At 42.9% G+C, this 144,179-nt stretch overlaps 5 protein-coding genes across 9 annotated transcripts; 2 read left to right on the top strand and 3 right to left on the bottom strand.

Moving 5' to 3' along the window:
• The first annotated feature begins 5,668 nt into the window (after positions 1-5,668).
• On the top strand, positions 5,669-37,100 carry LOC135527558 (V-set and transmembrane domain-containing protein 2-like protein). The gene is made up of 4 exons (XM_064956053.1): positions 5,669-6,002; positions 22,319-22,485; positions 24,007-24,051; positions 35,402-37,100. The coding sequence occupies exons 1-4, from the start codon at positions 5,885-5,887 to the stop codon at positions 35,795-35,797; spliced, it is 726 nt and encodes a 241-aa protein (XP_064812125.1). The 5' UTR covers positions 5,669-5,884; the 3' UTR covers positions 35,798-37,100.
• Positions 37,101-41,696: 4,596 nt separating this feature from the next.
• On the bottom strand, positions 41,697-49,772 carry tti1 (TELO2 interacting protein 1). The gene is made up of 8 exons (XM_064957107.1): positions 49,704-49,772; positions 47,058-49,385; positions 46,710-46,877; positions 46,162-46,307; positions 45,859-45,999; positions 43,561-43,765; positions 42,437-42,524; positions 41,697-42,252 (listed from the first exon to the last, which is right to left on the bottom strand). Exons 2-8 carry the CDS (start codon positions 49,360-49,362, stop codon positions 42,069-42,071), a joined length of 3,237 nt encoding a protein of 1,078 aa, XP_064813179.1. The 5' UTR covers positions 49,363-49,385; positions 49,704-49,772; the 3' UTR covers positions 41,697-42,068.
• A 65-nt stretch (positions 49,773-49,837) lies between these two features.
• LOC135528197 (regulation of nuclear pre-mRNA domain-containing protein 1B-like) lies at positions 49,838-54,103 on the top strand. Of its 3 annotated transcripts, none has more exons than XM_064957114.1 (8): positions 49,838-50,279; positions 50,703-50,924; positions 51,060-51,189; positions 51,479-51,618; positions 51,782-51,903; positions 52,193-52,319; positions 52,515-52,690; positions 52,886-54,103. In XM_064957114.1, exons 2-8 carry the CDS (start codon positions 50,774-50,776, stop codon positions 53,033-53,035), a joined length of 996 nt encoding a protein of 331 aa, XP_064813186.1. In that variant the 5' UTR covers positions 49,838-50,279; positions 50,703-50,773; the 3' UTR covers positions 53,036-54,103. The 3 variants fall into 3 exon arrangements, with proteins under 3 accessions (XP_064813186.1, XP_064813185.1, XP_064813184.1); XM_064957113.1 differs by having other exon boundaries at positions 49,838-49,993; positions 50,183-50,924; XM_064957112.1 differs by having other exon boundaries at positions 49,838-50,924.
• Positions 54,104-54,111: 8 nt separating this feature from the next.
• Positions 54,112-60,921, bottom strand: tgm2a (transglutaminase 2, C polypeptide A). The gene is made up of 13 exons (XM_064957111.1): positions 60,830-60,921; positions 60,276-60,458; positions 59,118-59,345; positions 58,905-59,023; positions 58,629-58,757; positions 58,338-58,515; positions 57,745-57,874; positions 57,546-57,649; positions 56,873-57,115; positions 56,508-56,783; positions 56,250-56,410; positions 54,952-55,088; positions 54,112-54,681 (listed from the first exon to the last, which is right to left on the bottom strand). Exons 1-13 carry the CDS (start codon positions 60,837-60,839, stop codon positions 54,534-54,536), a joined length of 2,046 nt encoding a protein of 681 aa, XP_064813183.1. The 5' UTR covers positions 60,840-60,921; the 3' UTR covers positions 54,112-54,533.
• Positions 60,922-61,209: 288 nt separating this feature from the next.
• Positions 61,210-86,113, bottom strand: LOC135528195 (uncharacterized protein KIAA1755-like). 3 transcript variants are annotated; one of them, XM_064957110.1, is made up of 24 exons: positions 85,716-86,113; positions 75,724-75,921; positions 74,044-75,487; positions 73,480-73,668; positions 73,262-73,385; positions 73,035-73,128; positions 72,546-72,632; positions 72,319-72,435; positions 70,305-70,403; positions 70,066-70,217; positions 69,586-69,724; positions 69,298-69,420; positions 68,955-69,149; positions 67,835-68,784; positions 67,393-67,642; positions 67,149-67,238; positions 66,814-67,038; positions 66,464-66,634; positions 66,050-66,227; positions 65,706-65,822; positions 65,354-65,608; positions 63,476-63,723; positions 63,259-63,316; positions 61,210-63,146 (listed from the first exon to the last, which is right to left on the bottom strand). In XM_064957110.1, exons 1-23 carry the CDS (start codon positions 85,716-85,718, stop codon positions 63,275-63,277), a joined length of 5,490 nt encoding a protein of 1,829 aa, XP_064813182.1. In that variant the 5' UTR covers positions 85,719-86,113; the 3' UTR covers positions 61,210-63,146; positions 63,259-63,274. The 3 variants fall into 3 exon arrangements, with proteins under 3 accessions (XP_064813182.1, XP_064813181.1, XP_064813180.1); XM_064957109.1 differs by having other exon boundaries at positions 61,210-63,142; positions 63,259-63,352; XM_064957108.1 differs by having other exon boundaries at positions 63,259-63,352; positions 85,716-86,112.
• Positions 86,114-144,179: the final 58,066 nt, after the last annotated feature.

A 144,179-nucleotide genomic window follows, 5' to 3' on the forward strand; every position in this document is an offset into this window, starting at 1 on the left:
CGTACATAGCCCAACCAGAAGTCATGGATTACAGGCAACACTCGCACTGAGCTAAAGGGTAGAGCTGCCGCTTTTAAGGTGCGGGACTCTAACCCGGAAGCTTATAAGAAACACCCCTAAATGCCCTCAGACGAATCATCAAACAGGCAAAGCGTCAATACAGGGCTAAGATTGAATCGTACTACACCGGCTCCGACGCTCGTTTTATGTGGCAGGGCTTGCAAACTATTAGACTACAAAGGGAAGCACAGCCACGAGCCTACCAGACGAGCTAAATCACTTCTATGCTCGCTTCGAGGCAAGCAACACTGAGGCATGCATGAGAGCATCAGCTGTTCCGGACGACTGTGTGATCACACTCTCCGTAGCCAACGTGAGTAAGATCTTTAAACAGGTCAACATTCACAGGGCTGCGGGGCCAAACGGATTACCAGGACGTGTGCTCCGGGCATGTGCTGACCAACTGGCAGGTGTCTTCACTGACATTTTCAACATGTTCCTGATTGAGTCTGCAATACCAACATGTTTCAAGCAGACCACCATAGTCCCTGTGCCCAAGAACACGAAGGCAACCTGCCTAAATGACTACAGACCCGTAGCACTTACGTCCGTATCCATGAAGTGTTTTGAAAGGCTGGTAAGGGCTCACATCAACACCATTATCCCAGAAACCCTAGACCCACTCCAATTTGCATACCACCCAAACAGATCCAAAGATTATGCAATCTCTATTGCACTCCACACTGCCCTTTCCCACCTGGACAAAAGGAACACCTATGTGAGAATGCTATTCATTGATCAAAGCTCAGCATTCAACGTACCCTCAAAGCTCATCACTAAGCTAAGGATCCTGGGACTAAACACCTCCCTCTGCAACTGGATGCTGGAATTCCTGACGTGCAGCCCCCAGGTGGTGAGGGTAGGTAGCAACACATCTGCCACGCTGATCCTCAACACTGGAGCCCCCCAGGGGTGCGTGCTATGTCCCCTCCTGTACTCCCTGTTCACCCACGACTGTATGGCCAGGCACGACTCCAACACCATTCAGTTTGCCGACGACACAACAGTGGTAGGCCTGATCACCAACAATGATGAGAGCCTACAGGAAGGAGCCCAGATACCTGTTTGGGTGGTGCCAGGATAACAACCTATCCCTCAACGTAACCAAGACTAAGGAGATGATTGTGGACTACAGGAAAAGGAGGACCGAGCACGCCCCCATTCTCATCGACGGGGTTGTTGTGGAGCAGGTTGAGGAGCTTCAAGTTCCTTGGTATCCACCTCACCAACAAACTAGAATGGTCCAAACACACCAAGACAGTCGTGAAGAGGGCACGACAAAGCCTATTCCCCCTCAGGAAACTAAAACGATTTGGCATGGGTCCCGAGATCCTCAAAAGGTTCTAAAGCTGCACCATCGAGAGCATCCTGACTGGTTGCATCACTCCCTGGTACAGCATTTGCTCAGCCTCTGACCGCAAGGCACTACAGAAGGTAGTGCGTACGGCCCAGTACATCACTAAGCTGCCTGCCATCCAGGACTTCTTCACCAGGCGGTGTCAGAGGAAGGCCCTAAAAATGGTTAAAGACCCCGGCCACCGCATTCATAGACTGCTCTCTCTACTACAGCATGGCTAGTGGTACCGGAGTGCCATGTCTAGGACAAAAAGGCTTCTCAACAGTTTTTACCCCCAAGCCATAAGACTCCTGAACAGGTAATCAAATGGCTACCCGGACTATTGCATTGTGTGCCCCTCACCCCTCTTTCACACTGCTGCTACTCTCTGTTTATCGTATATGCATAGTCACTTTAACTATACATTCATGTACATACTACCTCAATTGGCCCGACCAATCAGTGTCCCTGCACATTGGCTAACTGGGATATCTGCATTGTGAACTGTTGGCCACTAACCTCTGGTGAACTGTTTGCCAACTGTGGCAATAAATATTATTGTTGCCAAAGGATTGCCTCAGGTTCACCACTAGTGGCGAGCATTTGCAAACTTCTGTGAACATTGTGGTATACTATTTAGTTTGCATCAAATTTGCCACAAACTGGCAGAAAGTTTGTTGAAAAACAACAACATTTTTGTAAGGGATAACAGTTCTTTACAGGTTACACGTCCCTCCCATTAGACCCCTCTCAGACCACTCCCAGTCCTATCAAAATTCTTGTTTGAGAAATTGCATTTAGCTAAGAAGCTATTTTTACTTATTTTTGACCATTTGAATGATTTCTGTTTATTTTGATGTTGAGATCAAATCAGATGCCTTGGAACTTTAAATAGTGCAGCTTTCTGTGCCATGCCTTTGTTTACTCTTGTTTATGTTTATGCCTCATGGCCCTGTTGCCACTTTGCTCACCGCAGATGTTGACATAATTCAATATTCAGTTGTTTTAGAAATGGAATGCTTCATATTGCTCGCAGACGTTCCGTCTAAACGGTTTATCATAGAGTCCTAAACTTACGGGTACGCACAGCAGTGTTCTAGAATATTGGACCGTTGGCTTTCATACTTTTCGAATTCTCAGCGCAGCTCAAGCAATTTCTCCAACTGTCAACACATTCAAATGATTAGAGGACTGGAGTACCCGAGACGCGTTGGTTGGAAATTGTGGGGAGGTGAGCGTTTGGGCTGTGTGTCCCCGTGGGATGGTGATCTCCCTGGTAACTAGGATCGTAAAGTAGTTTCAATGAATCCTGCATTTTATTGTGTTTGTGTGTTTGTATGTGTGATGCATTAAATGAGACCATATGACTTCAATCGTGTCATGAGGGAGTGCATTTTTATTGATGCTCTGCCACAGCATCAAACTGAACATGCAAATGAGTGCGAGCCACCGGCCCAGGCTCGAGCAGAGGCTCAATGACATCATCACCATAGCAATGCTTATTGAGAACATGTGGGAGCAATCTTGCCATGCCAATCACTCATGTCTCACGTTGCACTGGCGTCGTCGCGGCAGGGATGAGGCAAAGGAGGCCATTCTCCAACAGCGTAACAGCTGCTCTGCAAGCTGGCCTCTAATATCGCTTATAAGGAGAGAATTGTTATTTGCATATTGTATTGGCAGGAAGGTACCCCACGCATCTCTTATCAGTGATTATGACACCACCATGTTAACAGTGGTTGTACAGCAATTTCACAGCTGAGAGGAAGTAGAATAATTGTATTTTCCAAGTGATTGAATTGAACACCGTGTGCTGTGATTTTTCTCCCTGGTTCCTTGCAGTGTACATGGTGTAAGTGGGAAGACAAACTGCAATTTCAATGTTATTGAATAATTGGTTTCTGGTGGAAGATTTAATATCAGGCCCTTAGCTCCTTTACCATGAAGGTTGTAATGATATATCTCATGCAGAGGTCACTGTGAATGAACATTATTAACCACATGATCTTTCTAATTGTGCTCTTCAATTCTGAAAATGTTTACTCTAGCCTGTTTTCCTTGAACAGCCCATAAAACAAAATAGATGTAACTTATCATCACATTTATCCATCTCTAAACACAAGACATTTAAGTTAGTAAATATGAGAGTACATGTGTGGCTGCAACCGAGTGAATTATTAATTATGTGGTTATTAATTCTGTGAAGAAGATAATTGTGGTGATTTATGACAAAAGTCCTCAAATCCAAATTCTATTCCCGATGGATGGTGCTTACAGTGCCTTCAGAAAGTATTCACACCCCTTGACTTTTTCCACATTTTGTTGTGTTACAGCCTGAATATATTTTTGGGTCACTGGCCTACACACAATACCCCATAATGTCAAAATGGAATGATGTTTTTTGACAATTTTACAAATTAATAAAAAAAGTCAGAAGCTGACATGTCTTGAGTCAAATATTCAATAATTTGTTTAGGCAAGCCTAAATAAGTTCAGAGTAAAAATGTGCTTAACAAGTCATAGAATAAGTTGCATGGACCTATGTGAAGTAATAGTGGTTAATGTTATTTTTGAATGACTACCTCATCTCTGTACCCCACACATACAATTATCTGTAAGTTACCTCAGTCGAGCAGTGAATTTCAAACACAGATTCAACCACAAAGACCAGGGAGGTTTTCCATTGCCTCGCAAAGAAGATCACCTATTAGTTATTAATCACACTTTGGATGGTGTATCAATACATCTAGTCACTACAAAGATGCAGGTGTCCTTCCTAACTCAGTTGCCGGAGAGGAAGGAAACCATTTAGGAATTTCACCATGAAGCCAATGGTGACATAAAACAGTTAGTTTAATGACTGTGATAGGAGAACTTAAACAACACTAACCTAATTCACTGAGCAAAAAGAAGGAAACCTGAACAGAATTAAAATATTCCAAAACATGCATCCCATTTCCAACCAGGCACTATATTAATACTGCAAAATATGTGGCAATGCAATAAGCTTTTTCTCCTGAATACAAAGTCTAATGTTTGGGGCAAATCCAATACAACACATTACTGAGTACCTCTCTCCTCCTCTTTTTTTACTTGAAAATCTATGGCAAGACCTGAAAATGGTTGTCTAGCAATGACCAACAACCAATTTGACAGAGCTTGAAGAATTCTGAAAAGAATAATGGGCAAATTTTGAACAATCCAGGTGTGGAAAACGTCTGTCATCGCTGCCAAAGGTGCTTCTACAAAGTATTGACTCAGGGGTGTGAATACTTTATGTACATGAGATATTTCTGTATTTAATTGTCAATCAATTTGCAAAATAATCCAAAAAGCATGTTTCCACTTTGTAATTATGGTTATTGTGTGTAGATGGCTGAGGGAAAACATTATGTTTAATCCATTTTGAATTTGGGCTGTAACACAACAAAATGTGGAATAAGTCAAGGGGTATTAATACTTCCAATCAAATCAAATTTATTTGTCACATACACATGGTTAGCAGATGTTAATGCGAGTGTAGCGAAATGCTTGTGCTTCTAGTTCCGACAATGCAGTAATAACCAACAAGTAATCTAACTAACAATTCCTAAACTACTGTCTTATACAGTGTAAGGGGATAAAGAATATGTACATAAGGATATATGAATGAGTGATGGTACAGAGCAGCATAGGCAAGATACAGTAGATGGTATCGAGTACAGTATATACATATGAGATGAGTATGTAAACAAAGTGGCATAGTTAAAGTGGCTAGTGATTTTACGACCAGACCGGAGACAATATCCTATGTTAGGCTTTACGATCAGGAAAATATTTTCCCCCAAAGCTATGAATTGTCCTCAATATACCTCTTTCTCAAATTCTATCTTAACTGTCACGTGGAGCTGAATACATTAACTGTGCATTAACTGTGCTTTGGACACTTAGCCAATAAAGCAAACTCCAGTTATTGGAATCCTGATTAGCAACATGTGACTGATGTAGGCAAAGACATTCATAAATTCTCCACCTGTTGATGTCCTACCAGGGTTCATTGAACATGTTAATTTATATGTTGCATCAGTTGTCTTAGTTTGTTTTTGTTTTTGTATGCTATATATGCAGACAGATAGATACAGTTTGTCAAAGATGGATGGTCCTACAGCTTTAAGAATGACCGTCTTGTAAAAGTTTAATGAACAAATAACCTGCTCAGATCATTCCGCCTAATTGATATTCCCCATTGCAAGGCACTCACTCCCCTTTCTGTGTGTGAGGAGAAATCTCCCTCCGCCGCATCCAGAGCCGAACGAGCTGAAGCGAGGTATCAATCAGCGATTTGCACTAGAGGGTGGCTGCACCATCAAACCGCTTCATATCTGTGATCTGCGCTTTTGTTTAAAATCCGGGTCTATCTATACAACACTTTGCCTGGATTTTATCTTGTAAATTTAGTACACCTAATGTGAGAGAGTGGCAAAGAATACGGAATCTCAAATAAAAGAGATGGGAGCCTTTGGGGTAATAGTAGGGACTTTACATTACATGGGACTCTACATCCAACTTAGTGCCTCCACAAGGCAAGGTGGACGTGCAGAGGTAGAGAACCACATCTCCGGGAACGGTACGTTTCTGTCCTAATGTTTTATTCGGTTAAATTCTAATGATATTAGTGTGCAACGTGCGGAAAGGAACAATTGACAGTAAACACCAGGAAGATACTGCGGTTATAGGGGGAGAGTAGCCTACGATCAGGGCGGAGGCAACTGATGCAAAGGTGTTTTTCTTTATAAAGGGAACACCTGAGGTAGAAGGATGAGGTATTTATTTTGCACATTAATATTACCGGTAGTCAAGCGCCGGCAGCTAATTCATGTTCTATATTCCCTGTTATTTAACTTTTTTCATTTGTTTATGTACAAATCTGTAGATACCGTTTTTTCGGTGAAATAAAAGTTAATACTTAGCACACTGACAATCCTATTTACGTCATAGCAGGACAATAGTGGGGGCAGAAATATTATGATGAAAATACCTCGTGAGGGTGCAACTCTCCACATTGCTGAATGACATATTGTTATTGAAAATGTAATGTTCATCTCAATCAACTGTATTTATCCAAATATATGTGTGTGGAAGCTATCTATTTCTTTCAACTAAACTATGTCTGCTGGGTTGCTTTGATTTTGGCCTCGTAATTGTTTAGTTACAACAATGTAATGATCAGCTTCTGAAAATTAACCGTTGAAAGAACCACTGCAGGTGGTAATTGAATACATCAAGCCTATATTCTGACACAATACTCATCTTTTTCAGAATGTAGTGGATAACAAGTGCAATTTAAGCAGTGGGTAGTCCAATAATAGGCTACAATGGTCAAAATTCTGTTACTAACTGGAGGATTCAAACATCTCTCTCTTATGATGCACCAACATTCTCTCTGGCTTCCTGCAGTCTATTTTACAGTTAGTTGCATCACTCAGATAAACATGTATTGTCTGGGTTCATCATCATCTGTTTGAGATTCCAGCTGCTTGGTTGTCAGCTCAGCAGATGTGTGGGCAGAAGTTTGGCATGTGTAGAAAAATGGACTGTCGAGAAGAGAAGATTGCGTCTAAGTGCCTCCATGCCCTTGAGCAAGATACTGATGATACCCCGGAACAAAGTGTAACATCAGATTCTTACTTCTGACAGAACTATTTCTAATGTCACTATTATGCACACTGGTATTACTAGCAGACACTAGTATGATAACATGCATGGTATCATTTCTATGGTTGGGTTGTGTGAAGTATAGTGTGATGTTGAGTGGTGTGATCAGGGACAGAAGTGAGATCTCTCTGATGACTCATTAACTTTTCATTTAAGGAAAAGCAGAGGAGGAAGACTGCAGAGGAGGAACATTGCCTCACCAGGGCTCGTTAGTCCACCATGGAAAAGCTTAAGACGGGGAATATGTTGCGCTGATAAAACTTTATCCAAGTTACCCAGTTTGAAAATGGGAAGCACCTTGGTGTCCAAAATTAATGTGCAGAAAAAAAAGCTTACATTTGTATCAGGGTGTTAACCCTAATTACCTGCTCCTCCAGGGTGTGTGGGTTAACCTCTTGCCAGTGGGCTGGAACCAGATAGACCAGGATGACATGCAGGTCGCGCTATTACAGACAGCCAACTGTGTCCATCCACCGCTTGCCATCACCTCTACAGATGCATGTATCTCCCACTGCTTCTGACCTAAATTAGTGGTAACAGGGATAGCATAGAGCGGGTAAACTGGCCCTGAAAGGCTACAAGGTGGGCTAAATATTATAATATAATGTCCCTGCAGTCATTGTGTCGGTTGACATTATACATTATTTGTAGTTCACTACAGATTTTCTGAATGCTGCAGTCTGCATCACCAACTGTTATGCAGAGGGATTTTTACAGCACATTCTGAAAGTATTCAGAGCCCTTGACATTTTCCACATTTTGTTACGTTACAACCTTATTCTAAAATGGATTAAATAAAAAAATTCCTCATCGATCTACACACAATAGTGACAAAACGAAAAATGATAATGACAAAGCGCAAAAAATTTTTTTTAGACATTTTTGCAAATACAAAACAGATACCTTATTTACATAAGTATTCAGACCCTTTGCTATGAGACTCAAAATTGAGGTCAGGTACATCCTGTTTCCATTGATCATCCTTGAGATGTTTCTACAACTTGACTGGAGTCCACCTGTGGTAAATTAAATTGATTGGACACGATTTGGAAAGGCACACACCTACACACACACGTCTATATCGGGTCCCAAAGTTGACAGTGCATGTCAGGGCAAAAACCAAGCCATGAGGATGAAGTAATAGTCCGTAGAGCTCTGAGACAGGATTGTGTCAAGGCACAGACCTGGGGAAGGGTACCATAACATTTCTGCAGCGTTGAAGGTCCCCAAGAACACAATGGCCTCCATTATTCTTAAATGGAATATTGGAACCACTGCCCGGCCAAACTGAGCAATCGGGGGAGAAGAGCCATGGTCAGGGAGGAGACCAAGAAACCGATGGGAACTCCAGATTTCCTCTGTGGAGATGGGAGAAGCTTCCAGAAGGACAACAATCTCTGCAGCACTCAACAAATCAGGCCTTTATGGTAGAGTGGCCAGACAGAAGCCACTCCTCAGTAAAAGGCACATGACAGCCCGCTTGGAGTTTGCTGATGAAATCAAGATTGAACTCTTTGGTATGAATGCCAAGGAAACCTACAGTGAAGCATGGTGGTGGCAGGATCATACTGTGGGGATGTTTTTCAGGGACTGGGAGACTAGTCAGGATCAAGGGAAAGTACAGAGAAATCTTGATGAAAACTTGCTCCAGAGTGCTCAGGACCTCAGACTGAGGCGAAGGTTCACCTTCCAACAGAACAACAACCGTAAGCACACAGCCAAGACAACGCAGGAGTGGCTTCGGGACAATTCTGAATGTCCTTGAGCCAGAGCCAGACTTGAACCGGATTGAGCATCTCTGAAGAGACCTTAAAATAGCTGTGCAGCGATGCTCACCATCCAACCTGACAGAGCTTGAGATGATCTGCAGAGAAGAATGGGAGAAACTACCCAAATACATGTGTGCAAAGCTTATAGCGTCATCCCCAAGAAGACACTAGGCTGTAATCGCTGCCAAAGCTGCTTCAACAAAGTACTGAGTAAAGGGTCTGAATACTTATGTAAATGTGATATATACTTTTTATTTTATTTTATACATTTGCAAACATTTTTTAAAAACCTGTTTTTGCTTTGTCATTATGGGGTGTTGTGTTTTTCACCTTTATTTATCCAGGTAGGCTAGTTGAGAACAAGTTCTCATTTGCAACTGCGACCTGGCCAAGATAAAGCGTAGCAATTCGACACATACAACAACACAGAGCTACACATGGAATAAACAAAACATACAGTCAATAATACAGTAGAAGAAAAGAAAAGAAAAAGTCTATATACAGTGAGTGTAAATAAGGTAAGTTAAGGAAATAAATAGGCCATGGTGGCGAAGTAATTACAATATAGCAATTAAACAGTGGAATGGTAGATCGGCAGAAGATGAATGTGCAGGTAGAGATACTGGGGTGCAAAGATTGATGAGGGAAAAAACAATTTATTCCATTTTAGAACAAGGCTGTAACGTAACAAAGTTTGGAAAAAGTCAAGGGGTCTGAACATTTTCAGAATGCCCTGTATCTAGCCAATCAAATGACATGAATAAATCAATTAAGTGCTAAAGAGGAGAGAAACAACCAGATCCTGCAACTCCCACATAGAGACTGAGACACTGAGAGCCAACAGTGTACAAATTATGAATATACCGGTAATATTATTTAAACCGATAGGTTATTGAATAAAATATGACATGTCAAGGCAAATTTTTCAAATTTCCTTTTCAACAATAATATGGGCCGCTATATAACAAACAGCCACATAACGTCCATGTCCTCTCTCTGCTCTCTGCTCTAGGCCTACAGTCACTCCTGCTTCAGCCTTAGCAGTTTTTGTTGACTATTCATTAAGCCAGGCTCACGCTGAGCAGGAGAGGCTGACAGGCTAGTCTCTGGTCTGCTCTCAGTGGTGGGCTCCTCTCCCTACCATGCTCAGCCAGGAGGAATCAACTTGGGACAGATGTCCCTCTGGTGGGAAGGGTACGCATGATAAGCTGCTCTGAATGGCACATTTCCTCTCCACTCCCTATTTTATGAGTGGGTATAATATATGTTAGATGTTTAGATGAGCCTGTAACTGCATTACAAAAAAATATGCTTTGCAGTTGTATAGAAGCTTTTTGAGGGCCATATATGAAGCGAACCATTTAACTATTTTTTTGTTCTATATACCAACATTTCTCCTAGCAGTGGGTAATGCAGGGAAGCCCTGTTGACCAAAAGGTTCCAGTAGCATAAAGTACCATTTACATTCGATGTTTTGTCATTGAGCAGACACTTTTATACAGAGCAACTTACAGGAGCGTTTAGGGTTAAGTGCCTTGCTCAAGAGCACATCAACAGATGTTTCACTTAGTAGGCTCAGGAATTCGAACCACTTCGTTTACTGGCCCACGCTCTTAACCACTAGGCTTCAGACCTGCATGGAATGGACAGGGCACTTATTGCAGGCCTCCTGATACAACCTCCTTACCATTTCTCACTCTCTCTTTCTCTCCATTTCCTTTTCCCTTCTCTTCAAACGCAGCCCATTACAAACTGTAGGGTCAGCCAGCAGTCATGCAATGTGTTTTCTCTCTGTGTATTCAGTTCTGATGGCTCTTGTGGAGTATAATCGCCTCAAAGTGAACCAGTTTTTTTCCTTGTCATTTCCCTTTCATGTCCTTATGTCTCTGGACAAACATATCCCCAGAGCACTTTGGAGAAGAAAATATGTGCCTTTTGACTGGCAATACAGAGTCACAGTCTCTGTCCCTTTCATGCCAGTGTCTCTGGAAGTCACCAATTCTCCCTGGCTCTCCCCACAGAGAACAAACCATATTTCCTCTATATTTCCTCCAGCCTTGATCATAAGACGACTGGATGGAGGGATCCTTCTGGGCTCTGGTTGGAAGAGTGGGCAAGCTTATCTCACATTAGACACATGACTGCTGTGGTGGCTATCGCAGACCTCCTGGAGAGGACTTGGCAGGGCTCATATGTTGGCAGTCAGCGTGAATAGTGGAGCCATGTTGATTTGCTTTAGTGGAGTCGAACTGAGATTTGCTTCTCCAAATAGCTTGCATGCCCCCATGGGTGTCCCGAAAGGAACCAATGAAGACAGCAGCTTGAGTAAATGTTTGAAGTATAATACCTCTTTGTTTTTAAGGACAGGCCACGTTAAAAAATCTTTTTAATTTATGTCTTTTCTTTACATGTGGCTTGTCCTTGAAAACAAAGAGTTATTATACTTTTTCTCAGTATTAGGTGTGAAGTGATCAGTTAATAACAGACATATGTACTGAATTAGAAACTTCGCCACGGGAATTACTTTGTGCAACCTTGATAACTAATATGGATTGACATCAGTGTCACATCACTGATGGGCACCAACAAATTATTACTCCCATTATCAGCATTACACAACATTCAAGGGCTTGGAGAAAACAACTTTGTTAACCAGTTAGGATTATACTTTTTTGTTGTTGTAATCAGGCAGATTAATTTGATTATTTTGTAAACATGAGATGGATTTTGGTCACACCAGTAAAAACATATGTATGTTACTGCTTTTCAATAGGCTTACAGTATGTTGCTACTGAATGCATGTGGGCTAGTTTGCAGTATTATTCAATCTGGTAGCCTACACAGTGTGTTGAAAAACAATGTTATCAGTGTGGAAATACAACGTTAACTAGCCATCATGATCCCGTCCACCATATCAGAGGCCTGGCTCAATTAGAAGGCTGGCCCGGGGCCATGTTGAGACAGGGACATCCATTATACCGTTTCTCTTTCTCGCCAGTGACCAGCCCTAATTATGCTGCTGTGGAGCGGCTGGTTCACACACAGTGGGTGAATGGAGACCCAGCAGCACTGTTCAATCATCTCATTCTGGGAATGGGCTGGCTCAGCCAGAGGGGGTGATGGTAATACACAGGAGACTCACTTTTTCTGTTTCTCTTTGTATTTATAGTGTGTTCCACTGTATTTTCTTGGTTTTAATGATCTACAAGGCTGTGTTTTACACACTAAGCAAGTGTAGAAAGGTTGGAATAACTGAGAGAAATTTAGTACGAAAGGCAATTTGACAACAGGGAATTGATATCTGTACGCATGTTGCATGTTATTCACAGGGTTGTTTAAAACCGAACCATTGGCTCCTGTCTTGCTTTCATATCCAATGTTTCTGTCTTTTACCTGTCCCTCTAATTGCTGACAGTAATATTTTAAAGGCTACTTGGTATTTCAAAAGGCTAGTGGGCTGGATAGCTTGCACCTATCAGTAATGTAGAATGGTAAATTACATTTTTCTGTGGTTTTGTATTGCTTGACTGCACACACCTCCTGCTCAGAGCTAATGCTCCCTTCAGCAATGGTTCTGTCTCTATCCAGTTACTTTGCTGTTAGATTGGTGCTTTGGCCAAGGACGGCGGGCCTATTACAATGATATGTTCACAAATATAGCAAATAGAGATGTTGCTAATTAGATCGTCATCTGGCTATCATATACACAATTATGCAATACCATGACATTCAGCCATCTGACTACACTGATGCATTAGTAGTGTTGGTTACAATGACGGATAGTTAATAGCAAGTTTTTGTCCCCAGTTAGATGTGATTGAAGTCATCGCTTCAGTTGACGGCATGGAGAATAACATTTAGAAGGGCATTTAGCTAAAAGAGATGATACATTCTACTGCAGATAAATTATTATTAGGACATCGTATTCACAGAGTCACTTTTGATTAGCGGCCAAAGAAATTAGCTTATGTTTTTTTTTGGGGGGGGGGGGGGTGTTGTTACCATATCTAGATGTCTGGGGACTTTTCTGCAGACGGTTGATGTGTTGCGGCCTATCAAATGTGACACTTTTGATAGGCCGTTGTTTTTCGTTTTAATATGGCACGTCAAAGTCATTGCTGCTCTCTCTCTCTACAGTCATGCTGTCAAAGGCTCCACTGATGTGGCATAGAGAGAGACTGTTGAAAGCCGGTGTTCTGTACTTTTCAATGAAAAAGAGACCGTCTCAGAGTTCTCAGAAGTGTTTTATTTTAAATGGATTAAATGGGTGGTATGAGAAAGTGGGACAGGCATATTATATTTATCTGGTTTTCTGTTCTCATGTGAAGGATACTGACTGGCATTCAGTCATAGGTGGCTGGTGGCACCTTAATTGGGGAGGACGGGCTCATAATGGCTGGAACGGAATGAATAGAATGGTATTTAATACCACTTAATATTTTGATTTCACTCTATTCCAGTGATTATTTTGAGCCGTCCTCCACTCACCAGCCTCCTGTGTAGCAGTCATTAAATAGGCTAGCTCATCAAACATTGAGTTCATGGTAAGCTAGGATTGAGCAATAAGAACAACTGTGCAATGGATAAAGTGAGAATCCAGGTTTTCAGTGTACCTTTAATTTATATTGATAAATCATGTTAATTATCAGGTTGCAAACATGTAACAATTTGACAAAATCGCTCCCGATCTTGTGTTTACCTTTTGGAAACCGCAAATCGCCTTTTGTTTTTGTATTAGATAACACAGAATTTTCCAAGTCTTTCCTGTCTATATAGGACTTCCGACTTGCAGTCCACGGTGGGCCGGCCAGCTTGCTTCTGTCTGATTCCCTTTATTTCAGATGAGCGCTAAACATAAGCAGTGAGTTACATCATTCATCAAAGTCACCACAAGTGAAGGGAGATGAAAAAAGACAGCGAGGCTGTTTTGTTAAATCCCTAACTACATGTTCTCCAAAAAGGCCCTGTTTATTTCTTATTTTTGGTGTCAGGCTGCCCCATGAGCATCTCCTTAGGAACGCCTGAGGAGGAGAAGCTGATTTAAGTGGAGGTGAATTTCAGTAGCACTGTCGGGCAGACTTCCAGCTCCTCTCCTCTCCTGCTCTCCTATCCTGGCCCTGGCTGGCTCTCTGAGCTATCAGCTCTCCTCTCAGTCTCAGCTGTTGGAGAGAGAGACTCCTGGGTGCATTAGTAGGGCGAGAAGATTAGATACCAAACGCTGATATCTCTCGTAGCGCTGCATCACACCATTTGTATCTGGCCCCAGAGAGCTGGCTTGGATGGCTGCTGGCTAGCTAGCTGGCTGGGGAGATTTAAAGAGGACGAGCAAAAATAGGCTCTTTTTTTGTATTCTATGTTCCTTTCTTTTTTTTACATGAAGGTTCAAAGGGTTTCAGTGGATTACACACCTTTAACTGGCTGTGTCGGCTGTTGTGTGTGGATTTATTGTGATGAGTGCATTTTGAATCCAGATAGAGGTTCTGGATAGCTACTGTATGCCTTTCCGAGGAAGTACTGGTTGTGATTATTGATGGTCCCATCTCTGAGGTGAGGTATTTGCCTCTGAATTCATTGATTGTTGTGGGGAGGCTATTTAATCGCTCTCCTTCGTGACAGATGAAACACAGTGGAAACAGTGTCATGGAGGAGACACTAGTTGCGTACGTCAATGGAATCACAGGATACTGCTTGCATATTGTTAAGCAGGCAGCTCAGCATGGGGCTCAGTGTTTGTCTGGCATGTGGCCTTTCTTTTTTATACAACAGTAATATCACTCATTTGGTACAGTGTTTAATTAACCTAGTTGAATATTTTTCTGTCCTTTTAGCTCAGCCAGAAATTCTATGAAACAGTGACAGAGTATTTAACACGTTCTCCCACTGGAGAGTTTTTGCAGTGTTGGTTTTTAAGACATTTAGATAATGATGATGTTCTTACCAATTTCTCCCAAATGCTGTAACAAGAAAAATGCTTTGTATGCACAACAACAACCAATAAACACCCTTCTGTAAATCGCTGAAATGAACAGCCTCATGGAATTATTATGTGATCATTCTGAATGAGGCTATTTTGACTGTTAGATGTGTTGGAAGTAGCATACAGATGACTAGATTATAAAGGCGTGGCATTTCCACTAGATCATGTTAATGCTTGTTATGGTAACTACTGGTTGTGACCCCAAATCCTGCTTTATTAAGCTCTGTCAAATACATTACACATATTTCATTGTGGCGTTATATACTTTAGGCCGAAATCTCCAATGACTTCAGCTTTGTCCTGAGAACAGAGAGTCTTCACAAGGTTCATGTATGATAATGTTTGACAGCTGTTTTTCAGATTGTGACTTTATTGACTTTTTTGTAATCAGCCGCATAAATCCGATCTCTGTCTTGTGTCAAAATTGCTCATGGAAAAATTGTACGACTCAAACGAGGGTTAATCATATTTTAATTTCAATTACCCCAGCTTCCACTGTTCTTCCACTGTTTACAATACCTTTTTCCAGGAAAATGACTAGGCCTAACCTTGTAGACTATTCATTACAAACAAAAATATCTACAGAGAATTTCACTTCATAAGAACGAAAGCAAAAGACATTCACTAAACAAATAATTTCAAAATGGGCTGTATGCATTACATCACAGCATAAACAAACCAACAGCCAGATGACCTTTGGATAGTTAGTCACTGTCTGTTTACTGTGTCTTCAAGAAGCTTACAGGTGTCTTTGAAACATGACTGCTGCTTTTTACAGTATATTAAGCGAGCATCGTAAGAAGAGGCAATTATTTCAGTGGAGTGGATGGAGCTGGCTGGTCTTCCAGTGATAAGTGAGGAATCAAAGGGAGAGGCTGTGCTCAGCGACGAGCCTCTCTCTGCCTGGGTCTGTGGGGGCAACTGCAGAGGTTAATGAATCTGCTAGGCCAGCTATCATCTAGGGAGGGAGAGCGCATCATTGCACATCACTCTCATAACTTGTTTTCATGCTTGTTTTCGTCCAGGCGTTTAAAGCTGCAGTGACTACATATGTGTTTATAGATACTGACATTTGAATAGATATTTCTTGTTAAAAGAATCAAGACTAGGCTATAAAAGAAATACACCCCTTTGTGTGTAGAGTGCATTCTGTGTTCTTTGTAAATGTATTTCCATTCCCAGGGCCCTCAAGATGTCCTCTTTTTAAATGTCACTATTCTCTACTATCTCGAGTTCCTCTTAGTTCCTCTTCTTCAAATGTCTCTCCCTTTTCTTTTCTTCTCTCGTTCTCCTCTCTCTCTCTCTCTCTCTCTCTCTCTCTCTCTCTCTCTCTCTCTCTACTGACACCATCTTCACCCCTGGTGTGTTTCTCTCTCCATCGCTCTCTCCCTTTGTGAACGCTCTGGCATCCCACTCACCTTCCCTTCCCCCTGTTCACCCTCTCTTCCCGCATCTACATTCTATTTTCAAAAGTGCCATGTACAATCCTGGAGTATCTGCCTCCAGATCAGTAGAGATGTGTAGTTCATTAGAGCTCCCCCCTGTACTGCATAACACTGACATCTTAAGAGGAGGCTGATGATGACATGATTCATATCACTAGATTGCCTTACAGATACCAGACATGCTGTGCTGTAAGGAACAATATCCTCATACATCATCTCACAGCAGCAGGAGCTCTAAGCGACAGAGGCAGACCCCCAGCATGGATCATAATGGTTTTGAGAGCTGGGGTTTTGGGCTGCAAGGTGGAGGGTGGGGGGTGGGGGGTGGGGCTTTACATGTAGCTAACACTTAGTGATGAAACATTTTGAAATCTTCAGCCCTGTGGATGATGGCTGGAACAAGAGCTGTACGAATGCTACCACATGGAATTTATTGACCACACATAACAGAGATCACTAATACGCTTCACCATTGTCCTGAGTCCATTGCCCAATGTTATTTACCATTACAATATGAACCGATGAGCTCTGTCTAAAGAACCTCTGATAAACTTAGCTGAAACTTCAGTCACTTTTTACATTAATTTCTGTGGCAGGTGATATTCTTTGAGCTTTGATTTTGAGCCAAAACAGCAGAGATTGCACAAAATGAGCTCGAGTGAGATCAAGCTGGAGAGATGCCCAAGTCAAGGCTGTGGATGGTGGTGGTGGATTAAATGAAAGACAGTATTGAAGTTTTGGCATCAGTATTCTTGATGCAGGAGTTGGTTATTCGAAGCCAGTGTGGCTCCATTGTGCTTAGCCCTTTGTTTCTGGAGTGATTGTACTGCGTTATTTATTTCTCTCTCTCACACACTCTTTCTCTCCCTCTCTCTCTCTCACACTATCTCTCTTTCTAACTCTCTCTTTCTATCTCAATCTTTTCACTTGCTCTCTCTCTCTTTCTTGTGTTCCTGCTGTCATTCCCAGTGATTACTGCTGTTCTCCAGAGCTAGCTACATTGTAAGGGGGGGGAACTACCAACCTTTGTCTACTGTTGTCTAACCAGTGGTGTAAAGTACTTAAGTAAAAATACTTTTTAGGGGGTATTTGTACTTTACTATTTATATTTTTGACTATATTTACTTCACTACATTCCTAAAGAAAATAAATGTACTTTTTACTCGATACATTTTCCTTGACACCCAAAAGTACTAGTTACATTTTGAATGCTTCACAGGACAGGAAAATGGTCCAATTCACTCACTTATCAAGATAACATCCATGGTCATCCCTACTGCTTCTGACCTGGAGGGCTCACTAAACACGAATGCTTCATTTGTAAATTATGTCTGCGTGTTATAGTGTGCCCTGTCTATCCATAAATAAACATTTAGAAAAAAAATTGTGCCTTCTGATTTGCTTATTATAAGGAATGTGAAATTATTTATACTTTTACTTTTGATACTTAAGTATATTTTTGCAATTACATTTACTTTCGATACTTAAGTATATTTAAAGAAAAATACTTTTAGACTTTTACTCAAGTAGAATTTTTCTGGGTGACTTTCACTTTTACTTGAGTAATTTTCTATTAAGGTATCTTTACTCTTACTCAAGTATGACATTTGGGTACCTTCCCCACCACAGTGTTTAACCACCAAAATTAGTGCAGAATGATTTCAAAACTTTCAAACTCAACATTACAGAACAGAAGCATTTATATTCAGAGTTGGACTCCTGTGGCTGCGGTGTTATGAGATATTTAAAAAGTGTGCGAGAGAGGCGAAGACTGTTAGAGTGTAATTTCATGGGGGTGAGAGTGGAACTCTAGATGAGTCACTGCGGTACAGCAACTTCAAGCCCAGAATATGGATCAGAGAAGGAGAATGCAAATGATGTTTATGTTGTGTAATGGCTTGATGTTGTCGGTGCTGTGCAGTGTGACTATCAGACTGCAACTTGGAATAAGGTTTCATTTGGAGGCTTGAGCAGAATTTCTCCTCCTGAGTATAAAGCTGCTGCTGTAGATTCCAATAAGCAAGTTACCAGACTGCTTGCCTCGCTCATATGATCTCAAGAGAATATATGATAGAAATGGTTTATTTCCCATCCCAGCCGCACTCAGTCATTTTTATACTGTTCAATCAAATATATCTCCATCTCTCTGTTTACAGTACAGTGTGGGCTGCAATCCTCCTACCTTTTGGACATTTTCTTCAAGATTCCACAAAGAAATCAATGAGATTCAAGAAAAGGTCTCATGCAGTGAGGATATGTGGTGAATCTATATTTTTATCTGTCATTAGCAACAGTATATCTTACAAAATAATATGATTTTTTTAGGGAGTCTGGATTAAGACAATAGCATGAAGAAGCACTTCCAGCTAGCTTTTATCAGGGTTTCATTAACTAACTCCACATTTCAAAGGAAAAATGATGACAAGAGCTCTCCCAGGCTTTCCAGAGCCTCAAAGATTCCTTCTTTCTTATCCATTTCTCTGCATTGTGGGTGGGCCTTTGTTCATCTGTCATGTCTGTCTTTCTGTTGCAGTTTTGTCAGCATTGATTGTAGTGATTGTCTAAGTCTATTTACACTATTGTGTTATTGTGAAGATAATGATTCCTCCAAACATTTCATATCCAACTTCCAATGTCCTTTGAGGGCTCTAATTAAGATGTGCAGACAGGGTGCTAGAGATTACACAGGCCATCTTTGAATTAGCATTGTTTCTAAGTCAATGTTGTCATGTAGGCATTAATAAGAGTTGTTAATTAAATAAAATATTGTCAATCATTCCCACATATTTTCCCTCTAAACCCATTTGGCATGATTCATATAGATGGAGGATCTTCATTTGATCAACCTGTTGCAGGAGAACTTTCCTGCAATGCAGGAAATGTAAAACTTGTAGTGTATTTGAGGGTTAAAAAGGTTCTGGTAGTTTCCCTTACGGAAAATGTATGAATCCTACAAAAACAGGCATTAATTATAATTCACATAATAATTCACATTTCCTGTTTCTGCAGGGTTATTTTAAGATCCTATGTCTGTACTAAATAACAAATAAACATGATCAACGTCAAAAAACAATACAGAGAGCCTATCCATTTAATGACAGTTTACATCACTGCTTTGAATACAAGAAAGCTGTAGGCTCCACTTCCTACCATAAAGGTGAATCAATACAAAGTGTGTCTTGTGTCTGGCAAATGAAATTCAAAGGGATTTGATCGATTTACAAGGAGATATGACTTGGGGCTTGTAGCTCTCTGGAGCGGGAGACATTGCTTTCTCAGTATGCACAGTTGGCCCAGAGATTTACAGAGGCTATTAAACTCAGGCCTGAGAGCGGTGGAATAAAAACAAAGATAAATCGAAATTTTAGGAAGAAATGGAATTAGTTTATTGTCTCTATGTTCTCTGGTATTCTAGTGGAGATTGAATAAGCCTACCACCTGGGAGCTAGTAATAAGCTGGCAGCAGCACTAGACTTTCAGCACCATGGCCATCTCTCTCTGTAGCTCAGACAGTGCTGTTCACTCTCTCTCTCTCATTCTCCAGCCAGTTGATTTTCTCAAGGTTGATGTCGTTTTTATGGGGAGTGTTTTCTGGTAAGCACCGATTCTGATCCGACAATTCCCAGTGGTTGTCTAATGTATATAAATGACATTTGCTTTAAGAATAAGTAGTCAGGAATTGCAGGAAAGATAAACGTTTTTTTATTATCTAAAACATGTGTCAAATTCATTCCACGGAAGGCCGAGTGACTGCCGGTTTTCGCTCCTCCCTTGTTCTTGATTGATTTATTCAAGTCACTAATTAGTAAAGAACTCCCCTCACCTGGTTGTCTAGGTATTAATTGAAAGGAAAACCAAAAACCAGCAGACACTAGGCGCTCCATGGAAAGAGTTTGACACCCCTGATCTAAAATGTTTGGTTTTGGTACAATGGTTTGCCATGCTGACTTCATTGTGAATCTTCATTGTGAAGACTTCATCGGTGTGAGCACCACCAATACACCCGTGGGTACGTGAACCTCCGTCGCCATGAACGGGATTAGAAGCAAATTAAAAATGTGTTTAAGGGAGCGTTTAAGAGGATTTGGGCCCAGTTAATAAACGGATGTGCTGGGATCAGAAGAGCTGATGTCTTCATTCTACTGAGGCTAGTTTACCCATGTGAGGGATTTTAGCCTGTGTTATACATGGAGAGGATCCAGCTCAGCCCAGGCAGCTTCCTTGCTCTCCTCCCACCCAGGCAGGTGTCTGGGATGAAGCCCAACTCTAGCTCCGCTTCCATGTGAAATATAGTGGGTAAAATTAAGATATTCTAACCTCAGAATGTGCTAAGCTCTTTTGACGTAGGTTACTGATATCCACGTTTGGACAAGAGTAAACATTCAATGCCAGTTTACATTATGACAGGCTAAACTTTATACATTTTTATTAAACTGCATATTCACACTATGTGTTTGTGAACACATGCACATCTAGTATGAGTGTTGGTTTAGTAAACACTAGTTTTGCGCTCTGGATAAGAGCGTCTGCTAAATGACTTAAATGTAAATGTAATGTAAATGTGGTTTTATGCTGGAGAGAGATACACCCAATCCTCTTTAGTTTGCTCTTCAGCAAGGCGTCACTCTCCAGTTGGGACGTTGCTCATCAGAACTACTTTAGAAAATCTGTCAAAGCTGTCTGTTGTATCTCAAACCTTCAGTACATATTTTAACTGAAAAACAAAAACAGGGGAGCTGTTTTAGCAGTAATGCCTTCTTTAGTAAACAAACAGAGTGGTACATTAATAAAACTTTGTATAAGTAGGCTAACTAAAGAGCAAGCCAGGTGAGCACAATGATTGATATTTTTGTTATTTTCTTAGGATCCCCATTAGCTACTGCTAAAGCAGAAACTACTCTTCCTGGGATCCACACAAAACATGAAACATGACATTAATAGACAAGAACAGCTCAAGGACAGAACTGCATACATTGTATTTATATCAGTCCTCTGATTACAATGAAGAGCAAGGCGTGCCGCTCTGTTCTGGGTCAGCTGCAGCTTAACAAGATCTTCCTTTGCAGCACTTGACCACATAACGGGACAATAATCAGGATAAGAGAAAACTAGAGTCTGCAGGACTTGCTGTTTAGAGTGTGGACAGACCTCTCCCCATCTTTACAACCATTGGATCTAAATGTTTTGACCTTGACAGTTTACACTCTGAGCTCACGCCAAATAATTTAGTCTCCTTAACCGGTTTAACAGCCACATCATTTATTACCAGATTCAGCTGAGGTTTGTTGTTTGCCCACTTTGCCAATGATGTAATCATTAAAATAATTGGCAACATCACATGGTTTTGTGATGAATAAGCCAGCTGATTCGATTAAATAATTTGTCTTTCTGCCCATAATCTCATTTAAAGTACTCAAAAGCTTTTTCCCATCATTCTTTATCTAATTGATATTGGCTTCATAATACAGATTCTTCTTATTTTTGTTGAGTTTAGTCACATCATTTCTTAATTTGCAGAAAATCAGCCATTTAGATGTGCAGCCGGAGTTATTAGCCAGTCCTTTTGCCCTGTCTCTTTCAACCATACAGTTTTTCTATGCCTCATCAATCCATGGAGCCTTAAGAGTTCCAACAGTTTCTTAACGGGTGCATGTTTATCAATAATTGGAAAAAGCAAATTCATAAAGCAATCAAGTGCAGTGTCTGGATGCTCCTTATTACATCAGACCAACAAATGATACTCATCAAAATGGAAATGTTTCAACTGGTAAATGAGGATTTATGATTGTATTCCTCATAGTTGCTTAAAAAAAAAAGTATTTCTAGATTGTGTTGTGTTATGTTAAAAAATTACGATTTATGCACACTATTATTAGGGTTAACTCAATATTCTATAAGAGACCATTTACAATCACAGTGTATTATCATCACTGTAAATCAACTGCAGTAAGAGCAAACACCACCCATATTGTCTTCAGAGAGGACTGAGTCATCGTTTCTGAAGCCACCTGTTAACTTAGCTTTTTTCTCCATACAGCTGTGTTCACAGAGGTCCCCCATGACATCACAGCACAGAGTGGCCAGGAAGTGGAGATGGCGTGCTCCTTCCGGGGGGCAGGCCCCTCCTACTCCCTGGAGATCCAGTGGTGGTACATCAGGAACCACAGAGACTGGACAGAGAAACAGCCCTGGACCTCCAATCAGGTAGCTAGACTGCTCACTCTGTCACTGCTGAGAGAATGTTGTTGGTGAGGTGTTCTGTGATCAGTGATCAAAGGTTTGAGGCAGAAGATGGAACAAAGTCTTCTTATTCTCCCACATTGCAAACAGAAATGCAAATAGCAAGCATAGCATTAGAATACAGTGCACAAACTCCTGACTAAATCCCAATCCTTAGAGTTTGTCATCGAGGCACAGCTATATAAGTCAGAATCAGTACCAACTAATAAAGCACATAGGAATACACTGAGTGAGGTGAGCAGCAAGGTAATAAACCACACATTAATCACTGCAGTAGGCAGAAATAGCAGCAGGTTCCCAGGTGCCCTGGAGGCACATGAACAGGAGAGGAGGCTGAGGAACCATCTCATGGGAAAATGCACCTGAGCTGGGTAAAGCAGAGCAGGTTTTCCATGAGGACACACAGAATGTTTTCCAGTCCTCCTGCTGTGTTTTCCAACACTTTTTAATTGGAAAAGGGAGAAATGTAAAGAAACTTCCTCTCACCTCACTCTGATTCATTATTCATGAAGTGTCCCTGAGGACGAGCTGTGTACACCATGCTTCCTTCCCTTGCTGGAGCGTAGGGCAGGTGGTGCTACTGACCTAGAATACTGTACAGGCTGTGCTGTAGTGAACCCTCATTTTCTTGATGAATCATGCCTACATGATAATATAGGCACAGGTTGAAATGTATAGCATAATTGTTTTGTTTTTTCAAATTCATATTACAATTTTGGGGAATACTAAGATTGTGGAGATTGGTGCCTTGGGGGAAACAGAGGTGGGTGGTTCCATGAAAAGAGTGCCCTTTGCGTCCCTTTGATATTTTAAGTAGAAATGGTGCACCAATATGGAATTTTAAAAGACTGTTATATTTAATATGTTGCCGTTTAATATAGACTACATAAATAAATCAAATGTTTTTATGTGAATAAAATCTTGCTGAAGTGCTAAATTCAGCATTTTGACATGTCCCTCCGAGACTTCTAGGTAGATCTTACCCCACTAAACCCCAACATTTCAAAAAAATGTCATCCCCATTGTAAAGCCATAGTTCTTTTGTTGCTTTAACAAAGTCATTTCTGGAGATGATTATGTATTGTTTAGTGATTGATTTATGTCTGTCCCTCATTTTAAGTTCAACCCTGTTACATGAAGTGAACTCTCGTCTTAAAATGGTGAAACTATTCCTTTTAAAATTGTATTTTTTTTTTACCAAGTTACACTTCTCAAAATGCCCCGACCCAGGTTTCACCTCTCAACTCTATTCCTCTTAATAGAATGATGAATCTCCACATCCCGTACGGAATTTTGAGTACAGCTGTACGTTTTGGATGCAATTACCTGTAAAGTAGGCATTATTAGGCCCATTATCTATGTTCTGCTCTTTGGTAAAATTACCTGTAAGTGGACTCATCATCGACATGAGGGAGTGGGGAATTTAAAAAAAAATAATACAAGTATTTCTGAAGTTTCTTATTCTTTGAAATCTCTTTCCTACAGGTTGTACCCCAGGACGAGAGGTCAAAGGATGCTACCAAAATAAGTGTGAGTCTTTACTTGCTGCAGTATATGTTATATTTCCTGCCTGTGTGGCTTCTCTTTTGCACTTTTGTATTTGTCTTGTTGGCAATCCAGTGTCCAATAGAGGCCTCATTACCAAAAAAACAATGCAATAATTATTGACATTTATTGGGGGCTGTGGAAGCTGAATGTCAGCTTTTTTTCAAGAATCCAGAACTTATGAGAGTTCCACAGTATACCTTGAATCTTGTAATAAATCAAATCTAGTGATACTTAACTTGACATTTTTGCCATCCATTGTGATATTTTGGGAGGATAACCTACCTTCCAATTAATGGCAAAGCATTTCTTAGCCGCTATAAATCCTAGGTTACACAGTTTTTTCTGACAACAGTCTTCGGTATCAACATTTCCAAGCAAACAAAAATGGAGAGAATCTGTTGACATGCTGAGATAAAATAACATACTCTTTGACAGAATTCAACCACCCTTCACAAGACCACAACATATGCAAATATGTCCCCTTTTGTGTTTTACACCTCCAGCAGACTAATTACATTTCTGAGTGCATGATATTCAGTTTCACTGGCATATATAGTACGTTCTATGTATGGTCTTAAACTGCAGTAATGCAGGCTGCCTGGCTGCCTGACCCTGCTGAGACCCCTGTCACCATCTGACCCTGCTGAGACCCCTGTCATCATCTGGTCCTGCTCAGATGAGGCATGACAAAGAATTACCTTGGTGTACATTTATACATTAGTATTATCCAAGAATAGAATCAATGATTCAATAATTGAAATGACCATCACTCCCAGATCCCAGACTGTAGCCTACCCATCAACTCAAGATTTCACTGGTTGTTATAATATACTGCAAAATTCACCTGAGCTCTGTAGACTGGTCTTCCCTGGCTGTCTGACCCTGCTGGGACACCTGTCACCATCTGATCCTGCAATTCCAAGATGGCGTAGCAGTGAGGACGTGTTTGTTGTTGTCCCGTGTAAATTGTATGGGTTTTTTTGGTCTTTTTTTGTATATATCTCTTTTTCAATTTTTAATTTAAATATACCTTCCGGCAACCCGCCTCGCCCAATGTGATACGGATCTGCTATTTTTAGACCTTATAGCTAGAACCTCCATCAGCAGCTAGCCATCAGAAGCTAACCAATTAATTAGCTACTAGCTATTTAGTCATTGTTAGCCACTGCTAGCGGCCTTTACCTTTAGTTCAGACACCAGCAGCTTTTAGCCTGGATAATACCTGCCAGTCTACACAGCACGACATCAACCCTGAGCAAATTGGACTTCTTTTCTCCACTACATTGCCGGATTCCTGCTGTAAGCTCTGGACCATTACTCCGGATCATCGCAGCTAGCTAGCTGCTACCAAGTGGCCCAGCCCCGAAGCTAGCCTTGAGCCAAGTCCATCTCCCAGCCTGCTCAGTGGACCCTATGATCACTTGGCTACACAGTTGAGGCCTCCCGGACTCTTCACTAACACGACGAGAAGCCACTACATCACCGGATTCCTTCCGTAAGCTCTGGACCTTTGCACCGGGCGCACCGGAGTGGCAATGGTGACTAACGCCCTTGTCCCAAAGCTAGCACCAGTTAGCCTCGAGCCAGGCGCATCTCCTGGCTAGCAAACTCAATTACTCCAGCTATAATACCTCTTTTGCCAATTTGGCCTGGACCCTTAGTCAACACGGAGCCCCGCCGATCCATCACGACTGGTCTGCCAACTTAATTCTGTCCGATGTGCCCTCAACCGGCCTTTGCCAGACATCGGTGCTACCCTTGTCCCGAAGCTAGCACCAGTTAGCCTCGAGCCAGGTGCATCCCCTGGCTAGCGTAGTAATGACTACCTAACGGCTTCCCTGTTTCATCTATTGTTCACTGGACCCTATTGTCACTTGGCCTCATAGCTGATGCCTGCTGGACTGTTCATTAATCACGGTACTCCATTTTGTTTATTTTGTTTATCTGTCGGCCCCAGCCTCGAACTCAGGCCCTGTGTGTAGTGAACTGACCTTCTCTGCCAATTCATCGTGATTGCTTTATGCCTTGCTTTATGTCTCTCTCAAATGTCAATATGCCTTGTATACTGCTGTTTAGGGTAGTTATCATATCATTTTATTTTACTGCGGAGCCCCTAGTCCCACTCAACATGCCTCAGACAGCTCTTTTGTCCCACCTCCCACACATGCGGCAGCCTCACCTAGCATAACTAGTGCCTCCAGAGATGAAACCTCTCTTATCGTCACTCAATGCCTAGGTTTACATCCACTGTACCCGCACCCTACCATACCCATGTCTGTACATTATTCCCTGAATCTTTCCTACCACGCCCAGAAATCTACTCCTTTTAATCTCTGTTCCCAACGCACTAGACAACCAGTTCTGATAGCCTTTAGCCGTACCCTCATCCTACTCCTCCCTGTTCCTCAGGTGATGTAGAGTTTAACACAGGCCCTGTTTGTCCTCGGGCACTCATTTGTTGACTTCTGTAACCGTAAAAGCCTTGGTTTCATGCATGTTAACATCAGAAGCCTCCTCCCTAAGTTTGTTTTACTCACTGCTTTAGCACACTCCGCCAACCCTTTTGTCCTTGCTGTGTCTGAATCCTGGCTTAGGAAGAACACCAAAAATTCAGAAATTTCCATCCCCAACTACAACATTTTCCATCAAGATAGAACTGCCAAAGGGGGAGGAGTTGCAATCTACTGCAGAGATAGCCTGCAAAGTTCTGTCTTACTTTCCAGGTCTATTCCCAAACAGTTCAAGCCTCAATTTTTTATTAATCTCTCCATTAATAAGTCTCTCAATGTTAAAGCCTGTTATAGCCCCCAGCTGTGCCCTGGACACCATATGTGAATTGATTGCCCCCCATCTTTCTTCAGATTTCGATCTGTTAGGTGACCTAAACTGGGACATGCTTAACACCCCGGCCGTCCTACAATCTAAGCTACATGCCCTCAATCTCACACAAATTAAAAAGGAACCCACCAGGTACAACCCTAAATCCGTAAACATGGGCACCCTCATAGATATTATCCTGACCAACTTGCCCTCCAAATACACCTCTGCTGTTTTCAATCAGGATCTCAGCGATCACTGGCTCATTTCCTGCATCCGTTATGGGTCCACGTACAAACGACCACCCCTCCTCACTGTCAAACGCTCCCTAAACACTTCTGCAAGCAAGCCTTTCTAATCGACCTGGCCTGGGTATCCTGGAAGGATATTGACCTCATCCCGTCAGTAGAGGATGCCTGGTTGTTCTTTACAAGTCCTCACCATCTTAAATAAGCATTACCCTTTCAATGTAGCACTAATGTAGCACTAAGAACAGATATAGCCCTTGGTTCACTCCAGGCCTGACTGCCCTCGACCAGCACAAACACATCCTGTGGTGTACTGGTTTAGCATTGAATAGCCCCCGCGATATGAAACTCTTCAGATAAGTCAGGAACCAATACACACAGTCAGTTAGGAAAGCAAAGGCTAGCTTTTTCAAACAGAAATTTGCATCCTGTAGCTCTAACTCCAAAAGGTTTTGGGACACTGTAAAGTCCATGGCGAATAAGATCACCTCCTCCCAGCTGCCCACTGCACTGAGGCTAGGAAACACTGTCACTACTGATAAATCCACGATAATCGAGAATTTCAATATGCATTTCTCTATAGCTGGCCATGCTTTCCTCCTGGCTACCCCAACCCTGACCAACAGCTCTGCACCCCCCGCAGCTACTTGCCCAAGCCTCCCAGCTTCTCCTTCACCCAAATCCAGATAGCTGATGTTCTGAAAGAGCTGCAAAACCTGGAACCGTACAAATCAGCTGGGCTAGACAATCTGGACCTTCTCTTTCTAAAATCTTCAGCCGCCATTGTTGCAACCCCTATTACTCGTCTGTTCAACCTCTCTTTTGTATCGTCTGAGATTCTTAAAGATTGGAAAGCTGCTGCGGTCATCCCCCTCTTCAAAAGGGATGACACTCTAGACCCAAATTGTTACAGACCTATATCCATCTTGCCCTGCATTTTCTAAAGTCTTCAAAAGCCAAGTTAACAAACAAATCACTGTCCATTTTGAATCCCACCGTACCTTCTCTGCTGTGTAATCCGGTTTCCGAGCTGGTCACAAATGCACCTCAGCCACGCCTAAGGTACTAAATTATATCATAACCTCCACTGATAAAAGACAGTACTGTGCAGCTGACTTCATCGACCTGGCCAAGGCTTTCGACTCTGTCAATCACACTATTCTTATCGGAAGACTCAACAGCCTTGGTTTCTCAAATGATTGCCGCGCCTGGTTCACTACAACTTCTCTGATAGAGTTCAGTGTTTTAACCACAGGGTTCAATTCTCGGGCCTACTCTTTTCTCTGTATATATCAACGATATCGCTCTTGCTGCGGGTGATTCTTTGATCCACCTCTACACAGACAACCCCATTCTGTATACATCTGGCCCTTCTTTGGACACTGTGTTAACAAACCTCCAAATGAGCTTCAATGCCATACAACACTCCTCCCATGGCCTCCAACTGCTCTTAAATGCAAGTAAAACTAAATGCATGCTCTTCAACCGATCGCTGCCGGCACTCGCCCGCCCAACAAGCATCACTACTCAGGTTCTGACTTAGAATATGTGGACAACTACACATACCTAGGTGTCTGGCTAGACTGTAAACTCTCCTTCCAGACTAATATTAAGCATCTCCAATTAAAAATTAAATCTATAATCGGCTTCCTAGTTCGCAACAAAGCCACCTTCACTCACGCTGCCAACATACCCTCGTAAAACTGACTATCCTACCAATCCTCGGCTTCGGCAATGTCATTTACAAAATAGCCTCCAACACTCTACTCAGCAAACTGGATGCAGTCTATCACAATGCCATCCGTTTTGTCAGCAAAGCCCCATATACCACCCACCACTGCGACCTGTATGCTCTCGTCGGCTGGCCCTCGCTACATATTCTTCACCAAACCCACTGGAGCTCCAGGTCATCTATAAGTCTTTGCTAGATAAAGCTCCGCCTTATCTCAGCTCACTGGTCACATAATTTTTTTTTTTTTTTTTTAATTTTACCTTTATTTAACCAGGCAAGTCAGTTAAGAACAAATTCTTACTTTCAATGACGGCCTGGGAACAGTGGGTTAACTGCCTGTTCAGGGGCAGAACGACAGATTTGTACCTTGTCAGCTCGGGGGTTTGAACTCGCAACCTTCCGGTTACTAGTCCAACGCTCTAACCACTAGGCTAACATCCACCCGTAGCACGCGCTCCAGCAGGTATAACTCACTGGTCATCCCCAAAGCCAACACCTCTTTGGCCGTCTTTCCTTCCAGTTCTTTCTGCTGCCAATGACTGTAACGAATTGCAAAAATCACTGAAGTTGGAGACATATCTCCCTCACTAAATGTAAGCATCAGCTATCTCAGCAGCTTACTGATCACTGCAACTGTACACAGCCCATCTGTAAATAGCCCATCCAACTACCTACCTCATCCCCATATTGTTTTTATTGACTTTTTTTTTGCTCTTTTGCACACCAGTATTTCTACTTGCATATCATCATCTGCACATCTATCACTCCAGTGTTAATTTGCTAAATTGTAATTTTGCCACAACTTTGGAAGAATGCTTGTGGTCATTGTCCATTTGAAAGACCCATTTGCGACCACGCTTTAACTTCCTGACTGACGTTTTGAGATGTTGCTGCAATATATCCACATAATATTCCCTCCTCATGATGCCATCTATTTTGTGAAGTGTACCAGTCTCTCCTGCAGCAAAGCACCCACACAACATGATGCTGCCACCCCCGTGCTTCACGGTTGGGATGGTGTTCTTTAGCTTGCAAGCCTCCCCCGTTTTCCTCCAAACATAATGATGGCCAAACAGTTCTATTTTTGTCAAAAAAGTACAATCTTTGTCCCCATGTGCAGTTGCAAACCGTAGTCTAGCTTTTTTTTATGGCGGTTTTGGAGCAGTGGCTTATTCCTTGCTGAGCGGCCTTTCAGGTTATGTCGATATAGGACTCGTTTTACTGTGGATATATAGATGCTTTTGTACCTGTTTCTTCCAGCATCTTCACAAGGTCCTTTGCTGTTGTTCTGGGATTGATTTGCACTTTTCGCACCAAAGTACGTTCATCTCTAGGACACAGAGCGCATCTCCTTCCTGAGAGCTATGACGGCTGCGTGGTCCCGTAGTGTTTATACTTGCGTACTATTGTTTGTACAGATGAACGTGGTACCTTCAGGTGTTTGGAAATTGCTCCCAAAAATGAACCAGATTGTGGAGGTCTACAATTTTCTTTCTGAGGTCTTGGCTGATTTCTTTTGATTTTCCCATGTTGTCAAGCAAAGAGGCACTGCGTTTGAAGGTAGGCCTTGAAGTACATCCACAGGTACACCTCCAATTGATTCAAATTATGTAATTTAGCCTATCAGAAGCTTCTAAAGCCATTACATCCTTTTCTGTAATTTTCCAAGCTGTTTAAAGGCACAGTCAACTTAGTGTATGTAAACTTCTGACCCACTGGAATTGTGATATAGTGAATTCTAAGTGAAATTACTTGTGTCATGCACAAAGTAGATGTCGAAACAAGAAATTTGTGGAGTGGTTGAAAAACGAGTTTTAATGACTCCAACCTATGTGTATGTAAACTTCCGACTTCAGCTGTATGAGTACCAAGTATGTCTACTTCACCATCAGCCTGTTTTGTTGGTAAAGGTACTGTAGTGTAAACATTGTATCTTTTGAAATTGCAATATGTAATATGATACACTCATCGTGATTGGGTTTTAGTCCAGAGAGGCTAGAAAGTGATTTGGATCTCAACGTGACCATGCAGGGATGGAGATTGCAGACATAAGAAACTTTCTAAAGCTCAGTACTTTCTGAGAAGTCACCATTATTTACTATTTTACATCTGGGGTTGCTGTACATAACTTTAACCCATTGTATAAGAGATTCACCAAAATTAAAATAGTCCAGGCATTTCTATATCATTTCTAGTCATACTTTGTCATCATCATTTTCAAAATCTGCTATGAAGACCAGACCTGGTATCTATGATGTTTTATAATGTTTATAAAGTAATTTTCGTATATTATCTCCAATATATCGTCCATGTAGGAAATATCTGGTAAAACCTTCTTAATTCTATGTGCTATGCATTTCGCCGGGATTTTGGCATCACAACATTGAAGTGTAAGAGGCCTCCAGTTTTTTAAATGGACTTGATCTTTATACTTACCACCTGGGTCCTGTTTCAGTAGTATTGAAATCAGACCTTCTTGCCTGATAAAATAGTAGACCTGATTGTCTGCCATTTTTATAGAAGTAGTTAAAACATGCTAATAATGGATCTTTGAGGACATCAAAAAAGGTCTGATATACCTCTACTGGTATACCATCAAGCCCTGAAAGGATTTAATTGCGTCAAGAAGTTCCTCCTCTGTAAATTGGCCTTCACACAGGACTTTCTGTATATTTCTTAATTTTAGATGATTATTATTCCGAAATAAATCCTTACAGTTAACATCATTCAGTGGAGATGGAAGAGACTGAAAAGAAAACATGTGCTTAAAAATGTTGCTTCCTCTTTCAAAATATAATTTGGTAAATCATGGATGATTATATAGTGAGCAAACCCAATGCCATGATTAGATTGTGAAAAAACACACCAATCTCTTGCGTAAGTCCTTTAAACAATTAAAGCTAATTTAATGTATTTATAGCGTTTTGGAAATAAACTCTTCACTTACAGTACTTCTGCTACAATTATGTGTTTCAGTTCTATAGAAAGACTGAGGCTGCAGTAAGGGGGTGTGATGTCTTCTTGTCTTTTGAGCCCAACCTCACGACTGCAGTGCGCTCTGATGTCTTAATTTAAAAAAGGAGAGACTGTGTGCTCCTTGCTGGAGAATGATCGGGGAGTCAGTAGAACTTTTGATAGCTCATCTGCCCAGGTAGTGCCTTGTTGCCGCCAGCCTGGCTGAGGGTAATGATTTGTTAACGGCTAGTTCTGTGCTCGCACAGCGGCTCTTCAGCTTGCTTTGCGTGTCCCTCTACTCTCTCGTCTTCAGGAGAAGATGAAGCCTATCTCTGATCTGAGGTTTCCTCCCTGGTTAATGTCCCTGTTGGCTGGCTAGCTGCTGCTGACTAACCATAATGAAACCAACAGCTGTGGTGTAAAGGAGGACGCCACTGGGCCGTTGCTCAGCCGGTATAACGGTACAGAGTCGCTCAGCCGGTATAACGGTACGGAGTCGCTCAGCCGGTATAATGGTACAGAGTCGCTCAGCCGGTATAACGGTACGGAGTCGCTCAGCCGGTATAACGGTACGGAGTCGCTCAGCCGGTATAACGGTACAGAGTCGCTCCGCCGGTATAACGGTACGGAGTCGCTCAGCCGGTATAACGGTACGGAGTCGCTCAGCCGGTATAACGGTACAGAGTCGCTCCGCCGGTATAACGGTACGGAGTCGCTCAGCCGGTATAACGGTACAGAGTCGCTCAGCCGGTATAACGGTACGGAGTCGCTCAGCCGATATAACGGTACGGAGTCGCTCAGCCGGTATAACGGTAACGGAGTCGCTCAGCCGGTATATCGGTACCGAGTCGCTCAGCCGGTATAACGGTACGGAGTCGCTCAGCCGATATAACGGTACGGAGTCGCTCAGCCGGTATAACGGTACGGAGTCGCTCAGCCGGTATAACGGTACGGAGTCGCTCAGCCGGTATAACGGTACGGAGTCGCTCAGCCGATATAACGGTACGGAGTCGCTCAGCCGGTATAACGGTACGGAGTCGCTCAGCCGGTATAACGGTACGGAGTCGCTCAGCCGGTATAACGGTACGGAGTCGCTCAGCCGGTATAACGGTACGGAGTCGCTCAGCCGGTATAACGGTACGGAGTCGCTCAGCCGGTATAACGGTACGGAGTCGCTCAGCCGGTAAAATGGTACGGAGGGTTCCAGCCCATTGGTTCCAGCAGACATGGATATGGATATTAGCCTTTCATGTTTCCCCACAAATACAGCTGATGGCCTCAACCAGATCATTTTCATATTCTATTGATGTAAAATCAAAGATGCTGAGATTATACTAAACCATGCAGACCTACTAACTAAACTCCACCAACATTATTTTGCTCAGTTTTATTGGTTTTATTCTCAAGGCTGAATGTGATTGTGTGATTTTCTCTCTGAGCTTAGAGGACTCTGGGCTGATAACAGAGATACACAACCACAGACTAATCATCAGCCTTGGCTACACTACCTGTGTGGGAGGAAGCTGATATATAGAAAACTGTATTTATACCCTGGTGTGTCACAACCACAGACTAATCATCAGCCTTGGCTACACTACCTGTGTGGGAGGAAGCTGATATATAGAAAACTGTATTTATACCCTGGTGTTTCACAACCATTGACTAATCATCAGCCTTGGCTACACTACCTGTGTGGGAGGAAGCTGATATATAGAAAACTGTATTTATACCCTGGTGTGTCACAACCACAGACTAATCATCAGCCTTGGCTACACTACCTGTGTGGGAGGAAGCTGATATATAGAAAACTGTATTTATACCCTGGTGTGTCACAACCATTGACTAATCATCAGCCTTGGCTACACTACCTGTGTGGGAGGAAGCTGATATATAGAAAACTGTATTTATACCCTGGTGTGTCACAACCACAGACTAATCATCAGCCTTGGCTACACTACCTGTGTGGGAGGAAGCTGATATATAGAAAACTGTATTTATACCCTGGTGTGTCACAACCACAGACTAATCACCAGCCTTGGCTACACTACCTGTGTGGGAGGAAGCTGATATATAGAAACCTGTATTTATACCCTGGTGTGTCACAACCACAGACTAATCATCAGCCTTGGCTACACTACCTGTGTGGGAGGAAGCTGATATATAGAAAACTGTATTTATACCCTGGTGTGTCACAACCACAGACTAATCACCAGCCTTGGCTACACTACCTGTGTGGGAGGAAGCTGATATATAGAAAACTGTATTTATACCCTGGTGTGTCACAACCACAGACTAATCATCAGCCTTGGCTACACTACCTGTGTGGGAGGAAGCTGATATATAGAAAACTGTATTTATACCCTGGTGTGTCACAACCACAGACTAATCACCAGCCTTGGCTACACTACCTGTGTGGGAGGAAGCTGATATATAGAAACCTGTATTTATACCCTGGTGTGTCACAACCACAGACTAATCATCAGCCTTGGCTACACTACCTGTGTGGGAGGAAGCTGATATATAGAAAACTGTATTTATACCCTGGTGTGTCACAACCACAGACTAATCATCAGCCTTGGCTACACTACCTGTGTGGGAGGAAGCTGATATATAGAAAACTGTATTTATACCCTGGTGTGTCACAACCACAGACTAATCATCAGCCTTGGCTACACTACCTGTGTGGGAGGAAGCTGATATATAGAAACCTGTATTTATACCCTGGTGTGTCACAACCATTGACTTTCCCACAGTATGTGATCACTTCGTGTTATCTAAGATCGGACACTGTAAAATATATTTTCAACAGATTTTATAAGCCACTGAACTATTAGACCCGTAACAAGTAAAGGTGTTCTGTATGTATGTACGGCCACAGCAACTCCTCATTTGTTTTAGCGAACAAATGGAACAGATCTCTCTGCAACATGGGAACGAAGTTCTGACTGTGTGTGTACATGTAATTTGTGTGTGTGTGCCTCCTCACATCCCCACTCAATCTGTTTGGTTGCCAGGCGGCTTTGTTTAGTGCAGTGGCCGGGTGGCTGTTCTCCCCCTGGGCTCGGTGGGGCTGCCAGCAGTACAGGGCTTGGGGAGGAGGAGGTGCATCTGCTCTGTAAGTGTGTACTGTGGTGCATCTGTGGCAACGCAGCTAGCATCTCATTACAGAGCCGGCTGCCAGCCTCATTCGGATCAGACAGCTTGGCTGTCACACACACACACACACACACACACACACACACACACACACACACACACACACACACACACACACACACACACACACACACACACACACACACACACACACACACACACACACACACACACACACACACACAGGATGCAGGGACAGAGGGGGAAGTGGTGGGGATGCACAAGGACGTTTGTTTTCTAGGAAAATTATTAACAACAGATATAGACACTTAGAATCTTCAGAGTGGAAGGAGAAATGTATCTGGCTGGCAAATTAGGGTTGAAGTGAGCATATTTCCTCTGAAAGGATAGCCTGTCAGGAATCCAAATATATAATTTCTCTCTTGGGAATAATAGACCAATATATTTTCTCTGTCTATTGCAGGTGGTAAAGGTTGCTGGGAGCAACATCTCCCACAAGTTGCGTCTTTCCAGCGTGAAGCCATCTGATGAGGGCACGTATGAGTGCCGCGTGATCGACTTCAGCGACACCGATAGCAATGCCCGCCACCACAAGGTGAGGGCATACCTGCAGGTGGAGCCAGAGAGCAACCATAACCCGGCGCTGCGCCACCATGGAGCCAACTTTCAAACCAAGGACACCAAGGTTCTGGCAGGCAGCGGCCACCAGCCGGAGCATGGCAAGCACTCGCCAGCAGCCCACCACAGCCACCACAAACCAACAGGCACTGGCAGGGAGCTGAGGAAGAGGTCTGCTGAGGATGACAGCGCTACTGACTGCACTGACAGCTGTCCTCTAGGCCTCACAGCTCACCCATAACCTCCCTAATCTGCTCCAGCCTCAGCTCCAAGCTCCAACCTTGTCCTACACCCCAGACGGGCAAGTCCAGTCCTGGAGGACCACAGTGTGTAAAGACTTTTGATTCAACCACCCCAGCTGTAACATACATGATTAAATTAAAGTCTCTGTACACACCGCTTCCCCTGTTGCGTACCCCTGCCCTCTGCCCAACATGCACACACCAAATGGACTCTGGTGCCACCCCAGTCCTATACCTTGGCCTCTCTCCTCTCCCCTTACACTGCCCTAACGCAACAATGTCCCACCAAAAACACCTCAGCTCCGCTCCCAGTCCCAGCCCCCTCTTTCTATATCACAACCCTCTAGATCAGGGGTGTCAAAGTCATTTTTCCCCGGGGGCCGCATTCCATTTCCAACGAGGCCTAGAGCGCAGCACTGAAAATTGGTTATATTTCCTCACCGTCAAAATGAGCTAAAAACAGTCCATAGTTTTGGGAATTTACGACGCTCCCTGACTCTCTAGCTTTTATTTCTGTGATTATCAGCAAGCTGGACCTCGTCAAGAAACTGTATGAATGTTGATCCATTATAATGTTTACACAGTTTTGATTTGGTTTTAGTCATTTTAAAGTATATTGACCCCCCCCCCCCAAAAAAATACATCTTTAAATCCACCCGCAGGCCGGATTGGACCACCTCGCGGGCCGGATCCGGGCCGTATGTTTGACACCCCTACTCTAGATGGTCCACACTCTATAGATTACTGTATAAAATTACAAAGTGAGTGCATGTTCAACATGTTTTCTTAGAATGTTTTTCAACCATCCATGAGGAAATACAGTTTTAAGTTGGACAGTTAACTTGTTGCTTTGTTAATTCATTTTGGTTTGTTAATATCTTAAGTTACTCTCCGTTTCTATGTTGCATTTGATTTAGCCAAAGTAAGATAGAGAATACTTTTTCTGAGCAGTTCATTTGCTGTCTCTCTATGAGCAACTTCATGGAGAAATATAATTTGGTCACTTTAATTTGGCCAAAGCTGCTTTGTTTGATGAAGAGTTTCCTCTCAAGTATGATTTCGACTCAACCAGATCTAAACCAATGTTTATCAAATAAAACCTGTTTGTGGTGTTTTCTGCTTTCACTACAGACTGAATGTGACATTGTGAAAGACATGGATTAAAGGAACTGTTTCTAGCTCTTAACTTTGCTTTAATGTTTTGTAAGAAATCATTATAAAAATGTATATTTTAGAATTTCTTCTAGGTTGTTGGTCTCGCACTAAATGTATGCCTTTATCAAATTAAATAAATTGTACATTAACCTATTTACGTATTTATTGTGACTTGAATGCAAACTGCCTTCAGAGTAACTTCATTATTTAGTACCTCTAGTATGTACGGGCTTGAGACGTTGATGATGGAAAATATGTTTGCATTACATTCATCATGAAAAGTCAGCATCTGACCTTGCAATTATTTATATGCTAACACACACTGATTTGTATGCTGCCATTGTAGAGACATTATTATTCAAAGCCAGAATACTCCATCACAGTCAACTCATAAGGCAGTCATACATTTCCTCTTGCCAGTCTCCTTACTCACACCCATGCATCCTGAGTAATCAACAAATTGAGTTTTACAGTATGTAATCTCTGAACTGCTTTACTCTTAGGTGTGCCAAACAGTGCCTGCCTAATCAGTCAAGCTAGGCTGTCAGATGATTTGATGATTAACAGAATATGAACCATTGCTGCATGAAATTATCAAACGTGGTTGGAGGGAAATCGCTTCATCCCGTTCCTGGCTGTGTCTGTATGGGCTGCCAGGCAGGGCCTCCATGGCTGATGAGTAATGGCGCTATTGTCAGCGTTGGCAGCTGGATAAATAGCAAAGTATGGTGGAGATGAAGCACTCCCTCGCCAATGCAAAGCACATGTGGCAACCCTGTTCCTGTCTCCACAGCATGCACATTCATTATGTCACGGAGAGGCTTCCAGACCCCTCAGTCTTAACAAGACCTGACAAACAAGCCAGGGCTCTAACCTACACTTCAACCCTCAGTGGACTTCAAGTTGTATTCAAAATCACGCTTGGACTTTCAATCAGGCGTTTGTGCAGCAAGTAGCGGATCTGTTTTGTGTGAATCAACGGGAGGTTAGTGTGGAATGACCATGACCCCTGGTTATCAAAGGAAAAATGGAACCAAGATGGGAAGCTGAAGCCGTTCTGGTAGGTGACCTAAACTGGGATATGCTTAACACACCGGCCATCCTACAATTTAAGCTAGATTCCCTCAATCTCACACAAATGATCAAGGAACCCACCAGGTACAACCCTAAATCCGTAAACATGGGCACCCTCATAGATATTATCCTGACCAACTTGAAATCAGGATCTCAGCAATCACTGCCTCATTACCTGCATCTGTTATGGGTCCGCAGTCAAACGACCACTCCTCATCACTGTGAAAGGAGGTGACACTCTAGACCCAAACTGTTACAGACATATATCAATCTTGCCCTGCCTTTCTAAAGTCTTTGAAAGCCAAGTTACATTTCGAATCCCACCGTACCTTCTCTGCTGTGCAATCCGGTATCCGAGCTGGTCACAGGTGCACCTCAGCCACGCTCAAGGTACAAAACGATATAACCGCCATCGATAAAAGGGCCTGTTGTCCGGACCTCTGGCAGTCTCTATGGGGGTACCACAGGGTTCAATTCTCAGGCCGACTCTTTTCTCTGTATATATCAACGATGTCGCTCTTGCTGCGGATAATTCCTTGATCAACCTCTACGCCATTCTGTATACATCTGGCCCTTCTTTTGACACTGTGTTAACAAATCACCAAATGAGCTTTAATGCTATTCAACACTCCTTCTGTGGCCTCCAACTGCTCTTAAACTCTAGTAAAACTAAATGCATACTCTTCAAACGATCGCTGCCTGTACCCGCCCGACTAGCATCACTACTCTGGACGGTTCTGACTTAGAATATGTGGACAACTACAAATACCTGGCTAGACTGTAAATTCTCCTTCCATACCCCATATTAAGCATCTCCAATCAAAAATGAAATCTAGAATCGGCTTCCTATTTCACAACAAAGCCTCCTTCACTCACGCTGCCAAACATACCCTCGAAAAACTGACCATCCTACCAATCCTCGACTTCGGCGATGTCCTTTAGAAAATAGCCTCCAACACTACTCAGCAAATTGGATGAAGTCCATCACAGTGCCATCTGTTTTTTCACCAAAGCCCCATATACCACCCACCACTGCGACCTGTTATGCTCTCGTTGGGTGGCCCTCGCTACATATTCGTCGCCAAACCCACTGGCTCCAGGTCATCTATTCATCTTTGCTAGGTTAAGCTCCACCTTATCTCAGCTCACTGGTTACCATAGCAACACCCACCCATAGCACGCGCTCCAGCAGGTATATCTCACTGGTCATCTGCAAAGCCAACACCTCTTTGGCCACCTTTCCTTTTAGTTCTCTGCTGCTCCAATTTTTTTTTTTTAATTGAACTTATATCTCCCTCACTAACTTTAAGCATCAACTATCTGAGCAGCTAACCAATCGCTGCAGCTGTACATAGCCCATCTATAAATAGCCCATCCAATCTACCTACCTCATCCCTGTCACGCCCTGGCCATAGTTTACTTTGTATGTTTCTATGTTTTGGTTGGTCAGGGTGTGATCTGAGTGGGCATTCTATGTTGGATGTCTTGTTTGTCTATTTCTGTGTTTGGCCTGATATGGTTCTCAATCAGGGGCAGGTGTTAGTCATTGTCTCTGATTGGGAACCATATTTAGGTAGCCTGTGTTTCACTGTGTGTTTGTGGGTGATTGTTCCTGTCTCTGTGTTTTGCACCAGATAGGGCTAGGCAGGGTTGTTATTTTGTTAGTTTAATCGTGTATAGTTTCCTTATTAAAATAAAATGAATAACAACCACGCTGCATTTTGGTCCGCTCCTCCTTCACCAGACGAAAGCCATATTGTTTTTATTTACTTTTTTTTTTTGCACACCAGTATTTCTACTTGCACATCATCATCTGCACATCTATCACTCCAGTGTTAATTTGCTAAATTGTAATTACTTCACTACTATGGCCTATTTATTGTCTTACCTCCTTACTCCATTTGCACACACTGTATATAGATTTTTCTATTGTGTTATTGACTGTACTTTTGTTTATTTTAATGTGATTTATTTTACCTTTATTTAACCAGTTAGGCAAGTTGAGAACAAGTTCTCATTTACGATTGCGACCTGGCCAAGATAAAGCAAAGCAGTTTGACATATACAACAACACAGAGTTACACATGGAGTAAAACAAACATACAGTCAATAATACAGTATAAACAAGTCTATATACGATGTGAGTAAATGAGGTGAGATAAGGGAGGTAAAGGCAAAAAAAGGCCACGGTGGCAAAGTAAATACAATATAGCAAGTAAAACACTAGAATGGTAGATTTGCAGTGGAAAAATGTGCAAAGTAGAAATAGAAATAATGGGGTGCAAAGGAGCTAAATAAATACAGTAGGGGAAGAGGTAGTTGTTTGGGCTAAAATATAGATGGGCTATGTACAGGTGCAGTAATCTGTGAGCTGCTCTAACAGCTGGTGCTTAAAGCTAGGGAGGGAGATAAGTGTTTCCAGTTTTAGATTTTTGTAGTTCGTTCCAGTCATTGGCAGCAGAGAACTGGAAGGAGAGGCAGCCAAAGGAAGAATTGGTTTTGGGGGTGACCAGAGAGATATACCTGCTGGAGCGCGTGCTACAGGTGGGTGCTGCTATGGTGACCAGCGAGCTGAGATAAGGGGGGACTTTACCTAGCAGGGTCTTGTAGATGACCTGGAGCCAGTGGATTTGGCGACGAGTATGAAGCGAGGGCCAGTCAACGAGAGCGTACAGGTTGCAGTAGTGGGTAGTATATGGGGCTTTGGTGACAAAACGGACAGCACTGTGATAGACTGCATCCAATTTATTGAGTAGAGTGTTGGAGGCTATTTTGTAGATGACATCGCCGAAGTTGAGGATTGGTAGGATGGTCAGTTTTACGAGGGTATGTTTGGCAGCATGAGTGAAGGATGCTTTGTTGCGAAATAGGAAGCTGATTATAGATTTAACATTGGATTGCAGATGTTTGATGTGAGTCTGGCAGGAGAGTTTACAGTTTAACCAGACATCTAGGTATTTGTAGTTGTCCACATATTCTAAGTCAGAACCGTCCAGAGTAGTGATGCTGGACGGGAGGGCAGGTGCAGGCAGTGATCGGTTGAAGAGCAAGCATTTAGTTTTACTTCTATTTAAGAGCAGTTGGAGGCCACAGGAGAGCTGTATGGCACTGAAGCTCGTCTGGATGGTTGTTAACACATTGTCCAAAGAAGGGCCAGAAGTATACAGAATGGTGTCGTCTGCATAGAGGTGGATCAGAGACTCACCAGCAGCAAGAGCAACATCATTGATGTATACAGAGAAGAGAGTCAGCCCAAGAATTGAACCCTGTGGCACCCCCATAGAGACTGCCAGAGGTCCGGACAACAGGCCCTCCGATTTGACACACTGAACTCTATCAGAGAAGTAGTTGGTGAACCAGGCGAGGGAATTATTTGAGAAACCAAGGCTTTATCCCACGTGTAACTCTGTGTTGTTGTTTGTGTCGCACTGCTTTGCTTTATCTTGGCCAGGTTGCAGTTGTAAATGAGAACTTGTTCTCAACTGGCCTACCTGGTTAAATAAAGGTGAAAAAAAATAACATACATTTAAAAAAAAAGGCGGAATTGCAGGCAAATGAAAGCTCTGCCATTCTACTTACGGTAGAAAAAATCAATTATGGCATACATTGCTACAGCTACTTGTATGAAAGGCTAAGCAGTTACAATGAAGAGGTCAGGAAAAATAAATGTATGTTATAAAAAAAAAAAAAACACTAATTGTTTATTAAAAAAGAGGACTATTAATTACTACCTTTTTTTCTCCTTTACATTCAAAATACTGGTCGTTTGTCCATCCCTTGGGAGCACATTGGAATATGTACACCCTTACCCAACACAACAGAATCAGCACTTAACATTTGTGTTTCAAAGTCACTGTTAAACTATAGGATGAAGTCTGCAAGGCAGAGTCCCTGAAAAGAGGTTCGGGGACAAGCTATGCTCTCCTGAGGCTGTCGTCAGTGTAGTGTTCCCTTCTCGGTTTGGGGACAGACGGGTGGATGACTGGGGTACTGTTCATCAGTGCAGCTCACTGGATCTGAATCCCTGCTGGCTGTGTGTCCTCAGGCAAAGTCCTCCAGGAGTTTCAAGACATTATCTGTGTATTCATTCCTCGGGAGGCCCATCCCACTCAGCTCCACAGGCTGCAGGTCAGGGTGGGGTGGGTTGTAGGAGCAGGGACAGTACAGCTCGTTCAGAGTCAACCAGAAGGCATCAGGATCCACTTCTATTAGGCGGAGGAAGACACTACACAGAATAGAGATAGATCAATTCAACTGAATAAAATGACAATAGAAAGCTTACTCTTAAAACATAAGGTCATAAATGATATGGGATAAATCACAATATACAGACATGATAAGGAGATGGTACCAGATAAAAACAGGATTTTAATTGTACTGCTAGATTTATTATTGCAATTCAAATATACCTCAGACAGGCCTCTTGCAGTTTGGGTGGCTGTCTACAGCTGAGGTAGGGCAGGCAGGATTCCGTTACAGCATCCATATCTGAGTCCCCTGCAAATACAACTCAGATATACCACATATATACCAGAAGGAAAACCAAGGAAAAGAAAGAAAAAATGGGAAAAGAAAAAAGAAAATGGAGATACTGAAATGACTTGGGAATTTCACAGCAGCCTGCCGCCATCTCCGGATTTCACACATCCACTCCCCACTCTCAGTACCTTTCATAACCATGGCAACTCCATCACTTTGTAGTAGTCCCCTCCCCATTCCCCCGATCCCAGACACGTATTCCCTAAGCTCCTAACTGGGCTGCCATTCAAACCTCATTTCAAAATAAGCTTTTCTCGCTTCTTGCTAAAGCTTTTCTTATTTGACAATTCAACCCAGACGGGTGAAAAACCAGCCTGCTCGTTGTGTCAGAAAACATTGGTGCATATTTGAAAAGATAAAGGGGATTATTTCAGAATTCATTTGATCCAGTATACCTATCCCCCTCTTTTCCGTGGAATCTAGAGGTGAACACAGAATATAAATACTGAGAGAGAGGCCAGCCCAGGTGTTTCTCTATTGGGGTAAATAAACTTAAAGCGTATTACATTGGGAGAATTTCTCTATGGCCAAGAATTGCCTTTCTGGAGATGCCCCAGCGGTGAGGTGGAGCTGATGTTTACCAGTGTGTTCTACTATTTCTGCTGCAGCAGCCTCTGTCTCTCTGTCTCTCTGTGTCTCAACTTAAACCGACTCAGCTGTATTCATCTGGGGTTGATGTGAAGGGAGGTAGCGTCTTCACAGACCAAGGACAGAAAGACCATGAATCGGCTCAGCTAGGTGAGGTGTATCCACACGGTGGGTGTCATGCTGGCCCTGTCTTGTGTGTCTCGATATCCCTTGACTGTGGCAGCAGCAATGGCTGTCTCCCTTGGGAGCTTGGTTGGGGAAATGTACATGAACATACACCATTCAATGCAGTCTATAGGATACACCCGTGTAATTCCAAAACAGTGCAATAGTGGCACCTAGTGGCCAAAAACGTTACCGTTTTAACATTCCCTAAAGAATTATGAAAATAAAGCTGAGTCCCTACCTAGGTCCAGATGAAGGCAGAGAGCTCCCAGGCCCTGGAGCACAGCCAGCTGTAACTTGTAGGCCAGGGTGTGGCTGTAGACTGGGCCAGCCCTGGCACTCACTGGCGCCTGTTTGGACAGCCAGGCAGTCAGCTTGGGGATCACCTCTTTAGACACCCTCTTCCTCAGGAAATCTCTGCAGGTTTCCCCCAATGTGCACAGAACCTAGAGAAATACATCATTATAAATACCAACTGTTCTAGGTGAATCATATGTATACAGTCAGGTCCGTAAATATTTGGACATTGACCAAGTTATTATTATCTACCACAGCATATTGGAGTTGAAATTAAATAATGAATATGAGCTGAAAGTGCAGACTTTCAGCTTTAATTACAGTATTCCAAATCTGGTGAACGGTGTACGAATTACAGCACTTTCTATATGTGGTCGCCCTCTTTTTAAGGGACCCAAAGTAACTGGACAATTGGCTTCTCAGCTGTTCCATGAGCAGGTCTGTGTTATTCCCTCATTAGTTCATTTACACTCGTGGCTCCTGAGTGGCGCAGCGGTCTAAGACACTGCATCTCAGTGCTAAAGGTGTCACTACAGACACCCTGGTTCGACTCCAGGCTTATTCACAACCGGCCGTGATTGGGAGTCCCATAGGGTGGCGCACAATTGGCCCAGCGTCGTCCGGGTTTGGCCGGTGTAGGCCGTCACTGTAAATAAGAATTTGTTCTGAACTGACTTGTCTGGTTTAAATAGGGTCCAGAAAAGGTCCAGAGTTGATTTCAAGAGTGGCATTTGGAATCTGTTGCTGTTAACCCTCAATATGAAGTCCAAAGAGCTGCCAGTGAAGCAAGCCATCATTAGGCTGACAAAACAAACCCATCAGAGTGATAGCAAAAACATTAGGTGTGGCCAAATCAACTATTTGGGACCTTCTTAAAAATAAATAACGCACTGTTGAGCTCAGGAACACCAAAAGTCCCAGAAGACCATGGAAAACAACTGTGGTGACAGAATAATTATTCCCCTGATGAAGAAAAAACCCTTCACAACAGTTGGCCAGATCAAGGACACCCTCCAGGAGGCAGGCCTATCTGTCAACAATCAACAATCAAGAGAACACTTCACTAGAGTAAATAAAGAGGGTTTACCACAAGATGTAAGCCTCAAAAACAGGAAGACCAGATTAGTTTGTCAACAAACATCTAAAAAAGCCTGTACAGTTCAGGAACAACGTCCTATGGACAGATGAGACAAAGGTCGACTTGTACCAGAATGAAGAGAAGAGAATAGAAAAGGGAAGGAGCTGCTCATGATAGCAGCATAACACCTCATCTGGTGCGGCAGGGTAGCCTAGTGGTTAGAGCGTTGGACAAGTAACCAGAAGATTGCAAGTTCAAACCCCTGAGCTGACAAGGTACAAATCTGTCGTTCTGCCCCTGAACAGGCAGTTAACCCACTGTTCCCAGGCCTTCATTGAAAATAAGAATTTGTTCTTAACTGACTTGCCTGGTTAAATAAAGGTTAAAAAAATCTGTGAAGCATGGTGACAAAGGCAGCAGGATCAATTCTGAAGTGTTTAGGCCTATATTATCTGCTCAGATTCAGCCAAATGCTTCAAAATTCATTGGACGGTACTTCGCAGTGCAGATGGACAATGACCCGAAGCATACTGCGAAAGCAATGCAATACTTTTTAAGACGAAGAAGTGGAATGTTCTGCAATGGCCAAGTCAATCACCTGAAGCCAATTGAGCATGCATTTCACTTGCTGAAGGAAGGCAAAACTGAAGGCAAAACACCCCAAGAACAAGCAGGAACTGAAGACAGTAAAGGCCTGACAGAGCATCACCAGGGAAGAAACCCAGCATCTGGTGATGTTTATGGGTTCAAGACTTCAGGCAGTCATTGACTGCAAAGGATTTGCAACCAAATATTAAAACTCACAATTTAATTTATGATTATGTTACTTTGTCAAATTACTTTTGAGCCCCTAAAATTGGGGGGCTATGTATAAAAATGGCTGTAATTCCATAACGGTTCATACAATAATTTTGACAAAACCTTAAATTAAAGATGAAAGTCTACACTTAAAGCACATCTTGATTATTTCCTTTCAAATCCATTGTGGTGGCGTACAGAGCCAAAATTATGCAAATTGTGTCACTTTCCAAATACTTATGGACCTGACTGACAAATTAATTCCCATGTGTACTTTTTCCTAATTATGTAATCAACTATGTATTTTGTAAACAGGAAATGATTATTATTTAACTGAATGAAGGTGAGTAGTAGTGAAATAGACACCCTGAAGGCTCGGAGGACAGCTAATGGGTCATCAGCAGTAAGTCTGAGCAGCAGGGCAGGCCAGCAGCGGTGGGCCATGGGCAGTAGCTCATTCTCCTTCTGACTTAACACACACACACACAGTTCCAACACATCCAGGACCTGCAACAAACCAAATCAAAAACCTGGGTCAGGACTCACAGAATTGGACATAGTGAGCACACGTGACAGCAACGTGTGGCTGAGGATGATATTTTATTGAACTCTCTGGTCTTTAGATTTCAAGCTAAGTATCTTTGAATTCAAAAGAATCTAGAGGACTACCTTGAGTCTGAGTCTCAGGCTGGGGTCTGAGAGCAGGTGAATGCAGCGCTCCATGACGTCTTTAGCTATGATGATGTGGGCTGGAAGCTCAACTTTCACATCAGGACCATCCATATCCTCTTCACAGTCCATGCTTGGCGGGAGCTCTGAATTCAAATAAAAATAATAATACACGTTTGAATTCAGTGCTAGAAACCCAGCGACTCATTACATTTAACATTTAAGTCATTTAGCAGACGCTCTTATCCAGAGCGACTTACACATAACACTGATGGGTTCTGATTTCTGTTGCACCATTTTCAATTGACATTTTGAAACATGACTGTCACAGCAGCACACCACACAAAATCGTCCCGATGCCTAAAAAGCAGCGCAATGACTCACACCCAGCTATGAGGAAAACAGCACGAGTCAAACTTATTCAGGTCTGACACGGCACAGTAGTGTTGAGAACCTTCACCAAGCACAGTACTAATGTTGTGCATCATTAATGTGAGAACTTTGTTTTCAGGGGAATAGTGTGGCAGTCAGAGAGAGCCCTAACTAACCTGGGTGCTCTGTGCCCTCCTCCTCTGCCCCGATGCCCACTGCCAGCTCCTTCTGTTTGTGGTAGTCCAGGAGAAACTGCCGCACATTCAGCTGGTCCTGCTCACGCCACACCTTCTTGGTTCCCAAAGCGTCAATTGTTCCCGCAACACTAGAGGGGAACCACCTCGCTGTAGTGGAAAAGCAACATGATTAAGATGGTGTTACTTAGGCTGTGTTAGCTAAAGGTTGTCATTTTGTGTCCTGCGTTTCAATTTCCTCTGAGTTCTCCAATTCAAAAGCATGGCATGACATGGTGATAACAATGTTATAAACTAGGGAAAACATTTAAGTGGATGTGGAAACTTTACCTAGGGCCTTCATAAGTGAGTGCAGCACAGTGCAGAACAGAGGGGACGTCTCGTCGTAGCTCATGTCCAGAGCCAGCAGCACGTCCTGGACTATGTCCCCCACCAGAGGCAGCAGGCTGGAGTCGGAGTGACTGAACATGACGGTGAGGACCCTGGGGGCGTGGGGGTGGACACCCAGCCTCTGGAGGTTCAAAGACACGTCGTTCAGCAGGTAATCTGAGTTCTCATTGATCAGCTCTTTCAGGGAGGCGTATCCACAGGCCTGGCTGATGTCCCACATGGCATCCAGCGCTGCCTGGCTGATCAACAGGGTTTCATCCCCGGCCTTCTCCAGAACCGGGTACAGTGATGTCATCAGAATGAGACGGAAGTCCATCCCCAAGGCCTGTGCGAAGCAGCCTATCCCCTCCAATTGAATGCATATCTGCCAGATGTTGCTGTTCAGCTCGTGGATGGTGGAGCTCTTGTGGACTGCTTGGACCAACTGGAGAGGATTCCCTTTCCCTTCAACCCCATTAGATATGGAGAAGAGACTAAATTGAGTTTGCTGCTCCTGTTCCCCTCTGTCTGACTCCTCACCAATACGGGTTGGCAGATGCCAGTGGCTCAGGCAGATGTACTCCTCTATGATGGATTCTACTACTGCTTTCAGGTCTTCCTGACTGGGCACTCCCTGCCTCTCCTGGCCTCCTGCCACACCGATGCCTGCTGCTCCTGTGATCACCTCATTCAGCACCATTGCAGCTTGCTTCCTGTAGACCGACGACTCCTTGTACAGATCCATGAAGTGATCTACTAGGAGATAGGCGTTCCCATAGTAACCTAACACCCTGCAGATCTCCTTGAGCAGGGAGAAGATTCTTTCGTCTGTGAAGTAGAGGAAGTGCTTCCTCTGAGCATGTGCCCCATGTGACCCGGGCCCCGTCTCCACAGTTACGGCAGAGCTCCTCTCCTCCACGATGCGTACGTCCATCACGTCTAACTCCAACACCTGCATCAGGGCCTTGGACACCCGCTGGAGGTGGGCCGCTGAGTTGAGTACCACTATCACCTTGGGGCCCAGGATTTTGAGGTAGCCCAGGAACACGTTGAGGACAAACACCTTACGCTGGTCATCAGACGTTCTCATGAGGCGCGGCAGCGAGGTGGCCAGGGAGTGGAGGTTCTCTGACAGAACATCAGTAAAGGCCTGGTTGTTACTATCTGAGCTCTGATGCCTCTCTGCCACCTCCCTCAGGGCAGCCTCACACCTCTCCCTCACAGTGGGCTCCTCATCGTTCACAGCCCCCACCAGAGCCTCCAGGAGGGGGCCCACACACTCACCCAGGGAGGAGTTACAGTTGGCCAGGAGGTGGTCTGAGAAGTTCACCATCTCAAGCCTCACTCTCCAGTGCTGATGAGCTGAGGTGCAGGAGATTATCTTTTTTAACAGTAAGGCCAGCCTCCCAGAGGTGTTTCGCACCCAGTCCTGAGTTCTCTGCACTACCAGCTCACATACTCTCCCTAGTTCCCACAGCTGTCTCTCCCCAGTCCCTGTGTTCTGAAGCTGGTCGTCAGCCATCACCAATCCCACTGTCTTAAACCACACCTTAATGGCCCTAACTGTGACAGCATGTCCATGTCTCATATCGCCAGTGATCACACGGCTCACAGCGATGGTGATCCCAGGTAAGAAAGAAGCCATGGTGCTGCCTAGGATACGCCTCTCCTTCTGATCCACCAACACATGGTCCATAGAACAGTCACACTGAAGGGTCAGGGCTTGCAGGCATTTCAGAGCAGCAGCCTGCACGGTGCGGGACTTCTCCTGCTCTGCCAGTGCCAGCAGCAGGGAGATAGCAGCCCCAAGGCCAGGCAGCATGATGGGCTCAAACAGCTTGAAGACCACGTCACCATAGGCTGCATGGAGCAGAGCATCCAGACACCTCAGTACTGCAGCTCTCAGCTCCTCGGAGGTAGGTGCTGGCTTCCCTGGGTCCGTGGGGGAGCAAAGGCAGAGGCAGAGCTCTGAGAGAAGGTCCCTCAGCGTCTCCCAGCTCCGTACACAGGTGTTCTCCAGGACATATCCCATGGCCTCGGCTACAGCCTGGATCAAGCCATCCCGCTTGGGGCCAGGGATTTTCAGGATGAAGCGGAGAGGAAAAAGGACATAGTCCTGCAGCTGCTGCAGAGTTCCATGATTTACATGCCTCAGCTGTGTGCTCAGGGTTTCCACATTGCCCACCGTGGGCTCACGTGTCAGGAGCACACAGGCTGGACGGAGGTAAGCAAAAGCAAGCTTTGGGTCATCAATCTGATGGTCCATTCTTTGAAGACAGATGTCACTCACTGAAAGAGAGAATGATGATATTGGTCATTTGATCATAAACTGTATTTGGATGCAGTTTAGCAGTAGGCAGGCTCAATGCATTCAAATTATTTTGACTATCAGAATAATAGCTTAGAGGTATATCTTTCAGTTACCTAAATGTTCATCTTATAGGCTTAACTTTGGTCCTTTATTCGTCACCCCAAAACAGAACTTTGCCTGGCCATCCTTGCTAAAGGTAACGTTAACGTTAGATAGACAGAAAGCTAGCTATCTAATGGAATGCTTAAATGCCAAAGCAAGAGTAACCTAACAAAGTAAACTTCAAATTAGCTTACCTTTGTTAGTAAATATTTTGTGACGGACATCTGAGACGAACTCCTTTCGAGATACAGCACTGAAACTGAATGAAGACTGTCCTAGCTGGCTGTCACACCAGCGTCACTTTTCCCTGTAGCTACGTCATTATCCTGCGTCGCATAGCTGTGTTTACCATGCTTGTTTGCTAGCTTGCTTGCTTTGGTGCAGTTAATACTTGTAAATGAATTATATTTAAACATATTTTAGGGTCAAAGTTCACTTCGCTGCACTTCAATTTTTTGACCTGCAAAACTGGTTAAAGGAAACGGTACGATTGTATCTTTGTCGTTTTCCCCCCCAGCAAAGCATGATGATACTTGACCGACAGCGGTTGATTTAGCGAGCTAATTTGCATGTAAATGTATGTCGTTTAATATAGCTACACGTGACAATAATTTGATAATATTTCAAGTAATGATCTAATTTCACCAGTTACTCTGCAACGTTTTTCGAACAGATTTTGTACGGTGTGACTGTGTCGGGTGAAAGGTCAAGCGGCCATCTTTGAAGAGATCCAGAGACTTTTAGAAAGACAGCTGGCTAACGGAGTGACGGTATAGCGACATATATGTGTATTGAAACGCACATTTACTAGACTGTGAATGGATGTATTGGTAATGAACTTGCAACTAGTATCCCAGAATAGCTAGAGAGAAAACAATGCCAGTGAATAGGTTAGCTAACTCGCTAGGCTAACGCTATCTAGCTAGGACTTTCTAGATGGCTATTTGTAAATAGATACTATAACGTTAACGTGAGATAGCGAGGTAAACACGTTAACTAGATTGCGAACTCATCAATGTAAAGGCGATTGCATAATTAATTGAACACGTTTTTGTAGGTAGTTAAATTAAGGAAGACTCGAGAAGCATGGACAAACAGACGTTTGGGTAGCAAACGTTAGGGGGTTTCATGCATAACATTAGCAGGTTGCATGGCTAACTGTCTGGAACTTTTGTTTTTGATGACATTGCTAGTTTCCTTAGTTAACGTCCAAGAAACAGTTGTGGGGTGAGGCATATCAAAGAAAGACCTCTCTGGGCACATCATGTCATCATTTTCTGAGTCTGCGTTGGAGAAGAAGCTTTCGGAGCTCAGCAACTCTCAGCAGAGCGTTCAGACGCTGTCTCTGTGGATCATTCATCATCGCAAACACTCGTCGCTCATCGTCAAAGTATGGCACAGAGAACTGAAGAAAGGTGAGAGAACTTATGAACGTTGCCACCTCGACAATATTGTCTACCACAGCTAGTTGCACACTGAAACGTTAATGTCATTTGAATTATGCCAAACACTGTTATTTACCTTGTCTACTTTCTGTATTTGTCTTTCAGCAAAAAGCAGCAGGAAGTTGACTTTCCTTTATCTTGCCAATGATGTGATTCAAAACAGCAAGAAGAAAGGTCCAGAGTTCGCCAAAGACTTTGAGACAGTCCTTGTTGATGCTTGCTCTCATGTTGCAAGGTATGTGGTCTGGGATGATACAGTTTCAGAGCTAAACTTTTCTCTCTTTTCTCTTCCTTTAAGAGACTTGTGCTCCAGGCCTATGTTTTAGTAAACCGTGTTTGCATTGGAGGGTTGGCCTAGCTACATCAGTAAGACATTAAACTGCTTCTAAACATTGGGAAGTGGAGTACACTGCTACTGCAGTATAACAAGACAAGAACCAATAGTATCAAATAAGTTATTGAGTTGCTTGGCTAGGAAGAGTTGAATTTCATGATAAATCTCTCTTTTTCTCTCTCTCCCTCAGAGAGGCTGATGATGGCTGTAGAAGGCCCATGGACAGGCTGCTCACTATCTGGCAGGAGCGCAGCCTCTACAAGGTAGAGTTTATCCAGCAGCTGAAGCTCGCCATCGAAGATTCTAACAGCCCCCAACACCAACCCACAGGTACGGTCAGTTAGGTTATCACTGATGTAGCAGTACAGCTTTACTAGATGACTGACTGGTGACAGCATGTTTCGTGTGTGTATGTTTGGATGTCAGAATTCCCATGCAACATCAACTTCCAATTGGTTGTTTTTGTATAAATCTGTGGTATTTTTTTATACAGAAGAGAAGAAGGCCCCTAAACGGACCTACCAGAAAATCCAGGAGCTGGAAGAAGAGGAAGAAGATGACGACTACAGGGGCCACATGTCCCCACAAGATTCAGACATCTCAGGGCCACAGCTGGTAGACAGAACTAACACAACTCCATATGTCTTTAGCCCATCCACCAGTATTTTGCTTATTACACTGCAATGTGACAGCTTTTCACACTAGTTGTAATTATCTCCCGACTCTCCACTAGGTGTCAGTGATCCATAGATGTCCAATGGACTCATGATTTGGAAAATTCTCGTTTTTGTACTTTGGTTGTGAATTGTGTTTTAAAAACATTCTCCAGATTGAAAATTGGAGCTTGATAGCCAGAGCTTTGGTATTCACACACCCTTCACTTCTTCCCCCATCCTCCCCTCAGACGGAGGAGCTGGTCAAAGCCCTGCAGGACCTGGAGAATGCGGCCTCGGGTGATGCTGCTGTGCGCCAGAAGATTGCCTCTCTGCCACAGGAGGTGCAGGATGTGTCCCTGCTAGAGAAGATCACTGGTAAGTCCTGAGGGAGACTTCGTGGTATCTGGAGCACAGATGAACCTTTGTCCCCGCCCATCTCCAAACTCAATGTGTGTTGTAGGCGAAGGGATTATTTTTTCAAACATAAATTTGGTGAATTAAATAGTTTTTCGATATTGTGCTTAAGGCAACATTCCACCCTGTTTGACTTGACTCGCCCTGACCCTATAGATAAGGAGGCAGCTGATAAACTGTCCAAGACGGTGGATGAGGCCTGTCTACTGCTGGCTGAGTATAACGGACGTCTGGCTGCTGAGCTGGAGGACAGGAGGCAGCTGGCGCGCATGCTGACAGAGTACATCGGTAGCCAGAAGGAAGCCCTCACCGAGAGGGAGAAGAAACTGGAGGCATGTCTAAACCATCTAAATCACTGTTTTACTTGTCTCTTGTTACAAACAAGTAATTAGAATGTGGAAATATTTATGTTCCCATTATAAAATTACAGCAGCTATGTCATTTACTTGGCTTGTTTAGAAGAAGTACTCAGTGAACCCATCTGAACTGTGTACCGTTTGACATCAGTAGCGTTCTTTGTATTGCAGGAGTACAAACAGAAGCTGGCACGGGTCACACAGGTGCGCAAGGACCTCAAGTCCCACATCCAGAGCCTGCCTGACCTCTCTCTGCTGCCCAATGTGACGGGAGGTCTGGCTCCTCTACCCTCTGCTGGAGACCTGTTCTCCACCGACTGAGCTCCCTGCCATACCCTGCCTCTTGCCAGGGCACACACTGTTGCACCTGCTCTCTTGCTACTGAACCCTAGGGAGAGGCTCAGAGGGACAGTGGGAGCTTGGGGACATCCCTGGTGGGGGAGACAATGGCTGTTGACGATTCTGTTCCACCAGCTTGGACAAATTTCTCCTGTTTGTTTTTATTGTGAATGCCAGTCGAACGCCAGCTAACTGATTCTGCGTTGGAAAGAAGAAGTGTTGGTCATCAGCCAATCCCCATTTTTCTGCATTGTTTATGTGCTCGTATGGTGGGATGGTGGCTCACACCCACTAGATCTTTATGAAGAGATGCATCTCATTTATTTTAATGGCTTTAAAGTTGGTTGATTTTTGTAATGTTGGAGGGGGGGGATGTTTTTCTATGTAGGTTATATTTTGGTTGTGACATTATTTTCATCTTCCATTATTCCAGCTCAACACTTTTCAGGTCTGTCATCAAAGATGTTTTGCATTGTCATGCATACCAATCATCAGTCGATACCGTTACAACCATGTGGTAGTTTTTCTCAATCCAATGTGAAATATTTTAGCCCTCAGACATGTGGTTGATAGAAGTTATGAGAGCAAACGTGGGGCAGATGGAGACACTGACTTACAGTCACATAGAAACACGTGTCCATAAAATGGTCTTTGATGAGTTCTGCTCTTTCCCAGATGATTGCATCACTTGGTACAAATGTCAAACTAACTAGCAGACTGATGCTTTTCAGGGCTATGCTTTGCCACCAATTATTTAGACTTGACAGAGTAGCAGAATCTGAACTGGCTCATGGTTCATTCTGTCACCACTGCAGTCCTTCCTTCCTCAGGAGTCAATCGTTAACTCAGTTTTACGATGGTTGACAATCTGATTTCTGCGATCTCTTTAGTTTGGGGTATGGATCCTGGGAGATAAGTATTTGTCAATGTTACAGAATGCAGTAGGAGTAATAGGAGGGCATCTGCCCCAAGAAATGATGTTTTGCAGATGATGTACTAAAGCGGTAGTTTTTCAGTAAAAAAATAAATAATCCATGAATACAAATAAAATTGAACAATTGGGAAAAAAAGCTGTCCAGACTGGTTTATACTCTGACTAATGTGACATTGATACATTGAGTCTGTTTATATTTTTAGGTGGACGTTTTGAATCTATCGACTTCAACCAGCGTCTTCCGACAGGTGGCTTTACTTCTACACAACACTTGTCTCTGATTCAGTGCAAACAGATTTGTTGCGCTATCTGATGTAGAACAATGGACTTTGAGCTTTTTACATTTGTAAATGCTGTGATTCACATTTCTGTGAAACAAATCGAATATTTGTATTTCTTGAATAATTAGAAATGCTCATCTAAGTGCTACATCATGCAAATGTACAGATGTCATCAAATACTGCAAGGCAGTGCAATTGAAATGTGACAAATCTCTTAAAAAAATAAAAATAATAATGGCATTAGTGTCATTGGCCGTTAAATTATTTATTCCTTTATCTCAATGTTCAAGTATCCCTTGATGTTGCTCAGTTTGTCACTGTCAAAATCTACCGTGAGGGTCCTGGACCCGGTGCTCGTAGGTGTGAATTCCACTGTGTACTTGGCCTCTTGTTTTGGACCCACAGTTCCAACACTGCAGGGAGAATAGAGAGAACAGGAAGGTCATGAGAGGGAAGGATACAGTGACGTGGGCAGAGAGCATAGTTTACTGGTGGGCTATATGAGAGGAGCTCTAGTATTTTCCAATGTGAGAAGGATATGTGGCCTTGAAGTGAGTTTACAATCATGCCTACTACAACTGTACTGTACTACTTTATATTTGGAGATTCTTTGCTGAATAGTGGCTAAAAAAGCTATCAAGCTAATATTGAACAGATCCAGTGTGTCAGCACTGTTTGTATACTTCTGTATGAGGAGTTTTCCATCTGTGAGGCTGGCTCCCATCACACTGAAGAAGCAGTTCTGCAGGGGTTCTGGTAGAGGGTTCTGTAGTGAGATTTGTGCAGACAGCTTCTGGTTCACTCTGGGTTCTCCCAAGAGCTGCAGGAGAACATGTTTGACATGCTGATTATACTCTCTCCGAATACCTACACTACCGTTCAAAAGTTTTCGGTCACTTAGAAACGTCCTTGTTTTTGAAAGAAAGAAAAGCTAATTTTTTGTCCATTAAAATAACGTAAAATTGATCAGAAATACAGTGTAGACATCGTTAATGTTGTAAATGACTATTGTAGCTGGAAACGGCTGATTTTTAATGGAATATCTAGATGCTGGTCTTCTAGGCAGAGTTCCTCTGTCCAGTGTCCGTGTTTTTTTGCCCATCTTAATCTTTTATTTTTATTGGCCAGTCGGAGATATGGCCTTTTCTTTGCAACTCAGCCTAGAAGGCCAGCATCCCGGAGTCGCCTCTTCACTGTTGACGTTGAGACTGGTGTTTTGAGGGTACTATTTAATGAAACTGCCAGTTGAGGACTTGTGAGGCGTCTGCTTCTCAAACTAGACTCTCTAATGTAATTGTCCTCTTGCTCAGTTCTGCACCGGGGCCTCCCACTCCAGTGTGTGCTGTTCTGTGAAGGGAGTAGTACACAGCGTTGTACGAGATCTTCAGTTTCTTGGCAATTTCTCGCATGGAATAGCCTTCATTTCTCAGAACAAGAATAGACTGATGAGTTTCTGAAGTAAGCTCTTTGATCCTGAGCATTTTGAGCCTGTAATCGAATCCACAAATGCTGATGCTTCAGATGCTCAACTACTCTAATGGCCAGTTTTATTGCTTCTTTAATCAGCTGTTCTAACATAATTGCGAAAGGGTTTTCTAATGATCAATTTGCCTTTTAAAATGATTAACATAGATTAGCTAACACAACGTGCCATTGGAACATAGGAGTGATGGTTGCTGATAATGGGCCTCTACGCCTATGTAGATATTCCATAAAAAATCCAGCTACAATAGTCATTTACAACATGAACAATGTCTACACTGTATTTCTGATCAATTTGATGTTATTTTAATGGACACATTTTTTTGCTTTTCTTTCAAAAAGAAGGACATTTCAAAGTCACCCCAAACTTTTGAACGGTAGTGTAAATATTACACTAAAAGTAATCAACTTTATCTGAGGAAAGGAAACATTTTGAATGATTTGACTTAACATCCCAATTTCTACAAAGAAAAGAATTGGTAAAGAAAATAACCAATACCTTAATGGCTATATCTGGGTTCTCCAGCACAATGGTCCTCTTTGCCTTGTGGAATTCCCTGGGACTAGATTCGATGACAATGAGAACCAATTGAATCAGCCTATCTGACGTTATGGTGTCACCATAGTCAACATACTCCAGTCTTAGGGGAAGGCGCTTCTCTACAGATCAGAAGACAGCAGGGTCAGGAAAACATATACATTCCATGTTTCTGGCTAATACTGTAGATGGCACGAAGTAAAATGAATGAAACCTGACCTTTTCCAGTGGGAACCTCCATGGTTAAGTCTTCAATAAATCCACAATTGGCACCTGGTTTGCCATCATAGGACACAATTCGGGCATAAAACATAACACGACACGTCTTGTCAGCCTCTGTGTTGTTTGTGACAATTGCAAACACATCAAAATCTGCCCCAATGTCCATGTCAGGGTACACCTTGATCTTCACCTTCAGGCCTGGTTCCTCTCCTTTCTGCTGGAGCTCATGGTGATGCTTGGCTCTCTCAAAGACCTCTCTCTCCTGCAAAGAACCTGAAAGCCACCAGAAGTTATAATGCAGCTCTAGCACAGATTTACAAAGACTAGTCTGATTTTATGTGTCCTGCAGACATGTGACCTACCTTCAGGGTGCTTGTATAGGTGTGTGATGTCGTGCCTCTCGTCACTGCCCACAGCCTTGGTGCTAATAACGTGCCCCACATCTATTGACGATCCCCCCATCTTTACCATCCTACCATTGGTCAGCTTCACATACTCAACCACGTCAGCGTTGACCTCAGCAAACACAAACGGGGCGTCGTACTTCAGGTTTAGTTCCCCCTCTTTAATGGCTTTCAGAGGGACAGGGCCACAGCAGAACACTCCTGTCAGATAGAATAACCAAGGACATGGAGTGGGTTGTTGTACTGCAATTGTTGTGAGAGTCAGACAAAGTAACACATCATAAAATGTTTCCCTTTCAACAATTGTCTCTGGATATCTCTGAAGATAGGCCTACATCAGACTACCATGCATCTTAACTGGTTGCACCTTGCATTAAATGAGTTGAGGTAGATAGTGTGACAAGTGACCTAGATACTCCCATCTGAGTGGATTAATACCTAGTAACGGGCATATCACACAGATAGTATTGCATTCTGAGACACCTAAGAGGCCTGTGTCTAGAGTGTGATTTAATTCATTACTTGCTTTGGCCATGATAATAGTGCCAGCTTAATCTATGAAGCATTTTCATGCACACGGTGTTGTCTGACTTGAAATATAACTTTTGTGCGTTAACATTCGCAGGGTCACCTTCACTCTTTTCTTGTGGTGTGGGGTCACTTGCTTGCCAGCCATCATAGCCTGCATCAAGATCAGGACGAGCCATCCAATTATCCACCCACACGTGGAAGTTCCTGAAACAAAGTGTATAATATGGGTACATTGTAACATTGTTTCACAATCATATAGAGAATTTTTGTTTCAGCAGCGCTTAGAGTATTATTCTCACCATACGGAATCATCAGATATATCATTCCCATCCTCATCATACAGGAACTCAATCAGTAGGTTGCTGTTCGTGTCATGAGCGGATCCAAAGTTAGTAACCACTCGACACGGGATACCCAGAGCACGAGAAACTTGTGGACAGAAGAAGTCACACATCAGCACCTTCCTATCACTTGGCACATAAAGAAAGGCACTGAAGGTATTACAAGTAGCTGCAGATTACAGTCCTGACAGTTTCCATTGAAGCTATGCACTATAAATAATCTTGTTAAAGGGCTTGCTTCATGACCAGACAAAATATGTATTCTAGTACTTGCAGCTTCAAGACAAATATATACATTCACTATTTTATGTACAATACCAGTCAAAAGTTTGGACACACCTAGTCATTCAAGGGTTTTTATTTATTTTTGCTATTTTCTACATTGTAGAATAATAGTGAAGGCATCAAAACTATGAAATAACACATGTGGAATTATGTAGTAACCAAAAAAGTGTTAAACAAATCAAAATATATTTTAGATTCTTCAAAGTAGCTACCCTTTACCTTGATGACAGCTTTGCACTCTCTGAACAAAGTTATTTGGCTTTTACCTGTGCATGCTACTGCAGCAAACACCCAACACTGGCCATAGCGAACCCTCTGGCAGCAGTTATCAGCCCACTGATGTAATATGGCAACACTGTCTGTCCAGTGAGAGGGTCTCACGCCATCATCATAGTCACCTGACCAGTTCCCCACTAGCACACCTTTGTCATCATTACTGTTGATCTGACACACAAGGATAAAATCATTACTTTCTTATATTGATGTATTGCAGTCAATAGTGCCTGATGTTTAGTCTGAGCACAGCCACATCATGGTACTTCAGTGCTCACACTTACCATGGCACTGATCACCCTAGTCACATAAACTGGGTTTCTCCTTCCAGAACAGTCTGCATCGGCATCTGACGAGTATTTAGGATTCTCATCCAGGAGTTTCAGACAGATGTCCAGCATCCCAGGCTCAAACTACAGAGGGAGAACCGGAAGACAGGGATAAATATACATTAATCCTGGCTTGTCATACTGTACATAGTTCAACTAATTCAAATTCCAATTCTGCATGCTACATGTGCATTATATAATGTATTATTCTGTGGAAGCACCACAACATACCTGGCCAAATGTCCATGGGGAGGCTTTGATTCGTTTTGTTGTGCCTTTGTAGATGAGACCAGCCTGGGATAACACATACTCCTGCCTATCTCTCTCTTCCTCCATGTATACTGCATCCTCTGTAGCCAAGAAAAATAGACAAGCAGATTACAGACCAGATCTATTACAGAGCTCCCTGGTCTAATGACAGTGCAACGAAACATTCTGACTTACTGGCACACCAGGGATTGAACAGCAGTACAAACTCCCCCAGTTTGACCTTCTGGCCCTGGTCCAAGGTCAAGGAGTATAATCCAATGGGGACATCAGGAGGGGAGGACACAGACAGAGAGACTACATTCCCAGGGGGACTATTAGTGGACACACTCCAGGCTGTCTGTAATGCAGAGTCAGTCAGACTGAAGGTAGACTTGGTGCCTGATTGCTCTTTAGGTAACGGCCCTGTTGAAAGACATCAATTAGAATTATGCCTTTAGGACAAGTCACCTGTAGACACTGAGGAAAAGAGAAACCGAAGAGATGATTCCCCTCGATGCCGTAGACATTCAGTAGGGTCTGAAATTATTGATACTTGTGTCATTCCACCTCAAAAAGCACAAGACAAATAATTGACAGATAGTTGGAGAATCCTTGCTTGAAAATTCAGTATTTTGTCAGCAAAACTGTATGCATGTGAATTTACATTAATGTATATGAATTTACATTTACAGTGGGGTCCGAAATTATTGACACCCTTGATAAAGATGAGCAAAAATGATATAAAAAAACATTCAAATACTGAGCTGTATTGTATGCTAAAATAAATTGGGAAATTTTATGATTTTATACTAAGACTGCTGAGAGAATTGCTGAAAGAGATTTTGTTTAACATTATATAGATTTTTCTCAAAAAGGTAGGTGTAAAAATGATTGACACCCTAGTTTTCAATCCCTTTCAATACCTCACCTTGCGGGGATAACGACACTGAGCCTATTTCTAAATTGTTTTATGAGTTGGAGAACACATTGGGAAGGTTTGGGGACTTCAACTGAATCCTTTAGGACTCTATTACATAATCTTTCCAGATCCTTGATATCCTTCGTCTGTACTTATGGACGGCCCTCTTCAATTCAAACCAAAGGTGTTCAATAGGTTTCAAGTCCGGAGACTGAGATGGCCATTGCTAATTTTAATATGAATCCTATAAATTAAAATGGCCAACTTGAAATATTTGAAGGATTTATTATATAATTTTTGCTCATCTTTATCAAGGGTGTCAATAATTTCAGACCCCACTGTAAATGTAAATTCATATACATACAGCTTTGCTGACAAAATACTGAATGTTCCAATCCTAATAAGGTCTTTGTATCGTGTCCACAGTACTGTACCTATTTCTACTATGAGCCTGAAGGTGCTGACACCTGCTTGGAACTGACTCCCAGATCTGAGGTGCAAAGTGATGGTGAAGGGCAGGCCCCTTCTAACTATCAGCCGGTTAAGCCCATTCTGGTCAGTGTGGTGAGTAGTATTGTTGATCCTACTCTCCAAATCACATCGCTCTATATCCAAGGCTGTGAAATAAGTCAATTAAAAACACATTTCAATCTCATCAAGGCCATTTTCCTAAGTAATAATGTATAGTATAACAGGTAAAAATGTGGATTTTACTAACAAGCAGTGATTTGTATTCCTTTCAAACTCGTATATTACTTATTAATCTATGTTAATCAGCAGCAGGTTACCAAATGTCAAGCTTATTTTCTGCTGATGGTATTTCTTAGCCAAAATATGTAATTTCAATTGTTTAACAACCTGTCCACCAACCTGTCAAACTTGGAGAGCTTCCATGAGTAAAACACAGACAAAGACTTTGAAGAACCACAGTACATTTTGATTTATCTATACAAGACAGATACACACTAAAGAAAAGTTGTTATTTTACCTTGATCCATTACTTTAGATAACGCCGGGTGTTCCTGGTTGGGCCGTTAGAACGCATGCTTTATGATGTCCTGGCTGTAATGTCAGCCCAGGGATATTTGTAGCATGTGTAATATGACCAGAGTTGTCTGTCAGGCCACATCCCCCTTGAAGCTGTTTTAGTCACGTTGTTCCTTCCCCAAAATTATTAAATGTGGCTTGCATTACATAATGGAATTGTGAACTGTAGGTTTGTAAATTCAGCCTATGGTATAGCTTGCTATATGTAACAATGACTCACACAGACCTGACACTTGCATGGAGGACTATAAATACTTTACAACAGTGTTCTACTAATCTTCAGATAAAATAACAACAAACACATTTTTTGCATAAACCTTTTATGTCATTATTGTTCTTTGTAACATATATTAATATCATAGACAGAGGTTATAATTAAATGACAACCCACATTTAAAAAAAATAATATCTCAATGCCTCATTTTTATACTCATGTTCTGTGCACTGACATTGCAGTGAACCCATGTTTGACTTTTCAGGACAGTGGAGGGGAGCTGGTAGAGGAGCGTTCAGTTCAGCAGGGTAGCCAACACCACTGGTTCCCAACTCTGGTCCTGGAATACCAACAACAGCACACATTTGTGTTGTAGCCCCGGACAAACATACAGTAACTGATTCAACTCATTGAGGGCCTGATGATTAGTTGACAAGCTAAATCAGGTGTGCTTGTCCAGGACTACAATAAATATGTCTGCTGTTGGAGGTACTGGAGGACCGGAGTTGGGAACCACTTGCCTACACAACAGTGTTGTTAATTATCTGATACAGACAGTTTAACCGATAGCTGACCAAAAGGACTATGCTCGGTCATTCAGGTCACAAGGTTTATTCATGACCTATAACCTTTTGTGGTGGCAAGTTTCATTTTCCAGTGAAGGAAGTTGTTCCCATTTCTTCTAATTGCACAACATAAGGGTGAGCTGCAGTTCAAACTAGCTGCTGGAGAAATACAGGCAAAAGTCCTCAATTGTCTACAAAAAATGGCATTGATCCTACAATAAATAGCTTTGCAGTGAGAATCATTGCATTGAGCAGGATATAAAAAACATAACAAACAAAAAAGATTCAAAAAAAGAAAAAGGGAAATGTGGACAATAAACAAAACTAACATTGGTAACAGTGGATTCAAAGAATGTCACACCATATTGACATTTAAAAAGGAAGCAAAGTTGCTCATTCATTTTTATAAGAAAAGAAAGAAGTTATTATTGATGTACATATTTTATAATGACAGTATTGTAAAATAAAATGTTGACTGAACCGGATAATAGTCAGTCAGAAATTGGTGGCTTCTGATGATGCCAGACAGACCCTTATGGTTAGTGGTGTTCACACTTTCCAGAGATTATATTCACAGAGCTTTCTGTCCAAATGGAAAAAATAGATTAAGGCCGGGGTTCAATCTGATCGCAATTTCTCCGTAATGCACATTTTAAAAGCAATATTCCCGTGTACACAAAGACCACATTCACGGTAAACGCTGCATATGTTGGCTCAATCCGAAATGACCTTAAATGGTGCATTGTCCAAATCTGCGACTGGATTGAATCCTGGCCTATGTATTATTGCTGCTACTCTTCCCACCTGTCAGTGGGCTTATTTTGACCCTGGATAATTGATCCCAAATCTATTTACCTGTCTGGGCAGCAAATCTAAGCATGCCACTGACAAGTTGCCCTGAACCTGCAGAGAATACTGATGGGGGCAAGACTGTTGTTCCTTTCGCCAGTTGTTTGACAATATCTGCATTGTTATTATAAACCGTGTCAAAAATCTGTAAAAATGTGGTATCAAGAGAGTAAACATCACATGGGAAGGATGTGTCAGTTCCAAAGAAATTTGCAACATTGAAATTCATAGCTGAGATTTCAAACATATTACAAGAAAAAGGAAGTCAGTTCTATGAGCCAATGATGTCAAACGCATAGTCAATTCAGTTAAAGCTGTAGCTGATAAAGAAGTGGTTGTTCAAGTAGTATTATCAGATAAATGGATACCCTTTAAGCTAACCACAGTTCATCAGGTGTTCATTTTTCATGATATTTCAGCTAGAATATTCCAGATACAGTAGCTCTTTACAAACAAAAGTGGCTTTCTCTCCAGTGCTTGTCAACTAGAGGTCTTAGTTACCGTATCTGTTATCACAAGCGTTTTTAATTCAAACCTTCTTCATGCCAGGATGGTCAGCTTGACTGCACTCCATCATCACTCCTCAGAGATCCACAGGACGGTCACAGCTGGCTGCACCATCAATCTGACTGCATGAAACCATCAGGAAGAAAATCAATCCCATAATAAGTTAAATGACTACATTGCACATCTATGCCCCGTACATGGCAATGAAAAGTACTGTATTTGGTTTCAACTCACCCGTTGAATCCACAGGTTAAACTTCTGTTGATTTTCCTATAGCAACCACTTCTTTGCCCTGGGAAGAAAGTACTGGCCATCGGTTTTCTTTGATCTTCATAGAGATGGAATATACAAAATGTAACTAAATTCATACTTTTGAAAATGTGCAGTGTAATTTTTATGAAGGTTTACAATTAGATCCAATTACTGGCTTGATCACACCATTTCACCACACCTTTTGCAGGCTCTGAGGAGCAACCAGCACTGGTGGTTTGGGAGAGATGAAGGGCTTCTTCCTGATGGTAGCAGGTGAGCTGTTCTTTCTGAGGCTGGGTGCTGCTGTTCTCTGGCTGACATGGGACTGGGAACTCTGGGACGTGACAGATGATGAGTCCTCCATCTCTCCACCAATAGCAAAGAGGCAGCTGCGTTCCGAGCTTATGAACACACTGGTACTCTCACCTGACGAATCTGTGCAGCCCACTAGAATATCAACAGAAAGGTATGTAGATATGGCATCACTCAGGTTTAGACACACGCTTGCACATACAGTGCCTTGCAAAAGTATTCATCCCCTTGGTGTTTTTCCTATTTTGTTGTATTACAACCTGTAATTTAAATATATTTGGATTTCATGTAATGGACATACACAAAATAGTTCAAATTACCTTCAGAAGTCACATAATTTGTTAAATAAAGTCCACACTGTGTCCAATCTAAGTGTCACATGATCTGTCACATGATCTCAGTATATATACACCTGTTCTAAAAAGCCCAGTGTCTGCAACACCACCAAGTAAGGGGCACCACCAAGCAAGTGGCACCATGAAGATCAAGGAGCTTTCCAAACAGACCATGGACAGTTGTGGAGAAGTACAGATCAGGGTTGTAAGTCGCTCTGGATAAGAGCATCTGCTAAATGACTTAAATGTAAATGTAGGGTTGGCTTATAAAAAAATATCTGATACTTTGAACATCCCACGGAGCACCATTAAATCCATTATAAAAAAATGGAAAGAATATGGCACCACAACAAACCTGCCAAGAGAGGGCCTCCCACCAAAACTCACAGACCAGGCAAGGAGGGCATTAATCAGAGAGGCAACAAAGAGACCAAAGATAGCCCTGAAAGAGCTGCAAAGCTCCACAGCGGAGATTGGAGTATCTGTCCATAGGACCACTTTAAGCCGTACACTCCACAGAGCTGGGCTTTACGGAAGAGTGGCCAGAGAAAAAGCCATTGCTTAAAGAAGAAAATAAGCAACATGTTTGGTGTTCGCCAAAAGGCATGTGGGAGACTCCCCAAACATATGGAAGAAGGTACTCTGGTCTGATGAGACTAAAATGTAGCTTTTTGGCCATCAAGGAAAACGTTATGTCTGGCGCAAACCCAGAAGCATGGTGGTAGCAGCATCATGCTGTGGGATGTTTTTCATCTGCAGGGACTTGGAAACTGGTCAGAATTGAAGAAATGATGGATTGCGCTAAATACAGGAAAATTCTTGAGGGAAACCTGTTTCAGTCTTCCAGAGATTTGAGACCGGGACAGAGGTTCACCTTCCAGCAGCACAATGACCCTAAGCATACTGCTTAAGCAGCACTCGAGTGGTTTAAGGTGAAACATTTAAATGTATTGGAATGGCCTAGTCAAAGCCCAGACCTCAATTCAATTGAGAATCTGTGGTATGACTTAAGGATTGCTGTACACCAGCATAACCCATCCAACTTGAAGGAGCTGGAGTAGTGTTGCCTTGAAGAATGGGCAAAAATCCCAGTGGCTAGATGTGCCAAGCTTATAGAGACATACCCCAAGAGACTTGCAACTATAATTTATTTATTTTTATTTATTTTTTTGGGGGGTGAATAGTTATGCACTCTCAAGTTTTCAATTTTTTTGTCTTATTTCTTGTATATTTTGCATCTTCAAAGTGGTAGGCACATTGTGTAAATCAAATGATACAAACCTTAATTCTAGGTTATAAGGCAACAAAATAGGAACAATTCCACGGTGGGTGAATACTTTCGCAAGCCACTGTATCAAGAGTAAAGTACTGTATGTCTGTTAGTTTTAGTCTGTAGTCATCATGTACCATCCAAGAACAAGAAAACTCACTGAGATGAAGGTTTTGTTTCTGGTGATTATGATGATTACTGAGGTCCTCTTCAGTCACAGTCGCCGGGAAAGAATGAACAATATGACTGGCCTCCCCACCTTGTGTCTGGTTGCCAGGGTAACCAACCGGAGGTAAAGAACCTCGCCCAGAGGAGGAAGATGAGTGGCTGCAGGAGGTAGAGGCACTACTGCCTGAACCAATGGAGTTGGGCCGGAGATATTCAATATCTGTTTGTAGACAAGACGACACCGGGGCTGACAAAAGAAAGAGACAATTCAGTCAGTGAGTACATTATGCATTTGTGTTGTTAGTTCATGGGTATGAGACTTGGCTGTGGTCTTTATACAGTACCTCTTCCTAGCAGGACACAGTTGACAGCCCTGTCACAGATTGCTACCTCACTAGGCTGGATGTCCATGAAAGGTTTCCTCCCCATCCCATTGAACACCCTCTCCTGCATCCGCAGGTCTACAACACACCAAACACACTCTAAAACATTTGACCAAAACATCAATAAGATGTATTTGTTCACAACTGCACCCCCCAAAGAAAATATATCAATAATTACAGACACAGAGGTCGGCGAGAGGAACAAACAAATAAAGTCTATGACTTAAAAATCACATTTGAAGTAGACAGTTGATAAAAACCCATGTATAGCGATTGACAGGGCATATACAGAATGGAGGATTAACCTCTGCTGTAGGCAGCTTGTTCCCAGAGAATCTGCTCCAGGTCTCTGGTCCAAGACCTCTTCACCTCTGCCCTGTCAGCCTTCAGAGTGTACGTGTCCTGGGACTTCCTCCTACGGATCCAGACCTCAAAACACAGACCACTCTCTCCAGAGTTATGTGTCATCCCGATATCAGACGTCTAGACAGAAACAGAAGTGAAAGAAAGACTAAAGAAAGAAAAACTAAATAAACATGGCTTTCTGTGAGCAATTTCAACATAAGGGCCGGATGATTTGGTCTTTGTTTCGCAAACATAAAGGCCGGTAAGATTGCATGATTTTTGTTGAACAATGAAAACAACACAAAATATTTATTCTGAAAATGGGGTCCTTTACGGTTGTTCATGTAAAAAATGTCTTTATATTGTATACACACTTTGAAAGACTGTTTGTAGATGTACACATCATTGCCCACATCTGTCTTCTTGGTCTTGCTGAAGAGAATGAGATCCTGGAAGAGGAAGATATGGCGGAAGCACTTCTTCTTTCTGAAGAACACGATGAACTCATCCTGGCGAATCAGCTGGCCCTGCTCCTTCAGATTCACCTGGAGGAGGAGGAGTGGAGAGAAAGACATCCATGTTTTTCCTGAAAATCCTTGATACTGTTTACACAGTAATAGGCGATCACTTTCCATTTATAGCCCACATTTCCCTCACATTTAGACAGCTGTTCATAAGTTAAACATTATTTTGGAGGTTGTGATGATTTGGTTGGTAAACTTACGTCACAGTCCTGGATGGCGTCCATGGTGAGGAGGTCGTTGCCATGGCGCATCTGGAAGCGGATCACATCGGCTGCAGCCTGGAGCTCTTCCCTGTCCCTGTCTCTCTGAGGCCCACATACCCCCAGCATGTCCTGCAGCAGCAGGCTGTACTTACTGATCCTCTGGATGGGCCTCAGCAGGTAGGAGGACAGGTCCATTTGGTCCCCCAGCTCCTGCTGTTTCCTCTGAAGTGGGAGGAGATGGCACAGAGAATTGGTCACCGGAGGGATGGAGAGAGCATTGATGGGATTTGACCATTGATCTTTGACATTGAGCATTGATGGGAGTGCCTCACCTTGAAGATGTCATGGCGATGGTGAAGGATTAAGGCATCTGACTGAGGCTTGTTCTTACTGTAGAGAGCATAAAGGCCTAAACTTTCTCTCTGCATATAGGGGGGGAGAGTTGACAGTCACAACAGGAATATTCAAGGTATCAACTTCAGTAGCAAATTCAACAAATCAACAGAGTTATAGAACTCAAGCTTAACATGTAGAAAATGTGAATTAAGAGACACGAGCAGGTGAAATGTAACTCACGTGTCTCAGAAAGCAACGAGCCACTCCTAAGGGTTCTGTCTGACAGGCCTCCAGCTCTCTGAGGAAGAAATGGCCGTGGAAGTCATACAGCTTCTCCAGGTTTCCAAATATCACTCCACGTTTGCCCCGCAGGTCCTGGGGCACGTCAGTCCTCTCCAGTAGGGGGAGGTAATGCATCAGGATGTAGCCCAGGGAACGCACATACTCCCTTTCTGTTAACAGCAGCTCCTCCATGATCCTCTGCAGCTTCCTACAGAGATATAAAGTTACACCAACAACAGAGTCAAACACAAGCTCTCATGTTCAGTCCTCTGAAAAAAATAATACATGTCTGTAATGTACCTGTGCCACGTCAGTGCAAGTTAGAGACAGAAAAAGCACAAAAGGATAAAAATACATTGAGTCGTTCTAAGGTGAAGGTCTTGCTCAATTAGTAACTCACATAACACTGCCAGCGTTCTCCTCTGGACTTGCCAGAGATGTTGTTCCCTCACACCTTCTCACTGATGAGCTAGTATTCCTTGAAGAGGCCTTCTCTGCTCCCTCTTGGCCACTACAGGACTCTGCTGAGCAGAAGCTACCATGCCGTGAGATCTGAAACTTCTGAGCAGCCTGCAGGATCCGGCAGGAGGGTTGCCCGTGGGAGCAGGACGGTGTTTGGACCCGAGCCTCAGACTGACTGGACATGGCGGTTGCACACGAGTCCTCACTCATGGACCGGCCCAGGCCCCCACGTTTCCACGGGAACCACTCACAGCCCACCGTCTGTGAGTCTGCAAGGGTGGCGGCCTCTCTTCTCCTCCCTCGACAGGCCTCTCTCCTGCTGGGCTCCCTCTCCTCTCTCCTAATGGATTTGATACGGGGAGAGGCCAGCACGGTGGTGGCCTTTGACCCTTTACAAGGTCTGTTATTCTGAGGCTTGAAGTTGATATTACAGCAGGTCACAGAGTTGTTCCTGCTCTCCAAGATCCCATGATACCTTTCCACCATAGAGCCTGTAGGGGGATTGTACCAGTGTGATGGACCAGGTCTGGGCAGTAACAGAGCTCTATCATGATGAGTCACTGTCTGAGCTGTGGCCTGATCCTCACCATGTCTATGTTGTTCATACCAGGAGCCTGTGTTCCGCAAGGCCCTCTCCACATCCTGTAGTCTCTCCTCCAGTTGCTGCCTGACCTCCTGACACTTGAGCCAGGCTACATTCCACACCCGCATGCCCCTGGAGCCCCTCAGAGCACACGCCTGGGCCTTCACCTCCTGGAAGCGATCTGGGGAGAACTGGACAAAGCTCTCCTGGTACATCTGGAGTGTAGAGATATCATCCGTCTCTGGGTGTCTGCCAACCTGTTCCTGGCCCAGGTATTGTCTGCAGTCTTTGGCCAGTTCAGTAGCCTGGAAGAAAGAGGCAGAATACCTATTCAAAAACCTGAAAGAGGCATTGAGAGGCGATAGTCATTTAAGCTTCATTACTTTTTCCTATATTCCTACAACATGTCAACATCAATATGATATGCTATAAATGAGATGTAAACAGCAATTGTGGAAAAATCCATCCCACCAACCTGTTCACAGAAGCTGCAAACAGAGACCATAGTCTCCAGCTCACTGGAGCACCTCTCTGCCCGTGAGAGGGAGTCAGCCAGGCCAGACTTGAAAGTGCACACCATGGTCCTGAACACCTCAGTCTCAGGGTATGGAGATGGGCCCTGAATCTTCTCTGCCTCTGTCACCAGGACCATAGCCTGGTGCTTCTGCTCCTAGTAACAGACAAATTAAACAAAAAAAATGACTTTCATGGGCACTTCCATTCCCCCTTGTCCAAGAAGATTCCAATGAAACAAGTGTGAAACAGTGTCAACACCTTGCCGTGGTGGAGAGAGAATGAATGGAGAAAGCCGGACTTACATTGGCTTCAGAGAGGAATGCTCTGAAATTCTGGAGAGTATGTGCAACCTTTTCTCTGGAGTCCTCCACCGATTCTGCCTCCAGCAACCGCCGTTCCCCTTCGGCATCAAACCATTCCCTGATCTACATGAGGAGGAGGATTATACAAATGTTATACCCCAAAACATGGCGTAGTCATATCGTCAGTTAGTCATCATCATGCAATCGTTCTTACAAGAACAGCCCCTGGATGAACCTTACATAACACGTATACAGTATGTACTGTATATGAGGAGACTCTGAATGTACCTTAGAGAAGTGGCCCTCCATTTCTCTGAGTTGGAGTAGGTATTCAAGGTGCTCCAGGGACATGTTGGATCTTTGCACCAGCATGTGGGCTTGCTCCTCTACATGGTTGTACATATAGGTCACAGAGTCTACAGCATCACTGTACAGAGAGGTCAGAGGTCAAGGGAATAATACATTGATAATCATTTTGTGAAGGAGCCTGTCAATTGGCCCAGCCATACTAAACAGTGATAGGTAGTGGTCTCCCGAGTGGTGCAGCGGTCTAAGACACTGCATCTCAGTGCAAGAGGTGTCACTACAGTCCCTGGTTCGAATCCAGGCTGTATCACATCCGGCAGTGATTGGGAGTCCCATAGGGCGGCACACAATTGGCCCAGCGTCGTCCGGGTCTGGCCGGGGTAGGCCGTCATTGTAAATAAGAATTTGTTCTTAACTGACTTGCCCACTTAAATAAAGGTTCAATAAAAATCAAACGTATACCTGTAATCCTCACAGTGAGAGTATCTGAGGTCACTCTCCCTCCTCAGCCTGGCCAGCATGGCTCCGCCCTCCCTTTGCAGAGCGACCAACCGGCTGTCCTCCAGAACATCCTTCATCAGCGTTCTCTGTTCTAGTATACACCTCTGTACATCCTGCCACACATGGAGAGAAGGGTTTCAGGATAAACCAACATGTTTTCAGTAATACAGTGTTGTCAAAGTCAAGGATAAATTCATTACCTGCACTTTGTCAATCTTACGACCTCCCTCTAGTGTTCTGATGGCCTTCAGTAGCAAACCTGAAGCCTCCTGGAGATCTGACATGAAGGGATGAAGTTTCTGAAAGACAAATGTACTGTTCATCAGACATCAAAGCAAAACAACAAACAAGAGTTCTCTAGTGTCTGTCTATTGCTCTAACTGTCCCACCTGATGAAGCTGCAGTCAGTCCTGGTGACTGTAGGGCAGGGTACCCTCTAGGGGTCTAACTGATGGAGCTGCAGTCAGTCCTGGTGGCTGTAGGGCAGGGTGCCCTCTAGGGTCTAACTGATGGAGCTGCAGTCAGTCCTGGTGGCTGTAGGGCAGGGTGCCCTCTAGGGTCTAACTGATGGAGCTGCAGTCAGTCCTGGTGGCTGTAGGTCAGGGTGTCCTCTAGGGGTCTACCTGATGGAGCTGCAGTCAGTCCTGGTGGCTGTAGGGCAGGGTGCCCTCTAGGGGTCTAACTGATGGAGCTGCAGTCAGTCCTGGTGGCTGTAGAGCAGGGTGCCCTCTAGGGGTCTACCTGATGGAGCTGCAGTCAGTCCTGGTGGCTGTAGGGCAGGGTGCCCTCTAGGGGTCTACCTGATGGAGCTGCAGTCGGTCCTGGTGTCTGTAGGGCAGGGTGCCCTCTAGGGGTCTACCTGATGGAGCTGCAGTCAGTCCTGGTGGCTGTAGGGCAGGGTGTCCTCTAGGGGTCTACCTGATGGAGCTGCAGTCGGTCCTGGTGGCTGTAGGGCAGGGTGCCCTCTAGGGGTCTAACTGATGTAGCTGCAGTCGGTCCTGGTGGCTGTAGGGCAGGGTGCCCTTTAGGGTCTAACTGATGGAGCTGCAGTCAGTCCTGGTGGCTGTAGGGCAGGGTGCCCTCTAGGGGTCCGACTGATGGAGCTGCAGTCAGTCCTGGTGGCTGTAGGGCAGGGTGCCCTCTAGGGGTCTACCTGATGGAGCTGCAGCAGGTCCTGGTGGCTGTAGGTCAGGGTGTCCTCTAGGGGTCCGACTGATGGAGCTGCAGTCAGTCCTGGTGGCTGTAGGTCAGGGTGTCCTCTAGGGGTCTAACTGATGGAGCTGCAGCAGGTCCTGGTGGCTGTAGGACAGGATGCCTTCTAGGGGTCTAACTGATGGAGCTGCAGCCAGTCCTGGTGGCTGTAGGTCAGGGTGTCCTCTAGGGGTCTAACTGATGGAGCTGCAGCAGGTCCTGGTGGCTGTAGGACAGGGTGCCTTCTAGGGGTCTAACTGATGGAGCTGCAGCCAGTCCTGGTGGCTGTAGGTCAGGGTGTCCTCTAGGGGTCTAACTGATGGAGCTGCAGCAGGTCCTGATGGCTGTAGGACAGGGTGCCTTCTAGGGGTCTAACTGATGGAGCTGCAGCCAGTCCTGGTGGCTGTAGGTCAGGGTGTCCTCTAGGGGTCTAACTGGTGGAGCTGCAGCAGGTCCTGGTGGCTGTAGGGCAGGGTGTCCTCTAGGGGTCTAACTGATGGAGCTGCAGCCAGTCCTGGTGGCTGTAGGGTAGGGTGCCCTCTAGGGTCTAACTGATGGAGCTGCAGCCAGTCCTGGTGGCTGTAGGGCAGGGTGTCCTCTACGGGTCTAACTGATGGAGCTGCAGTCTGTCCTGGTGGCTGTAGGACAGGGTGTCCTCTAGGGGCCTACCTGATGGAGCTGCAGTCAGTCCTGGTGTATGTAGGACAGGGTGTCCTCTAGGGGCCTACCTGACGGAGCTGCAGTCAGTCCTGGTGGCTGTTGGACAGGGTGTCCTCTAGGGGCCTACCTGATGGAGCTGCAGTCAGTCCTGGTGGCTGTAGGACAGGGTGTCCTCTAGGGGTCTACCTGATGGAGCTGCAGCAGGTCCTGGTGGCTGTAGGACAGGGTGCCCTCTAGGGGTCTAACTGATGGAGCTGCAGAAGGTCCTGGTGGCTGTAGGTCAGGGTGTCCTCTAGGGGCCTACCTGATTGAGCTGCAGCCAGTCCTGGTGGCTGCAGGTCAGGGTGTCCTCTAGGGGCCTACCTGATGGAGCTGCAGCCAGTCCTGGTGGCTGTAGGGCAGGGTGCCCTCTAGGCCGTAGGTCAACTGGCTCCCCTCCACCAGCTTGTGCAACGCCTTCAGTGATGTCACTACATCAATCTGTCAGTGACAGTCAGTGACATCAGACAGCAATTCTCCCAGAATAAATTACAGTAACTGTTCATGAAATGATGGAAATCATTAGAGGAAACACTTGGTTCAGATCTGACCTGTTGTCCAGGGCATTTCTCTGGGCGATGGCTGCTCTCTTTCTCCACCAGGATAAGGACACTGTGTACTGCATGGGGAATTTGCTCCTGTAACATTCTCAAAATATGAGACCTCACAGCAATAAATAGTTATCAGTAAATGCATTAGCTTATACCTGTAGCAGTGGAGGCTGCTAAAGGGAGGATGGCTCATAATAATGCGTGGAACAGAGGGAATGGAATGGGATCAAACCATGTGTTTGATGTATTTGATACCATTCCACCCATTCCGCTCCAGCCATTACCATGAGTCTGTCCTCCCCAATTAAGGTGCCACCAACCTCCTGTGACCTGCAGGTAAAGCTGAACACAAGTCAGGGGAGTGAAGAAAATAATAAACAGCGGGAAAAGTTTAGTTGAGTATAATTTTTAGCAAGTTGCTATCCTCTTGATGTGATTTTGTGTAGTGCAGATCCCAATATGACCAGGAAGATGTCAACTCTTTCTTACCTGAAGCATCAGCAAGGCCTTATTGAACTGTGATGGGGGTGGATTCTGCCGAGCATCAATAACTAGTGTCAGTCCAAGTTCTCTTAGTTCTCTCCTAGAAAATATAAAGATGAAAACAATGAATTATTTTTTATTTAATATTTTATTTAACCTTTTTTTAACCAGGTAAAACCCATTGAGGTTAAAAACCTCTGTAGCCTGAACCACAATGCACAATGCATATATACCTGATTACAGAGTGGAGGTAGAGCAGCAGTTTGCAGAGTTCCAGACTAGACACTGAAGGAGATCTCCATCCTTCCTGGTCTCCGTACACCTCAACCACCAACCGACCTGTCCTGTCTCTGCCACCTAAATATGGGAGAGGGGAACATGAGGATCTTTCACTGAACGGATATGTCATCCACCTGTCTCTAAGGCAAACCATGTAAGGGGGTTTCCATACCAGTAAGACATGCTATTCCCATCTGGAGGGGGTGAGTGCTGGGTTCCTCTGTGTCTGGTGGCTGGACCTTAGACCTGGAAACAGCATAGTGACCCGGAGGCTGCTGGGTTGTCTCAGTGAGAGGGGCCGGTGGAGGGGTCTGTTGTCCGTTTCTAACAGGCATGGAGGGTTGGCGAGCCTGGGAGACATCTTTAGAGAGGAAGGATGATACAGAGGGATGTAATAAATACAGTGAAATGCCTACTTACAAGCCCTTAACCAATAATGCAGTTTTAAGAAAAATAAGTGTTATAAAGAAAACATTTTCATCCAGTACGAGGTGAGTAATCACTGTCCTGATTTCCAGCCAGAAGCTCTTTTCAGTCATAAGATACGGGAGCAGAAACATTATGTACAAAATAAGTTACAAATAACGCGAAAAAACACACACAATAGCACTTAAGAACCTGTAAAACGGCAGCCTTCTCCTCCGGCGCCATTCATTTTATAATCAATTGTGTTTAAAAAAAATCACCTTTATATATTACCGAATAAGAAACATATTTCATGCTGTAGATATCTTACCTTTGGGCAGTCTCCGCCTGTTCATCTTTGGGGAAACCAGTCCAAAAGCTGTGGCGTTTTTACATTGCACTACATGTAAGCTGGGAATCTTCTCTGCAGACGAGACAATATCCCTCCTAATTTTTCTTCCTTGTATCACTACTTCACACTCCTCTGATGTGTCCACAACAGTGGTCGACAGAGAAGAGGGACATCTCCCATTGTTCTCTATAGTGTCACTCAGGCCTTGTAAAATTCCACTGGATATAGTGTTACTTTCTCCAGACTCCCTACAGGTAACAGTGCTAACAGGGGGAATCTGGTCATGATGTCCTGGGTCTGGATGGCAGCACTGCTGGGAGACACCAGGACATAGTTCTTTGCCCTCTAGTCCCAGCCTCCCCTCACATGGACTAGCCTCCTCCAGAACCGCCAGTGTATTCAGTGTATTGTCTCTCTCAAAGGTAACAGGGTTCTGCAGTGCTGAATGGTAAGACTCCCTGTACCGACACCTGAGCTCCTGTGCTTTGGACACATGGCCCATTCTCCTCCTCATGCAAGGGGTGCAGGGGGGCTCCTCGGAGGACTGGATGGTCCGGCCGCAGTGTAAGTGTTCCCTGAGGTGCTGGTTGGGGGCCAGGGCTTGGGCCAAGGACAGGGGCAGGGCTGGAGTCAGTGGGACACCAGGCCTGTTAAGTGGAACAGGCATAGACATGAGCGCTATGGGATATTTGGAACTGTGAGCCCCACTGAGGAGCAATGCTTCTTTCTTGTTAGTGAACTCCACCAAGTCCACGTATTCCCCCTCAACCTCAGAGGTGTTGTTGCTGCGGCTGTCCCATGTGTTGGGAGACACCCAGCCTATGGGCTTAGCCATAGGCCCATCCTGATCCACCTTAACCAGCCGGGAGCAATTACTGTCCACCAGACGCAGCGACACCGCAATGCCATGTTTAGCAGGAGAGATCCTAGTCTCCACAGAGTACACAGGTGCAAGGTGAGGCAGGACCAATGAGGGCCCGGGCCCTGCCACTACCCCCTGTTGAACAGCAGCCGGAGAAAGAGATGATGAGGCCATAGTTCTGGGTTTATCCACAAACTCAGGGAGAGTCACCTGCGCCCATGGCACCTTCACCATGCCCTGGTCTGTGGAGAGGACACAGTGGCTAAGTGGAGTACCGTGGCGGCCCTGGTTGAGCTCCCCTAGCCAGTCCTCAGAGAAGATGCAGGGGTAGGAGGTCTCAGGGATGGGTGTCTCCTCCACCTCCACCACCTGACCCTGTCCGTCCTCCAGAAGGCTCCGCACCACAATGCGGGCGGCCTGCTTAGAGAAGGGAGCAACCTGCAAGTAGAAGTCCCCTGGGCACAGAAATAGGGGGTTGATCGGGGCCAGCTGGATCACCACTTTCTCATGCAGACACAGAGGCCAGCCCTCACAGCAGAACACCACATCAGAGTACTGGGCCTGACGGGAGAAAATGACAGACATTTCTTTACCATTGAATTTGTCTTTACAATTAGCAGTGCAAGACAGAGAGGAGTTGAAGGCAGTTGCAAACTTTGTAATTGACCTAACTTTGTTTTGCATAGGTGGTCGTTATTTGAGCCTGTAGGTGTGTATGGTAAACTGTTGCAGTATGTATTTTTTTGTATAGCTGTGCATCTGTGTTGATGAGTATAGCTCTGAGGTTGTTGACTCACACAGGCAGCCTGCTGAACACTCTCAAGGATGTGTTTGGCCGGGATGAGGAAGTCCAGTAGACACTGGAGGGCATCTCCACGGAAACGTTCCTCTATTACCTGGAAGAGCTGGCTCAGGACAGTGGGGGCTGTGGCCTCAAATGGGGGAAAGAGGGCTGAGAGAGTGTTCTGGATGGACCCGTCCAGAGACTCAGGGTTCTATTAACATAAGAGACAGCACAAACAAAGGTCAGCACAAACAAAAATGTAAATATTCAACAACAACAAAGAAAATGACCAAGAAAAGCTAAAGATAAAGATTAGATACAGGCAGGAGTTTTTTTTCTCTCCCATATACAGTACCTTCAGAAAGTATTCATAGCCCTTGACCTATGCACATTTTGTTGTGTTACAGCCTGAATTCAAAATGGATTTTAAAAAAACATCTCTAACCCATCTAGACACAATACACCATAATGACAAAGTGGAAACCTGTTTTCATACAATTTTGCAATGTCTCATTTAGTATTCACACCCTTGGGTCAATACTTTGTAGATGCACCTTTGGCAGCGATTAAAGCTGCGAGTCTCCTTCCACACCTGGATTGTGAAACATTTGCCCATTATTCTTTTCAAAAATCTTCAAGCTCTGTCAAATGGATTGTAGACCATTTTTAGGTCTTGTCATAGATTTTCCAGTAGATATCAGTTAAAACTGTAACTCGGCCACTCAGGAACATTCACTGTCTTCTTGGTAAGCAACTCCAGTGTCAATTTGGCCTTGTGTTTTAGGTTATTGTCATGCCGAAATGAGAATTCCTCTGCCAGTGTCTTCTTTCTTAATGATTACAAGCATACCCATAACATGATGCAGTCACCACTATGCTTGAAAATATGGAGAGTGGTACACAGTAATGTGTTGTATTGGATTTGCCCCAAACATAGCACTTTATATTATGGACAAAAATTGAATTGCTTTGCCACATTTTTTTCAGTATTCCTTTAGTGCCTTGTTGCAAACAGGATGCATGTTTTGGAATATTAAATTCTGTATAGGCTTTCTTCTTTTCACTATGTCAATCAGGTTAATATTGTGGAGTAACTACAATGTTGTTGAACTATCCTCAGTTTTCTCATATCACAGCCATTAAACTCTGTTTTAACTGTTTTGAAGTAACTATTGGCCTCATGGTGAAATCCCTGAGTGGTTTCCTTCCTCTCTGGCAACTGAGTTAGGAAGGACGCCTGTATATTTGATGTAACTGGGTGCATTGATACACCATCCAAAGTGTAGTTAATACAGTGCCTTGCGAAAGTATTCGGCCCCCTTGAACTTTGCGACCTTTTGCCACATTTCAGGCTTCAAACAAAGATATAAAACTGTATTTTTTTGTGAAGAATCAACAACAAGTGGGACACAATCATGAAGTGGAACGACATTTATTGGATATTTCAAACTTTTTTAACAAATCAAAAACTGAAAAATTGGACGTGCAAAATTATTCAGCCCCCTTAAGTTAATACTTTGTTAGCGCCACCTTTTGCTGCGATTACAGCTGTAAGTCGCTTGGGGTATGTCTCTATCAGTTTTGCACATTGAGAGACTGAATTTTTTTTCCATTCCTCCTTGCAAAACAGCTCGAGCTCAGTGAGGTTGGATGGAGAGCATTTGTGAACAGCAGTTTTCAGGTCTTTCCACAGATTCTCGATCGGATTCAGGTCTGGACTTTGACTTGGCCATTCTTACACCTGGATATGTTTATTTTTGAACCATTCCATTGTAGATTTTGCTTTATGTTTTGGATCATTGTCTTGTTGGAAGACAAATCTCCGTCCTCTTTTGCAGACTCCATCAGGTTTTCTTCGAGAATGGTCCTGTATTTGGCTCCATCCATCTTCCCATCAATTTTAACCATCTTCCCTGTCCCTGCTGAAGAAAAGCAGGCCCAAACCATGATGCTGCCACCACCATGTTTGACAGTGGGGATGGTGTGTTCAGGGTGATGAGCTGTGTTGCTTTTACGCCAAACATAACGTTTTGCATTGTTGCCAAAAAGTTCAATTTTGGTTTCATCTGACCAGAGCACCTTCTTCCACATGTTTGGTGTGTCTCCCAGGTGGCTTGTGGCAAACTTTAAACAACCTTTTTATGGATATCTTTAAGAAACGGCTTTCTTCTTGCCACTCTTCCATAAAGGCCAGATTTGTGCAATATACGACTGATTGTTGTCCTATGGACAGAGTCTCCCACCTCAGCTGTAGATCTCTGCAGTTCATCCAGAGTGATCATGGGCCTCTTGGCTGCATCTCTGATCAGTCTTCTCCCTGTATGAGCTGAAAGTTTAGAGGGACGGCCAGGTCTTGGTAGATTTGCAGTGGTCTGATACCCCTTCCATTTCAATATTATCGCTTGCACAGTGCTCCTTGGGATGTTTAAAGCTTGGGAAATCTTTTTGTATCCAAATCCGGCTTTAAACTTCTTCACAACAGTATCTCGGACCTGCCTGGTGTGTTCCTTGTTCTTCATGATGCTCTCTGCGCTTTTAACGGACCTCTGAGACTATCACAGTGCAGGTGCATTTATACGGAGACTTGATTACACACAGGTGGATTGTATTTATCATCATTAGTCATTTAGGTCAACATTGGATCATTCAGAGATCCTCACTGAACTTCTGGAGAGAGTTTGCTGCACTGAAAGTAAAGGGGCTGAATAATTTTGCACGCCCAATTTTTCAGTTTTTGATTTGTTAAAAAAGTTTGAAATATCCAATAAATGTCGTTCCACTTCAAGTGTCCCACTTGTTGTTGATTCTTCACAAACAAATACAGTTTTATATCTTTATGTTTGAAGCCTGAAATGTGGCAAAAGGTCGCAAAGTTCAAGGGGGCCGAATACTTTCGCAAGGCACTGTAACTTCACCATGCTCAAAGGGAGCTTTTTTTTTTTACCCATAGGTGCCCTTCTTTTCTAGGCGTTGGAAAACCTCTCTAGTCTTTGTGGTTGAATCTGTGTTTGGAATGTTCTACTCAACTGAGGGGCCTTTAGATAATTGTATGTACAGAAATCAGGTAGTCATTCAAAAATCCTGTTAAACACTATTATTGCACGCAGAGCGAGTCCATGCAATGTATTATGTGACTTGTTAAGCACATTTTTACTTGTGAACTTATTTAGGCTTGCCATAACAAATAGTTTGAATACTTATAGACTCAACACATTTCAGCTTTTCATTTTTTATAAATGTGTAAAAATGTGTAAAAACATAATTCCACTTTGACATTATGGGCTGTTGTGTGTAGGTCAGTGACAAATTTTAAATTCGGTCTGTAACACAACAAAATGTGGAAAAAGTCAAGGGGTGTGAATACTTTCTGATGACTACGGTGTCATATATCGCTGATTTGAACATCTAAAAGCAGCACTGCATCCCTTAAGGTCATAAAATACACAGTCACCATTGTCTGCTATCCTCTGATCCTGGCATCCTTCAGTATTTTTCCAATAAGATGTCACACCCCACCTTTTTTATTTTTTCCCTCTTTTTTGTTCTTTTGTTCTTCATACAGCACAATCCAATACACGTTCACCAGAGACAGATGTTGACAACAAGAGGGCAAAGTTGCTGTGGATGTCAGGGTGGCTACAGTATCACAGGGGACATTGAGCAGCATAAGAATCATACAGGCAGATACCAATTATCCATAAACAGACTGGGGGTCTCTGCTAGAGAAGAGGCCTGGTTTATGGTTTCACATTCTCTCTGATCTCATCAGAGTGGCCCCATCACCCATTTTAGGCCCTGCTTAATTTAGCTTTGTGAAGGCCATGTGTCGACTGTGGGAGGTAAATGTACATGTGCGTGTTTCTCATCTCAATAGACAGCCTCTGTAGGAGAAAACATTGTTATGTGGTTTCTGGTGCAATGAGGTTACAATGCCTTGCCAAGTTACATAGTCTGGTTTCAATATAATTGCAGGGATATAATGACTTGCAAATGTTACTTGACACCACCGTCTTGATAGTTCAATTATATTTCAACAAAGAGTAGGCATTTCAATAAATATGCTAAATGTAATGATGAAGCGATTTGATCAACAATAGGCTACATCTGTTTCCTCAATGGGAAAATATGTTGCCTGCTTGCATCTCTGTTCAGTTTGTTTTGAATAGAGAAATACCACTGTGATCACTCCACAGACCACGCCACATAACTCAATGTATCCCAGCTGTGGTGTGGAGGTGGAGAGAGGGTCTGGGCGTATCAGGATGTGACCAGAACGATCCCCTCAGACCTCATCTGGCTAACTAGACTGCTTCTCGTCCAGCTCTCAGTTAGAACACCTGCTAGTCTATGGTGGTCAGGAGAAAAACCTCCCCTTTCACTAACCTCTGCACCCAGTAACCCAATCTGCACTCTGACTGCTCAATTTGTACACTTTTATGTAACAGTCTGACTCGGGTTGCAAAGGCAGGACATATTACTGGAAACTTTCGAAGTTTACCTGTAAACTACCAGAATTTTGGTATCTTTCTAGGATTTTATGTAATCAATCACAAAACATCTAGTGGCCCTTTTTTACAGGTGTCTGTAATTATCTTTGGCCCTCTGTGTGGCCTTATCACATGTAAAATATATGAAATAACTAATTATGATGATTTCAAATTGACAAAGCTGTAAAATATTATCCTAAATATCAACTTAGTGAATACCCCTTGGTGTTTAACATGAGTTTTTTAGCATTAAATACTCTTTATATTTTTTTTTTTACACACCTTTATTTATTTTAATATGCCAGTATGTATTTGTTGTCAATGTTTTGGCAACAAACTGGTGGCAGTTTTGAAAAAAGTCAATAGTTGGAAGAGAACCATATGGTCTTTCTACAAGAAACTACTACTACTAGAAACAAAAAAATGGACACAGGTATAAAAAATTAATACTACTATATATATTAGTACTTAAAAAAAGTTATTCAAGTATAAATGACCAAAGTTGCGATAGATTGCAATAGATTTTCTGTTAAGTACCGAAATTACTGAAGATTTTCCAGTAACTTTGGTAAAGTACCATTAGCTTTGCAACCCTAAGTCTGACACAAGATACTAGACCTCCTCTAAAAGCCTCTCCCAAGTGTCTGGAAAGGCTCTAGGATTCTAAGGACCAGTTCCGCATATAACATGGACACTCCCTCTTGATCTCTCCAAAGACAACGATCATTACACTTCTCGCATGACTGGGCCACAGCTCAGAGCCTCAGACACACACCAACAGTGGTGGGCTCATGATTATTTACAATAGATTATGTACTTTAGCTGGGAAACACTTGGGATTTTCATCTTATGAAGGTTGCATCATTGTCTTGGAAAAGCTCTGTTGCCCCTGAAGAAGATAGAAACAACGGCTACATGGTCAAGGGAGTTTCTATGAAAGATGTGTTTTGTTCCAAGCATACCTTTAAAGTTGTGCAAAATGGCTTAAGGACAACAAAGTCAAGATATTGGAGTGGCCATCACAAAGCCCTGACCTCATTCCCATAGAAAATGTTTGGACAGAACTAAAAGTGTGTGTGCCAGCAAGGAGGCCTACAAACCAATCAGGAAGAATGGGACAGAATTCCCCCAACTTATTGTGGGAAGCTTGTGGAAGGCTACCCGAAACCTTTGACCCAAGTTAAACAATTTAAAGGCAATGCTACCAAATACTAATTGAGTGTATGTAAACATCTGACCCACTGGGAACGTGATGAAAGAAATAAAAGCTGAAATAAATAATTCCTTCTACTATTATTCTGACATTTCGCATTTTTAAATAAAGTGGTGATGCAATTTGGGGTTTTAGGCTGGGTTTCTGTACAGAACTTTGTGACATCAGCTGATGTATGAAGGGCTTTATAAATACATTTGATTGATTGATCCTACCTGACCTAAGACAGGGAATCTTTACTAGGATTAAATGTCAGGAAATGTGAAAAACTGAGTTTAAATGTAATTGGCTCAGGTGCATGTAAACTGTATGAGATGCAGGGCCTGATGTTGGGTCAATAGAAAACCAGGTCTGGGGCTGACCTGACCTAAAAACATTTTTCCAGCACCTTTACGGCCTCTGAATAAAGCCCTTGTGTTATGTCATACTATGGTTGAATGAGTTGATCTCCACACTTAAAACAGCACTGCAGGGCAGGTTACTTATCAAGGCATGATAACAAGCCCCAAGGAAAACATGACAGGTCATTTATTGGTGGTTTGAAATGAAAAAAAAGAGAAGAGCAGCCGAGGGTCTGCAATGTGGGAAAGTAGCATTAGCAGGGCTAGCACGGCCATGATTCATGGTTACTGTTATGTCTGAGCAACAAGAGAGCACCCTGAGGGTGTAAACAGCAAGCCTGCCTAACGGTCTACTGCTGAGTGCTGACATTCTGCTGAGGTAGGTCTAACACTGGGCACTAAATAAATACACATCCCATCTCTAAAATAAATGGCTCGTTTCAGATGCAGTTTATTGCATTAGGATATCCCAGTGGAGGTAGAGTACATTCTTATATTTCAGAGTTGAACATTTCTCTTCACTAAACAGCCAACCTAAACAACTCTTCTGAGCCAGTGGCCAAGACGCCTTTTAAGTATCCTAAAGTATTTCAGTATGAATTATGTTGTATACAAAATGTCTCTGTAATACGACCAAGGATAACGTTATTTGGCAGAGCATCTGAGCAATTTAACTTCAGATAGGCAAAAGCTCAATTTCCTATGTTTACGTCAGTTTTTATTTTTTAACGTTCAACAAATTGCGTGGAGATGTTTAGACTCTCCTAGACCAGACTATCTTTGTGATGTCTGAGGGACAGCTTTCTGTTGGCCATCAGGAGATAACACTGTCCTGTAAGCAACCCCCAGGATGACTGTCCAAACAACACACATCATTCTCAGTGGTCCCCCAGGACAGGCAGGCACAGTTTACCAAACTAGCCTATTACAGTAAGAATCTAAGAGATCACAAATACCTAAAAGGAATGGCACACTGGACATCCATTTGCAGCTGGACGAATAGAAGGTTGTTGTAGCATCCAATCCTGTGAATTTTTGGTATCCTACACCTGGTACATTTTTCACATGTTTCTATTGAACATTTTATTAGGTGTGTTAGTTCTGTGTGACAGCGTTGGTTAGCCTTAATGATATCTTCATGATATCTTCATCTGGCATCCACTGAAGAACAAACTGACTTAGGAATGCCCCAAAATGGAGATTAGGCCAAAAGTGTGTATTGTTTAGTTGGGATGAGCTGCCTGTCAGTAACCAACCAAGATGTTATGAGTCTGTTCAGTTCAGAAGCTAAGTCCCTACCATGCATCCAAAGGATGAGATTAACATCAAGCCACAGTACACTCTTAGAAAAAAAGGGTGCTATCTGGAACCTAAAACGGTTCTTTGGCTGTCCCCATAGGACAACCATTTCAAGAACCCTTTTTGGTTCCAGGTAGAACCCATTTGGGTTCCATGTAAATCCCTTTCCACCAAAGGTTCTAAATGGAACCCAAAAGTGTTGTACCTGGAACCAAAAACGCACTGAGCACACAATAGTTGAATCGATGTTGTTTCCACGTCATTTCAATAAAATTACATTTAACCAATGTGAAATAGACGTTGAATTGACATCTGTGCCCAGTGGGAGGGGTTATCCTACGAGGACAGCTGAATAACCCTTTTGTCTACGAGTGTAGTGCTATTTAGAAGGCAACTCCGTCAATAAAATATGTGAATAGATTAAGAAAAGTACAGTGTTGCTCATTATACAGTCCCTGTGATAGTGAGCATTTAGTCTTACAGAGATGGCAAACTGCAAACTTCCTCCTTTGTGTCCTCAATCAGCTGGGGTTTTTGGGCTTTGCGCCCAGATTTAGACTACTTACTGTAAATGTACTGGTGCGGTGTTGCAGAAGTGAGATTCATATCTGTGATCTAAATACATCAATGTCACATTGTTTTAATTTACAGCGCAGTTAATAGAACTCACTGCCGGATCACTACAGATACTCAATCAGGATCTGTCTAGGTTTAGTCCCCTTTGGGTTCCATAAATGGTTGCCCTGTGTGTAGCAGACTGACTGCTGCACATTTACATGCTAATTCAGAAAAATGTCCATAAATGTCTTTTTTGACATTGGCTCTTTAAAAACTGTGCTTGTGTCCATAATCATGGAACTAAACTGATAAGCAAGCTATGTACAGTGAATATACAAAACATTAAGAACACCTGCTCTTTCCATGACATTGACTTTCCAGGTGAAAGCTAAACATCCTTATTGATGTCACATGTTAAATCCACTTAAATCAGTGTAGATGAAGGGGAGGAGACAGGTTAAAGGAGGATTTTAAGCCTTGAGACCATTGAGACATGGATTGTGTATGTGTACCATTCAGAGGGTGAATGGGCAAGACAAAACATTTAAGTTCCTGTGAACAGGGTATGCTATTAGGTGCCAGGCACACCGGTTTGTATCAAGAACTGCAACACTGCTGCTTTTTTCCCGCTCAACAGTTTCCCGTGTGTATCAAGAATGGTCCACCACCCAAAGGACATCCTGCCAACTTGACACAACTGTGGGAAGCATTGGCGTCAACATGGGCCATCATCCCTGTGGAAAGCTTTTGACACCTTGTAGAGTCCATGCTGAGGCTGTTCTGATGATAAAATGAGGTTGGGGTGCAACTCAATATTAGGAAGGTAATTCCTAATGTTTGGTATACCCAGTGTAATTAAACAGAGGGCAGAATTGAAAGATAACACCTGAACAAAGTCATGATACATGTTCCCTGAAGTAAATGGACCGGGCGCCCACAAAATGCTGAGGGCAAATATCCTGCATTACACAGCAGAATTTACAGACAGGCATTCAATTACATAACAGTAGATCTATTCTGAGAGAATGTCTCAACATCTTGATTCACCACCTCAGACCAGAACGTGCTAACGCCCATGAGAACATACCAAATTACAGTGAGAGAAAATAAACACAGGCCTAATCTGTGTGGATCTACTGTCAACCATCACTGAGCCACTGAGAAGCAGAGGTTATATTTAGTTGTTTCACAAGCTCTGCAAATGGGGTATGTATTGCATGCAAATACTAATTATGATGCCTTGTCTAGCAGAATGGCTTGAAGTTGGTGGCAGACCAGTAGTCTGGCATTAGTAGTGAGCTTAAAAACATTTAATTACAAGTAGGGAATCAGTTTCATCATCTTTACTCATCCTCCTACCTGTAATTATGTCACAGCTGAACATAGTTTTATTCAAACTGGCAGTTTTACCTCCCTCGCATGATCACAGAGATAACAAGTACATAGAGAGCCTGAATTTTATGGTGTTCCATGAGTGGCCTCAATGTTTAAGAACTTACTGAGGTAACCAGGCAAGACAGTACATACTTTTTAATGCTAAAGAAAGAACCCTTGTTTTCAGGTTGTGGTTCAATGGAAACATACCGGTATGATGGTCACTTCAGTCCCTAAGTCTACCTCTCCAATGTACTCTCATTCTGAGCTATAAAGATAATAAACATATAGCCATCCCCTCTCCAGAGCCCGAGTAGCACTTGAAACAGCAAAACATTAATTCAGTTCTTTTTCCCCGAAGGGATCCTTTGTCCAATTCTATGTGCTGGACTCTAAGAGGAGACGCAGGGCAACAGATTCTGTGAGTGTTTTGGGAAATCACTGGGAAATTGCGAATGCACAGTAACCTGAAACCCTCACCTTGAGTCAAAGCATTTTGCTGTGTCGCTAGCTATGTGTGCAAACAGGAAGCCCTACATGTGTGTTTGTAATGACAGAGTTTATGGGGCCAATTTAGACATTTGAAGGATGTACATTTAAAAATATGTATTTTTTAAATGATTTCCAATATGATGAAAATCCTGTTAAAAAAGAAAATACAAAAAATTTACACACATATGAAATTGAATGAAATACAGTCAAATGAAGCCATGTTGAGCAGCAGTTACAGTACCATGTCTCCTACAGTGTGTTGGTTATCCAGTTAAGCAGGGATGTACAGAGTCCAGTCAAGAGGATAATCCTTAGACAGATGGGTCTCACAAGGTGACAAACTGACCACAGTATTCTCCAATATATCCACATTGTCTCTCATTGCTTACTGAGGAGGACAATACTTATAGAAACAGGAAAATGTTAAGAAAATATATGTAGCTTTTTTTTTTTAATCTTGGAGCTCCCGAGTGTTCTTCTGCTGCTGCTAATAAATCTCCCTGTCCGTTTTCTCTCTTCTGGTGTTATGTTTGTCTGCCCACAGTTTGAGAGGGGGCAGCATGACACAAGCAACTCATGCAAGCATGTAAGAGCGAGGGAGAGACAGAAAGAGAGAGAGGGAGTTAGAGGGGAGGGGAGAAGCTTTCCCTCTCAGAAGGAAATCCCTTCAAGATTATTTCTTACTTTTCTCTGGGGTTACGCTCAACTTCCGTCTCACCTCTCCCTCCCTCTTTCTTTATCGCTCCCCATCCCCTTCTCTCTTCCTCTTCCTCTCTCACACATGCACCTTTCCCACTTTTCCATTCCTTTGGCTTCCATTCCACATTCCTGTCCTCTTCTGTCCTGCAAATGAACTAAATATGCTTGTTATTATGGCACTGTGAGCAGAGAGAATGTGTAGATGGTGGATATAGATACAGAGAATTCCATTCAGGAGGACTAGCTGTGGTTTCTTCAATATCGGTAATTCCATTCTGACCAGATAACTTGACCTCACATTTGTATTTGTATTTTATTAGGGATCCCCATTATCTTCTGCCAAGGCAGCAAATACTCTTCCTGGGGACCAAACACATTAAGACACTTATATTACACACTGTCACACCACCACAACACAAAATGTATGATACCACTATACAACAATATTACATTGTATGTGTGCGTAGAGTGCATGTGCTAGCGCCCATGTGTGTATGTGTGTGTCTATACCTGTGTGTGTGTCTCTTCACAGTCCCCGCTGTTCCATAAGGTGTTTTTTTAATCTGTTTAAAAAAATAATCTGACTCTACTGCTGCATCAGTTACCTGATGTGGAATATAGTTCCATGTAGTCATGGCTCTATGTAGTACTGTGCACCTCCCATGGTCTGTTCTGGACATGGGGATTGTAAAAAGACCTCTGGTGGCATGTCTAGTGGGAGTGTCCGAGCTGTGTGCTAGTAGTTTAAACAGACACCTCGGTGCATTCAGCTTGTCAACACCTCTAACAAAAACAAGTAGTGACAAAGTCAATCTCCTCTTTTTCTCCCCAATTTTGTGGTATCCAATTGGTAATTACAGTCTTGTCTCGTCGCTGCAAGTCCCGTACAGACCCGGGAGAGGCGAAGGTCGAGAGCCGCGCGTCCTCTGAAACACAACCCAACCAAGCCGCACTGCTTCTTGACACAATGCCCACTTAACCCGGAAGCCAGTGTGTCGGAGAAAATAATCGTACAGCTGGCGACTGTGTACTGTGTCCAGTCCGCCACAGGAGTCGCTATTGCGCGATGGGACAAGGACATCCCTGCAGGCCATACCCCCCCTTAACCAGGACGACACTGGGCCAATTGTGCACCGCCCCATGGATCTCCCGGTCGCGGCCAGCTGTGACAGAGCCTGGACTCGAACCCAGAATCTCTCTAGTGGCACAGACCACTGCGTCACTCGGGAGGCCCTCTCCTCCAGTTTGAGCCATGAGAGATTGACATGCATATCATTAATGTTAGCTTTCCATGTACATTTAAAGGCCAGCCGCACTGCCCTGTTCTGAGCCAATTGCTTTTTCCTAAGTCCCTTTTTATGGCACCTGACCACATGACTGAACAGTAGTCCAGGTGCGACAAAACTAGGGGCTGTAGGACCTGCCTTGTTGACAGTGTTTTAAAAAAAGTAGAGTAGCACTTTATTAAGGACAGACTTCTCCCCATTTTAGCTACTGTTGTATCAACATGTTTTGACCATGACAGTTTACAATCCAAGGTTGCTCCATGCAGTTTAGTCTCTTCAACTTGTTCAATTTCCACATTATTCATTAAAAGATTTAGTTGAGGTTTAGGGTTTAGTGAATGATTTATCCCAAATACAATGCTTTTAGTTTTTGAAATATTTAAGATGAACTTATTCCTTGCCACCCATTCTGAAACTAACTGCAGCTCTTTGTTAAGTGTGGCAGTAATTTCAGTCGTTGTCGTAGCTGACATGTATAGTGTTGAGTCATCAAATTAAGGGGCCTAAATAGCTGCCCTGGGGAATTCCTGATTCTACCTCGATGTTGGAGAGGCTTCCAAGAACACCCTATCTGTTCTGTTAGACAGGCAACTCTTTCTTGACAACATAGCAGGGGGTGTAAAGCCAAAACACATACGTGTTTCCTGCAGCAGACTATGATCAATAATGTCAAAAACTGTCCCCACAATCTTTTCATCATCAATATCTCTCAGCCAATCATCAGTCATTTGTGTAAGTGCTGTGCTTGTTGATTGTCCTTCCCTTTTAGTGCACTGAAAGTCTGTTGTCAATTTGTTTATCGTAAAATAGCATTGTATCTCGTCAAACACAATTTTTTCCAAAAGTTTACTACGGGTTGGTAACAGGCCTACTACGGGTTGGTAACAGGCAGATTTGTCTGCTATTTGAGCCAGCAAAGGGCGCTTTACTATTATTTTTTTGAAATGTTCTTTATTTAACCTTTATTTAACCTTTAATTAAATAGGCAAGTCAGTTATGAACAAATTTGTATTTACAATGACGGCCTACCCCGGCCAAACCCTAACGACACAGGGCCAATTGTGTGCCGCCCTATGGAACTCCCAATCAAGGGCCGGTTGTGATGCAGCCTGGAATCGAACCAGCGTCTGTATTGACACCTCTACCTCTGAGATGCAGTGCCTTAGACCACTGCACCACTCTGGAGCGAAAACTGTTCTTAGGCAGCGGAATTACTTTTGCTTCCCTTCCGGCCTGAGGGCACACACTTTCTAGTAGGCTAAATTGAAGACATAGCAAGTAGGAGTGGCAATATCAACCACTATTATCCTCATTACTTTTGCTTCCCTCCAGACCTGGCACACAGCTACCCTACTATCTCGGTATAAAGATATGTGTGCAAACACACTCTCCCATGGACCAGCTCTTAGATATCTCTATTTGGAGAGCACACAGACAGATATCTCAAATGTATGCCCATACATCCTGTACTTAATATCAGTGTGTTGAGAGATAATATGTTTCTTCAAAGAACTACTATTTAACTAGATAACCATCTAAAACTACAGCTTGACAGACGCTCCCTCCCTCAGCCCCTTCTTAGAGTGCACTGACTGGACCATTTTTCCCTGCCTTAAATTGGAATGTTTGTTGTGTGGATAGATCTTGTTTAGACTACCAGGCGCATTATCGGGCCAATCCGTTACACAATCAGTCACAATATGTACCAAGACCCCAGACAGGAAGCCACACTAGGGAGGAGAAGAGATAAGTTAGGAGAGAAAAATAGAGAAGAGAAGAGAGAAGAGGGGAGAGAAAAAGAGAGAAGAGAAGATAGGAGAGAAAAGGAGACATATCAGGTCATTTCCTTGCCCTAACTGTGGTCTGACAGGTGGAGCTGTTCAAAGAGACAGTGGTGTGTGATGAAAAGCCTTATAACGCAAAGCCACTGAGAGTAACTGTTCTTAAAAAAGTGAAAAGTATATCTGTTCCGTTTGGCTGAGTAAGCAAACCTGGGAGGGGAGGGTGAAGGCTCATACTAACCCTGACCATTGGAGAGAGGACCCCAACCAGCACATTCCTCTACACAGATGACATTCAAAGGACAAGACGTATGTGGTTACAGTATATGTAAGAGATGGATATATCTACACTGCCCTACCATGCAAAAAGGCAGTAACTGCTCATTTGTTAAAAAATTAGTTAATATCATTTTTGCAACATTAAATACATGCTTAATCATGTATCCTGCCTCCATTGTATTGTTTTGGAGAAAATGGTGGTCATGCATAAAGCCATTTTTCTCAGTTCCACGCTATGAGCAGTTACTGCCTTTTTGCTTGGTAGGGCAATACATGCTTCCCAGTTTGCAGGTTCATTCCACAGGTCTTATCATACGAGAGCATTTCAACTCAATAAAGGATTCAGCTTCTCCCGTGTGGACAACATGTAAGTGTTTACCAGGGCCTGGTAAACCATTCTTCCACAAAAATGAAATGAGACGTTATTAAATGTACTTGCACGCACAAAGCATATAGTAATTCTCCATTATCCCATCAAACAACCCACAGACTGGCCAAGGGGCAATGAAGTCAATTGACCCTCAGAGAGAGCATCCTAATTTATAGTGAGGATGAGCATGTGATGATTATACTCCCATATGGTTGCATTTCACCTAGCAACCTTGTGACGGTCACCAGCCAATGTGTCCTATTTACACAAGGCTTTCCTGTTGTCTGTAATATGCGTGTAATAAGCACATGTTAGTCACTTTCCCTTGGCCTTCTTTGCTTAGTTGCTCATACTGGAGGGCAGTGCATTGCTCTGACTGTAACACATAACCCTGGGGAAGTGAGGATGAAAAGTACACTGCTGCATGGTCCTCTGTCCTTGTTTAACTCTCTCCCTACATCATCCTCTGCTAGGCCCCTGGCCAACACGAAAAATGTCATGCCACATCTCTGGCATATGGACTTACCAGAGTTAGCATGTTATGGCCAGGGGAGTTGTCCCTGGCTTTATGCATTAGTTGGCCAAGGCTTGGTCGACCTTGTATCATTGACCTGATAGCCCACGGGTGACCACAGTTCCCATGTGACGCAAAAGTAGAGTCAACAGTCACAGACAGTCCACAAAAAGAACACTGTCAGTAGTCTGCAGGTCTCTGCAACAGTAGCTTCAGTGGCTGTGGAATAGACTGTTTTCAGTTGCAGTGTTCTTAATGCTGGTCCTATGGAAACAAACTGACCTCGCACCTCCTCACTATATTTGACTTGAAAATCCATTGAATGAATGGCATGTAAGAACCAAACACTTATCTAAAGCAACTAACACCTCATTATCATTCTATAAAGCAGTTAACATAGGAGACAAAATGCCTTGAATAAGCAATCAGTGGCTAAATAATTACAATGGAGGCCTAATAAGGAAACTCAAAGCACTTTAACATGAACACTTGTTTCACCATGACAGATATGATGAGTGAGAAAAATAGACCCAATGGGAGAGGTCTATTTTAGCAGTCATCTAACAGGCTGTGTGAGCCTCTGACCCGACATCCTAGGCTGAACCCTGACCCTGTCATCGTAAATCACCCTCCTGTTTGTATTTGTTTCAAACAGTCTGGCCTTAAAAACAGCTGCATCCCTTTAAGTTCTCACATAGCTGTGTGTGAACTTCCTTTTTTTCTGAGGCATCAAGAGTAAACCGCCGGGGGGGAAAAAACTCAAGAGACCACAAAATAACTCTAGATGACAATAAATGACAAAACTGATGAGTAGGAATGGAACGATAGTGAGTTACAAGAAAGTTTAGATGTGGTCGGTACTGAGGTAAAGGGAGGCATTAGGCAATTTTCACTCACAACATCCAGCTGAAATGCCTAATATACCGTCCCTTTATCTAAGCAGGGGTTACTGGTGGATGACGACTCCATGTTGCATTAGAGGACAATTCACCTCAGGGTAACCTTGAGTCGTCAGTGTCTGTCCTTCAGGCTAATTCACACAGAGCCTTGTCTTTGACTCATACATGTCCTCCAGAGTATCTCTAAAGATGCCCTCTCTACTATTAATCACCCATAGACAAGCAAATCTCATTTTAACTGGAGAATCTGTTGGTGATAAGCCATCACTTTGACCCCAACCCACCTCATGCCCTGAAACTAAATCTAATATGACCCTTTTCATGGATAATATAGACTGCCAAGACTACTGGTGGTCTCTTCCCCACGCACATTCAGCCTGGCTCTCCCAGCATGTTCTCCCTGGAGCCTGCCAGGGACAAGTCTACTCCCTGACTCACACAGGCCCCTCCACTTCCTCCCCTCCTCCTTTCCACCGCAGCTCCCCCATAGCTGTTCTCCTCCTTTTCTAATAGAACGATTGGACTGACAGTGTGCAGCTGCTTAAACAACACAACGGCTGAATGTCTTGCTGCTGCTGGGATGCACTCCTTGGGTCCTTATTTATAACCTGCTGCACAGGGGCAGTCCTAGTGGAGAGATACAGACAGCAACAGCTGGCAAGGAACAGAGAAAGTGGTATAGTGGGATATTGGGAAACACTGGAGGGAAGAAAGATATAGAAAGAAAATGGAAAGGAAGAATTGAATCATCATATTTCAACTCACTAATAGTCTTATACCTGAAAAGTTCTGGTGTTAGTTGTAATTATAGGGAAATTGTAGCTCCCTCTACTGGGCTTCTGATGAATATAAGACTGAGTATTACTCTATATTCTGGTGGGGGATAGCAAGAGATTCAAATATAAATTATTTATGTAAATAATGATTAAAAAGGATCTGGTGACCAACAAATGGTGTGAATAGTATAGTGTTAAATACCAATGCCAGAGGGTCCCCACTGGGCACACACTGGTTGAATCAAGGTTGTCATTTCAATGGAATTACGTTAAACCAACGTGGAATAGACGTTGACGTTGAGCACCAACATGTTAAGTTCATAGCACCAACATGTTAAGTTCATAGGAGCATGTCAAATTGGGTGTCAAATGAAAGCTAAGAGTATTTTTTTTTTGATATTAAGGCATATATAGATTTTTCAACTATTTTCTGTAAAGAAAATGTGGAATAAGCAAAGGCTTTGATTTCTGGTCAAACAGATGGAAAGGGGGGATTCAACAACATCTATCAGAAAAGTCTTAGAAATACATCAAAACACAAACAATGCTGAAGTAAAGACCCCTGCCAACAAATATCAATGCATATTTAGTTGTTGGGAAATGATTTGCCTTCTGTAAGTTTAAGTAACATTACCTTGGGCCTTGAAATTCTGTTATCAAAACCCTACATATCTTTAAGATAATTAAGGGAGGATAATAAAAGTTCACAGAAGTAACAAGTATAGGTAGACCTATCAATTAGTTATAGTGTTTTTACTGATATAAAGTTTGTTTATGAATTATTAAGTGATTAAAACTAACAGAATTTCTGAAAAATTGGTAACGGAATTTCTGCAATTGAATTGACTACAGTGGGAAATCATAGTAGTCACAAACCATAGCTGGGTCCAGAAATTTGAACAGCACAGTACAGTAAAGAATAGAGCACACTGTAATGTATTGTACTGCGCTGCACTCTACAGTACTGAACTACACTATACTGTTACATGCTGTGCTGTGCTGTACTGTGCTCTAGTTTTCTGTACTTTGATGTTCAAACATGTGAAACATAGATGTCTATGATTGGTTCAGATAATTAAATAGTGTTTGTTCATTTATACAGTAATCATTATTAAACATGTCCTAACCTGAAATTTGAACTCAAAACCTCTTTATTGATGTCATTCAGATCTTCCTGCTACACCACCATGTCTGTGTCAGTTATCAGTTAATTACTATTCTCTCATCATTGATTTGATTGACTTATTTCAGTAATTTGGGGGGCTTCTGTATAGTTGTCTTATGCTGGTGGGGCATATTACTTTTTTAATGTTATTCCTTAATCACTATGATCATAGTTTTTCTTGAGTGCACTTCTAACAGAGCTGAGTTTTCCTTAGTGTAAAGTGCAGCAAGAGTGGCATAGCAGGAAGATTGGAATGCTGTGAAGCAAGAGGTTGTGAGGTCAAATCTCAGGTGAGGACATGTTGAATACTAATTTCTGTATAAATGCACAATGTAATCATGTTTGTGAGATATGTTCACTTAAAACATTGTATGTTAAAAGCACTGTGTAACTTGTTCTAATGCCTTTTTTCCTGTGTAAAATAATCATTTGTAATTGCATTAACATATGAAACAAATTGAGCAAACGCATCATTTTTTATTGACTGCATTTTGTTCTAGATTTTCTCATGTTGGAGCTAAGTTTGGGCCAACTAAAAATATTAAATTAAGGTAACACTTCGACCAAACAGTTGTGTAAACAAACAAAAAAAGCAGTGGAACCAGCTACTTAATAATAGTTAGTTGCAACATCTAGACTTTTTTACAGTGCATAATGAAAAGTGTGTGGGCAATGGTCAACATTTATTTACCAATTCATGACAGTCATATTTCTCCCAGTTAAAATCACACCTGACCAAGACACATGGGATGGACTAACATAATATTCTATGTACCATAGCCTATTCTATAGGCCAATGTAAAGGTGATGATCATTAATATGCTTTAGTCTTGAGACATGGATGTGATGCTGAATGTGTCTAGAAAATGAAATGATGGCCATTTCTGTACCCTTTTACAAAGGAGACATGGGATTTGTAGAGTAGACAATTTGTACACGAGTCAATTTGAAACCTATAAAATTAAATAAGGCCCCTTGTGTTCAATGTAAGTCCTTTACGTGACAAGCAAACATGCCTTTATTTGCCGCTGTGCGAATCTCAAACAGTAAACATTGAAGTCAGCAGACTCTGTCCCGAGTAGGCTATATCCTACAGCTCCTGCTTGCAACTGATCTTCATTCTCACAAAAACTTTGCCAAACAAAATTCAACCACATACAAAACCTTTTCTGGACCAGTAGCCTGCAAATGTTTGAGTAATTTAGTCCTATAATAGCACATTAGCACAGTATTTATAAACCCTACACTGATATATGATTTTATTGACCTGACTAACGTTTTGAATGAATGCATGATCAATTCTGAAGAAAATTGTGTGAGCAAAATGTCAAGAGTGAAACACTTACCAGCCCTTAACGTGTCTATGTCGCTCTTCATTTCATATTCATCAAGTTCCATGAGCGGTCGACAGACGAATAATCAATCCCAGAGGCTTGATTTGGAAGATAACCTTGCTGCAACCTAATCGACAGGTAGACAAATCTCTGCTGCTGCTCAGTAGGCTACAGACCCGAAGTAGCCCTGTGTGCCTCCATCTGCGCCGCGGGAATGCTTGCAGTCACAGCAGCAAGTGTGAAAGGTCATCGAGGCTCTTCAATTATGACTGGCTGACAGGCCCTGTTGTTCAGGTCACGATTGGTGCCCACCCGTCTGGTGCCATGGTGTCTCCGTCTTTTTCGAGGTGCATGGAACGGTTTTGTGAGATCATCATCGTACTAGAGCTGATCTGTTGAAACGTACAGCTGTTGAATGTGACTTGTGTCCTTCTGCTGAATTTACAGCTTTTCAAATATAACTGAAAATGCTTATAGTCATGGCAACGTGCATAGCATGAGTGAGTCTAAGTTATTAATGGAACAGGATATGAGTGTGGGAATTGAGTGGTTCAGAATGTTGCAGTTTTTTCTTCAAAAAGATGATGTTTCTGAACACAGGTCACTCCATTCCAAACAAGGGCATTCTGTTCTGTCTCTCCCCTAAATAAACAATGCACTGCCAAATATGGATTGGTTAGTATTCCTAATTAACTATACATTATCTCTCTTCTCTTGAAGCTTTCCCTTCCTTTGCCTGGCTTTATTGGTTAAGTTTGTATTGGTCTACAATGTTCTAAAATATGTTATCATCTTATACAAAACATAGGATATGATTGAGGACAATGACAGATTATCTCAGATCCTTGAAGGATCCCAAAAAAGACATTTTTTTCTGTAGATCAGCATGTCCAAAGCTTAAGCAAACATGATTAGTTGATTTCATCATTTCTATTGCCTTTGTGTATTATTTTAAGTTACATGCAGCATAGTTTCCCCTCATGTACAGTGTGATGATGCTTCACATTCCAACACTGTTTATATCAGTCAAGCCTTTCTCGTGGGAACAAGAACATTTGATTAGAGATAACATTTTCTCATAACATAGGTTAGTCACCAACATACAGTAACTGAGGGAGATCTATTACGCTGGCCCGGGTTGAGTCGGCCAATGGCCCGTCACGTCATAGGGAGATAGTGGGGAGGGAAGAGCACACTTCTCAAATCAAACAGTCATCTGCGCCGCTCGGTCATGTTGTCAACAGGGCAACATGGTTGATCGTCCAGAAACATAAAACGTCTCTTTTCCATAAAATAAAGGTTTGAATTTACTAACTACTTTTCATTGGGAAGGCAGATAAAGTGTTTTTATCAAAAGCAATCACTTTTGCATGCAACCGTTTTTACCTGCAGTACCAGTCAAAGTTTGAACACACCTGCTCATTCCAGGGTTTTTCTTTATTTGTACTATTTTCTACATTGTAGAATAATAGTGAAGACGTCAAAACTATGAAATAACACAAAAAAAGTGTTAAACAAATCAAAATGTAGATTTTAGATTTTTCAAAGTAGCCGCCCTTTGCCTTGATACAGCTTTGTACACTTATGGCATTCTCTCAACCAGCTTCACCTGGAATGCTTTTCCGACAGTCTTGAAAGAGTTCCTACATATGCTGAGCACTTTTTGGCAGATTTTCCTTCTCTCTGCAGTCCAACTCATCCCAAATCATCTCAATTGGGTTGATGTTGGGTGATTGTGGAACTATCATTTGTTTTTCAACAGGACAATGACCCAACACACCTCCAGGCTGTGTAAGGGCTATTTGACCAAGAAGTAGAGTGATGGAGAGCTGCATCAGATGACCTGGCCTCCACAATACCCCGACCTCAACTAAACTAAGATGGTTTGGGATGAGTCGGACTGCATAGTGAAGGAAAAGCAGCCAACAAGTGCTCAGCATATTTGGGAACTCCTTCAAGACTGTTGGAAAAGCATTCCAAGTGAAGCTTGTTGAGAGAATGCCAAGAGTGTGCAAAGCTGTCATCAAGGCAAAGCACACAAAATGGAAAGTGCATTGTTGCGTGGCAACACCAAAAAACCTTTTCTGTAATCTTTGATTCTGTTCTTGTCCTTCACACATCCCTGAATCAGTACATAGTGTTTAGTAGAGATCATCCAGAGCTTTTCCATTTTTTCAGTAACCTTTAAATTATTGGATTTGCCAGTTAAATTATTTCTCTAAATTAAAATATCGACATTGCCCTAAAGTACAGGTAATATGATCTGGTCGTATAGATTAAAAATTATACCTGCTGCAAACCCCAATATAATACAATATAGTACTGCAATATATTTATCCCAATGTCCCTCAAATTGTCCCAAATATAACTGTTTCTCAAACTGTGTGTTGCAGTCCTATATAAAAACAGCAGATGGCAATATAAGGTTGTATGTCTGGTCTAAATTGAATGAAATTCACAAACTATGCTGCAATTGTTGGCTACTTTGGTTACCCAATAAAATGTGGAATGTGCTTTTTTTAAGAGATGACAATGCAGTTTGGCTATCTTCCTTCCTGCACCTGCATGAAGGGGAGAAGACAGGTTAAATGAAGATTGTTAAGTCTTGAGACAATTGAGACATGGATTGTGTGTGTGCAATTAAGTGGGGCAAGACAAAAGATTGAAGCGCCTTTGAACGGGTTATGGAAGTAGGTGCCAGGCGCACTGATATGAGTGTCAAGAACTGCAAAACAGTTTCCCATATGTATCAAGAATGGTCCACCACCCAAAGGACATCCAACTTAACACAACTGTGGGAAGCATTGGCGTCAACATGGGCCAGAATCCCTGTGGAACGTTTTCGACCTCTTGTAGAGTTCAGGCCCCAACGAATTGAGGCTGTTCTGACGGCAAAAGACGGAGCAACCCAATATTTGGAAGGTGTTCCTAATGTTTTGTTCACTCAGTGTGTTCTTTTTCTGTCATAACAACAGCTGTCCAATATGCATGACCAACCATACTGAGTTTCTCCACTCATGCATTCAGACAATTATTATCCTGAATGGGATAATTAGTAGTATAAACATCTCTCGGCCTAACAGGTGTGTCGGCCAAACTGAGGAACAATATCGCAGGTCTTGAATGCTTTTATGACAGTTGTATTACATAGTCACTGATCCTGCAAAACATTTGTAAACCTGTTAGGAATGCTACAGTTTTTCCTCACCTTGACTTTCTGTGACTACAGTCTAAAAATGGAAAATTATTGAATTCTTGGCTTTGTGACATTTATCCTGTGACTCAACTCATGATTGTGTTGTCAAACTTTCCCCTCTGGCCTGAGACAGACACATATACAGCATTCTTCTTCATCCTCCAATTCTAAAGAATGACCAAGCGATAAAGAAGAAAGATAGTAGAGAGCTGACAGAACTATGATTTGCTGTGTAGAGGCAACAGCCAATATTGAGGCCAGCATGTAGCCATGTGGTAAAGTTCTCCATACTGTGTCTGTAGATTGATTGAAAACGATAAAAACATAAAATGAGAGCATAATATGTCCATTTGTGAAATTTTTCATCCAAAATGTATTTTAAGCAGAAGAGCAGTATGGTGATGTTTCTGGCAATAGCAAACTCACTAGATGTCATTTTACTGAGTTAGAATTCACAACTATCCAATTAATAAATTGATGGACTGGATGCAGTCTATCACAGTGCCATCCGTTTTGTCACCAAAGCCCCATACACTACCCACTATTGCGACCTGTACGCTCTCGTTGGTTGGCCCTCGCTTCATACTCGTCGCCAAACCCACTGGCTACAGGTTATCTACAAGTCTCTGCTAGGTAAAGCCCCGCCTTATCTCAGCTCACTGGTCACCATTGCAGCACCCACTCGTAGCACACGCTCCAGCAGGTATATCTCACTGGTCATCCCCAAAGCCAATTCCTCCTTTGGTCGTCTTTCCTTCCAGTTCTCTGCCGCCAGTAACTGGAACAAACTGCAAAAATCTCTGAAGCTGGAGACTCATATCTCCCTCACTAGCTTTAAGCACCAGCTGTCAGAGCAGCTCACAGTTCACTGCACCTGTACGTAGCCCATCTGTAAACAGCCCATCTATCTACCTACCTCATCCCAATACAGTATTTATTTATTTATCTTGCTCCTTTGCACCCCAGTATCTCTACTTGCACATTCATCTTCTGCACATCTACCGTTTCAGTGTTTAATTGCCATATTGTAATTACTTTGCCACAATGGCCTATTTATTGCCTTAACTCCCTTATCTTACCTCATTTGGACTCACTGTATATAGACTTTTTCTTTTCTTTTCTTCTACTGTATTATTGACTGTATGTTTTGTTTATTCCATGTGTGACTCTGTGTTGTTGTATGTGTCGAATTGCTACGCTTTATCTTGGCCAGGTCGCAGTTGCAAATGAGAACTTGTTCTCAACTAGCCTACCTGGATAAATAAAGGTGAAACTAAAAATAAAAAAATTGACCAATCATCCAACAGAGTATTGCAATCATTTCTGTGTGACATTTTCCAGAATTTTTGTCTGAAAAGTTATGTTTTCTTCATGCAGCAGAGCTTGAAAATGTGAAAAATCTGTCTCCCTATGACAACTGACATTTACAGTATATCGTCAACGTTTAGCCTCGAAATATGGATACAAAAGTTTTCACAGAATACACACACTACACTAATCACAACATAACTCAATCAAACACAATTAATTAAAATGGCTTTTTCATGATATCATTGAAAGAGAACTTGATATTAAAAGGCCATTTTAAACACTTATCAGTTCTGCATGTACAGTTGAAGTCGGAAGTTTACAGACACTTAAGTTGGAGTCATTAAAACTCGTTTTTCAATCACACCACGAATTTCTTGTTAACAAACTATAGTTTTGGCAAGTCGGTTAGGACATCTACTTTGTGCATGAAACAAGTAATTTTTCCAACAATTGTTTACAGAATATTATTTCACTTATAATTCACTATAGCACAATTCCAGTGGGTCAGAAGTTGACATACACTAAGTTGACTGTGCCTTTAAACACCTTGGAAAATTCCAGAAAATTATGTCATGGCTTTAGAAGCTTCTGATAGGCTAATTGACATCATTTGAATCAATTGGAGGTGTACCTGTGTGTAACGGTTCTCTTGTGGTGAAGGGGAGTCGGACCAAAATGCAGCATGTAGATTGCAATCCATGTTTAATGAACAAAACGTAACACGAATCTAAATACAAACACTACAAAACAAAGAACGTAACGAAAACCGAAACAGCCTATACTAGTGTAAACTAACACAGAGACAGGAACAAGGACACTAAGGACAATCACCCACGAAACACACAAAGAATATGGCTGCCTAAATATGGTTCCCAATCAGAGACAACGATAATCACCTGACTCTGATTGAGAACCGCCTCAGGCAGCCATAGACTAACGCTAGACATCCCACAAAACCCCAAAACAAAAACACACCACAATAACCCATGTCACACCCTGGCCTGACCGAATAAATGAAGAATAAACATAATATATTTAGACCAGGGCGTGACAGAACCCCCCCCCTAAGGTGCGGACTCCCGGACGCACATCAAAACAATAGGGAGGGTCCGGGTGGGCGTCTGTCCATGGTGGCGGCTCCGGCTCCGGCGCGGGACGTGGAACCCAATCTATAAATGTCTTAGTCCCCCCTCCTCGCGTCCTACGATAGTCCACCTTTGCCGCCGACCATGGCCTAGTAGTCCTCACCCAGAACCCCACTGGACTGAGGGTCAGCTCGGGACAGAGGGTCAGCTCGGGACTGAGGGGCAGCTCGGGACTGAGGGGCAGCTCGGGACTGAGGCAGCTCGGGACTGAGGGGCAGCTCGGGACTGAGGGGCAGCTCGGGACAGAGGGGCAGCTCGGGACAGAAGGGCAGCTTGGGACAGGGGCAGCTAAGCACTGAGGGGAAGCTTAGCACTGAGGGGAAGCTCGGGACTGAGAGGAAGCCCAGCCAGGTAGTTGGATCCGGCAGATCCTGGCTGGTTGACGGTTCTGGTAGATCCTGGCTGACTGGCAGATCTGGAAGAGTCTGGTTGACTGGCGGATCTGGAAGAATCTGGTTGACTGGCGGATCTGGAAGAGTCTGGCTGACTGGCGGATCTGGAAGAGTCTGGCTGACTGGCGGATCTGGAAGAGTCTGGCTGACTGGCGGATCTGGAAGAGTCTGGCTGACTGGCGGATCTGGAAGAGTCTGGCTGACTGGCGGATCTGGAAGAGTCTGGCTGACTGGCGGATCTGGAAGAGTCTGGCTGACTGGCGGATCTGGAAGAGTCTGGCTGACTGGCGGATCTGGAAGAGTCTGGCTGACTGGCGGATCTGGAAGAGTCTGGCTGACTGGCGGATCTGGAAGAGTCTGGCTGACTGGCAGATCTGGAAGAGTCTGGCTGACTGGCAGATCTGGAAGAGTCTGGCTGACTTGCAGATCTGGAAGAGTCTGGCTGACTGGCGGATATGGAAGAGTCTGGCTGACTGACGGATCTGGAAGAGTCTGGCTGACTGGCGGATCTGGAAGAGTCTGGCTGACTGGCGGATCTGGAAGAGTCTGGCTGACTGGCGGATCTGGAAGAGTCTGGCTGACTGGCGGATCTGGAAGAGTCTGGCTGACTGGCGGATCTGGAAGAGTCTGGCTGACTGGCAGATCTGGAAGAGTCTGGCTGACTGGCAGATCTGGCTGCTCCATGCTGACTGGCGGCTCTGGCTGCTCCATGTAGACTGACAGCTCTGGCGGCCAGTGCGGCATGGTGGAATAGCCCGCACTGGGCTATGTAGGCGAACCGGGGACACCGAGCGTAAGGCTGGTGCCATGTAAGCCGGCCCAAGGAGACGCACTGGGACCAGATGCGTAGAGCCGGCTTCATGGCGTTTGGCTCGGCGCTCAATCTAGCCCGGCCGATACGCGGAGCTGGAATAGAACGCACCGGGCTATGCACCCGCACTGGAGACACCGTGCGCACCACAGCATAACACGGTGCCTGCCCGGTCTCTCTAGACCCCGGTAAGCACAGGAAGTTTGCGCAGGTCTCCTACCTGGCGTAGCCATACTCCCTGTGAGCCACCCAATACATTTTTGGGGCTGACTCCCGGGCTTCCTTGCCAACCGTGTTCCCTCATAACGCCGGCTCCTCTCTCCGGCTGCCTCAGCTCTTCTAAGTGCCTCCACCTGTTCCCATGGAAGGCGATCCCTTCCCGCCAGGATCTCCTCCCATGTGTAGCAACCCTTGCCATCCAATACATCGTCCCATGTCCAATCCTCATTGCGACGCTGTTGCTGCCTTTGTTGCTTCTCCTGTGGCTCCTGCCTGTTGACACGCTGCTTGGTCCGTTTGTGGTGGGTGATTCTGTAACGGTTCTCTTGTGGTGAAGGAGAGTCGGACCAAAATGCAGCGTGTAGATTGCGATCCATGTTTAATGAACAAAACGGAACACGAATCTAAATACAAACACTACAAAACAAAGAACGTAACGAAAACCGAAACAGCCTATACTAGTGTAAACTAACACAGAGACAGGAACAAGGACACTAAGGACAATCACCCACGAAACACACAAAGAATATGGCTGCCTAAATATGGTTCCCAATCAGAGACAACGATAATCACCTGACTCTGATTGAGAACCGCCTCAGGCAGCCATAGACTAACGCTAGACATCCCACAAAACCCCAAGACAAAAACACACCACAATAACCCATGTCACACCCTGTCCTGACCAAATAAATGAAGAATAAACATAATATATTTCGACCAGGGCGTGACACTGTGGATGTATTTCAAGGCCTCCCTTCAAACTCAGTGCCTCTTTGTTTAACATCATGGGAAAATCAAAAGAAATCAGCCAAGACCTCAGAAAAAAATAGTAGACCTCCAAAATGCTGGTTCATCCTTGGGAGCAATTTCCAAATGCCTGAAGGTACCACGTTCATCTGTACAAACAATAGTACGCAAGTAAAAACACCATGGGACCACGCAGCCATCATACCACTCAGGAAGGAGACGCATTCTGTCTCCTAGAGATGAAAGTACTTTGGTGAGAAAAGTGCAAATCAATCCCAGAACAACAGCAAAGGACGTAGTGAAGATGCTGGAGGAAACAGGAACAAAAGTGTCTATATCCACAGTAAAACTAGTCCTATATCAACATAACCTGAAAGGCCGCTCAGCAAGGAAGAAGCCCCTGCTCCAAAACCGCCATAAAAAAAGCCAGACCATGGTTTGCAACTGCACATGGCGACAAAGATCGTACTTTTTGGAGAAATGTTCTCTGGTCTGATGATTCAAAAATAGAACTGTTTGGCCATAATGACCATCGTTATGTTTGGAGGAAAAAGGAGGAGGCTTGCAAGCCGAAGAACACCATCCCAACTGTGAAGCACGGGGGTGACAGCATCATGTTGTGGGGGTGCTTGCTGCAGGAAGGACTGGTGCACTTCCCAAAAATAGATGGCATCATGAGGTAGGAAAATTATGTGGATATTTTGAAGCAACATCTCAAGACATCAGTCAGGAAGTTAAAGCTTGATTGCAAATGGGTCTTCCAAATGGACAATGACCCCAAGCATACTTCCAAATTTGTGGCAAAATGGCTTAAGGACAACAAAGTCAAGGTATTGGAGTGGCTATCACAAAGCCCGGCACCTCAATCCCAAAGAAGATTTGTGGGCAGAACTGAAAAAGCGTGTGCGAGCAAGGATGCCTACGAACCTGACTCAGTTACACCAGCTCTGTCAGGAGGAATGGGCCAAAATTCACCCAACTTATTATGGGAAGCTGGTGGAAGGCTACCCGAAACGTTTGATCCAAGTTAAACAATTTAAAGGCAATGCTACCAAATACTAATTGAGTGTATGTAAACTTCTGACCCACTGGGAATGTGATGAAAGACATAAAAGCTGAATTAAATCATTCTCTCTACTATTATTCTGACATTTCACATTCTCAAAGTAAAGTGGTGATCCTAACTGACCTAAGACAGGGAATTTTTACTTGGATTATATGTCAGGAATTGTGAAAAATTGAGTTTGAATATATTCAAATCAAATCAAATTGATTTGTCACATACACATGGTTAGCAGATGTTAATGCGAGTGTAGCGAAATGCTTGTGCTTCTAGTTCTGACAATGCAGTAATAACCAATGAGTAATCTAACCTAACAATTCCAAAACTACTACCTTATACACACAAGTATAAAGGGATAAAGAATATGTACATAAAGATATGAATGAGTGATGGTACAGAACGGCATAGGCAAGATGCAGTAGATGATATAGAGTACAGTATATACACATACATATGAGATGAATAATGTAGGGTATGTAAACATTATATTATGTAGCATTGTTTAAAGTGGCTAGTGATATATTTTACATCAATTTCCATCAATTCCCATTATTAAAGTGGCTGGAGTTGAGTCAGTGTGTTGGCAGCAGCCACTCAATGTTAGCGGTAGCTGTTTAATTATGGCTGCTGTCCCTGTACAGGGATCAACATCAGGGGAAATTTCAGAGTGACAACTAAAAATACAATTTCGTAACATTAAACATTCTTGGAAATGCAAGTGTCTTACACCCTTCAAAAGATGAGAATCTTGGTAATCAAACTACGTATTCCAATTTAAAATAGCTATTACAGAGAACAAATCCCATGCTTTTGTTTGAGAAGTTCAATCAAGAACAGAAACATCTTCTGACATGACAGGCTTTACACATTTACATCTGAAGGTAGAATTATGACTTACATTCTGATAACTTGCACTTATTTCTCTTCCTGAGTATCCCATTGATCAAATGAAGTGCCTTTTTCTTTGATAAAATCCATTTTTATAGCCTAAATCTAAACATTTTGTAAACTATTTGTGCAGTGAATTCCATCTCTATCAATTTCTTACGGAGCATTCGGCGTGATTCTCCCCTGTAAACAACCGTTTACATAGTAATAGTGGGTGTCAGTGCATTGCTATGGATGTTTGCAACACAGTAGTTTTTTTTCCGGGGAGAATTGACCAACTTGAATTGATTTGATGACAACGAGCAATTACTCCCTTACTCACCAATAATTTTAGTGAAGCTTCAATGATTGACTGTATTTCTTCCCAATGACCACTGATCTTCTTGAAATCTAGCTGGGTAGATAGCCAATGAGCTGAGGTAAACGCCAGTATGTAATGGTTTGGGGTTGGACCAACATTTCTTGTTTGGATTCACATGCTTAAGGAGCTCCGTTCTCGCCATTGATTGCAGATTGTTGCAGTCACACTTGTTACGCACAGCTCTGTCTGGGATAGCAGTATTTTTGAAAGTGTTTTTTCAACGATTTCATTGAAGACATGGCTAATAAAGCAGGAAAATCTAAGTCGAAGTATACAGATTTGCACCAGATTATAGAAGAGATTGATTGGCAAAGTTCTACAGAGGAATCTTTGAGTGAACATAGCTATGATTCGGAATTTGAGGAGGATTTTCTGCAAGGACAGGACGTACTTCTGGACTGGTAAGTGCTAATGCCGTTTTATGAAATATTATTATTATTTTGTTTTTTTTTTTTTTTTGCAATTTTTTTTTTTTTTTTTGCAATTTCCAATTAAATGTTTATGGTACACATTGGCTATAGTGTGTGTGTGTGTGTGTGTGTGTGTGTGTGTGTGTGTGTGTGTGTGTGTGTGTGTGTGTGTGTGTGTGTGTGTGTGTGTGTGTGTGTGTGTGTGTACGACCCATAACCTGTGTGTGTGTGTGTGTGTGTGTGTGTGTGTGTGTGTGTGTGTGTGATATATATATATATATTCAATTTTTTATTCAAATGGAATATATATATATTCAATTTTTTATTCAAATGGAATATATATATATATTCAATTTTTTATTCAAATGGAATATATATATTCAATTTTTTATTCAAATGGAATATATATATTCAATTTTTTATTCAAATGGAATATATATATATTCAATTTTTTATTCAAATGGAATGGAGTAGAATGGCCACTGAGCCTGCCAGCCACATGGCCACTGAGCCTGCCAGTCCTCCCTATTACCATATGAAATACCCATATGGGGGAAGGCAGGCCCACATCAGTTGAATGGAGCAGAACTTCACCTTAGTGACTGTTCCCTCTGCTCTATACAATACATATCTGTTTATTTTATGTGATGATAAAAGGCTCATACAATACAAATATTTTTTTATGTTTTCTTTCACAGTGATGTTTTCTTTCACAGCCCCAATGCCCAGGTGCCCATCCCCCACTGAAGCGGGTTCAACCAGCCAGACTCCTGCTGTCTCCGGCTCCACACCTACCCCCGCCCGGCCATCTAGAGGTGTGAAGACAGGAACAAAGAAGCGGAGGAGGGGGAGTGTGGAAACTGCTGGTAGAGGGGCAATGGCACTCTGTGCTGGAGGAGGATGTGGAGCCACGTCCTCCAATATTCCGACCAAAAAGGCCACCAGGACCTCAGCTCGACATGACATCAAAATACAGCCCCATGCAACTTTTTCAATTGTTTTTCACCCCAGCAGTTGTTGATTCCCTGGTGTGTAATACTAACAAGTATGGGGCTAGGAAGCAAGCAGGAAAGAAAGAGGCATGGAAGCCCATTTCCATATCAGACCTTTTCTGCTACTTTTCACTGGTAATTTACATGGGGCTGGTGAAGTTAAAAACCCTAAAGGATTACTGGAAAACAGCCACACTCTATCAGCTGCCTTTCCCCCCCCACTGTCATGTCCTCTACAAGGTTTTTAAATATCTCACGGGCGCTTCACATCAGTGACACAGAAGTTGATGAGGAGAATGACAGGAGGAGAGGCACCGCAAGGTTTGACAGGCTCTGCAAAGTCAAACCTCTCTACCCCAGCATGGTTGAAGTCTGCAAGATCCATTTTCAGCCCGCCCAGAACTTGTCCATAGATGAGAGGATGGTAGCCTCAAAGGCCAGAATTGGCCTAAAACAATACATGCGTAACAAACCAACTAAGTGGGGTTACAAGCTGTTTGTTTTGGCTGATTCTGTGTGTGCATACACATGCAATTTTGTTTGTCTATGAGGGGAAGAACACGTGTGCGACTGGTAAAGGACTTCGCTATGACTCTGTAATGGAGTTATTGGATTTTCAACTGCTGGGGAAGGGCTACAAACTCTTTGTGGACAACTTCTACACAAGCCCTACCCTGTTTGCAGACCTGAGGAAGCTGGGGGTGTGGGCTTGTGGCACCTTTCGGACCAACACAGTGGGCTTTCCAAAGACCAAGGTAAATGACATGCCTAAGCGGGCTGAGCGGGGGACCATGCGATGGATCCGTGAAGATGGCCTGCTGTTTGTGAAGTGGATGGACACCAGAGAGGTGGTGATGTGCTCCACTATCCACAAGTCCTTCAGTGGCGATCACGTCGTCAGGCGTGTGAAGGACGCTACCGGGGCATGGACCACCAAAAATGTCCCCATTCCTGCAGCCATCAAGGACTACAACAAGAGCATGGGAGGTGTAGACTTGTCCGACGCACTTATAGGGTACTACAATGTTCTACATAAGACAAAGACATGGTACAAGACATTGTTTTACCATTTCATTGACATTGCTGTGGTGAATTCCTTCATCCTCCAGAAGGAAATGGCCAAGAGCTGTGGACAGCCCCCCCATCTCACAGCTAGTCTTCAGGGAGCTGCTCATCCAGGAGCTTGCTGGCTACAGCAAGTCCACTGCATCACATTCTGCCGCCTCTACCTCTGCCGCCTCTACCTCTGCCGCCTCTACTCCTGCCTCCAGTGGTGTTCATATACCACAGTTCATTGCTGCAGGCATGCCTGTACCTCAGGGCCAAAAGGGCAAAGCATGGAGGCGTCGTTGTGTTCTTTGTCACATGAAGTCCCCCATCACCTGCACCAGTTGTTCAGTTTGCCTCTGCTTTACAGCAGAAAGAGACTGCTATGGGACATGGCACAGGCAGCAAAAGATTGTGTAGAGGGCTTCTGAACGGGCTACCCCTGTTTTTTTTAAATATTTTTTTCTAATATTTTTTTACAACATTTTTACATATTTTTTTGTGTGTTAGAATTGCTTTTTGATAAGTTGTATATAGTTATTTGCACTGTCTTATATAGTTATAGGTCATTTCACCAATTCGGCCACTTGGGTACATTTGGGCAACTTGTGTGGGACACCTGGGTGACTTCATGCTAAATGTCATGTAGCTCACCCATTCCTGAAGTTATCAGTCTGAAACTTTGCACACCTACAGTTGCCCTCTTGTGTTATCCATCAAAATGATCTCCAGCATCCTATCTGACTGTGTGGCTATTCTAGTACATATGAAAAATGATGCTACAACAATAAAAAACAGAAAACGTATGCTCTTTCTCTTTTCTTACACCAGATCTACTGTGTTATATTCTCCTACATTCAATTAACATTTCCACAAACTTCAGAATGTTTCCATTCAAATGATACCAAGAATATGCATATCCTTGCCTCTGGGGCTTAGCTACAGGCAGCTAGATGTGGGTATGTCTTCAGGCGGAAATTGAGAACAAAAGGTTGCAGCCATAACAGGTTTAACAGCCAATGAAGTTAATTGTCAGAGAAATGGATGAGAATATCTGTGTACGCACACACACGCATGCACACACACAAATGCGAGCACACACACATCCAATGCATTCTGCAGGACAGGCTTATGATAACTACTAAGACCAGAACAGATGACTGCACATAATGCTGCATATCAATAATGAGGTTCTCTGCAGTAATGTGTCCTTCACTGAAATGGGCACCATTAAATACCATTTCTCACCCAGTGTCTATATCTTCCTGCTCCCCAGTGGGTACAAATAGGTGCAAAGAACCACAAGAGGAAGAAATAAGGCAAGGGATTGGAAATTCAGCGACAGGAGCTAGCATCACTCGAAGATCAAGCCCGCCCACCACGGCTGTGATGTCTCTCCCAGGGGAGCCGGTTGGTCGGGCTGCGATTGCTCAGCAATCCTCTCCTCCCCTTTCCTAACCTCTCCTTTCCCATGTTAGGTACTGTAGCTGCAGGTTAACTGTTTGTGGTTATCTACAGTATACACAGTATGAAGGGCTGAAAGAAGAGAGAGGAGAATGGGAGATTGAATCATATCACTACCAAATAACAAAGCACAGAATATTGTTAACTGGGACAAGACTAGAGAATCATCTTGCAGTCCTGCTGAGCTACTGTACACATTTTGCTATAGGTTTTTCTCTCTCAATACATGGGATTCAATGTACAAATTATTTGACTCTGCCTCCCGAGTGGCGCAGATGTCTAAGGCACTGCATCGCAGTGCTGAAGGCATCATTACAGACCTGGGTTTGATCCCAGGCTGTGTCGCAGCTGGCTGCGCCCGGGAAATCCATGAGGCGGCACACATTTGGCCCAGCGTCGTCCGGGGTAGGGAAGGGTTTGACCGGCCGGGATGTCCTTGTCCCATCACGCTTTAGAAACGCCTGTCCGGGGTCCGTACGGGAGTTGCAGTGATGGGACAAGACTGTACTACCAATTGGATATCACAGAATTAGGGTGAAAAAAGGGCAAAAACTACCAACAATTTTACTCTCAATATATGGGATCAAACGTTGAAATGCATTGAAACGTCAGTCACATACATTTAAATAGTGTAGAATAGATTAAGGGGTTGAGTAATGAGGTATATTTCTATCTATATCCTGCCTTTTATATGGTGAGGATAGAGGGTCTCTTCAGAGGCTGCCTTTGATGGCAATAGTCTTTAGGGAAGATTTAGCCCATTGATTTTGCCCATTAGGCCAATAGGCAAAATGAGACAATCGGTTGTGGGTTTAATTGACAAAAGCTTGCCTGACAAAGACCAGCTATGCTTGACATTGTGAAGAAAATTCTACTTCACCATTGTTAGGAACATCAATAAGTGTGTGTATTCTTTCCAGTGTTTCGGTACCCTGTGTCCTTTTCACCAAGCAAGGCTAGAAACAATGGGAGGTTTGGACAACAAACTAGACACAGGAAAATACATGTATATCTAATCCAAACTAAAAAGTTTCCACAATGAGGTCAATACTTGACCTCCTGATGCAAAATGAACCAACTCCAGTCCCCTCACTTAGACGGAATAATCATAAAAGGCTACCGTCTCGGTCACTCACTATCTGATTGAGGACTTTACTTTGGATTACTTTGTTTTTTTGTTTAGGCTGTTGATGTTGAGCTGTTTTGTCAGATGATTGATGTGGTAATTAATGTAATGAATTGTGTGTACATTTTTGTACATCAGGTAGAATTAAGGGTGATGTGAATGAGGAGAGAACATAAATAAAAACCCAACTCTGACCTCCACCACTACATGCTCATTAACCTACTCTGATACACATCATATTGCAGAGCAACCATTATATTAGCTAATGGTCAGAGTAGCCTTTTCTGCATCTGATACAAGATAAACTCTAAAATAAACATGCTAAAGCCATAGCTAATCTTGCACATGCCTAATCTGTAGAAAAGGTGCTGGTCAGAAATATAACAGTCCATGAAGGACTAGCTAGGTGTCTCAGAAAGACTCATGTCTGGATTATGATCTAAAAGCTGTTTCATGGATCTAAAACCCCTCAATTCAATTATGATTTTATATCATTTTGTTATAGCGTTTCTTTCCCTTTATTTTTTTCAACATGAATTAGATATTGGAGCTGGCTTCACAGAGCTATCTGTGTTACTGGCTCAGTGGTGCGTCAACCCCAAACTGAAACAGACCAGCTCTAGGTACTTACTGTAACTACTGAGAGAACACAGGTCAGCCCCAACATAAAGGAGACCACAAGGACAGATGGAAAAGAGGTGGAAAAAGGAATTTCTGAGAAAAAAATTGCTGACTGGCGGCTCAGGACAGACTGGCGACTCTGGCGGCTCAGGACAGACTGGCGACTCTGGCGGCTCAGGACAGACTGGCGACTCTGGCGGCTCAGGACAGACTGGCGACTCTGGCGGCTCAGGACAGACTGGCGACTCTGGCGGCTCAGGACAGACTGGCGACTCTGGCGGCTCAGGACAGACTGGCGACTGGCGGCTCAGGACAGACTGGCGGCTCTGGCGGCTCAGGACAGACTGGCGGCTCTGGCGGCTCAGGACAGACTGGCGGCTCTGGCGGCTCAGGACAGACTGGCGGCTCTGGCGGCTCAGGACAGACTGGCGGCTCTGGCGGCTCAGGACAGACTGGCGACTCTGGCGGCTCAGGACAGACTGGCGACTCTGGCGGCTCAGGACAGACTGGCGACTCTGGCGGCTCAGGACAGACTGGCGACTCTGGCGGCTCAGGACAGACTGGCGACTCTGGCGGCTCAGGACAGACTGGCGACTCTGGCGGCTCAGGACAGACTGGCGACTCTGGCGGCTCAGGACAGACGGGAGGGAGACTCTGGCGGCTCAGGACTGATGGGAGACTCTGGCGGCTCAGGACTGACGGGAGACTCTGGCGGCTTCTGGGTTCTGTAAGACATTCCTCCTCCTCTTCTGAGGAGGAGAAGCGAGAAGGATCGGAGGACCAATGCGCAGCGTGGTAAGTGTCCGTAACATTTGTTTTAAGATATAAACTGAACACTATGAAAATACAAAACAATAAACGTGAAAATGAACGACACCGAAACAATACCATGTGGAAACAAACACCCACAACACAAAAGTGAAACCCAGGCTACCTAAGTATGATTCTCAATCAGAGACAACTAACGACACCTGCCTCTGATTGAGAACCATACTAGGCTGAACTCAAAACCCCAACATAGAAAAACACAACATAGAAAAACTGCCCACCCCAACTTACGCCCTGACCCATACTAAATAAAGACAAAAGGTCAGAACGTGACAACTCCCTTTTAAAACCATGTCTATCTTTCTTTCCCAAACACAATTCGACACAATCACAATCACTTTTTGTATTGTAATAATATATATATATATATATTTAACACAGGTTTAACACCTAACATACTTGTTTAACACATTTAACATAGGCCAGGCCCTGTTGTTACCTAATATCCCAGTGATAATGCCTTGCCTTATGCCTGGGAAGAAAACACTTTGCTCAACTTGCCATTGGCTCAACTTACCCCATGTTTAACCCACACAGCTACAAGGATGAACTTTCATGGTATGTTTAGGACCTCCTGTTGAAGCCGATAGAGACCCCAACTGATGTACAGAACAATGTTAAAACAATCTACTTTGGTTTAGATACAAGCATCATCAAACCTCTAACACAAATGAATTTGACATGGTAAAATTTGTACCTAACTTGCTTACCACTTTTCCCATGTGGTTTCTTTCTCTACAGACTCCATGAAATGATGACCTTTTCCTAAATATCTGGTCAAATGGTCATTTTGTTTTCCTAGAAACAAGGGTGGCTCAATTTACCTCTTTGGCTCAACTTTACCCACTCTTCCCTATCGTAGTTCCTTGGAAGGATTGTTCGTTTTTTGTGGATACTCATTATCTCTTTATGACCGTCAAAGACGGAATAACTTGTACTTTTGTGAGCTGGAAAGTGTGTCTGTCTATCTCAGTTACCACGCCTTACTACCCGTGACTGTCCCTGGCGGTCATCATGAAACATGAGGCCTGTTTAATTAGGTTAAAATAGTCCCACTCTGATATGAAGAGCAATCAGTAAAAGCCAGATTATAGAGTCGGTCAGGACCTGTATGTTGTGTGCTCCGGGCTCCCCAGCCTGGCCAAATGCTCCATGGCCTCTTTCCCTCTATTATTTGTGTCTCCTCCTGTCGACCAATCTCTTACATAATCATCTGTTCACTTTAATCTCTTTCCCTTTCTCCCTAGGATTCTGGCTCCCCTATCCACTGCACTCTTTCCCCTGCAGCTTTCTCCAGTTTCCTTTCTTCTCCTTCACTGCTTTTATCTGACACGCCAACTGACTCTCTCACTCCTCTCCAGTCCTCTTGTCCTTGTCTTTCATTCACCGTTGAGAGGTCATTACATTGGAATCCATGGCAAAATGTAACTTGCTCGTCAGCTGCTCCTGGCATACCACTGCTTCCCATTTCTACCTATTAGTCAAGCATTTTACTTTGTCTAATGTTCCGGTGGGTTGTATAATCTAGCTGCGACCCTGTTACCCCTCTTAGTATGCTCCTGTCTTAAAGTTGAATATAGGGGATCATATATTGTGGCAAGTGTCACATACTTGCACATACTGTGCTATCAACCATAAAACCGCAGCTTTCATAGTTTGGGGTTAATGAGCTACTCCAGGTCACAGGTAAAGGGATGTCACTGTGGAAGGGTACAGAATGTTGCTACGACATGCTTAGCTCCAGTACAGGTACAGTCAACTGAGGAAATGTCAAATTTGCCCACTGGCAGAGGAGTGGGAGGCTTGATATTTGGCAGAGCCTTGAGTAGGTGGTACAAGATCTCTGAGACTGGCTAAATGGAGCAGCAGTGAAGCTCACGACCACGGTGTGACTGATGTAGGACTCTGCAGGGGTGAGAATGGAAGAAATAAGTTGTGGTTCACGTGGACTGTGATGTCACAATGACCATGCTATGGATCTGGTACGCTGACCCTGCATGAACCACCTCGACAGGTGACACGTGGCCCGCCTATCTGTTCACTCAGGAGCAGGAGAGAATACAGAGAGGCTGTGACTTCCTGCTTTTATTTTAAGAAAAGCTTGTACAAATAGGCTGCTCCCACAGAGACAAATAATTGGCATGACATCTTGGGGGCACTTGCATGAGGAGCATTCTGCATTTTAATGCCAACCCTCCACAGGAAAAACTGAGTTATACACGCCAACAGGCACACTCTCAGGACTGTGTTTAGACAAACACTAACTCGAGTCAGGACTGAACTCAAAATAATGGGTAGTAGGCTGGAATCAATGTTTCAGATTTACAGGAATGCATTTGGACTAATAATTGAAAAAGAAAATATTTGACTGTTCATTTTTCACACAAAGCCGACAAACTGGTCTAACATTTAAGTGTACACCGTACTAGCTTCAGTATCGTATGTCAACCCTGAAAACAAATTGCAAATCTGTAGACAAACATGATTTGACAAATCTCTATATTGCCTGGAAAATTCTGACTGCATGTGGATTTTCCAGGTGACAGTATAACCTGCAGCCATGAGAATGGATCCATGTATATTTCATCACAATATAAACATTCTCAACTATCAAAACTGGCATGGCAAGCTCCTCGCGTCTGTTGTAAATCTGAGTGCTTCACATCTAGCTGAATCAAGGCTCTGATGTACATTTTTAAACATGACACCCATGGAACTATAATTGAGTGTTGGGTTAGCTATTAAAGAAAAACTGAGCAACAGTGTTATCATATTTCCAGGATAGAGTGATAAATATCTATATGTCTTACTGTGGACTGATGAACATCAATGCTTTTAGAGATACTTTTGTAACCCTTTCCAGCTTTATGCAAGTCAACAATTCTTAATCCTTGGTCTTCTGAGATCTCTTTTGTTCGACGCATGGTTCACATCAGGCAATGCTTCTTGTCAATAGCAAACTCACATTTTGTGAGTGTTTTTTATATTGCAGGGCAGCTCTAACCAACATCTCCAATCTCGTCTCATTGATTGGACTCTGGGTTAGCTGACTCCTGACTCCAATTAGCTTTTGGAGAAGTCATTAGCTTAGGGCTTCACATACTTTTTCCAACCTACACTGTGAATGTTTAAATGAAGTATTCAGTATAGACAAGAAAAATACAATAATTTGTGTTATTAGTTGAAGCACACTGTGTTTGTCTATTGTTGTGATTTAGAGGAAGATCCGATCACATTTTTTAAAACAAATTTAGGTAGAAATCAAGGTAATTCCAAAGGGTTCACAAACTTTTTCTTGCAACTGTATGCCTAGTGTGGGTGCCCATACGGAAAAGTAATAAATGGCAATAGATATATTACTTAAAGATATATTACTTATATGGGCCTATATTGTATGGTGGACACATATGTGCACATATATGCTTATAATTATACAGGGCCTTCGGAAAGTATCAGAATCCTTGACTATTTCCACATTTTGTTACGGCTTATTCTAAAATGGATCTATTTGTTTTATCCTCCTCAGCAAACTACACACAATACTTCATAATCACAAAGTGAATATCTTTTTTTACCTTATTTACATAAGTATGCAGACCATTTGCTATGAAACTCGAAATTGAGCTCAGGTGCATCCTTTTTCCGTTGATCATCCTTGAGATGTTAATACAACTTGATTGGAGTCCACCTGTGGTAAATTCAATAGATTGGACATGATTTGGAAAGGCACACACCTGTCTATATAAGGTCCCACAGTTGACAATGCATGTCAGAGCAAAAAAAACAAGGCATGAGGTCGAAGGAATTGACCGTAGAGCTCCAAGACAGAATTGTGTCGAGGCACAGATCTGGGGAAGGGTACCAACACGTTTCTGCAGCATTGAAAGTGATCTAAGGCACTGCATCACAGTACTAGCTGTGCCAACAGAGATTCTGGGTTTGAGCCCAAGCTCTGTCGCAACCGGCCGCGACTGGGAGGTCCATGGGGCGCGCGCAATTGTCCCAGCGTTGTCTGGGTTAGGGAGGGTTGGCCGGCAGGGATATCCCAGGGAGTTGCAGCGATGAGACAAGACTGTAACTACTACCCATTGGATACCTCAAAATTGGGATGAAAAAAAGGGGTAAAAAAAAGAAAGTCCCCAAGAACACTGTGGCCTCTAACATTCTTTAATTGAAGAAGATTGGAACCACCAATACTCTTCTCGAACTGAACAATCGGGGGAGAAGGACCTTGGTCAGGGAGGTGACCAAGAACCCAATGGTCACTCTGACAGAGCTCCAGAGTTCCTCTGTGGAGATGGGAGAACCTTCCAGAAAGATAACCATCTCTGTACTACTCTACCAATCAGGCCTTTATGGTAGAGTAGCCAGACGGAAGCCACTCCTCAGTAAAAGGCACTTGACAGCCCACTAGGAGTTTGCCAAAAGGCACCTAAAGACTCTCAGACCATGAGAAAAAAGATTCTCTGGTCTGATGAAACCAAGATGGAACTCTTTGGTCTGAATGCCAAGCGTAACATCTGGAGGAAACCTGGCACCTTCCCTACGGTGAAGCATGGTGGTGGCAGCATCATGCTGGGGGGATGCTTTTCAGCAACAGGGACTGGGAGACTAGTCAGGATCGAGGGAAAGATGAACGGAGCAAAGTACATAGAGATCCTTGATGAAAAGCTGCTCCAGAGGGCTCAGGACCTCAGTCTGGGGCAAAGGTTCACCTTCCAACAGGACAACAACCCTAAGCAAACAGCCTAGACAACGCAGGAGTGGCTTTGGGACAAGTCTCTGAATGTCCTTGGTTGGCCCAGCCAGACTCCGGACTTTAACCCAATCGAACATCCCTGAAATATTTCGTTTTTCACAATACATGTTAACACTATGTGTTAACATGTACACCTTTCTAGTACGGGGTGGGACCCCCCTTTGCCTCCAGAACAGAATTCATTATTCTGGGCATTCTTCAAGGTGTCAGAAACGTTCCACAGGGATGTTGGTCCATGCTGACATGATGGCATCATGCATTTGCTGCAGATTGGATGGTGGTACATTCATTCTGTGAACAGCCCATTCCATCTCATATCAAAGATGCTCAAAATCCCAGGATGGCAGCCATTTCTAAGATACACCTGGCACCGACGATCATACCACGCTCAAGTTGCTTAGGTCACTCGTTTTGCCCAAATTAAAGTTCAATCAAACAGTAACTGAATGATTTTATGCCTGTCTGCCTGCTTTCTATAGCAAGTCACAGCCAGGTGACTCGCTGTCTGTAGGAGCGATCCATTTTGGTGAACGGGGTGGTGTACCTAATAAACCTCCATGTGAGTGTATGTTACAGGAGCGTTATTTCAGTGATACTTGTAGCCATGGTAATAAAACATCAGAATTAAAATGACATGACACAAAAAACTGTCACGAATCCCGCTTCCTGAGTCTGTGTTTGCTTCTATCCTGGAGTGTGTTTCCGGTGTCCTGGAATGAACAGCTTGTTGGGAGATCGATGTTCACCCGCACCTGTATCCCATCAGTAATCTGCACACCTGTCCTGATCATCACATCTCCCCTTCAAAAGATCTGACCTGACATCCATTCCCTGCCGGATCGTTAGCCATGAACAGTATGTCGTGCCATAGTATCAGCCTCAAGTTAGATAGAATTTGTTTTGTTGTTTTTTACGTATTGCTTGCCTTAAACTTACCTCCGTTTTTTCTGTCTTCAGTTACTCACCCGGATCATTTACCCCATTCCCGCCTGGTCGTCGGAGAATTCCGCTACCCCATTGGATCCACCTATTTACTCCCATCAACTCACCACCGCTGCCCGCTACGCCACCTGGATATATCTACCCATTCATATTCACTTGTAAATAAATACTCACCTTCTTCCTACTCTCCTTGTCCTGGTCTGCTTCTGGGTTCGATTTTGAAAGAACGTGACAAAAACACAATTTTATTTATTTTTGCTTCTCAATTTGGCCATTTTACTGTTTTATGCAATTCCTACTTGTCCCTTTGTTGCAACCGGGAAGTGCTATTGATGGCATCTGTGGGGCAAAAGCAACAAATAGACAAAAAGACAAGGGGCACATAGAACAGTTTGGGGTTGGGGTAAATTCATGCAATTCATTCATTGATTTAATAAAGTAAATCAACTTTTCACATCATTTAAAAAAATGATGTGTGTCAATCTAAGTAACATAATAAAAGCAATCCACGCCAAAATCAGTTTAAGCTAGAGATATCTTGTTTTTGCATGGGTTGCATCTCAATTTGACTCATCCGTTGATGTCGGCCTAGGCTGTAGGCTGTGTAAGGGCTATTTTACCAAGACGGAGAGTGATGGAGTGCTGCATCAGATGACCTGGGCTCCACAATCCACCGATACTAACCAAATTGAAGTGGTTTGGGATGAGTTGGACCGCAGAGTGAGGGAAAAGCAGCCAACAAGTACTCAGCATATGTGGGAAATCCTTCAAGATTGTTGGAAAAGCCTTCCAGGTGAAGCTGGTTGAGAATGCCAAGAGTGTGCAAAGCTGTCATCGAAGTAAAGGTTGGCTATTTGAAGAATGTAAAATATGTTAAAATATTTTGGGATTTGTTTAACAATTATTTGCTTACTACAGTACATGTGCTATTTCATAGTTTTGATGTTTTCACTATTATTCTACATCTAGAAAGAAGTAGAAATAGAGAAAAACCCTTGAATGAGAAGGTGTTCTAAAACTTTTGACCGATAGTGTACGTATATATATTTAGTACTGTGCAAAAGTTTTAGGTAGGTGTGCTGTAAAGTAAGAATGCCTTCAAAAATAGACATGTTAATAGATTATATTTATCAATTAACTAAATGCAAAGTGAGTGAACAGAAGAAACATCTAAATCAAATCCATATTTGGTGTGACCACACTTTGCCTTCAAAACAGCATCAATTCTTGTAGGTACACTTGCACAAAGTCAGGGATTTTGCAGGCATAGTCAGGTGTATGATTAAACAATTATTCCAAACAGGTGCTAATGATCATCAATTCAATGTGTAGGTTGAAACACAATCATTAACTGAAACAGAAACAGCTGTGTAGGAGGAATAAAACTGGGTGAGGAACAGCCAAACTCAGTTAACAAGGTGAGGTTGCTGAAGACAGTTTACTGTCAAAAGTCATACACCATGGCAAGACTGAGCCCAGCAACAAGACACAAGGTAGTTATACTGCATCAGCAAGGTCTCTCCCTGGCAGACATTTCAAGGCAAACAGGGGTTTACATATGTGCTGTCAAAGCTCTTTTGAAGATACACAAAGAAACGGGCAGCATTGAGGACCGTAGACGCAGTGGTCGGCCAAGAAAACCAACTGCAGCAGATGAAAGACACATCGTGCTTACTTCCCTTCACAATCAGAAGATGTCCAGCAGTGCCATCAGCTCAGAATTGTCAGAAAGGAGTGGGACCCTGGTATACCCATCTACTGTCTGGAGAATTCTGGTCAGATGTGACCTTCATGGAAGACTTGTGGCCAAAAAGCCATACCTCCGACTTGGAGACGAGGCCAAGCGACTCAACTATGCACTAAAACACAGGAACTGGGTGAAGAAAAATAGCAGTAGGTGCTCTGGACTGATGAGTCATAATATTTGAAATATTTGGCTTTAGCAGAAGACAGTTTGTTTGCCGAAGGGCTGGAGGGCAGTACACGAATGAGTGTCTGCAGGCAACAGTGAAGCTTTGTGAAGGTTCCTAGCAAGTTTGGGGCTGCATTTCTGCAAATTGAGTTGGGGATTTGGTCAGAATGAATGGTCTCCTCAATACTGAAAAGTACAGGCAGATGCTTATCCATCATGCAATACCATCAGGGAGGCATCTGATTGATCCCAAATGTATTCTGCAGCATGACAATGACCCCAAGCATATAGCGGAAGTCCTTAAGAACTACCTTCAGTGTAAAGAAGAACAAAGAGTCCTGGAAGTGATGGTATGGCCCCCACAGAGCCCTGATCTCAACATCATTGAGTCTAATCGGGGATTACATGAAGAGAGAGAAGCACATGAGGCTCCTTCAAAAAGTGTACCTAGAAGAATTTATGCTGTTTTGAAGACAAATCTTGGTCACACCAAATATGGATTTGGTGTAGATGTTTCTTCTGTTCACTCACTTTGCATGTTGTTCAATGATAAATATAAACTATTAACATGTCCATTTTTGAAAGCATTATTACTTTACAGCATTTTTCCACACCTGCCTAAAGCTTTTGCACAGTACTGTATTCCTGAGATTTCTTTAAAACAAAAGGGGTTAAATATGTGTCCATTTAAAAAAAATACATTTTCTGAGCTTTCTTATATTTCCTTGATATATGATAGACTCTTCAAAACCTTATTCCTTATGCTGTATTTTGGACTGTCTTTTTTTGCCATTTATGAATGTGTTATTCAATGTGATTCTATGGACTGTAGTAGTAAAGGCCAAATTCAATATTTTATCAATTATAAAACATACAATTAAAATTAGGCCTAAAAGGGTCCTAAAATTCAAAATCAAGTGGCTAAATGATGCATGGTATGACCATCTTAAAACAATTCCATGTGTTAACTTAGTAGAATTGTGTTGCCATTGTAAAGAAGTGCAGCATTTTTCCCAGTTCAAAATAGTTTAACTAAATTCTTTACTTATCAGATTGTGCTGCTTTCCCATCTTCTTGTAATAATTGCTGAATGAGTCTGTGAATTTTTTGGGTTGTGCCCAATGCTGGAATTGCAATGAATTACTGTACTTCCTTACCCATCCATGAATGTAATTATGCTGAACTGCAAAGATTTATGTACAATTACTGAGCAAATGTGTTAGTAAGGCCTGGCAAGAAAAACACAATGACTCATTTACTTTGCAAATACCCGAGTCTACCAAAGTATGACTATATTTTGACATACACAGGCTGTTGGCACTAAACTAATTAGCCAAGGTCTGCTTGTCTCTTGATAGGCATGTCAGGACCGCACTGGCTCCAGACAGCAGTACAACTCCTACTGGAAGGAGAGCTTCCTGGAATCAGTGCAAAAAAACGATTTCTCTATTTCCTTTCACAATGTCTCACTCAAATGCGTTGAGTTTTGTGCTCAACGTAAGGTCTTTATAAAGCAGCCTAGCAGTCTTGCTTCCGTGTGTGAACCATTGTGATAACTGTAGGTGATTTACCACTAAGGTTAATTCATCTTTAGTCAGTATTTGGAGGTAGGTAGCCGACAGTAGCACACCGCTAATGATGTCATACACTGCGGCATATAACAATTTAATTCCACATGAATTGTGGATGTGTGTCATGCCAGTGTTCAGTGAACCAGTGCTACAGCAGTCAGAGGAGAAACAGTATCTGCTAACAGATAAACAGCACAGCCTTGGATAAAAAATCAATACGCTCCTTTGCAAAGCCAACTACCTATTTGTATATCCACTACAATAGATTGTGAAAGGGAATTGGTCTATCTCACAAGTCCAAGGTATCAAAAGCAGGGTTTCTGCACATGCCCCAGTAAACACAAATTGAGAAAATAAAGAAGTGGAGAGAAATGGGGAAGACAAGTCTGATTACCTGATATCTTGTCAATTGTCAACCATTTTTTTGTTTCCCATCCAATCAGCACAGAGCTTGCTGATCACTGTGCAATGTTGTTTGCACTAGATGCTGAAACCTTGCAGAGCACTGTCTCTCCCTCCCTCCCTCCCTCCCTCCCTCCCTCCCTCCCTCCCTCCCTCCCTCCCTCCCTCCCTCCCTCCCTCCCTCCCTCCCTCCCAACCCTACTCTGTAATCCTTGAAGCACTTTGAAATGTTAACTGCATTACTGTACAGCAGAGATGGGCAGCTGGGGGCCCACCTTCTGTAGGCTGTGGATAAATATCCCCCCCCCAATAAAAAACAACAACATTTGTTGAGTTTTTAGGAACTCAGTCAGGGTCTCAACTTACTGTTGAGAGAAAGAATAGTACATTACACAAGGTGCAATTTGAAATGTGGTTGTGTATCAGCAGTTTTTCTCTTGTTATGTCAGTCACTGACAGTCACTCAATTATCCCATGTCAGCTAAAACATTTTGGATTGATAAATTAGTATAGACAGCTATCTAAACTTAATCATGGTTGAATTACCAACTGGGGGCCCCCCATTGATTTTGTGAGTCACTCTCACTCAGATATCCTATTAAAAACTGCAAACATTTCTCTCCACTTTATGGCAAGAAATGTATGACATTATTTGCTTATGGTCCCCTAAAGGCTAGAGCCTTCAGATTTTCTGTGGCCCCCACCCCATCAAAGTTGCCCATCCCTGCTGTACTGCATGATGTACAGGCTCTACATCTACATTTTCTGGACTCAAGCAGAGACTATGTAGCAATAACCAGATCTGTGACCAGAGACATGATGTGGCTGACACAATCATGCATCCTGCTACAGCTATGCTTGTGTCTGTCTACCTCTCCACCTCTCTGCAACAATTCTTCTTCAGCTAAGCTGAAAGGGAGAATTAATTGCGTGTCTTTGTAAGGGACATGACAAAACATTGTCTAATCACCCTTTAGTTTATAACTCACCGATTGGCTGCTACTTGGTCAATTTACATATTTACCCTCAGACTAGATGCCAAGATGTTAGTCATGGTCTTATCAAATCAAGCATCCTTAATGGTCCGCCGATGGGGCATTTATCAGGAGAGGATAGATCGTCGTTGTTTGTCAGTTCAATTTCAAACTGGGAATTAATCACACTGCAGGCGAATGGTGCAAGCTAACACTGTCCAACCGTGTGTGTCAGCATTTGGATTGTGTCAGGATTCATGAATAAAGTTAAAATCGTAGAAAATTCAATCACATAAAGAACCATGAGATAGTATTTCACCGACACAGTATTTTTTACATTGCATTCCCCAGGGTTACAAAAAAGCAAGATGTCTGACAAAAAAACACAAACTACCTGCTTATACAAGTAAAGAAGTATTTGTATACAGGCCATTGGAAGGTAAAGTTTATAGACTTAGAATAGAGGGCAAATAAAAAGTTATTATGGTAAAAAGAATGGCCCATTGTGTAAGGTAACTGGTGGCAGGGAAGTCAGGTGCACTAGAGCAAACTGGGTAATCAACAGAGCAGTTTCATTCATAAAACCACCGGAAACCAGAACAACAAACAAATGGGTACAAAACCCGTTGCGCACTAGAGAAAACGTGCACATGCACTTACAATAAAAAATCCCACACGAAGACATGGGGGGGGAACAGAGGGTTAAATTTACAACAAGTAATTGAGGGGATTGAAACTCTGTGTGAGGAAAAACAAGACAAAACACATGGAAAATGAAAAGTGGATCGATGATGGCTTGAAGACCGGTGACGCCGAGCGCCGAGCGCTCGCGAACAAGGAGAGGACCCGACTTCGGCGCAAGTCGTGACACATAGAGATGGTCATTGAGTTGGAAACGACAACAAATGTTTGTATTACTAGGGTTAGCGTTGAGGCTAGTGTGAGAGTTGAATGTGGATGTGGACATGAAGCTAGGGTTAGAGTTATGGTTGAGGGTTAGGGTGGAATCAGGATGTGGAAATGAAGCTAGGATTAGGGCTAAGGCAAGCCTGCTGTTGCTCTTTGAAATTAGCCATTTAAATGATCACCACATAATCAAATCAATATTTAATCAATTGAAGCCCTTCATCTCGCAAAGTCTATATTTGCTGCTGCTTCAAGGAGAAATTACATTATTGCTGAGCTATACCCTATATATACAAAAAGTATGTGGACACCCTTTGCAATTAGTGGATTTGGCTATTTCAGCCACACCCATTGCTGACAGGTGTTTAAAATCAAGCACACAGCCATGCAGTCTCCTTCTACAAACATTGTCATTCTGAAGAGCTCAGTGACTTTCAACGTGGCACCATCATAGGATGCCACCTTTCCAACAAGTGAGTTTGTAAAATTTCTGCCCTGCTAGAGCTGTCCCAGTCAACTGTAAGTGCTGTTATAGTGAAGTGGAAATGTCTAGGACCAAGAACAGCTCAGCAGCAAAGTGGTAGGCCACACAAGCTCATAGAACGGGACCTGCGAGTGCTGAAGCGCGTAAAAATAGTCTGTCCTCAGTTACAACACTCACTACTGAGTTACAAACGGCGCTGGAAGCAACGTCAGCACAAGAACTGTTCATCGGGAGCTTCATGAAATGGGTTTCCATGACCAAGCAGCCGCACACATGCATATGATCACCATGAGAAATGCCAAGCGTCGGTTGGAGTGGTGTAAAGCTCATCACCATTGGCCTCCGGAGCAGTGGAAATGCGTTATCTGGAGTGAGGAATCACGCTTCACCATCTGGCAATCCGATGGACGAATCTGGGTTTGGCACTTTCTTTTGAATTTTTAAATTTTTATTTCACCTTTATTTAACCAGGTAGGCTAGTTGAGAACAAGTTCTCATTTGCAACTGCGACATGGCCAAGATAAAGCAAAACAGTTCAACACATACAACAACACAGAGTTACACATGGAATAAACAAACAGACAATCAATACTACAGTAGAAAAGTCTATATACAGCATGTGCAAATGAGGTAGGATAAGGGACGTAAGGCAATAAATAGGCCATGGTGGTGAAGTAATTACAATATAGCAATTAGACACTGGAATGGTAGGATGTGCAGAAGATGAATGTTGCAAGTTGAGATACTGGGGTACAAAGGAGCAAGATAAATATATAAATAAATACAGTATAGGGATGAGGTAGATTGGATGTGCTGTTTACAGATGAGCTATGTATTTTATGGTAATGCAAAATAATGAAAGTGGTTAGACCAGGGCAAATACCGTACATGATTTTTTAATGGATATGTGACTTGAGGTATTAAAGAACTAGTAGTAATCAAAATAAAACATGGTTTATCTTTCAGGACCTGGAATGCCCCTGCCCATCCAAAATGTATCACCACTGAATATTTATAATGTTTTTAGTAAAACAAATCCCCCTGTCTCCTTTCTATTACCCACCCACTCTCTCTCTCTGGTCCCCACAAGGATTGGAAAACCAAACACACACACATGCACACACTTCAAAGTGTGCTTTTGCTAAAATAAACCCTAGCAAGGCTGATTATTTTAATCTAAGGGTCATACCTTCTATTCACATTATAAATTGAGAATGCTCAGAAAATGACATCCACCTCACTATATTTTATGTTGTTGTACATGCTAAGTAAACATATATGCAGTATTTTGCTTCACGATTGATTGCCATGACTGTCGTGTCAAATGCAGATTCTTGTTGTAAAGGACAGCTTGCTATTAATTGAGCTGATAGTGATTCTTGAAATGCTCTGTTTCAGGGCCCCGTGTTGCCCACTGCCCCCACCCCCACCTCTAATCCCATGTCTGCACGGACCAAACGACCAGCGCAGCAGCAGCATCACCAACTGCCACAGAACTGCATCTCCAATGCAAACGTCAATGAGCCTCTGTGCTGCATTTACCACCGTGAGCCGGCGAGCTCCAATTTAGCGTCGTTTATCCTTCGACACGCAGTGGGGCAATACGGCGGGCACCAGAAAACATTGTTGATTCGATTCGAATGAGAAGGACCGCCAATCTAACCTGCGTGATATTTTAGACCAGTACCGTTTTCCTTCTCATCACTCATATTGCAGATAAAACGGAATTACAGAATATCAAATCTTGTGCGACCGACACCCATCTCACAGTCAACGATGAAATAAGGTAGGCTATTGAATGTTTGGCCGACTCTGTGAGGAATGTTGTGAGATATCCGAATTGTGTTACAATTTTGCAGTCGAGATACAGGGATAGGCTGACAGACAGCGGGTGATCTCATGTTAAATTAAGTTGGCTACATTTCACATAACTTTACTACGGTGATCGAATAATGTATGTAACAATAATATATGTACAATAAAGTAGCCTATGGATATTTGCACGTCTCTACAGTATGTGCAGTTAATTAGTATTGTAGCTAATACCATCCAATTTAACAGTGACGTTTTGATTATTGATATTGGACAAAGTATAAGGCCCGAGCAGTTGTGGTATACGGCCAATAAATCACAGCTCTGGGCTGTTTTTAGCCACAACACAATGCAGAATGCCTGGATACAGCGCTTAGCCGTGGTATATTGGCCATATACCACAACCCCCGAGGTGCTTTATTGCTATTATAAACTGGTTACCAACATAATCAGAACAGTAAAAGTATTGTTTAGCCATTCCCCTGGTATACGCCTTTGAGCCAATCAACATTCAGGGCTCAAACCACCTGTTTTATAATGCGCATTAATAGAGGTGATTGAGACTTGGATGGTGATGGTATTCACCTTTGATTTAAATGTGTGGTGCTTGTACTGTATAGTGTATATACCACACCATCTTGTCAAACTCAAGAGCATAATTTACTCAGGGAAATCAATAGAATGTCCAAATTTCTGTGGATATAGGGAATGTATCACTATGTACCCAGAAGTTCTCCCTGGTGTCAGTTTGTCTCTAAGCCTATAGCCTGTTCATTATGCTATAATTTCCCCTAATTACTGTCAGGTAATCCAAATCCTCAAAAGCAATGTAAATAGGTTCAGTAATACTCCAATTGATCGAGTAGTTGAAAAATTGGTTCTGTTTTTATAAGAGACAAATCCTTGCACTCCAGCTCAATTATCCGAGGTTTACTGTTATTGACATTTTGCAAATGGAATAACACAAAAGCTTTCGGACAAATCCCAATTGTGGGTGGAGCATGACATAACATTCGAGAAACATACTGTAGCCTGTATGAGATCTAACACGACAACACACAGACCTATTGAGACAGGATAGAAGGACTGCTGGACAGCCTTCCCCTTGGTAGATGTCTTAATGTAATCTAGTTCACTCACCTCAGTCAGAGGAGGCCAGGGGAAGTCAGGGTAGATCGATGGGATGAGTTTGCGTTGGTCGAGGCCTGAGCCGTTGTTGTTGCCCGACAGGACTTCCCGAATTAAAAGCCCATTTTGTCAATGGAAGAATGAATAATAAGTCATCCGCAAATTGAGTCGGCAACAAATCCTCACAGAGCACATTGAGGGATGTCACAGTGTGGCAGCTTGGTGGTGCTCTACTCTGATGCCCACCACAGCTGCTGCTGCAGGCAGGCCTTCAGTGAGCTCTGGGCAGCTGTGCAGAGGTGTAGGCAGAAATTGCTGTGTGGCTGGGAATGAGTAAATGTTACTGTTACTGGGCCATTTCCAGCAAAAATACAGCAAACATACCCAGACATATTAAAGTGAAAATTTGTGCGATCACATTGCATCATTTAACACATAACACAAGATAACTGTGACTAAGAAACACCACAATTTTTCCTTGGCAAACAAGCCGTTACTAGGCCGGTTGTTAAGTAGCAACTACACAAGTTACAACCGCTTACAACAACACCGCTGACAACACAGGAAGACTGTAAACAAACATAATGAAATACACATCATAGGTGGGGAAGCAGGTCAGCCCCAGCTAGAGGAACATTGTTTAGGAGGATCTGGGGAAAAAATGCCTTTTATAAACACATTTTATGCTATTCTACGACACTTTACATTTCTGGAGATATTATCAGAACCTTTAATAATAGGCTATATGCATACTTAAAAAATGAAACTGTAGACCTACTCTACCGACACGGACAACCTGAGATCAATAAAAACAACCTTGTCTTGAATGCAACCATGCAATCTAGGCCTACGAAAAGGGGAAATAAATATTGTACAATATTATTTGTATTTTTTAATTTATTTTAGTATTTGTCTCCCCAATTTCAATCTTGACTCATCGCTGCAACTCCTCAACTGGCTCGGGAGGCAAAGGTCGGGTCATGCATCCTCCAAAACCTGATCCGCCTAACCACGCTTCGTAATGTGTTGGAGGAAACCCTGTTCAACTGATGACCAAGGTCAGCCTGCAGGCATCCAGCCCACCACAAGGAGTCGCTAGAGCGTGATGAGCCATGTAAATTCCCACCGGCTAAACCCTCCGCTAACCCAGAACGACACTGGGCCAATTGTGCGCCACTCTATGGGACTCCCGATCAAGACCGGTTGTGATACAGCCCGGGATCAAACCCGGTTCTATAGTGATGCCGCTAGCACTGCAGTACCTTAGACCTATACATATTTTAAGCCAGCCTGATTGCGTGGTCCAGTGTTCAATTTGGCAAGGCCCTGCCGTGGCGTCACCTCTGCAGCTGTGAACTGTGATATCCCAGCAACTGCTAAGCGGATGTCCGCTCTATGACATTTCAGAAGGAATCGCTGCTTATGCATGTTTTAACCCTGTGAAATATTGCTGCCATCCTCACAGATTTATGTTTGAATAAATTGTTGTGTTGAATTTGCTGTGAATAGGTCATAGCATGTCTGTATGTTAGACCTTTTTCTGTAAAAATGCTATCTAAATTACTTAAACATAAATAAAAAATGTGCTGAACATTTCCATTCAAATTTTATACCTGTGGGTCCAGGCAAATGTAACATACAAGCTCCCCCCACCATGCACATACAGTACAATACTGTACGTTGAGGAGCCACTCTGGAGGTTTGAAGGCTTCTACTCCATCAGGCTGAAGTGACTAATTAAAACACCCCTCTCTGCTGAAGGTTCTCTCTCTGCTTAGTCACTGGGTTGCCAATGTTCTTCAGTATCTACTGACAGCAGGGCATCAACAGCAATGATGCTACTGCTAGTGAGCTTCAACTAAGGAAAATGGAGCTAGCTTAAGTCCAGAATGGTGGTTGTTTTGCAAGCAGTTGTCTTAGTCAAGCTGAGTACAGCGAAACACAGTCATTCCATATCATGACTTCAGGGACCAATGTTTTATTAGTAATTGCTCGAAGTGACAATATTTTCTTCAGCAATATGAGATCCATGGACTTTGTTTTGACTCTCTCCCTTTCCATGGTTATAGAGTGTTCATTGTAAGATGCATTTAATCAGGTTTCATGAGCCTCTGTGGCGTGTAACCTCTGATTGGCCATTATGTAGAAATGGCAAGACACCTCAGTAAGGACACTATACAATAATGAATAATAATTGATGACCTTTCTATAGTTCTTTTCATAGAATCTCAAAGCGCTTCATGAGCAAAACAACTAAAGCAATAGGCCTATATCATGACAGGTCAACCAACAGGGGCTTAGCCTTTGGAAGCTGCATCCTCTGAAGATAGAGAGGGTCAGTTCATGGCTTGAGCAAAGGGAGCTCGACAGGGGATGGTAGATGATGGTGATGGAGTCTGCTGATGATCTTGTAGAGTCTTATAGCCACTGTACTTCTCCTCTTCCACTCTGTTTAGCAGCCACTTGGGTGGTTCCTCAGCAGCACCAGAAAGCTCACCACACAAAGTTTACCATAGTAGCCAGTCTTCCTCATTACGAGCCCTCTGCCTCGGCGTTGCTGTATTCCTCTATATCCCATTCCTCTCACGCTTCAGGCGACTCCTCAAATTATGTTCTCAAAAGATCTGGAATTGGCAGATGAAACTAAATAGATGGTACTGTGTCCAGATGCATTTTTTTTAACTAGCTAGCCAAGTCACAAAGTGTTAACCTGTCAGCAGATATATGCAATAACCACCAGATGTTATCAACACAAAAGAGCTGATTAAAACAACAACAATTCAAAACACCTAAAAATAAATAAATATGTACAAATTTACAGGAGCTCTGTGCTTAGGCTGCTACCAGGGCGCTATGGCAACTGGTTGATGTACCAGGATTTCATCACATTTGAAGAGAAGAGACAAAAACATTGCTGCGATGGACTATCGTTATCAATTTTCCAAGATGAACAGCCAAGTAAAGTCAGTCAATGGTAAGGTGAAAAACACTTGTGTAAGCAAATTATGCATGAAAAGATGGCTTGGTTGATTTATGTTCCACTGTGCTGCTCGTCGGGGGAGGAGGAAAACAGAATATGAAAAATTGACATTCACCAACCTCAGTCTCACCAATGCAAAGACTAAGTCCCAGTTGCATAAAACATCTTAAGTTAATTTCCCCCTCATCTTTCCCTTAAAGCTTCCTTAATTTTTCCTCCCAAGTGGCACAGCGCTTGAGGCGTCACTACAGACCTTGGTTCGATCCCAGGCTGTGTCACAACTGGCTGTGACTGGGAGTCTCACAATTGGCCCCGTGTCATTCGGATTAGAACAGGTATTTTTTACTTGGCTCATCACACTCGAGCGACTCCTTGTGGCGGCCGGGCGCCTGCAGGCTGACTTCGGTCGTCAGTTGAAGGGTATTTCCTCCGACACATTGGTGCAGCTGACTTCTGGGTTAAGCGGACGGGTTAAGGAGAGCGGACTGGTGGGTCATGTTTCGGAGGATGCGTGACTCGACCTTCGCCTTTCCAGAGCCCGTTGGGCAGTTGCAGAAAGTAGGAATAGAAACAAATTGAGAAAAAATGTATTTATTTGTTTTATTATATCTGAATCAATTTGTTTCTCCTGTCTTGAATTTAGAAGTTCTATTTTGCGATCTCCCCAAATAAATGCAATCTCTTTGACTAGAAGTTCAGTCAGTGAATCGGGTAATCTCCATGGTAACCATTTTTCTCACCCTAGCAGAGCTAGTTAGGCTTTTTTCATGTTATCCAGAGCGTTGGTGACTGTAACTGTGCTGCTGGCAACAATTTAATGATGCTTTTTTTTTCTCAGATGAGAGTGCTCTGAAATCAGAGTAGATAGCCAGAGCGAATTTCCGAATGTTATTGTCATCTCTCTCTGTGACATAATCAGTGACTGTTACTGCTAAGCTGCTGGGCAACCTATTGCGGACTTTGCACATTCCAAGCTCGAACGTTTCAAGTCCTCTTCATATCCAAGTCCTCTTCGTATCGTGGGAGCTGTTTCCGATGCGTTGTCAGGCATTGGCAACAGGGAGGAGATGTTAAATGTGGATTCAATTGTTTAAACTTACAAAATTAAATTCACAGAATTTAAAAGCTACAGCAATGCGTGTTTTAGCAACATTTAAGAACATTTGAAAATGATTGTTTCAACATAGTAGAACCACTACAAAGATGATGCTACTGTAGCTAGCTAGTCTCTTCCATAGACTTGACTGGTTATCTAGCTAACATCTGTAACGGCGTTCTTCGTTTGTTGCAAGAGAGTCGGACCGAAATGCAGCGTGTTGGTTACTCATGTTGTTTAATGAAACAAATGACGAATACATGAAAATACTGAGACAAAATATAAAACAACAAAACGGAACGTGAAACCTAAGTACAGCCTATCTGGTGAAACTACACAGAGACAGGAACAATCACCCACGAAATACAAAGTGAAACCCAGGCTACCTAAATACGGTTCCTAATCAGAGACAACGAGAATCACCTGACTCTGATTGAGAACCGCCTCAGGCAGCCAAGCCTATGCAACACCCCTACTCAGCCGCAAACCCAATAACTACAAAACCCCAATACGACAACACAATAAACCCATGTCACACCCTGGCCTGAACAAATATATAACGAAAACACAAAATACAATGATCAAGGCGTGACAACATCAGAGCCTTCTGGCTAATATCGTAGACTCGATCTAACATTATATTTACAGAGAAATAGGTCTATGTACTTGCCATATTAGTTGAAGCCAACATTAGTTTACAAAAGTATTGTTTGCTAAGGTGTATATTTGGTTGGCTTTGCTATCTAGCAAGCTGAGAACTCATTGCTCAAGTTGATCCAATGTTTTGAAAACAGCTTGCTAGCCCTGTCCAGAACATAGCATATGTATCTACTATCTAATGTTATCCAAATAATTGTTATTTCTCTGCACCACTTTTGTCATTGATGGGCTCTACATTTACCTGCTAATTCCCTGACGTTGTCCATGTCTTTTACAGATGCCCTCTGTTTGTACATCCATTAACAGATTACTCATTTATTCTCCCTTCCTCCTTCCATATTGCCTACTTCCTCAACAGACAGTAGCAAAAATCGAATAGAAACAGTGCTAATTGCGGGCCTCACGAGTGGGCAGTGATCTAAGGCACTGCCTCACAGTGCTCGAGGCGTCACCACAATCCCGGGTTCAATCCCGGGCTGTGCCGCAGCCGGCCGCGACCGGGTGACCCATGAGGTGGCGCACAATTGGCCCAACGCCATCAAGGTTAGGGGAGGGTTTGGCCGGCATGTCCTTGTCCCATTGTGCTCTAGAGACTCCTTGTGGCGGGCCGGGCACATGCATGCTGACTTCGGTAGCAAGTTGTACGGCATTTCCTCTGACACATTGGTGCAGCTGTAACTACCAATTGGATAGTGCTAATTTCACTCAACAACTTTTTAAAAAGGGTAGTAGACATTTACAGATCATAGTCCAGCCTCAAACTAATCATGAATGACTCGTATGTTGTGTGATTACATGAACGAATGATTTACTGATACAGTAGTCTATAGAAGTATTGAATATAGGCCTCAGTAAGTTACGGTATTAAGACTAGACAGGATGTGCTCTTAGGCCTACAGCTCCATGGTGGTTATACAAGGCTGCTATACTAAGCCTACTACTGATAATGACATTACATATGATCATAATAATAATAGTAATAATAATAAGAAGAAGGAGATCAAGCAAAAAGATCGTTATTATTATTATAAATATTATTTTCCCCACAATTTGAAACAGTGTAAACACTAAATAAATTATACCAGAGAGGCTGTTCTAATGGGAAAAAATTACAGCAAAGCGAAGATTAAAAACAGAGGAATTTGTGAAATTGTTTACTTGTTGCTAATGGAATCAGTAGGCTATTAAACAACCACTCCAACAGGCAACAGAAGCATGATCTGCGTTATTTCTGTAGATATATTGATGATTTATAAAGCCAGGCACATTTAAGAGTTAGGCTATTGATTATAGACCTAATTAAGTTCGGGTTTCCTCTCTCCTCCATTTCCTAGACAATAAGGCAAGGGCTGATTTCTCATCTCCTCATTCTGCTGCTGCCTCCGTGGCATTGTTCTCAACACCAATATCCTGGTTAACTTTGCTATTGCGCACATAGCAACATAGCAAGTCTAGGAAAAGGCGCCAATTCAACAGCGCACTGATGTGTTTCAGAACCTTGGACAGTGAAAACTATCCGACAGAGGGAGAAAGCGCATTTGTTATAAAATAATAAATTGTTTATTAGTGTTGCACCATTGTTCTTATGTAATATAACCATATATACTTTCAGTAGCACATGTCTTAGACTTATAGACTGTGACATCCCCACTGCCTCCACAATGGATCAGTCCAATCAACGTGAATCAGACTGGGTCTTGGGTACATCATGATATATATATATATATATATATATGCTACTGCTCGACTAAAGAAATCTCAGTCGACCAACAGCGTATCAACCAAACTATCGACCAGTTGACTAAATGGGGTCATCCCTACTGTACACTCTACTGCATGATTGTAGTGGGTTTACTAACACGTTAGTTATAGTAGCTATGTTGACTATGACGTTAGCTAATATGGTGACAATAATGTAGGCTGTGTGTAACGGTTAGCGATGATGGTAGGTTTGGCTTGGAAAAGTCCATAAGCGAAGGGAAAAGGTCAGAGGTGGAGAGATGTACATGCAACAAGGAATTATACAATGGGCAAAGTGATCATGCTGTTTGTATGTGGCTGCTATTAAAGTGAACTGTGTGTGCGGGTGATCAGGGGTGTATACATTCTGCCAATTCTGTTGAAAAATGTTTCTTAAGCGGAATAAAATGAGAAATAAACTACTGAATTTGTAACTGTTTAGACGAACTATTTCACCCTAAATCAGTTAGATGCAGGCAAGTGGATGCAAGGCGGCATTGAATGTGTCACTGTCTGAACGTGTCACTGTCTATGCTGTAATAGAAATAAGACCATTGCCCCCCCCCCCCAAAAAAAGTGACCTCCCTAATTTTAAACGCCACCTATTGCCACTGTACTGGTGGTAGAGCTGATGGCAGAGCTGTATGTTGCATCCACCTGCTTCAGGATGTCTTTCTCTCTGTGGTGTTTGGCCAGAAGCCCATCAACAGCAGCTCTCATGGGCACTGTCCATCATGGTCAGCACAGGGAGAAGCTGTCAGAAGCAGAGATGTGCTTGGCAGATCTGAAAGAGAGGCACAATGTTATTCTAATGAGAGTTTAGTACACATGACAATTCAAGATCAATCAAATTTCAACCAAATGTATTTATAAAGCCCTTTTTACATCAGCCGATGTCACAAAGTGCTAAGAGAATTCAATAGTCATGCTGATGATCTGCACAACATGAGACAGACAGCAATACAGTACAAATAGATTCAAACATAATATGGAATATAATAAAGATACAGATCATGTGCATGTGGTGGTTTCAAATAATCATGTTACTTCTACTAGCTTGCTCTATCGCTGCTTTTCCTGAAAATGTCTCTGATATATAACGGGGGCACAACGGGAGCCTAGCGGTTAAAAGCTTGGACCAATAACCAAAAGGTCGCTGGTTTGAATCTCCGAGCTGAATAGGCGATAAATCTGATGTGCCCTTGAGCAAGGCACTCAACCCTATTTTCTCTGGATAAGAGCGTCTGCAAAATGACTAAAATGTCAATGTAACATGTTCTATAGCAATGGTCCCCAACCTTTCTTGAGTCAAGATCACTTTTGCAGTCAAAAAACAAGCCGAGATCTATTGCTCAGATTTTTTTTTACATGACTTAAAAAATGTAACATTAACCTAATAACAACAATTCTGTAGGAATGAGGTTTGGGTAGTAGGCCAATACATTATCACAGCATATTGGCTATATGCCTGGCCTGCAAATATTGTTATTCTCAGACCATATTATACAGAACAAAAATATAAACACAACATGCAACAATTTCATAGATTTTACTGAGTTACAGTTCATATGAGGAAAACAGTCAATTGAAATACATTTATTTGGCCCTAATCTATTGATTTCACAAGACTGGGAATACAGATGTTGGTCACATATACCTTAGAAAAATAGGCCTCACAAAGGGCCTTAGGATCTGTTTACAGGAGTTTTGTGCATTCAAATTGCCATCGATAAAATGCAATTGTGTTCGTTGTCTGTAGTTTAATCCTGCCCATACCATATCCCCACCTCCACCATAGCGCACTCTGTTCATAATATAAGCAAACCTCTCTCCCACACGACACCATACACGTGGTCTGCAGTTGTGAGGCAGGTTGGACGTACTGCCACATTCTCTAAAACAACATTGGAGGTGGCTTATGGTTGAGAAATGTCTCTGGCAACAGCTCTGGTGGACTTTCCTGCAGTCAACATTCCAATTTCTCGTTCCCTCAAAACTTGAGACATCGTTGGCATTGTGTCGTGTGAGAAAACTGCACATTTTAGAGTAGACTTTTATTGTCCCCAGCACATCCACCTGTCTAATGATCATGCTGTTTAATCAGCTTCTTCATATGCCACACCTGTCAGGTGGATGAATTATTTTGGTAAAGGAGAAATGCTCACGAGCAGGGATGAAAGCAGATTTGTGCACCAAATTTGAGAAAAGTATGTTTTTTATGCGTATACATTTTTGGGGGATCTTTTATTTCAGGTCATGAAACATGGGACCAACACTACATGTTGCATTTATATTTTTGTTCAGTGTATATAGAATTATAATAAAACGACTGCATGGGGGCTTTAAATTACCTGTCCATTAAAGAGACACAGCAATTATGACGGTGACACACACAAACACACACTCCACTCCGGACAGCCATTGTCAGCGGTAGGTCATTTCACAAGGCTAAGTGTTACTCTTGACTCAAAATTAGCCAGTATCAAGTGTGCTTGGCACACTCTCTTTATCAACCCCAGTGCCATTGTATTATATTTTTAAAAGGAACAAAACAACCTAGTAGGTATTCAGAGATCTCCTATGTAAGTATATCCCATACTTTCCATTGCCTTTGCAGGCCCAGCTTGTTCCACTCTCAAGCAGCAGGACCTGCAGAGAAGCAGCTTCAGTGACAGCCTATGAATATCATCTCCCAGTCTTCCAGAGTTATCCCACCTATAACTCAAAACATGTACATGAATCAAAGGCCCATAAACCAGTGAGATGTAAATGCACCCAGGAACACTTTGCTGAGCTGCAGTCACTATTCCGAACAGCTCATTCTGCCACCTCCTTCCTGCCTTCCATCAAAGTTATGATGTTCATGGAAATGTTATAACTTTTGCATTGACTTTCAGTTCATTACGTAAGACCCTGGCATTATTCAAAGGCAGGATTAAGTCAGATTGAAGCCTTGGTGTGATTTTCAAACCTCGAATTTAGCTTAATTTAATCTAGTGGTTCAGATAGGGGAAGAGGATTCCTTGACTCCTAGTCAGAAAATCCTCCACTGGGTTCAACCCCTACGCTTCTCTAACTGAGCTGTGTGTGAGTAAAATAGGCTTTTCCTTCCATTTTTAATTACACTAGGAATCTGTGCAAAGCACCTTCCAGTTCGATGGACTTTGGGATTAGGGATGAGAAGAGAAAATCAAAGAGAAACCATACCCATGTTCCCTTGCAGGTTATTAAAGTGATCTCTGTTGAGTATAATTATTGTAACATAGAATGTGTTATCAGTAGAACCAATAACATATTAGAGTATATGTTAAATTAAATAGGCAACCAACATAAAGAATGGCCATGGAAACCAATCTTCTCATTATTAATTGCACTAGTGTCACTTCTGACTGCAGTCTAACGAGCCTAAAGCATAATTGAACAGTATCCCTGTTAGAGATTGTGTGTTTGACAACATGAGGTTGCCACTTGGCACCAGGGTTCTGATGTCAGCCCTAAAGGTGCAATCTGGTGTTATCTGAGCACGGAGCCACAAGGTTGGCATCCCGCAGTGTTCATCTGACATCAGAGGACTCATCTCTTCTCACTGACATTCAATATGTCCCTGCCACTGTCTGTAAAAAGTATTTGTGATAAGACACCTACAGAGTACTATCTCAGGTGACAAATCAAGCCAAATATTTAAAATGTCACATGAAGTAATCGTTTGTGGTGGCATTTGGAATATTCCAAATCAATTTAAATGTTTATGTGTAGGTGAGTCATCACACATCACATTCACACATCAAATTCTGCTTGACTCCCATTGACATCTTGATCTCATATTGTTGTCCAATGAAATGAGAGAACTGGCTTGGTGGTTTCTGCTTAGAGTTTCTAAAGATGACCTTGCTGCTTGAACAGTAGCCACTGAGTGGGATATTCCTCTATGATGAACAGAAGAAATCTCACAGAAATATGTTGGGAGAGCATATGGCTCGTCCTCTTGACATTTTCCACATTTTGTTACGTTACAGCTTTATTCTAAATTTGATTAAATCGTTTTTTCCCCTCATCAATACACACACGATACCTCAAAATGACAAAGCAAAAACTTTTGGAGGGGGAATTTGAGCAAATCTATTTAAAAAAAGAACGAAATATCACATTTACATAATTATTCAGACCCTTTACTCAGTACTTTGTTGAAGCACCTTTGGCAGCGATTACAGCCTTGGGTGTTCTTGGGTTTAACACTACAAGCTTAGCACACCAGTTTCTCCCATTCTTCCCGATATATCCTCTTAAGCTCTGTCAGATTGGATGGGGATTGTTGCTGCACAGCTATTTTCAGGTCTCTCCAGAGATGTTTGATCGGGTTCAATTCTGGGCTCTGGCTGGGCCACTCAAGGACATTCAAAGATTTGTCCCGAACTCGATCCTGCATTGTCTTGGCTTCGCCCAAGTCTGAGGTCCGAGGGCTTTGGAACAGGTTTTCATCAAGGATCTGTACTTTGCTCCGTCCAGTTTCCCCACGATCCTGACTAATATCCCAGTCCCTGCCGCTAAAAAACATCCCCACAGAATGATGCTGCCACCACCATGCTTCACCGCAGGGATGGTGCCAGGTTTCTTGCAGACGCTTTGGTTCAATCTTGGTTTCATCAGACCAGAGAATCTTGTTTCTCATGGTCTGAGAGTCCTTTAGCTGCCTTTTGGCAAACTCCAAGCGGGCTGTCATGTGCCTTTTTACTGAGGAGTGGCTTCTGTCTGGCCACTACCATAAAGGCCTGATTGGTGGAGTGCTGCAGAGATGGTTGTCCTTCTGGAAGGTTCTCTCATCTCCACAGAGGAACTCTGGAGCTCTGTAAAAGTGTAAAATGGTATAGAATCAGCTTGATCCCCCCTGTCAAAGACACTTTGACCTTCTTTTTTTGATATTTTCAGTGGTATTGTTAACAAACACGCCCCGATAAAGAAAATTACAATTAAAAACAGGTTCAGCCCCTGGTTCGACCTTGATCTTGCGGAGTTACTCCACCTCAAGAATTGCATTTGGAGAAAGGCTCGGCACACGCATACTCAGGCTGACTGGCTCTCGTTTAGGCAAATGAGAAATAAGTTCACTCAGGATATCCGGAAGGCCAAAGTTAGTTACTTGAAGAAGCAGTTCTCTCTCTGTGGGTCTAACCCCAAGAAGTTCTGGAAAATGGTTAAAGAACTGGAGAATAAACCATCCTCCTCACAGCTGCCCATGTCCCTTAATGTTGATGTGGTTGTTACTGACAAGAAACACATGGCTGAGCGCTTTAATCACCACTTCATTAAGTCAGGATTCCTATTTGACTCAGCCATGCCTCCTTATCTCCCATCCCTTCTAATGTGACTATCCCCAATGCTTCTCCTTCTTTTTCCCCTGCCCCGCTACAAAGTTTCTCACTGCAGGCCGTCACTGAGTCCGAGGTGCTAAAGGAGCTCCTTAAACTTGAACCCCAAAAACCATCTGGGTCAGATAGTTTAGACCCTTTCTTCTTTAAGGTTGCTCACCCTATAATTGCCAAGCCTACCTCCAACCTGTCTCTCCTTTCTGGGGAGGTTCTCATTGCTTGGAAGGCAGCCAAGTTCGTTGTTTATTTAAAGGGGGAGATCAAGCTTATCCTAACTGGTATAAGCCTATTTCTTTTTTGCCCTGTTTATCTAAAGTGTTGGAAGAACTTGTCAATAATCAACTGACTGGCTTTCTTGATGTCTATAGTATACTCTTGGGGATGTAATCTGGTTTCCACTCAGGTTATGGATGTCACCATTGCCCTTGATTCTAAGCAATATTGTGCTGCTATTTTTATTGACTTGGCCAAAGCTTTTGATACGGTAGACCATTTCATTCTTGTGGGTCGGCTAAGGAGTATTGGTGTCTCTGAGGGGTCTTTGGGCTGGTTTGTTAACTACCTCTCTCAAAGAGTGCAGTGTATAAAGTCAGAAAATCTGCTGTCTCAGCCACTGCCTGTCACCAAGGGAGTACCCCAAGGCTCGATCCTAGGTGCCACGCTCTTCTCAATTTACATCAACAACATAGCTTAGGCAGTAGGAAGCTCTCTCATCCATTTATATGCAGATGATAAGGTCTTACACTCAGCTGGCCCCTCCCCGGATTTTGTGTTAAATGCTCTACAACAAAGCTTTCTTAGTGTCCAAAAAGCTTTCTCTGCCCTTAACCTTGTTCTGAACACCTCCACAAAAAGGTAATGTGGTTTGATGAGAAGAATGGCCCTCTCCCCACCGGTGTGATTACTACCTATGAGGGTTTAGCGCTTGAGGTAGTCACCTCATACAAGTAATTAGGGGTATGGCTTGATGGTGCACTGTCCTTCTCTCAGCACATATCAAAGCTGCAAGCTGAAGTTAAATCTAGACTTGGTGTCCTATATCGTAATCGTTTCTCTTTCACCCCAGCTGCTAAACTAACCCTGATTTAGATTACTGAGACATACTTTTTAGATCGGCAGGTAAGGGTACTCTCGAGCGGCAAGATATTCTTTACCATTCAGCCTTCAGATTTGCCACCAATGCTCCTTATAGGACACATCACTGCACTTTATACTCCTCTGTAAACTGGTAATCTCTGTATCCCCATTGCAAGACCCACTGGTTGATACTTATTTATAAAACCCTCTTATTGTTGTCTCTACCTTCTTGCCCTTTGTGTTGTTATCTATAACCCTAACCCAATAATGTTTGTACCATGTTTTATGTTGCTACCATGTTGTTATGTTGTGTTGCTACCATGCTGTCATGTGTTGCTGCCTTGCTATGCTGTTGTCTTAGGTCTCTCTTTATGTAGTGTTGTGTTGTCTGATGTGTTTTGTCCTATATTTATATTATATTTTTTTATTTTTAATCCCAGGCCCCTGTTCCCGCAGGAGGCCTTTTTCCTTTTGGTTGGCCGTCATTGTAAATAGAAATTTGTTCTTAACTGACTTGCCTAGTTAAATAAAGGTTAAATAAAACATGTAATCAAATAAAAGTGACCATCGGGTTCTTTGTCACTTCCCTGACTAAGGCCCTTCTCCCCCAACGGCTCAGTCTGGCCGGGTGGCCAGCTCTAGAAAGAGTCTTGGTGGTTCTAAACTTCTTCCATTTAAGAATGAAAGAATGATGGAGGCCACTGTGTTCTTGGGGACATTCAATGCTGCAGACATTTTTTGGTAACCTTCCCCACATCTGTGCCTTGACACAATCCTATCTCGGAGCTCTACAGATAATTCCTTCAACCTCATGGCTTGGTTTTTGCTCTGACATACAATGTCAACTGTGGGACCTTATATTGACAGGTGTGTGCCTTTCCAAATCATGTCCAATTAATTGAATTTACCACAGGTGGACTCCAATCAAGTTGAAGAAACATCTCAAGGATAATCAATGGAAGCAGGATGCACCAGAGATCAATTTCAAGTCTCATAGCAAAGGGTCTGAATACTTATGTAAATAACGTATTTTTGTTTTGTTTATTTTGTAAATTAGCAAAAATTTCTAAAAACCTGTTTTTGCTTTGTCATTATGGGGTATTGTGTGTAGATTGATGAGGAAAAAAATTGAGGAGTATGAATACTTGCCGAGACACGCTTATAAGATTGTGACAAGTTATAATAAGTTACATATCTTCCTCAGATTCTCATCACATCGTCCGAGAATCCTCCAAGGTAACTAACTAGCTAGCTTGTAATCCTGGAAGTTCACCTAAAGTACAGTAACGTTACGCTAGCTAAATCATTTTTTGGGTTAATATAGAACTGGCTGGGGATGTCATTGAGGTCAAGAGAGAACATATAGGTGTCCTCGCATGCTAAACTCCCTGCCAATGTGTGTGTTGTTGCTCCTCCAGGTTCAATAATGATGTCTCTCTCCTACCCTTGAGCCCACTCTCTCGAACCTCTGGATAGAGTGGACTCAAAATGGCCCAAATAAACGTTGTCATTTCATCTCGGAGAGGACTGCCATCCTCATTCTATGTAGTTTCCTCTGCGATATGATAATATATGCCATTTAGCATATGATGACCTTCCTCTCCATACATCCCCTATTAGAGCTGATGAAGTGGATGGAGGTGGTTGCTAAGTGCTGGGCTGCTGGCTTCATTGACACTGAAGCACCATGTCATTGACTCAGCAGAAAACAGCACAGCTCCTGCCAGCATGTTAGTGGATTGTACAACAATCGTCTTGTCCCTCTGCGTTCTGTTCTCTCTCCAGTGATCTCTCCATAAAAATAAATGTTGGAAATAGCTGTCCTATGTTCCTGATGGACTGTGTGTTAGCTGTTATCTCCGACCACGCGCGTTGTGTCTGTTTCCAGTATGTCCCTGCCTCCCCACTCTCACTGAAAGGATCCTCTGACACAGATTAGCATGTTAAATTGAACGTCACTCACAAGGGACGATTAATGAGCAGCACAGCAGTTAATGAGTGTGTCCCTAGGTGATTAATTTACATTTCCTGCGTCCAACACAGGGAAAAAGCTGGACCAGCTGTTTGTTCCATTTAGTGAGCTTTTTTCTGGCGTTCTGTTATAATGAATGAATTAAGGGGAAAAATGATGTCTAATCGCCAGTTGGCAACCCATCCCTTATGGGATTAATTGACACATAAACAAACATTACAATAATTCACTGTGATAAATCAGTGGTAATTCTTATTTCGGTGTTCTCTGCAGTGCACATAAAGAGTGAAAAAATTATAGATAAAAATAAATACATACATATTATTAAATAAGCTTTTATTATATTTGTATTTACTCAACTTTGAGGAGAATAATTGTCTGTAATTGTGGCATGAGGCAATTCCATCATAAAAGTGTAGCTTCAAGCAGGCTCTTTTTTTATTTAACTGAAAATGAAACAGCCAGTTATTTGTGCTCTGGTACTGAAAAATGTCCTACCCGGTTATAGTTAACTTACAGGGAGACATAACAGAAAGTCTTCAGGGTAAATAATATACAGTTACAGCACTGTTAAGGAAAGAAAAAGAATCGGAGAGAATGCCTCTAAGCAGTTAATTACATTAGCAAGAAGATAAGTTGTTTGTTAGGAAGAGGAGGCTGCGATGGTGGGAGAAAAATGCATGTATACTGCAGTGGAATACTGCAGGGCTGTACACTACATTCAATGCAGAGAGACACTTTGTTTGGTGACTACAAAGCAATTTCTGTTATTCTCTTTGCCGTTTCAGGGGCATTGCTGGGTGATTTTGTGTCTGTGGGTGTTCTGCATATAAAATGTATTTGTTGAAGGCTGAGACACACACACAGACATACACACACACATACTTGTGCACACACATAATGACCACACCAATGTTTCCCTTAGGTTTTTTGTTCAGCGGTGGTGGCAGAGAAAGTCACTTTTTTAAAGGAAATTCTACTTGAAAATTGATTAATTTAATTATGTTATCTTCCTTTGAAAGTCATCTGAAAATTGAGGACACCTAAATGTTCTCTCTTGACCTCAACACAAGCATTGGCAGGGAGTTTAGCATGGCCAAGGATTTGTGATATCTGGTGTACAGTAAATTGAGTTTCCCACTAGGATATCGACTCAAACAAACCATAAAATCAAGTGGATGAAATGCACAAATTGAATTAAGTAAGATACTGGGTTAACACTGGCATACATCTAAATAAAGTCAGGATCTTAGTTGAGTATGTCCTGATCATCTGCTTCCTCCCTCCACACTGTGGTGCATATATCAGCCTAATACATGGCCATCAACAGGGAGCTTTTCACACTCTGCCTCTTGCTGATCTCCTTTCTGCATTCTCTCAATCTGCCTCAAATCCAAGCCTTGTTTCTATGGAGAATAAAACGGATATGAAAATAAGCTGTCGGTCAAGAGTCTACAAATACACCCCCACTCAATGACAAAATTTGACGCATTTCAGAATGTCTTCTCCTTCCTTACTGAATATATTTTGTTACCTACAGTACTATGAATTGTGAGAGCAAAATTACAAGATTATGTTATAATACTGTTATTGCATCAAATGGTTGTTTTATGGAATAGAATAGGGTTCTTAGAGCACTCTCATCTGTGTGTGTTCTTCTGAATTGGGCCTTTGGGGCTTAATTCTGACAGTGGATTTACGATGCCTTTGGTGATAAAACCTAAAGGTCGCATTCCATAGCATGAGTTGGTGTTTGTGTACTGCGAGGTACCAGGGAGGAGATGGCTCAGGTATGGATAATGATGAGACAAATCTCGTTTTGGGGGCCAAACCCTGGTTTCCACACAATAAGAACAGTTGTTTACAGCAGATACTGTCTTCTGTGAATTATTAATTTCTTTCATACAAATCCTAACCTTGTGACCCATTCCACACATCTGTTGTTTGTCATGTAGACTAAGGGGATGTATCTTTGCTATAAAATATCTTTGTATCCTTTGTGTCGGGGCTCTCAATGAATCATCTAAGGGTGGTTCGTCGACCAGCCATCGTTATTGCAGAGCACTCACATCATTCACTTGTGTGCATGTGTGTGTGACATGCTTTCCTTATTTATAAGTGAATAAAGATTTAGTTTAAGGATAACGCTTGTGACTTGACTTGTGTGATACGTTTGGCTCTCCTCATTTGATAATACAGAAATTAACCCCCACAGAATACATTATATTACACAGGGCCACTCTGAGCTGCATGTGTTCTGGACTAGGGATGAATATTTTCCTGAAAGTCTACTAAATTTCCATACCGCAAAAATTGGAAGTACCCATTTGAAGTGTTTAAAACCATGATATGGTCAATAGACCAGAGTTCTCCCCAAATAAAAGTGGAGCTGCGCCAGCTTATCTGCTTGGCTGCACCACTATGTAAAGATTTCAGAGCAAATTGAACTGATATTTAGGGCTCTATTCAATCTGCATCATGGAAGTTCAGCTTTACAGAGTGATTGAAATTTAAAGGCAATGTTCCCGCTTTAGCGGAGACTGTATTCACGGTAAACGCTGCATATGTCGGCTCAATCTGAAATTACTGTTAAATGTATACTGCTTCAGCGTTACAGATTGAATAGTGCCCTCTGTAATGATAGTTACTCTGTAATGATAGTTATCTTTGATTGCCAATGACTTTGTTGTGAATGGTGAAACAGGCCATTCATAAATTCAGAGCGTTGTCATGTTCCTCAGTGCATTTTAGCAGTAGGCTATCTCAACACAAGAGCCGCTTAGGATGCACAGAGACACCCCGAGTAGGGCCCATAGCATTGTTGAATCATTGTTGAACCTGGTCTCAGACTAGATGTCACATAGTAAATTCGGGACACTCCAATTAGCATGATATGTTACATTTGGTATGGTTATATAAGACAGATGGTTACTTAAGAAAAAATAAAAGTAAGGTTGGTGGTTGGGGTGGATGTATAACGCGAACGTCTAGCAACCCACAGGTTGCGAGTTTGAATCTCATCACAGACAATTTTAGCATTTGAGCTAATTAGCTACTTTTCAGTGACTTACTACTTACTACCTTACTACTTTCAGTACTTACTACTACTTAGCTACTTTGGAACTACTTAGCATGCTAGCTAACCCTTCCCCTAACCTTAACCCTTTTAGCTAACCCTTCCACTAACCTTAACCTTAACC

This window comes from Oncorhynchus masou, chromosome 33, assembly GCF_036934945.1.
Source record: "Oncorhynchus masou masou isolate Uvic2021 chromosome 33, UVic_Omas_1.1, whole genome shotgun sequence".
Lineage (NCBI taxonomy): Eukaryota > Metazoa > Chordata > Actinopteri > Salmoniformes > Salmonidae > Oncorhynchus > Oncorhynchus masou.

What these genes read in the sequence shown, in the direction of transcription:
- LOC135528197 (XM_064957112.1), top strand. Translation starts at nt 50,774, where the DNA reads ATGTCATCATTTTCTGAGTCTGCGTTGGAGAAGAAGCTTTCGGAGCTC. An exon ending in GCACAGAGAACTGAAGAAAG is followed by an intron (nt 50,925 to 51,059) that starts GTGAGAGAACTT and finishes TTTGTCTTTCAG; the next exon opens with CAAAAAGCAGCAGGAAGTTG. An exon ending in ACATCTCAGGGCCACAGCTG is followed by an intron (nt 51,904 to 52,192) that starts GTAGACAGAACT and finishes TCCTCCCCTCAG; the next exon opens with ACGGAGGAGCTGGTCAAAGC.
- LOC135527558 (XM_064956053.1), top strand. Translation starts at nt 5,885, where the DNA reads ATGGGAGCCTTTGGGGTAATAGTAGGGACTTTACATTACATGGGACTC. An exon ending in AGCCCTGGACCTCCAATCAG is followed by an intron (nt 22,486 to 24,006) that starts GTAGCTAGACTG and finishes TCTTTCCTACAG; the next exon opens with GTTGTACCCCAGGACGAGAG. An exon ending in AGGATGCTACCAAAATAAGT is followed by an intron (nt 24,052 to 35,401) that starts GTGAGTCTTTAC and finishes TGTCTATTGCAG; the next exon opens with GTGGTAAAGGTTGCTGGGAG.
- tti1 (XM_064957107.1), bottom strand. Translation starts at nt 49,362, where the DNA reads ATGGACCATCAGATTGATGACCCAAAGCTTGCTTTTGCTTACCTCCGT. An exon ending in GCCTGAGACTCAGACTCAAG is followed by an intron (nt 46,000 to 46,161) that starts GTAGTCCTCTAG and finishes GGTTTGTTGCAG; the next exon opens with GTCCTGGATGTGTTGGAACT. An exon ending in CTGCCTTCATCTGGACCTAG is followed by an intron (nt 42,525 to 43,560) that starts GTAGGGACTCAG and finishes TTGTATTTGCAG; the next exon opens with GGGACTCAGATATGGATGCT.
- LOC135528195 (XM_064957109.1), bottom strand. An exon ending in CTCGTTGCTTTCTGAGACAC is followed by an intron (nt 67,239 to 67,392) that starts GTGAGTTACATT and finishes CCCTATATGCAG; the next exon opens with AGAGAAAGTTTAGGCCTTTA. An exon ending in TCTACAAACAGTCTTTCAAA is followed by an intron (nt 66,228 to 66,463) that starts GTGTGTATACAA and finishes GTTTCTGTCTAG; the next exon opens with ACGTCTGATATCGGGATGAC.
- tgm2a (XM_064957111.1), bottom strand. An exon ending in CAGGCTCATAGTAGAAATAG is followed by an intron (nt 59,346 to 60,275) that starts GTACAGTACTGT and finishes GTCTTTCAACAG; the next exon opens with GGCCGTTACCTAAAGAGCAA. An exon ending in GGAAAACTCCTCATACAGAA is followed by an intron (nt 54,682 to 54,951) that starts GTATACAAACAG and finishes TTCTCCCTGCAG; the next exon opens with TGTTGGAACTGTGGGTCCAA.